The sequence below is a fragment of the Galendromus occidentalis genome, unplaced genomic scaffold (genome assembly GCF_000255335.2).
Source record: "Galendromus occidentalis unplaced genomic scaffold, Mocc_1.1 scf7180000077213, whole genome shotgun sequence".
Classification (NCBI taxonomy): Eukaryota; Metazoa; Arthropoda; class Arachnida; order Mesostigmata; family Phytoseiidae; genus Galendromus; species Galendromus occidentalis.
Genome location: NW_003805201.1, coordinates 1 through 129003, shown reverse-complemented (window position 1 = coordinate 129003; position 129003 = coordinate 1). Strand labels below are relative to the sequence as shown.

At 51.9% G+C, this 129003-nt stretch overlaps 3 protein-coding genes across 3 annotated transcripts; 2 read left to right on the top strand and 1 right to left on the bottom strand.

Annotated features, from left to right (window-relative positions):
* Positions 1-28309: 28309 nt before the first annotated feature.
* LOC100906929 (uncharacterized) lies at positions 28310-53295 on the top strand. Its single transcript, XM_029111053.1, has 15 exons — positions 28310-28322; positions 31280-31395; positions 42209-42419; positions 44381-44478; positions 48644-48868; positions 48979-49238; positions 50288-50406; positions 50768-51019; positions 51197-51411; positions 51584-51728; positions 52013-52101; positions 52301-52396; positions 52515-52608; positions 52738-52859; positions 53071-53295. The coding sequence occupies exons 1-15, from the start codon at positions 28310-28312 to the stop codon at positions 53293-53295; spliced, it is 2280 nt and encodes a 759-aa protein (XP_028966886.1).
* Positions 53296-63410: 10115 nt separating this feature from the next.
* mfr (ferlin family C2 domain-containing myoferlin misfire) lies at positions 63411-97737 on the bottom strand. Its single transcript, XM_029111052.1, is given in 33 exon segments — positions 63411-63658; positions 64033-64217; positions 64678-64941; positions 65099-65197; positions 65469-65707; positions 66396-66583; positions 66795-66918; positions 71149-71419; positions 71820-71974; positions 73099-73320; positions 73562-73624; positions 73937-74113; positions 74283-74499; positions 74620-74794; positions 75108-75282; positions 75419-75586; positions 76292-76429; positions 77009-77131; positions 78203-78535; positions 78807-78975; positions 79537-80004; positions 80120-80271; positions 80392-80556; positions 80833-81025; positions 82072-82246; positions 82422-82569; positions 82820-82951; positions 83152-83382; positions 83729-83856; positions 84047-84140; positions 84361-84520; positions 87548-87710; positions 97659-97737. Coding segments are annotated over 33 exon segments (6021 nt in total).
* Positions 97738-110965: 13228 nt separating this feature from the next.
* Positions 110966-114665, top strand: LOC100906637 (cytochrome P450 4c3). The gene is made up of 10 exons (XM_003741867.1): positions 110966-111046; positions 112014-112167; positions 112320-112518; positions 112714-112901; positions 113099-113295; positions 113427-113622; positions 113717-113862; positions 113991-114057; positions 114138-114326; positions 114431-114665. The coding sequence occupies exons 1-10, from the start codon at positions 110966-110968 to the stop codon at positions 114622-114624; spliced, it is 1611 nt and encodes a 536-aa protein (XP_003741915.1). The 3' UTR covers positions 114625-114665.
* Positions 114666-129003: the final 14338 nt, after the last annotated feature.

Here is a 129003-nt window from a genome sequence, read left to right as displayed (position 1 = left end):
AGCTTCTGTGCGGAACCCACTTACGGGGTCTACCCAACTGAGTGTGGGTACCGCTGTGGGATCTCGGTCGCGGGATTAATTCACTTACGAAAATATTATTCGGAGGCTCCCACAATCGGCTTCTACATGAAGGTGGATAGAGCATACTTTAAGGAACTATTTCCCCGTCAACGATCTCGGTGAAGCTCCGTCGACTCGATACCATCATCCCGAGCTCCTGCTACGGCCTTTGACACTTCGCGAGAATGTCCATCCGCGGGTTTTCCCAGGGCTCAAGCCCTTTATTCAGAGTCGCGAAACCTTGCTTGTGTCTCTTGTCGGCATTCCGAAGCGATGATGGCCACGGGCTGCCAATTTAGTAATCTAGAGCTGCATTCGAGTCCTTTCGAAGCTCAACCGCGCCCCCCGAAATCGCTTGATGAAACAATGTATTTCCTCTCGTTTCGAGTGAGCGGAAGCTCGCGCATGTCGCAGAGCGATTTCAGCGATTGTCGTTCTCACTATTCTCCCACGAAAAGTTAAGAGAGTAATTGTTTCCGACTGGCCTACCATGCTCACAGATGGAATACCGGCTACGTGCAAAGGCTGATGGAACTCCAACGGCACACCTGCAAAATATCGGGATGGCAACACGAGGGTGGAGGCGTGTGTGCATAAAGCTGGTTGGGAGGCCAAGCGACAGAGCGTGCGTGCGGACATACATCAATGAAGTGATAAGTGTATGGGGAAGGTTCCAAACATTGTTGCTGGAGAATATTTTTCTAATACAACTACTGTGCGTAGGAATCGATGTTCGCACCCGCGTGCCGCGATGATGAGCGAAGCCTCGAAAAGATAACTTTTGGCGCCTCTGCCACCGGATGGCAGTCGTCGTTCGCTTTCGATTGACGCTAGCGGCCCGCCTTATCTTCGTGCTGATAACGAACAAAAGAATGCTCTCGCCCCTTTGAATTTCGTGGCGGAAAACTTGCTAGACGGGGAAAATCCCTATACTCGCCCTCGATCAGATTAGCGAAAACATCGAGGACGAGATTCCCCGATTTCTGCGCTTATCGCTCCGTCTCTGGACACGCTGCTCTCATTCGTCCTCATCAAAAGGAATAAAAGTTGTGGTCTATCGTCCATCTGTTCGCATGGATAGACTATCTACGAAAGCGGGAATAAGCCCGAGTTCAACCTCAATCAAAGGAGCGAAAGTTTCAGCTGAACAAAAGAGACTTATTGCAACTAATCGAAGCTCATCGAGCTGAACTTCGGGCGGGCTTTGCTTACGCAGGCTGAGGTGGAGTTTGGGACTCATCGATGAAGGCGACTTTCGAGGACTACTCGGAATTCGTCGCTCCTTGTGCTCAATGACCACACACCGAGGATGATACGAATCGGAGAAGCCTTAGCAGAGGAACACGACGAGGGTGACACGACGAGAAGAAATCGTATTCGCGATCCGCTTGTTCGAAAAGACACCGATTCAAGCTCTACCTCGAGAAATCGACACACGCACAGCCGCACCCTCAGAAACTGAGAAATTCTCTTTCCCCAGTATTATGTCTTTTCCGCTCAATGTCGCGTGATCTCCGCGGTCTCAAATGGTCGAAAGGATCATACCATGTCACATGGGACGCAGGCGCGGTAACCCTGCATCATAATGACCGGACCCTGTGCCTCGCTCTCGGAGCGGTAATGAGCAGGGAGGGAAACAAGCGGTCTGCTCGACGACACTCGGCAGATTACACCAGGAAGGAATCACTGACTATTCAAAAGAGCACGGCGGAGAAACCGGCTAGCGGGGGATCGACGTCCTCAAGAAGAGGATTCACTCTGCAACCACTACAAGCGAACACATCACCGTATATTCAGTTCGTCCCACACGCTATCCGCGCGTCTCGAATTAAGATCGTTGTTGAAGTCCTGATCATCCGCATCATGCGCAGAAACCTATCTTTCCCAGATTCCGTGGCTCACTAAGGAATCTACGCTCCATGCGAGCACGACATCGGACGACACAGTCTAGGAGAAACTTCTCCATGGCAGAATCCCTGCCATCGGTGCGCTCGATGGCTTCGATAGAACGGGGAACCCCTACCGCGACCGCTTTCTCTACAGCCGCTCTCGTTATCGACAACATGGTGAACCCCGCTATGCATTGCATGCGTTTGCGCGAGTCGCCACTGATACTCGCGAAGTTTATTACGGAGCGTGATTTTCATGTTCCTCTAGACGGCAGCGGCCTAAGTCTCGGCCGCCCGCTCCATGAGCGACTCGGAGGGCGACTACCTATGCATCACACGTATATCATATACTCACGCCTAGATTTATTCGCCGGCTGAGAGCCTTCGGGTGAGGACTCGGCGCGCGAGGATTTATCACGACGTCGGCGCCTCGGGGAGGGCACTAGAGCTCCGTTCATCGACTCTACGGCATCGCGTGCAGACGGTCGCATCGTATCCGGGTCTGCCGAGATCCGTCAGTAGGTCCGTTCGTTAAGGTATCGGATCCGATGAGACGGCATTGCGAAACACCACACCGAAGACGCCTATGCTGCAGCCTCTCGCCTGACGTCGGAGCGGCTTCGAAACTGACGGGGAATTCGGGTGAAGGATATGATCTCGAGTCCAAGTTCTCGCAACGACCACTCGAGTTATCCTCGAGGAGATCCTCCTCGAAGATTCCTCGAGAAGATTGTTGAGAAGAGGCTTCGAGCTCTGGGGCTTATGCTCAGTAGGTAGGTACATATCGGAATCGAAAACGATGGAAGCGTCTCCAGTAAGCTACTCGATACTCGATGGAAAAAATGGCACTGGCAAGAGAACACCATTCTCCTACAACGCGGTTCGGGCCGGAGACAGGGCCGCATAATATTTGCATTCGATTTTGCTCGAATTCCCCAAGGTGAACGCCGTCGTGGTCGCTGCCGACCTCGAGCGACAGCTTATATATCCGTATATCGTCAGGCGGAAAAACACCGATGAAGAATGCATAAGCGGGAGAATAACAATTCCTTCGGTCCCTTCAGAATGCTTCCCGATGTGGACGTGTCATCGGTTTTTCCCCTCGCGGCGCGTTCCGAATATAGCCCACCTCACTTGCGGCGACGTGAGCAGCCTGATGTGGACAGCGCCGGTTGGTTACTTCGCCTTGAAGTTGGAGACAGACTGCGCGGTTCATGTAACTGTCGCAGCGCAAGAGCATCTACCGTTCGTTCGAGGGAAGGAATTATCAGTGTTCCAGCACTCATTACGGAATCGCCCACGCAGACAAGATCGCATATTCACGACGGCTCGCAATCAACGATTGATATTTAATGTCGAGATAAGTCGAGCTGTCCCCATCGTCCCTCGAGAGCGTGCAACGTAGGCGTTCCCCATACGTCATTCATCCGATATTCACACCTTGCTGATGCTTTTCGCTGAACCGCATCGCTTCGCAGAGGCATCGAAAGTTTTGTATTGATTTCCGATGCGTTCTTCGGACTCCGATGGTCCGTTCGAATCCAATGGTCCATCATGCCGCGCAGGATCCCGGCCCCGTTCTGCTTTGGTCAAATTCTCAGAAGGTGCGGCACAAGAACTTCAGAATGATCTGCCTCCAGGGGAGCCCCTTGCTCGAGAATTTTTCTTCTCACTGTGCCGTATCCCTCAAGCCTGCATAACGCAGAGATCCGTTGGGGTTTCTTCCATTCACAATGAGAGTGGAGAACAACCGACGAACAAGGCAATTCGGAAACTTCTCTGCGGCGAAGCTGAAACGATTTGTCTCCGACAGGCAGCGCTTGCGGGATTCCGCTCCCTACTATTCAGAATGAGATAGATAAAGCGCGAGCTTGATCCCGAATCCCGAGCATCGCCGTGTGCTACACCGGCGCAGCTGGGAGTTGTTGAAACCGTGAAGGTGAAAACTCCATCAATTACCCTCACTGTCTCCATCAGTCTGAGTTTGCATGGAGGCCCACAAGGGGACCGAAAAATCGGAGCAGCGAACGAACGGAAGCGTTATGTCTCAGCTTAAGATCCTCCTCAGGAAGTCGAGTGAGCTGCTTTTCGAGAAAATCCTTTGTCGGAAGAGACTTGGATCATCTATGCAGTGCAGAGGTGGTTTCGAGAAGTGCACATACCACCTCGACGAAGATCACGGACGGAGACTCTCTCTAATCGTAAGGCTCTGCACGATGGGAAGGGAGCATATTAGGAGCGTAGAAGTGCTCTCACGTCTACCGTCACGAGTCACGAGTCGAAAACTGACTGGTGAGGCTCTTCGCACCGCCACCACTAGGGACGAGGTCCATCTAAGCCATTGGAATGACGTGGCTCTCTCCCCGAGGAGACATCCGCCGTCGCGACGAGATTGGGAAGCCTCGATTCCGACCCGTGTTTTGCAGAAAATACCACCTAGGGAGAAAAGTGGCGCGATTCCGACCCGCCTACGGTCCATGCCAGAGGGCTCGCGCTTGAGGTCGGAGACACAGCACGCAATTCCAGTACTCCAGAGACTTAGAGCCGATTGGAGTAAAAGATCATGTATTCACACTGCAGCCTCGTCATAGCGTTCCCGGATACAACGCACACCCGGTTACAGCGGACCGATCAAGCCTGTAGGATCTCCAAAGTCAAGTAGCTCGGATATAGCGGACCCGAAAACGAGCGTTCGGATGTAGCAGACTGACTTTCGAGCCCCGTTTCCATCTCCTCCAGTGCTAATCAAATCGCTCATGATGAACCTATTCTTGAGAGGAGGCAATTCGGTAGCGATAGTCTATCGGACGATTTTGCGAGGTTTCTCGACCTTGTGCGCGTCCTCAGTGAAGATGCAGGCATGGACCGTCACGGACCGTCCCTTCGAGTCCGTTTTGACGAGGCTCTATCGAGTTGATGGCTGGAAGCAATTTCCCAGTTTGCCTCCCATGCCGAATCTGAGGCTTTCTTTCGCGATTGTCCGAGGAGGTATCAGACGTACCATACGACGTGGAACACTCCAGATCGAATTCATTCGTCGCATCAAGTTTGCTTCATTAGGCTCTTCGAGGAGCCGTCCATTTGTTAGCGGAGAAAGTTATCCTTCTCTCGCATACCTTACTCGTCTGGTGAAGGTCAAAAATAATGAGCACTGCAAATAAGGATTTGAATTCCAAGAGGAACCTTGAATAAGGATTCCGAGCCGTCGCGCGTCGGCCGGCCTTTGAAGAAAGTGTTGCATCCCAGCGCCGAGTGATGTCCGGGAGTCGATACTTCCCGTTTCGCCTTTGAAGAACATCCCCACTTACGCCTCTCTTCAGATCTCCCATCGGTTTACTTGCCTGAAAGGAGCTGTAACAGCGAAAGAACTCGATCCGCAGTCGGCGGAACTCGAGTGACTTATTTCATGTCGGTCAGAGCTGGTTATGAGTTCTCTCCGCTAGGCCTGCTGCTGGATGTCGATAACTTATGGTGTCTCTGCCGGTCGCTCAGAGAACTCTACCGAAGAGCGATCTTTTTTTCAAGGAGAACTTTCCGGTCCTCCCAAGCCCATCCGGAGCTCGACAGGGGGGAACGGGGAGGATCATCGACAGCTTTTCTGGAACAGCGACAAGCTACCGGGTTCGCGCAAACTGTCGCATTATCCTTACCTGATCATTTCAAGGGCTCGTTCCCGAGAGACGTTCCACCGAGACTCAAGCGTTGCCTCTTGATTTCCGCACACGAATCGGAACGACCACCATCAGAGAGTCCCGATCCGCCACTACCTGTGTCGTTCTGATCCGAGTTTAGGAATGCATGCCTTCGCCACATCTGGAACGTGCCTGATTCGAGCTCACTGTGTCGACGGTCGACACTCTCAGAACTTTGAGATCTCTCCTCGACTGGAACGACATTCAAGACTTTCAATGTCTCGACCCCGAACGGTGACCTGTCGACGCTTTCGCTCGACATTTGGTCTCATCAGGTGTTTGTTAGGAGAACTGCAGGAGGGAGGAGATCCCAGCTCGCACATCAAAGGAGGAGTAGTGAAGGGATATTTCTGTGACGGATCGGTTGGATCCTGAGACAGAAGGAATGCGGTCGGTGTTTGACGATCAATTACCACACTCGGGCTCTAGCGACCGGCGCGGCGGTTTAAGAATAGCGGGACACTCGAACAGCTCCTTCGTTCTATCTTCATTTCCTGGAGATACCAGCGGCCGCATTGAGCTTCTCCTCGGCTCTCCCAACTCACTCTGAGTGTGAATACCGCTCCTGGGCCTCCGTTTCGTCCGCGAGGATGTCCGGTCCCATTTGTGGCTGCGATCGACGAAAAGTATCGGGAAGGAAGAGAAATCGATTCGGTAGACGATGACGCGAACATCTTGCACCCTAGGCAAAGGACGTCTCGCATGCAAAAAAAACGCAGCAGACAAGTGCCGGCCACCATTCTGGAAATTCTGAGCGAGCTCTGGAGAGTGCTTCGGTGATAGCTCTCGCGCGGAACCGTAACGCGCGGAGTGGCAATGAGCAATTTCGGAGCTGGAGTTCTGTCGTTTCGTCGGAGCGGTTCTCAAGCTGTTCATCAAACTTGTCAGACTACGTCAAGCTCGAGTTCTCACTGGGTGTTTGCAGAGCAAACTGAGTGAGCCATGCGTATTCTCGTGGAAACGATCGATTGCCGAATACGAGGGACGGGCAACCGCTTGTGAAGTGGACGAGTGAACGAGCGTGGGTGGATCAGTGGGCGCACTACGCCATGTCTGAACGGTGGTGGCAGCAGACTCAGTCTGAGACGTGATCCGTCGTACCCGCATCGGATTTGAGTTTCTCGTGTTGCTTAATTCTCTGAGGGCGCAATGTGGCCCGTTGAGAAATCGGGAATCATCCGTTCTAAAGGCTTCCGTACTTTGAACTAGGAATCGTCTTCAGTTGCGTCCGGGATTTTGATCTGAATCTCGCGCTACAATAATAATGAATCTCTCGAATCACCCTCTCATCTGATAGAAAACAAGCGATTCTCTAGGCCCCGGGACCTGTGTATGTCAGCTATATACGTGAAATAATTTAATATAACTCCAGAAATCGCATCATAATTTACGAGGCCGAGTCACGTCCGGAGGGTTGATTGAGTTTTACTCCTCAAGGGTTTCGGACTGAGATCTTGTTGCAGTGTACAGCAAAGCCTAGTTGTGTTTATCGCCTACGAGAACGCATTACCCAGGAATCGATTCGGGGTATTGAATATGTGTATCTCATCAAGAATCTTGGTCTCTGAATTCTGCTTGCGAGATTCCGCAGAGTCCAGGAGGCCGCTTCAAGGTCCTTCTCTGAGATGAGGAATAGGACGCCCAGTCTGTTGTCTGCAAGAGGGGCGAAGCCCCCATCAGCAGGGTAAATGTTCCAAGAGCCTGGACTGGTCACGGGCCTGACGGCGAACATTTTCCGTGCTCGGGGAGGACTTTGTTCATTAATTTCCATGATTATTGCCGGTGCTTTTGTTTTATACCGACAAATCCGCTCTTCGTAATTAGGTGGATGTATCACGTGAGAAGTCCGTCAATTTTCGCTGCCTCTTTACGACTGAGAGACGTCTCTCCTCATATAACTCTCGCCGAAACAAACGGAAAGACGTCGGCTTCGGGGACGTCTCGGAGTGCACGTTTACGATGTAAACGTGATCACCTTTTCCGCCGTGGCTGTATTCCGCTAGAGCCGAACACGGAACGGTTCTGCGTGCAGTTTGTTGACTTTGAGGTTTTCCCACAGAATCAGTAGTCCGTCAGGACTGAGTCGACGGGGCGGACCGAGCCGCCCGAGGAAAAACGATATCCCGAGTAGAACAACAAGCACCGAATCAAGTTCACCTTCATCAGTCCGATTCGATTTTCCGGAGCGCTGCCATCGCCCCGGGCGCTTCGAAATTCTGAGTTGTACGGAACGGACGTCGGCAAGCGGCGTCTGCAAGCTCCGGGAAGGCGTCGAGTCTCAAGTTCTCAGCTCATTAATTATGTCGCACAGTCTGTGTGTAACTCGAGTTACGGCCCGAGGCTGAGGACACGTTTATAACCTTTCTAGAAATTTTTCGTGCCGAGAGAAAGTTCGTTGTTGGCATTCTCATCAGACAGGAACGTCGTGACCGCGTAGTTCGAGATTTTCGCGGAAGCCTTCGAGGCCCTAGCTGAGGGTTGCGTCATAGATCTATCATGTATGTCGCGAAAATCATGGCTCTGTCAATGAGACCCCCGAGCATGAGTCCAGGAGGATCAGAAGAGCAACTTCGAGAGGTCCGCGATTCGACCGGAATCCATTCCGGGCCTGGTTCGGCTGCGGGATCCGGTGGTAACCCCCCCCCCCCCCCTCCCAACAGATTCCGAAGCTTCTCCGCGATAGTCAACTACTCCGTCCGACCTTCGGAATTATTTTTGTCTAATGAGGGGACAGAGGACTTTAGAACTCATGCAGAATTTTTCACCCAGAACTATCCGTAATGAAACTCCATCCGAACCGTTCGCCTGCCGGATTACCATCCAGCTATCCTCGAATTAGCATTTCTAGCTCGCAATCAGAGCGACATTCCGTCGGGAGCCGTGGGCCGAGACTATGTAGATCGGGAGCACGACACAATCTTAATCTTCTCTCCGGCGCATGAGGTATTTATTATCCAAACTTTTATGGAATTTAATAGACTCGATTCGTAAGCGAGTCCGTCTATATAGTTCGACCAGCTCCCCGGGGGGAGAGACGACGGTCGCTTTGGAGTTTTTCAAAGTGATTTCCGCGAAATTCAAAATTCTCTCCGGGGCGAAAAAAGTCCGCGTTTGGGACGAGGTCCACAAAGATCGTCGCTAGGATATAGGGAAGTCCGAAATAATGATATTGCTCCCATGCGTTTCTCTGACGCTCACCGAGTCCCTCTGATCGTCAATATTGCATCTGCAGATTGAGCCGTCGAGCTTGCTGGGAGCTTCGACGATATACACTGCAAGTCTGAGCGAGCATTTTTGACGCCGAGGTTATCCCGGAGCCGAGCTGGAAGTGCCGCAGGAGCTAGAGAGAGGGCGCCGAGTCCCGACAACGTCCCACTTCCGGTTCCGCTCTGATTGCCGGAATTCTCTCCCCGCTGGAATAAATGCATTTCATTCCCTAGTATGCGGCTGGTGCGGACAGCGAGCTTCGAAATTTCGCTCAGCCATCGGCCGTCGAGGTCACGAGTCGGCTCTGAGTGAGCAAGCCGTTCTTTTCTTCGGAAACGGTTTGAATCACGAAGATCAAAATTCCAGTTCTAATCCGACTCCGCGTTGAACGAAACCTCTAGGGGATATCCGTCTCGCGGGAATTCGGACCGTTTCGTCGAACTGCGCCTCCTCGATCATTCCTGGATAAGCCAGCGGACGGTCGCAGTCGACCAGCGCTGTCCAGTGAGTTGGGATGATCTCTTATTTATGTTCTTTCATGGCGACTCATCGACTGTTTCGTTTCCCGATCGGTGGAATAATTCCCCGTAAGAAATTCACGTGGGCATCGAGGACCCGGGAAAGCCGCGGAGAGCCCGTTCCTCGACTTGCCCCGCGACGGAACGCCGTGACTTATGAATATATCGTCGATTATCGCCAGCGGAAAGCATTGAATACATTCATGGCGACTGCCTCACAGCACAGGAATGCTTCCGTTCGTGCCCCGCTCGAAGAAGGACGACCCGAAATGTTTCCATGATTTACAGGCGATTGATGATGAATTTGTCTGGTGAGCGATTGCCGCTCGTGGAACGTAGGGCTGCACGTTCGCGACCGCAGGATGCACCGACATGCGCGGGAAAATATTTACATTGTCGGTAGCGACGGCTCCGCGAATTCCGGAATAGTACGGAGCGTGAAATATCCTCGGCACAATGAGCAGCCTGTTCATCCAACCTCTGACCTTCAGACTCGACGCGTACGGAACTCCGAGAGTCATCACAATCGTGAACCTTTCTTCGACAGCCATCGCGTACCGAATCGACCCGCCTCCCGGGTTGCACTTCGAGCCGGAAGCCGGGACCTTGGGCTCCTCCGAAACAGACAGAGTGAGTTGCACCCTGACCGAAGATTTCTTCTTCGGCGAAGCCGACGTCATAAGCGTCGTAATCAGCGTGGAATGGACAGCGACCGTAGCGAGTGATAGCGACGCGGTAACGCACTGGGGACGATACGATCAATGCGTCAACACAATTTGGGCCGAAGTCTATAATCCCAAGTTCCCGAAGACGGAATCCGGCGGCTCAGCTGTCTTCGGAAAGATGGGACCAAAGAAGGTCTCCCGTAGAAAGACTCGAGGCCTGTCTGATTCCGAGCAGGCGAAGCGCATCGAAGGACAGCGGCCGCAAGAGAATCGTCTCATGGAGAACTTCGGGCAATTGTTCTTCTGGTCATGCCTCTCTCTCTTTTTGGTCTACAATTTCTTCTACTATATATTTAAGGTTCTATTCATAAGGGATGATGCACCGTGATTTTGAAATCTAGAGCACGAGAGCCGCTGCCCTCGCTTCCAATTCGGTTAATAGGAAGATAGTCAACACTGCTTCTCCGAAAATAGTCTTCTGAGAATCGATGCCGGGGATGTTTCGAAGGAGAAATCTTCCCTGAGGGTTCGAGACCCGTAGCCACGATCCGGATCCCTACGAAATCCGAACGACTCCGTGAATGTGTTGTGTAATTTAGTGAAAATTTCGTGGATTTTTGTAATTTATGCTTCCGCTCACGCGTTTTAAAATTTTCGGGAGCTCTTTGGCCCTCCGAGCTCTCTTTGAGAGGATTTTATCGAAAGGAGAATCTGGTTCCTCCTTTTTCCGCTGAAACTCAAATTGTGAATTTCAGGAACGAGAATAAAAAGCAAGCGCCGTGATGAAATCGAGGCTTTTCGTTCCATTGGATCTCGATCCCACGAGCAGAATTTATTACAGAATCTCGAAAAGGGCTCGAATTACACGAATCGAATGTCCCGGATAAGCCGATTTCTATAACCCGCTCGCAGTCATCGTCGATGGCTTCGTCGACCGCGGAAATCATCGACTGTGAAAGCTTTGCGTGCCCTCTCCGCGCGCTACTGCAAAGCGGCGACAGCGGCCCGGCGTTACAGAGCCCGGAAGGTTCCATGGATCGATGTTGTCGTTCTGACCGACAGAATCTCATGAGGGTTCAGACCCACATCGGAGGTTGCAGCCCTTGTGACTCGAGAAGATAAAGGAGAAATATCGGGAGCGAAACGAATTTGCTTTCCGAAGCCCTGCATGCGATCCAGACGGGACGAACAGCTGTCGATGGAGACACGTGCAGTCGTTCTCAGTAGGAACATGCACTTCTCGTGTACGAGTCCGCTGCGAAGTCTATTTTGAACATCTCGTGACGCTCTCCGGGCGGTTTCCATCGAGTTGCGATGAGTCTCCGGTGGCTCGCGTTCATGATACGCGCACTATCAGAGCTCTTCTGAGCGGCCGCATGCAATATCTGACGGGAGGAGATCGGCGGGGCTTCATTCCGTCGGAACTTGAAGGCAAACTTCAACGCAGCTCGCGTGGATAGAGTCGAGAACAATAAAACGGCCGCCCTGGCCATTCTAACATCGTAAACAAGGAAGGTTGCAACGACCTTTCCGCAGGCGATATTGACAATGGACTCGACTCTGACAGCGCTCAGAAGGTCGTTCCCTTTCTCGAAGAATCTCCCGCTCTGCGATGTGCGTCAACAGTGGAGTGGTCCCCCCCCCCCCGAAAGCACCCCATGAATTCCGTCAAGGCTACGAAATTGACGGCATAACTCGAGAAAAAAATCTGAATCACTGATCCGATGTTGCTCCGAGGAGTTCAAATATACGAGATTGAAGAGAGTTCGATTCCTGAATCGGTGGGAACTTCACCGATCCGGAGGAATCGTCGGAGGTATTCGCCGAGGGACTCGAAGTCATGGAGTGAATTCACGACATGCTTTGAAGGAGGTTAATTCGAGCAAATTAGAGCCAAGACAAGCAGAACTTCATGATCTCGAGCTGCTTGCTCAGGATCGCTGTTGTTGTTCCGAACCCATTTGACTATGCCGTAGAGCTTGAGCCTTATCTTGGTACTACCAAGTAGTGCTGATGACACCGAAGCTGGGACGAAGTCTACGCAGCGAGTCTTGATCCTAAATATAGTTGCCTTAGGCTTGCTCGCGTCTCGCAGCAGCGCCCAGTCAAGGATACCTCGGCTCTCAGCCTGCGACAAGAAAACCTTCAGAGCAGCTGCAGCGAAGAGCCCCGTACCGACTCCTCTACGGAGCGACCCGCAATCTACAGAAGGAACAGAATTGTCTCTCTCTCGACTCTCGACCCAACATGTGGATCGTGCCGTGTCACGGAGTTTACAAGATTTCCCCATAGAAGGGCGCCGAAACCCGAGGTACGGTATCGTTCGGGTGATGGCTCCTCTGTGACACCAAAAAATATCACCCTTAGCTCTCGCTCTCGAGTGACGCAAGATGAGTCAGCTGATAACTTCCACCGTATCGGTGCGAAGCATCGGGCTACGCGAGTATGGACTGCGGACAGGAATGGATCCACGGCATGACCTGCCTTACGTCCGTCAACACCCCAGCTGCCATTACGTTTGACGCAGTCAAACTCTCCCTCGAATGTTGTCCGTTTTTTTCTCCTCTGTTTTCTTTCATGGCCGAATACTTGGCATCCGTAATCCCGCGTTCATTCTCGTTCGGTCTCCCATTCGGTGATCTGTGTTCGCGTCTTCTCGGAATCGATTCTTTTGCTCCCCTGGGAGTACGAAGCGCAATCTGGAGAAACTTCTGTCGATGCTCCTCTCTGGAATCCCATCACTGGTCCTCTCTGTCGACCTTTTCATCGATCCGCAGGGACGAGTGAGCTAGGAGGGCCGTTGCAGACCAGCTACGGCTGCATGGCTTCGCTTCCGAAGAACAATACCCGGGTCCCCAACGACAATATCGGCGAGGATAGGGGAGGAGGAGGATCGAAATAAATTCCCCCCATCAGAGATCATTCGGAATGCCGTGGCTTTGTTGATACTACTCCCTCCGGATACGTCATCCTCAAGACGACGCACGAAGCTTACGCGGGCGAAGCGTCCGAGCGTCAACTATCCTGAAGTCTGCTCGCTTGCCGATCGGAACATCCTCCTTTCTCGATCATTCGTCTTCGACGGGAGTTAATTTGAATCTTCGAACATTCCGAAGTCCCCCCCTAGCATCAACAGAGTCGAATGGAGGGGTTCACTTGTGATAGAATGCAGGACGTTACCTTCAATTAGGGCCATTTCACGGACATTGCGTGACGCGTCCGCGACTCCACTACTTACAAGAAGGCGAAGCCTTCTCCGTAATTGCCGTCGAGACTCAGTTAGTAAGGAGCTTAATCCTCGCAGGCTCCTCAGTGCTTTTTACTCTCGACCGTTGTTTCATACGAGAACCGGATCGCTTGCTCAGTCCGCGAGGCGAAAAGACGACTCCTGAAGCGCACAGGACCTTAAGGAGATGCAAAGTGGGATTTCGGTGTGCTCCTTACCTCCTCCTCCGACTGGGAAGGACATTAGGGGCTTAAGCCTGCCTCCGTCAGCCGAGTCCGGGAAACGCATGGAGAAGCATATTCCAAGATAAAATTCGGCGAGAGAAGGCTGCATACCAGTTTGCTTGTTTCGGGATTTTTTTCTTTGCGGGCGAGGGAGACGACATGCAGAAAGAGTAGCAGATGAGAACACTTCGAAAAGCGGAGGGCGGATCGATTGGTAGGAAACTACTGAATTTCGGACTTGGTCAGTGAACTTGGTGGAATTGCTGAATCGATCTCCGGATGCCCTTCCAATCTTCGTCTCTTGAAGCCTATTCCCCGATGGGAGAAGAATCTCAATCATTGAGGATCAGGAGGCGATTTTGTTTTCTCGAAAAAGCGGGACCGAGATCATTGAGTTCAGCGATTCCCCGATGCGACGGTCCACGGCTTCGGCGCCGCGAGGGATCTCGGGAGGGATACTGCGATATCCAGGCGATATGGCAGCTCCTCTTCGGGGAAGTCACTCGGAAGTCGTAGCGGGCATCCGATGCTTCGCCTTGTCGAGTCCAATCGAGATAGATAATTCAGGGGAAAGAATCGAGAGAGAGAATACCTTATCGAGAACACCCGTATCCTCTCCGATATTGTGCACAGCTTCCACTTAGCTAACATTTACACACGGATATCGCAGGCTTGTTTTTATGGCGACCACATTCGCGCGAATGTGGTCGCAACGCTAGAGCAGAGTCATTCGCTCCCACGCCTAGCTTCCCCGACAAGGGTCGGGTCTGGGATCCGGATTGTTGTACGTAGACCGACGTTAATAGAGAACATCAGCAAAATTACGCCGCCCTTAGTAGAGGTGCCGTTACGAAGCCAGGCAAATATTGCACGGCGGAACCCGGGTCGAGGAAAGCGGGAAGTCTAGCGGCTTGACGGCCAAGTCACAAGACGGGAACCTGAAACGTTCTCCGGAGCGAAACCGTTTATTCCGCTACATTGCTCTCTCAACAACAATCAACGGAAACGGGGATCTCGTGCCGATATCAGAAATAAGAGAAGCGGTTTGATCAGGCCATTTCTCTTCCAGGTGAGTTTCATCATGACTCGGGAACGTTATACCGCTCGGATATGCCGCGAATGGAGCGGAGCTGGTAAGGGTGGAACTTCAATTTCCGAAGGATCAACGATATCCGGGCGGAAATTCTTCTGAGTCCGCGCAGATCCGCCCGGAATATTCCGCCTGTACGAGAAACACGCAGCTTTCAGGATCAGATTCAAACGTCCTAACTCAGAGTGAAGCACATTCAGTCCACTCATTTTGTTATGCGCGGTAACGAATTCGCGGGACGCTCGGACTTTCGTTACTCTGTGCCTCGCCTGGCTGGGAGCTCGGAATTGGATTAGTTTGAATAATTTGTGCCAAATCCATCAGGACGGTTAGCAGCCGTCGACCGGTTGTTCACAGCAACAAGACATTCGAGAACACGAGTCGATCACTCTGGTCACCGGGCCGAGCGGAACGTTCACCGGAACATGCTGTTCCCGGAACGCGGTTCTTCCCAATTAAAATGATAATATGACTTGTTCTGCGTGGCGTTCCTGGTGGTTGAGAACCTAGAAAATCTCAAAGCGGTCGTCCACGTTTCGACTTCCTCTCCGGTTTCTTCTCTAGGCAGAGCAGGAGCCGGGTCCCTGACCGGAGCTCGTCCTCCACAGGGACCTCGAAGCAGCGAAATAATGCCGCAGGATCAGGGGTGCGATTTCAGAGAGCACTGATCCGACGAGCAATCGATCCTCCTTTCGATCGGCTTCGGAATACCTCCTTCCCGATTTTGCATTAGGAAATTCAATGATGCTCGTTCGGGACGACCAGTCGTCGAAGCTATCAAAAACGGATCAAGGTCTGCGTTGCTCACGGAGTGATTCTCGAGAGACCGCTTCCAGCCCGCCCACGAGACCGCCGAGAATCTGTTGTCTGACTTCGGGTTACAGGCATTGGAATGTGAAGCCCGTACCGAATTTCCGCGATTCTAATACAGTTGCGCGGATGTAAATTCACTGACTGCCGCTTATTCGATAGCTCTGACTGACCTACTTGAGCGAATAGGCTTCAGACAGAGGAGGGTCGAACACACAGGTCACGATCGGAATTCCGTCTCGGCTCACCGATACTCGAACCTGAGGCGCCAGCCAACGATCTCAGCACCGAATGGCCTCTCAGAATCGAGATTGGAGCGGATTGAGCCATTTCGATGTACATCAGAGACAGACGGCATACCCGCGAATCGACCGGAAAGGGCGTGGGAATCACAGCAAGCCTCGCCCAGACGATTGAGAGGTTCGAAACTTCGGAGCTGCATAGATGCAGAGAGCAGGTATTAGGGCAGGAGTATGCAGCATCCCTTCCCGATTCTGAGGATCACGGAATGCGCCGACGGAAAATCTGAATAACACATTCGCTGTCGAATAATTCGGAGTATGTCGAAGTCACGTCCTGGGAGACCCGGGGGAAGTGTCACAGAAGGGCGTCGTCTCCAATTTCATCGATCAAACTCGAGTGTCACTGTCCCGTTGGCGATACTTCGGATGTATCGCCGGATTCGTATCGTTGCATAAATGAGGTCAATACAGTTCAATGGATCATTCCTCGAACGGGCGGAATCCGCTATTCATTGCACATGCTGAATATTTATAAGCAAGGAGAGGTAGATCGAATATTTTTCCGGGCTCACGCGCTGTCCGACGGGACGCCGAACCTTGAGCCCTGGAGAACTCCGAGCTCTGACCGGATCCCGAAGCTCCGCGAAACGATCCAAAGGCTATATAGTAGCGAATTCCGGAGATGTCTGGAAGGGAAGGCTCCCGAGCGCTAATGTGCGGTCGAGAAAATTAGTTCCTATTTTGCGAGAGTATGGTCGAGAAAGGAGCAAACTTTGCTCCCTCACGAGGGGGAGATGCTCGCACATTAGCCGCGCGTCGAGGTAGAGCGAAGGGATGGGGATGCCCGTTGTTGTGTTTTCCGGGGAAACGAGCGGAAGGGAGTGGAGACTCGACCAAAGAGCCCAATACTATTCCGCCGATATCTCGGTGTGAAGGTATAGAGATCGCTTGTGGGCATCGATCCGACCGTATTCCCACGGATGCCATCCAATAGTCGCGCCCAGAAATCTTCGCCTTCAAAACTCAAGCGTTCAGGAGTGCGGAAGCTCTGTCAGGGGTGAGGGCTGCCATTGGTCTGTCGGAAAGTTCTTCATCAGAGAAAGAAAAAATGCTTCGAGGGTTGGAACGCCGAGGCGCTGGTTTGAGACCCGTGGAGTTCTGGGTCGACCATTTGTTTTCAACAAGCATTCCTAATGAGAGCCTTGTTTTTCCGTTCTCGGTCTGCTTTTTTCGTCCTCTTCCAACGAGACGTCTCTCCGTCACTCGTCTCGTTCCCAGACGGGAGCGCGAGCTCGAATAATTCCCCGGCACGACTATTACGCCACGAGGAGTCAGAGAAGCGGATTCACTTAGGGCTCGAAGCTTTGCGATGGAGCCAAGGCCCGCACGGATAAGGGAAAATTGGAGAGGAACTGAGATTATGAGGAGAGAACGCGAGAACACGAGATTCAGTCAGGGGGAAAAGATCCGCGACAATCTTGTTTTCCCTTTTTGGGCCCTTGCTTCCACACTGGATCTCCGAATTATCCCTATGCCTCAGATTTCTCAGAGATGGCCGCTCACTCTCCTTCAGGAATGGAACGAGAACGTTGTTAGGATTTCCCGCGCGCTCTCGGCATGCTCGGGAGGGGCTCATCCCCCCCTTTATCTTATCGCGGGGCCCTTCCTCGCAACAGTTCGAAGCAACTACTGCTGATCCTCCAGACGTTTCCGTTTGAGTTTATTGTTTCCGGCCGACATGTATCCATGTGAATCTTTGAACACTTCAAGGCTCGCCGAATGAGAGCTGCAACTACACCGCGGGAAAAATATCCCGATCCCCTCATCCGTTACAGATATAACGAGAAGAACACTCCGTCTCGGGGAGCGTTCACTCGGATCTAAGGCGAAACCTTGCCAGACAACGAGTATCCTGAGTTCCCTCGAGGTTCGCGAAGGATCTCGATTCCTCCGGTGAGGAGAAGTGTTCGGAAACTGCGATCGGCAACGTAGAACAACATCAGTTGTAGAACCAGGAAACTGCAAATCCCTCCGGGGGAAATGCTTCAAATCTGACAGAGCAGTCCCTGGGGGCTCTCAACAACATCGACTTCACGTGTCTCGTATTACGCAGGGAAGCGTATTAGCATTTCTACATGTATTAGCATGTAATCGCTCGATTCGAGAGACAATGGCCGAAAGCGCATCGAGTGTCGTTAATTCGCTCAGCACGTAGAGAAGTATTGAAGTTCTCGTACGTATTGAAGTTCTCTCTGCGAGCGTGCAGCCGCTCAAAGTTTGTGAAAGCGTTTCCGACTCCACGCATTTACGTCTTTGTTGTGAATTCGGCTGGAGCGCTGTTGTGTACTGTCTAGTGATTGACAGTGACTTCCAGATAAAAAATACTAGGTACCCAGATTATCATTGAGTCGAACACCAGTGAGCACACAGTCTTTTTTTCCCGACGGCCGAACAAGCTCTCCGAACAGCTGAACGCGGTTCGAGGAACGTCACAGTCGGTCGCATGGAATACCGATATTCAAGTTTCGAGCTGGAAAATCCAATTTGGCGGGAGATAACGCGACAGATTTCGAATGAAAGAAGCTTCGCCGACGTCGTCGTCGGCTCCCTCTCGCAAGCGAAAAATCTATTGATGACGCTGAAGACGTCGATGACGACGAGGCGGCAGTAGCAGCTGCGGGGAGGGGGACGAGAGGCGGTGGCAGCGGGCGATGACGACGATGGTCTGCTGAAAGCGATGCTCCCTCGGTAGAGCTGCTGATTCTGAATCTAAGTTTGGCTTGGGAACAGACACGCGATTTGGATGTGTAGTCAAGCTGACAAGCTCCTGCCGACGTTCGTTCGCGTCCAACTAACAAAATCCAGGGATGGGAAAAACTCATTTCTATCCTTGCCTCGTTCGCGAGCCTCGAGCAAAGACGAGATCCCTACGACGGGAAGTCGGAGCGCGCCCCTGGATCGATACGAGTTCGCAATTTTCTCATTGAAAACATGTTTTTATTGCTTCGGCCGCCCCGACGGTCCCGTTCCGCATCGAGTGGCCACGTGGAGGATTCAAAGGTTTCCGTCCGCCTCCTTTTTCCTTTCGTACTTATTTTTTTCCTCCCGTGGATTCGGCGGAATTTTCCTCCTATCCCCAGAGAAAATCCCGCTCCTCCGTCCGAGTTTATTTATATTCGGCTGTATGCATTCAAGTAGGCCCTTGAGATGGCATGCATGTGCATGGGGATATTGAAGCTATTCCCTGCCGTGTGACGGCTAAGGATTCGAGATGCAAGGGATCGCCGGTCAGAGCCGAGGATTGGTTCCGGGGTATTCGGCATTCGCTCGACGGCTCTGACGGCAGCGGGATCCGCGGACGTTCGGCTTTACGGTTGACGTTGCGACTCTGTAAACTCGGACTCCGGTTGCAGAGTTCCCGAGGCGTCCGGGCCGGGAACTCATTCGATGCTCCTCCGAGCCGTCGCGGATCCCCCGCCGCGGGTGACAATCGTCCTTCCACGAACGCTCGCAGCAGATTCCATATGACTACAGCGAAGAGTATATTCTCCTTATCGGGGAGTAATGGGGCCGAAAGAGCCCCCTTTACCATCGCGAATGAGCATCAGCATCAGGGAAACACGGGAACAGGAATCCGTCCGCCGATTTACGATCTGATGACCTGATGACCAGGTGAGGGAGGCAAGCGTCTCGATTCCGATGTTTCTCCCGCGTAATCGCCCGAGAAGACGGTTCAGTTTTCCCAGGAACCCACGAAGGCCGTGGGTGGAAGCACAAATCTCTGAACCATTTGGCGATCGATTGAGGGTTTCCCCGAGATCAGGTCTCAACGCAGCCGTCTCGCGCCTCGTTTCCGAGACGTGCGTTCGAATGATGGGTCCTCCGAGCCCGACGCCGGACTCCGAAACGGTTTGATGATCGTGTCCGAGGAATTCCGTCGGCCTATCTTCCTTGATGGCGCGGTGCAGTGAAAACACAATGGAATCGCTTAGACTCCCAGAGACGCTTCAGTAAACATTGCCGAGCGATGAGTCAAGGTTAACGGGGTCAGACCAAACAACCGAGCGTTCGGTTGGATGCGCAGTAGGTACTTGCGTTACATACGTAGGTCAGCCGGATTCACCGTTGCTATCTGTGCTCCTCCCCGTTCCCTGGATGATCGATATCCGAAGCACTGCCGATTATCCTAGAAGTGAAGGTCCACCGATGTCGAGACGTTCCTCTCCATGTTCGATGGTGTTTACTCCTCGACGTCCGAGGCCCAAACCCTTACTAATGAGGACTCAAACACGGAATAGCAACCGATGCAAGCGGGAACGCAGCGCAAGCTCTTGTCGTCCGAGCTGTGTGAGCTCGGCAAATGTCCCTCGGAAGCTTCGGGAATGTTTTCTCGTTGTTTCCAGATGAGCCTCCGATTCCCTTTCGCACGCTCGGCTCAAATCGAGTTCGACCAAGTAGGTAAGCGAGAAAGGACTCTCGTAGGAGTCGCCAAGGAGCTGCGCTCACCTCGCTATGTACTCTCATGTTGATTACAATACAGCCGATAATCGGATCGCACCGCCGGACAAATAGTCAATCAGAGGAAAATACTCAATCTCGGGAATGACCTAGTGTTCGTTATGGCTGCTTGAAAGGAGAAGCTGTCAGCGACTCGTTTCGCTCGGGGAGATCCGAGTGTCCTTTTCCCGCGTGCCGGTGCAACCGATCGTTGGATCTCCATGGGTCAGAACCTGTAGTCTCGGTCGCTAGAACACTCTGGGGAGTTCGAATCTGACGCGAACGAAACGATTTGAATGAATACAAAGCACCGAGAGGGAGAAAAACCCCGATTTGCTTAGCTAGAGGACTGGGAGCGGATCTAGCGGACGGTAATTTCTAGAGACCCAGTGATTCCCGCATCTAGGGTCCAGACCCAAGCGACCAGGAACGCGAACCGGGCCAGAGCGGGAATCACATTGCACGGCAGCTTGGAGCTGTGTCATTACCTGCAGCTTTTCATGACGTGTTCGCGTTGCCCAGCACATCCCTTCGTCCTCCCTGCAATCAGCGGAAACTGCAAGTTATCATATCAAGGGAATATATTAACTCACGCTCTCGTGCACGATGAGATTTCACTCTTCTCTTTGCTCGTCCTTCCTCTTTCCGCATCGACATCGTTCTGCGAATGCGAAATGAATCAACGGCATGAAACAGTGCATGCCTCAAGACTCGATGGCGCGCGTGTCCCACGGGCTTCCGCTGCGAACCGAAAATTAGGGACCGTTGATCATAATTGATAAGCGTGCCGCGAACAGTGACGGCTGAATGCGCTGACACCAGACCGCAGCTCTCTGAGGGTCTCTTCCCTGTTGACAGAACCCCGACCAAGCCCGCAGATTTGATCCCGCGATAGCATCTCGCAGACGCCACTCACGGGCACCGGGAGTGACCCCAGCGGCAAGCCGTTGTACGCGACCTCATCGATCGCGTCAAAAAAAGCACCGAGCGTCAAAACGAGAGACAGACTGGAAGACAAAATGTATGTTGATGCACGCTTTGACGTCAGAGCACGACGCTATTTGCTCGGATCTCCTAATTAGTTCGCTAAATCACCCGGTTTATTAGGAGAGATCCCGGTCTTGAGACTACGGCCCCGAGGAAAAGGGAAAAACTCATTCACGATGCTCAACTACGTGCTGCCTTAATGAACTCTGCGGCGGTGTCTTCTGCAGGTGAAGGTGTTGCTCCCGAGAGAGGTTCCGATCCACCTGCCGCTGCTATCGCCGAAGCAGCTGGCTGACTGCGCAACAGATGTGCGTCCTCCGAACAGCTCGGTGGAGATGAATATTTTTCCCGATGTATCGGTCCGAAATAGACCCGAACGAGTGACTCGAGCCCTTCACTTCGGAGCTCGTGCCCCGCTTACAAACTCGATTTCGAGTACTCTGCAACTCCTGTTGAATGCGCTATCCGCAGACGGCGGCACCGAGAGAATTCGGAGGGGGATTCGAGCGGAACAGGAAGGAGGAGGCTCAACGAGAGAACTTCCTCGGAAGAAGAGCTCGGCTAACGGTCGTCGTCGCCGCCGCCGTTGGTACTGTTCTAGAGAGTGATTCCTTGAGCTGCTTTTCGTTGAGCGGGCCTCCAGTCCAAATCACTTCGAGGTGTGTACTCTAAGTTTCTCCGACGGAAGATCTCGGGTATTAAACGAAATTGAAGAGTTTCGACTTCCCTTGTCCTGTTGCGGGAACTTTGCTCCACGGATGCAACGGGGTATTGACGCGACATCGGCCCCGAGTGTCGCCAGCCCTGCGCCTCAAGCGAACTCTCGCTATTAAATTCCAGGTCATTGTTCACGAACGAAAACAAGCAAACCTTCGACTTTGTTTGTTCTTCGGCAAAGAATCGCCAGCATAGTGGAATCCTGAGAGTCCTCTCGTTTCCGGAGACTCCACGTACGATACAAACGTACGAGCCAGTAGAGAGCCCGGAGACTGAATCGAATCATGAGCTCGGAGCGATGACTTCTTCGCCTGTTTTCTCTTTGGTACTCCAGCCGTTCTCCAGAGATTACTGGTGTTTATGTACTGCGGGAATCCGAGTTCAGGAGAGGATCGCCGAAGGCTGCGACCAATCTCTTGTTAATTGGCCCGAGCAGTCCGACTAGTTCGAGACTGATCATTGCTTACGTACGAAGTCGGGTACCCGGAGGAAATTCCCGGGGGGAATCACAGTCGACCAGAGAAAACATCCGAGCGGGTCGACGGTGATGATTCGAATCGCTACGTCAGTTTGTCACTAGCCCTATTTTTGACGCTTTCCCCATTTGAAGAGACTTCAATTTTTTCTCTAACAATGCCTAATCATCTCAGTGAGCTCAAGGTATACTTTTCGAGCTGCTTAGACGCATTGTTTCCGCCAGATTTACGTATTTCTCTAGACTGTAATCCTTATTCTTAGCAAATATAAAGCCTTTTCACTATCATGTAAGCACAGCTCCAGTGGCACGTACGGGCGTAAAATGCCCTCACGGCTATAATCAGTAATAATGATCCATCCGGAAGAACAGTGATTCCGAAAATGTCCAGCGAAGAATGGACCAGCTGATGTCAACATATAGTCCAGTCGATGGGTGTGTAGCCTGGGATTCAACTACTACCCGGCTCAGTCTGAGGATTAGGTATACGGGTATGGAGAACCTCGCGAAAGATCCAATCCGTCGATCATTGATCCTCTTCAGAGGATTATCCCTCAAAACCAGCTTCTCGAGGGTCGGATACTTTTCGGTTTTTTCCGCTCACATCGATTCGGTCTGAGAATCGTCAGAGGCTGAGTCACTTCCGACTGCGAGACGTCAATTATCGCTCGGAGTTCGAGAATTTCGGTCGAGGAGTTCAGGTCCGCGTTCGAGGTAACTGATCGGGATATTTATCGACGGAAACCGCCCGAGACAAGATTATGGTTCGTATCCACCTAACACTTCGCCACTTGTCATCAGCCGTCGTATCCTTTGCGATTCATGTTTTTGAATATCAAGCTTCGAGCATTATTCGAATAATCCACACCATAAATGCATGATGAAATCGGTGCACACTCTCTTGAAGGCTCCGACTACGGGGCCAGGCACCCAGATCGCGGAAGCTACATTGTTGCCATTCGGTCGGAATTTCGCGCTCCGGATCCATTTCGGGAGCACCGTCGAATGCTGCTCAGGACGTAGAATCGGAAATTTGCGAGGTGCTCGGCGGGCAAGTTGTCGTCGGAGGTCGATTGGTTCCGACTCTCTCTGGTCAATTGATTCGAGAAGCGTGGTCGGTTTATCGCTTGATGGGTCATCCGATCGGTCGCTGTGCTCGTCCCCCAGCGGCCAAGCCTCACGTGAAACCGCAGCCGGCAGGATGCAATCGCCGACCGGTGGTCGCGGGGAATTCTACCGGGACATCGACTCGCGTGTTTCAACAATGAGCCGCTCGTCGCCGAGGGATAGCGAAAACGGAAAGCGCAGCTGGAGAGAAGAGGGGTGGAGGGAGAGCGGGGGGGGTGGGGGGTGGGGTGGTGGTGGATGAAAAAAGGGCTGCAGTGCGTGAATTAGCCGACTCCCAATGCGTGTCGACGGGGCTCCCGGATCCGCTACGATTCCTTAGACACTAAATTGGTCCGCGGACTCTTTCCCAGATAAAAACGTGGCCTCAGTCTTGAACTGTCCTGAGCATTTCAATAGCTGTCGTGTCACCCAAACATTCGGCGTTACCGGCCCCCGTAGACGCTCCCCGTAGGGGTGAATGTCCGAATGACCCCGACGGAGCCGTAGCTGTGACCGCAACTGTGGAATGTTGGGCCGTCCGTCTACTCGCTTTCATACTATTCCGTCTCCTCTGTCTCGAGCAGGATGTGCAGAGCCGCCTTCATTCATACTGCCTCGGTGGAATGCCAACTGCTATATTTCAGTGCCACTTCTAGTTTCCCTCGGCGAAACGACCCCGCTACAATCACCTTCCGTCTTTTCCTCAGCGAGCTTTGTCCGGGACCTCGGCTTTTACCCCGGCCCGATATAATCGTAAGCTCCAGACACCGGCGCCAGACCCGGTGGAAATATCTCGCAGACCCACGACTTCCTGCCTCGGAGCTATCGCTTGTCGGAGAGATTTGTGCCTTACAGCCTCTGAACACGTCGATCGTCACTCTTGCGTTATCCCGTTGTTCAAGCGGAGATCCCGCAAGCTACACAGAGGAGATTGAACGCTTACTGGAGAGCGATCGCGGTCAAAAAGTCTGTACTTTTGAAACTTCCCTGATTATGAGTCCGTGACCGAGATCAGGAAGCGTGATAGTACTCCATCATTGACCCGTGGAGGAGATGAAAGGGGATATTACCACCCGTGTCGCGAAACAATCCGCTTCTGATCCCGTTCTCCGGAGAGATCGTCGAGAGACTCACTCGCGCTCCCGGTAGCTATCTATGTCTCTCACTCGCGCCCCAAACAATGTACTACCCCTGCTGTAACTTTTCTCAGAGCCAACTACCATGTCTCTAGCCTCAATGCGCGCCCCTCCCTCTACCCTCCCAGAAGTTTTGTCGATTCCTGCCTCATCCACATACAGGGCATGCCCTCGTGGAATTCTTATCAATTTCGTCATTGTCTTAATGGAATAAAGGTGTATTTAAAAAAAAAATGTATCTGGGCCGACTCTCCACGCCGCCCGTGGACAGGTCAGAGGACGTCGATTACTACGTCTCCCCGACGGGTGTCTTCCCGATCAGACATTTCGAATATTCGCCGAGTAGTAATCGGCACAGAATAGTCGCCAGAACTGCTCTCCTGATTAAGGAGATCGCGACACGCGCAAGGAAGAAGTCCGTCCGGCCACGTCGATAACGAACACGGTCGGAGCCCCGTATCCTGAAGAAGTCAAACGAGAGCCCCGCTGAGACATATTGACGGCAGAGTGAATTGGGCTCGAGAAGCCTCGAGTTTCAAAAGCCTGGCCGGCGGACTCGGTTTTCCTGCGCAGAATAAAGCTCCGCCTAATTGACATGTTTCGGGGATCAGAGCAAATCCTGCGGACTGCGCGGCTCCCATTCGGTTCGACTAGAGCCGCGTCGGTCCGAGTGAGTCGCCTCGGAAATTTCTCGTTATAATCCCGATAGGGATCCCGACTTGGTTCCGCGTGTGAATTGATACATTCGTCGAACATGTCGCCGATCTCAGAGAGCTTTTCTCAAAAAGCTCTCTTGATTGAAACGCTGCGCTATCTCGAGCAATTGATCGGACTGAAACAAGGTTCGTTCATAATAGATTCTCATCAACGCTTTGTTGAACCTCGAACGCTAGCCGTGCCCGCCAGTGGCTCGTTGGCAGAATGAGCGCTCTGGATAGTTTCGATGAAGCTTTCCAGATAATGTCGATGCTTCTAAAATTGCCGTCGACCCCGTACGCCATATTCATTCCACGCGCTCAGGCTCTCCGAGTATCTTCGAGAGAATCGGACGAGTCTCGTGACTCAGAGACCTACTATATGCTTCAGATTCGACCCGGGGGATATGGAGAATGACTTGCGATGAGTAGGTGTAATATCGTGATATGGAGTTGACGTTGAGATGCAAACAATGGCCAGAGCGTCATCGAGGTTGACGGGTCGTGGCATGGTCTTCCTCAATCGCGTGAAAATTAGGCCATCTCTGCTTCTTGCCCGGACATCATGGTATAGCCATCATACAGTTTTGCTTTTCCGGCTGGTTGCATAGGGTTTGTTGAGGTTGATGTTTGGCGATGGTGGCCGCGGCTGTTCTTCTCCACTAGAAGTCAGATCCTCCTGCTGCAAGCGAGTTCGGCCCGCTTCCGACGCCGGGTGAGAAAAGCACGAAGCTCAGCATCTCATCACCGAGGAATTCGCCATCTATGAGTGAATCGACATCGATAAAATCACTGATAGTCTAAATTGATCCAGAAAAGCTCTTAGCAGAGATTCGAGCACCAGTGAGATGAAAGTTGACCGTTCGGTTGCCATTGAATGGTTTGAGGCGCTTCTCGCTCATTGCGGTGCGCGGATGGGCAATACCGACACGATCGAAGCCACGCGATTGCGCTCAACATCAACCATCAACCTATTCTAACCATCTGACACTGATCTCGGTTCTCCGGGGCTCAGTCGGTCATTGTGTCGAGCGCCTGATCGTTTGCTTGAGAAAAGTATGTTTATAGCCCATAAAGATGTAGAATCGCCTCGCTCCTTCCAGAAATTCCACACAGAATGTCCTTCACTTTAGAAAATATGTATGTGTGTCTCCACGTCTGATGACTGCGAGTTTCGCCCCTTGGGGTCCGCAAACGAGCTTCCATCGGCATGAAAATGAAATCAAAATCCAGGGAGTTGGTTTTTCAATAGACGGGGCTCTCGAGAATTCTCGGGAGCGTGTTTGAACAATTTCCTTCGCGAATTATTTCGTGGTAATGGGCCAAAGCTACTCTGATCGACGTAGGAGAAGGATTTATGCTCGACCCAAATTCATCTACTCCATCCACTCTAGAGTCGGGAACACAGTGTTTGAAGATGACCGTGAGGCTACCGGATTCGATCGCAGGCTCGTCGTCCCCGGACGATTCACTGGCTGGTAGAATTTCCTAAAACCTTGGAGCTGAGAGGAGGGCAGCACCAATTATGCCTTAGTCAGATTAAGGAGGAGAGCGTGCCAAAGTTAGTTAGTTTGTTAAGGAAGCGTTCGAAGCAGCGGGGAATCACATGAGCCGTCAAGAGAATTTCAATTGCGATTTCCACGTCCCCCCTCTCGTTCCAAACAACGAATGGAGATTCCTGGTGACGCGGACCTGGTAATCCACTCTTCAGGCTCGATAAAAACTCACTCCCGACCGATCCGAGCTACGTCTCGGTTCCGATGAGTTCTGCCGGGGAAACGACCGACTCAGTCCGACGAGCGGAAACGGAAGAGCTTACATCTCGGAGTCGAAATCTTGATCGCAATCGATTGATCCACTTGCGTCCGTATTCCAGTGAATCCTCCCGATGAGACTAGGACGCGGCAGAACCGGTCTCCCCGCTTAGACGGGCTTCTGACGTCCGGTGGGCGTCGACGCCGCATTTTGACGTTCATTTGTGTTCGTGTACGCAATTATGAGCGACGCTGGTGCGACAGAAGAACCTCAGGGCTGAGGGCTCGATGTCAGCCTGAACTGTTGCAGATCGGCGAGCAAAAAGTATTGGCACTGCGACGTCGCTCATTTGACCGACCGACCGACCGACCGATCGATCGATCAAGCAAGCAATCTCTGCAATCATGAACGGAAATTGCACACGTTATTGCATCGGTGTTGCGAATAGTCACCAATAAGGTCGATCTTGTATGCACAGCCGGAACGATAGAAAAACGTAAACAGAAAAATCAGATTACGACTCAACGAAAATAACAGCTTGTCTGACAAGTCTTGGCGCTGAAAATCTTCTCTCACTGACATTTATTCGATCGAATGTTGATTTGATCCAGAGGAGAATTGGATCTTGGAAACTTATTTCCCATGTGCTACCGCGTCACGTGGGCGAAGGCTTAGGTGTACATCCGCAGGAGGAAATTACGGAGAGCACTCCGAAAGTCATACGCTTCTCCAGGCGAGAAAATTGACTAGCAGTGATGTAAGTCCGGATCTTCCCGAAGGTTCCCCGGCTACATATTCGTCCGGTGCCTACCTAAAATACCTCAATCTCGATCCAATATAATCGAAGATGACTCAGCCTCGCGAAGACCGACGACAGACCGTCGATGAATCGTCTCGATAGATATACCCGTTGCATTCCACGGGGTTCGTTCCGTGGATGCGGGACGATCGCAGAGTCGACCGACTCAGTGGTCGCCTCCTTCAATGCGGATTCGCTTCGGGAGCGATCAAGGGATGGAACACAGCATGTCGGTCCATTTTTTCGATACCTTGCGACATCGTAATTCTTCACGTCTGCTCTGGGATTCTCAGAGTTTCCAGGTTTCCTGTGAACGCAGCACTCTCGCAGCACTCTGCTGACGTCACGCGGGTCCCTTTCCTCGAAGAAGACTAGAGCTCGTTCGCGCTGAGACATGCTATTCCGCCTCAGAAGAGCCTTGTGAAACAAACTAATCTAAGGAACCGTAGCGACAACCGAGTGTTTTCGCGGTGTTGTGTTGTTCCGATTGGATTGTCTTCCTGTAACCCGGGACCAGGATGGTGTTCATAGGTGAGAGGTGCTCTACATACATATGTAGATCTCACCATAAGCTCACAGAGCAGGCAACGATACGCTTTTCTTTTTACTGCGGAGTGAGCGCTCCATGGAGTAGCGGCTTCTGTGGAGTTCGGTGATCGAGCTTTTCCCGGAACAAACTTTGAAGTCCTGGAAACCTGCGGACGACGAGCGGTCCCTTCACCGATCGCTTTCAATTCCATCGAGCTCGTATCACAGCGCTCGAGCCGGGGTTTCGGTGGCTCGCCAAGTCGGGATCGTATAGGGCCCCTGCCCCCTTAAACCCCTGATCCCCAATCCCGACACCGAGTCGCTTTTTTCATTTCTCCTCTCATCCGCTCTCCCGTCGCCCTGTCGGCAAAACACTCCTTCTCATGCAAATTGATTCCGTGTCACAAACTCAGGGCTCCGGCTCGGGACCAGGCCGTGTTCCTACCGTCAGCTGTTTAGCAGCAAGCGATTCCTATGGGGGGAGCGGGGGAGGGGGGGCGGAAGGCCCCGATTCTTCTTTCGAGAAAACACTATCAACCTCCCTCGCAGAACGGAGGAGTGGGCCAGAATGAGCAAGCGACGATGTCGAGGCTCACTGTTTCCGATAGGAGAAACGAGTATCTGTAAACAGAGCCCGCGCGGGTAATTTTTTGGACGACCTCGTGCAAAATCATTGATCGTCTACGGCGGCTCGAGCGCGGAGACCTCGTCAGCTTCAACTCGTTCGTGTGGCAACGAGGCCAATCTGTCAGATTCTCAGTATCGCTGAGCGCAGCACAAAAGGGGTCACTGTCCAGAGCGAAGCCGAATTCACTGAACAAGCGTTTCTGACTTTCCCCAGGCTTTCCCGGAAAATCGAAGTATTCCACAGAAGAGTCTCGACCGGGCGCCATTATACTCATTAAACGAGACGGACCAATCGGGAAAATCTCCTAGAGAGCGCACGCTGCCGACTTGTCGTTGATGTCTGGTGGCTGTCGTGCGCGTCACATGTCTGGGGAAACTACAATTTTTGTACAAGCGGCTGTCTCGTCGCCATCGAAGCGGTGCATTGGCTCAGAGTGAGAACATTGCAAAGTACGAGGAAACTGAAGCTCGACCATGTATGCACAGCTTACTTATGCGTTTCCCAAAAAACGCCTAATGCCGGCTGAACAAATCGAGTCCGACTTACGCTGAGACTTCATTTTTGCTCGAGCAGGATCCTCGACCGCGGCTAGAGTTAAACCTTAACGATTGTGTCAGACCGAGATTATTATTCGGGAAAGGTCAGATAAAAATTTCGTCAACGAGTTGATATCGTGTCACTTATTCTGATGGCTTCCCTCTGTCGGAGGTTTTTGACCTCTGTGATAAGATGCTTAGAAGCTATTTCCTGAGCTCCTCCCGTCGCGTCTCCCTCCCTTCTGAGAAGCAGCGAGGGGTCCTTGGAATCTCATCATATTTCGACTCCGACGCATTCCGAATAGTATTACTCCTCAGAATTCATTATGGAGCATTATATAGAAGAAGGATGGCCGCAGGGCAAAACACGGAGCATTCGATCGTACGAAATAAATATATGGGTGAACCTGCCAAGTCCTCGGCGAGAAATGGTGCATCCAGGTCATCTTCTGAGAGGAATAAAAGAATGATCCAAACGTTGAGGACTGTTCATGGCGCTGTCCGTACCTATACCGGGAAGCTTCTCTTATCCTGCCGTAGCTCCTCGTCGAGATCTGTCTCTCTCCGATGGAGGGGTACCGCTCCACAGTCCCTGTGGTCAGGCGAAGCTCTTGCTGCGGAACGAACGGCATGTGGGAAAAATTCAGCGATTAAGCGACGGCTCCTTCCGAGACATCCCACGTTTCGAGCAGACGATTTTCCGAAGAGGGATTACAGGAAAAGCGAATACAGACTTCGCAGTGGAGACCGTTGCGCTTATGTAAACCTGGAACAAAGTCGCTGAAGGTGAGACGTTGTCGTGCTGATAACGCATGCAGAGCGAACGTGATAGGGTGACGCCTCTCTTCTGTTGCCGAGTGCTATTTCTGCATTTGTCGGAAGAGATGCGTCGAAGCGATTCACACTGTAACATCGGTCGCTCCCGATGTTGCTAGGCTCTTTCGCGCAGGCGGAGACGAAATGAGAATCCGTTGCGTAGTCGAGTTCCCGACGCGGTCCGAGCCGGGGCGCCTGGGCGGAAAGAAAAGGGTGTGCATATCCGCTCATCCGTGGCTCTGTTCATATGTATTAGCGCGAACGTCCGTTAAGACATACGCGGAACGGTATGAAAATATAAATGAATACAGGGGTGTATTGTTCGAGTATCGGGCATTGTTCGCGAACGGATCCACCCGGATAGTGTGCTTATGTGAAGCCGGCTCGGCAGCAACGTGGAACTCTTCCGCGATGACAACTGACAATCTGAAGCAACTCGTTCAGGTTGTCGGGAGACCACTGTTCGCGTCTCCTCCGATGCGGCTGCTCTGGTTGTGTCATTGTGTGCTCGCATGCGATCTCTAGAGTTTACCCAGAAGTCATTTCGTTTCTGAGAACTCGTCGTCATGAAGACAACGCCGGAGGATAGTGGGAGCTCACTCGCTTGCTCGCTGCTCCGTTCGTTGTTCGACCGATGCCGTTGTCTCCACAGCGGAGGGCATTGAAATTGGTGCGCCGACTTTACGGTCGGTTGCATTGGTGGACACGATCATCACTTTTGTTTGGTTCTCGGAGCGACGCGATGCCTGACCTCTCGTCTGCGTGAAAGGGCAATCACGGAAAATGAGGAACTGGATGTAGGGAGGCGGCTGACGCGGATCGAGAGGCGATTCGCGGAAACGAGCGGTGGGTCAGAGCAGCGTCACAAGGCGGGACTGATGATGACCGGGTCATCGTCTGCAACTCGATTGCATGTTTCGGCTGGGCGTCGGACAATGGAGCTTTTTTTTCACATGATTCCTTTTTTCTCAAATTTGCAGCCTCTCGAGAGATGAGTGAATCCATGCTCATGACGGCATCCACGGACCGTCTGGGCCTCGCAGTGACCTCGTACGATGATTCGGCGCATCTCAACGCTACAGCCCAGCTGAGTACGGTGAGTAATGAAATTGATTCTCAATCTCGGCGCGGTCTTGCTGCCAGGGTTTCAATGGGATCCGACACACCTGGGTGACGTTTTAGAGTCTGACTGAGTGAGCCGATATTTAGGGTTTCCCCTTGTTTCCGCCGCCGCCACGAGCTGTCACTAACCTTCGAACATTAATGACTTCTGGAGAATCGCAGTTCGCTTTGGACAGTCGCCGTCGAAGGCAGTGCCAGATCATTTATCTCGTCTTAAATCCACCTTTTTGTCAGACAGCGATCGTCTCTGCTCGAGGTGTTGTGGCTCTGTGGCCGGCCTGGTTTGCATGCGTGCACGTGATCGGCAACCGTGGAGGGCTCTCTCGGGAAGGATTTCTCGGGACGCTTCTTGACCACAACGCGAGCCCAAGGTCTGCTGCGATCCGGTACCAGGCGAATGTTTACTTGAATCTCTCGATTCTTTGGAATATTCCTGGAAGAAGCGAGAAACCCGTCCGAAAGGTCGATAGCCGAGGGCCGAGTCTTGCACTAGTACTGTGCAGTGGAAAAATTGTAGAGTCAAGAGACAGCGACGAAACTAGAGAGAACACGTACGAGACAACGAGGGAACGAGCGTGTACGTTATGGCCTCTACGCACAGAATTGATTTTGCATATTGGCGATGAAGAGCCTCGCCTCATCAGAACCTCATCGGGCCTTGACTGAGGTCGCTGACCGCTGCCCCTACAGATGCTGCTCCTGGTCCGGGACATTTCCTGATGCCTTGCAGCTAGATGAGACGGAGGCGTCGAGAGAATCTTCCAGAACATCACGATCTCAGCGGCGAAACCACCCTGCCGATGACTAGAATTCGATCCTTCGTCAGAGTCGCGATTCCTTCTCGGCCGCATCGGCGGATTCTCCGCGGGAGGAAATCGAGTTCCCCTGTGCGAAGTCGAAACAAAAGCTGACAACGTCGGCAGCGTCAATGAGGCGGAAGGTTAACCCAAAAGTTCAACTCGATGACTCGGTGACCAGCATAGCTGACTGACTGTCAGAGTGAACTGACGCTCTCTAGAGATTGTGACCCTACGTTCTGGGTCGAGACCCGGTTCCGATTCGCAGTGTGTCATCTGGCCCGACAGCAGTCTTTCTACAGCAGCCGCAGCGGCACTAGCTAGTCAAGCATACCGAATCGACGAATACTGCAACTCATCGCGGAGACCTCGGCCCAGTCTTTCACTCGTCTTCCACTTCATCCGGAAACGAAATTCATTGCTTTCACCATTGCACCGCCAGAGACGAGCTGTCTAGTCGATCAAAGAACACACGAACGAGTGGATACTCTGCGGAATGACTTAGAGGATCAAGAGATGCCCTCCGCCAGTCGAGCGAGATCGAGCCAGTCCTACGGGGGCAAGAATCGATGAAAAAAGCAGTACGGCAGAGCACGGAGTCATCAATCGGAATCGCTTTGAGGAGGAAGCGATTTGCATAACTCGTGTCTGCGCGTAAGTGATTCTCCGCTCGGAGTCGTAGTCCTCGTCGTAGTTCGGTCGAACCTTATGAAGGCGGACCGTGCTTCGTAAACGATTCGTCAACGATCGTCTGGACCGGGGATGAATCAACATTTGAACAAGCTCTGGAACCGATCGCACTGCCCTCGGCGAACGTGACTCATTTGCTAACTACTGCCGCACTCGTGCATCGTCATTACCCAAAATAGTTCAGCTTCGAATCGCTCTCGTTACCAACGCTTCAGGGGGGCTCCTAAGGAAACGAACACGATTCGGCAAACATGATGAGTCTCAAGTAAGAACCATCCGGATGAGAGCCTCGCTCGGGCGCAGGGAAAACCTGGGGGACCTAAGCCGGAGAAATTGCATCTCGAGTGAGATGATAACAGATCGGCAACAGAGCATGTGTTCGATCTCCAGTGTTTCCTTGTGGCGCGATGCTGATCCGGGCTCCCCCTGGGGAGGAAGTGGCAGAAAAAACCGCCCACGTCTCGGTCCTTGAGAAGGAGAGCTGTTGTAGCGCAGTGCAACTTGGAAGCTCTCGTATCCCGTACAGCTGCGAGCCTTCACAAGCCGCAATGAAGCTTGCCCGCTCGACTTTAGAGTCTACGAGACTACGAGAATCACTCACTCACTAAGTCAGGCAGTCTGTCGCTCGCCAACTCAACGGGTCGTAGAAACGCTCGTCGATTCACAGCGGGAATCGTCCGATCTGAGCGCGGCACGCGTGCAGCCCTCGATGACAACTCGAAAGAAAGCGATGGGCGAGCCATCGACAAGCTATAAACGATCCGTGTGTGAGTCTGCCTGTCGGTGCCACCGTCGTTCGGCTGGTCGACCACTCGCCAGACACTACGATCTCGCGAAGTGACGGAAGTGTCGCCCAATCTGCTTTGATTCTGTCTGATGGCGGGTATCAGTACATACGCGTCATTCGGGTCAGAGCACGGTGCTACGGTGTCATTAGCGTCAACTCGATGTCGTCGTGCGCCTGTATCGCAGTCTGTAAAGACGGAGTCGGTTTTAATGAGATTTGAGAAGTACGCTTGTCAAGTGGACATCAGAGGCGCCATTGTGTCCTGCGCGCCGAATTTCGGAAATTCGCGGCTCTATTCTCGGCTGCGCGTTATCGCCTGGTGGGAAGCCGTCTTTGGCGTTGATAGATACATCAAACCGGAAGACGGTATCATCGCCGCAGGGCGCTGATATCGCCTACGCCGTCATTTCGCTGATGTTCGGGCGGAGGGGGGGAGGAGGGCAGGGGTGGAGATCCGGAGAATTACGGAGTGAAGGACGTTGCGCGGGATTCGGTAGGGAATTCGGCCTGGAGCGTCAGGCAAGGCTTCAAATAGAGTTTTGCGTCCACGGGGCGTCCGGACCGATAGTCGACTCTTTCCGCAAAGATTTAGGAGCCCTTACGGACCTCGCAGATGCCGTAGATCGGCGGTACGATTGCGGTAAGCCCTCGATTCTCGCAAGTCCCATGGTTCCCTCGCTGATATGGCTCCGAGACATGATCGCACATCTTTCAAGACACGATCACTGTCGGGTGGCCCCGACGCGACGCGTCGCGACGCGTCGCGACGTCTCCATCAGACCGCGCCACCGCCGCTTCGCCGCTGATCGAGCTCCATGTAAAGTGTCCCTTGAATCCTGTCAACCCGGAACTCTCATCGGGAATAATTCCTGGCTCAGGGCTCGCGTTCCTCAGGCTCCGGAATTGCAAAGCCGTTGCAGCTTCCGCGGCTCCTCCAGGGCGCAGGACTCCTTCTGATGAGAAACCTGTTCGTCGGATAGGACCTTTTTTCGGACCGGCGACCTCCTCATGAACTCTACCATCAGGTTGCGCGTATCTTGGTAAAGACTAGAACCCCTCAGCCCTCTCTCGGTGAGCCAGGTCGCCTTCCCGGGTATCTAAAAGTTCATCCCGACGATAGCTGGTATAGGTGTGGAGGCGGAGGCTTCCAGAGATAGCTGGTCCCGACGACGCCCTCATATCGGCAACGATTCATCCAAGCCAACACATTGCACGAAGGATATCAGGGGTTTATTCGACGAGTACACTTCTGAATCATCAGCTTGGAGCGCAGGAATTCAATCCTTCAGCAAACAGATTTCGGGTCAACACGGTGATTGTACGAACATACAGCTTAGAAAGTAGACACAGGTGTGAGCGTATCACGCTCGATGTGTGTCCCGCTGAGAGATGTTTCTCATGGAGGCAAGCAGAACCTTCTATAAGCGGAAGCAGGAAGGAGAAAACAGGAGGAGAAGGTGGAGAAACGGAGTCCGCTTGTCTTGTTCGGGCTATCAGCTCCCAAAGCGTTTGACGGTACGCGGAAGCGAGTTTTTCCAGAAGTGCCTTCTCCCTGAAGGATATAATAATTTTCGGGAAAGGGGAGGGAACAGACACATAGCCATCGAGCCTTCCGAGAGAGGGAGGAAACCATCGCAGTCCGCGCGTAAGCCCGGGGAATCGCTCCGGAGCTCGTTTGTTCGTTCCTTCGAGGGAACGATCATTCGTTCGACTATTTAGTCCTGGATAGCCTGGAATGGGAACATTCATCATTGGAATGGTCCGATTCCCTGAACCTTGATGGGTTCGGCGAACCGCTGCGACGCTCGGTTCGCCGGGCAGCCGAGCGCTCTCGCAGATCCCTTCCTGAGCCCATCTTGAATGATTGTGCGCTGTTATATCGTGGGAAATTCACGAGGCTCGGCTCCCGACGTTTCCCTAATTCGGGATTTCTCGTGGCTGAATCGCGCGGAGGGATCTCCGGCCCCGGGATATCAACACGGTGAATAAGGGATGGGGAACCCATGCACCCCATCTCACGACCGGCAAGGCTCGTCGCAGCGTTCACCTAAGACAGATTGGCGGAAGAATCGCGATTTCGATTCGCGCTTCGATCTGGAATATCGAGGGACTAGTTCCTTATTTCGGAATATCGAAAGTCACCTCTGACCAGCTAGGGCTCCCAGGATTAATGACGACCTGTCCATGTTCTCGCGAGCTGATCCTCCAATCAGAGGGGAGAAGGAGACACTATGCAAAACAAATTCGAGGCTGCCGTAGCGGGTTTGTCCCACTGGTGGTGCGCGGGAGCGATACGATGTGTCTCTGACAGGCCATCAGGAACCGGAATGGGAATAACGGCTTTACAATTTCACCTCTCTGATCCGATTCGGTCCCTAATCCCCCCGAAGATCGGTATCAGTCCTGACGACCTTCGATGCAGGTGCAGAGGTACCTTCTCCGTCCCCAGGCTCGCGGCGAAGGCGAATTTTGTGCTTCGCGAGATGTTCAACTCGTACGTTACTCGTTTCCCGCATCCGACGGTGTGGCTCTATTCTGTTCAACATCCATTCGTCAATATGCGTGGAAATAACAACCCTGGAAACATCATCGAAATCCCCAACAGCCGTGGTCTGGATGTTCTCATAGGGCGCGTCGAAGCGATGGCGGCTTCGGCAACGTATCCCAGCCCTGTCGAGTGGAATGTTACCACTCCGACTGTTGCCTCTGTCCATCCGGGCGCAGCCGTCAATCATTGGGGGTTGGCGGAACAAATTGCCTCTTTCCTCAGAGGACACATTGTCGACTCGAACATTTTTGAAACAACGATCTTGCGTTCGAGCGTGTCTGTGTCGTGGTGCACAGCCATCTGACATCATTACCCTTATAAATCACCGGCCGCCGATGGCGTATGCTGGCCGACCCACGATTCCGCGAAGCGATCGGCACACCGCTCCACCGGGATTCCCGAGCCGATAATGCTACGAATTCGGGAGGATCTGGGTTGCGGCGCCGAAAGTTTCCGGGAGCGACTAGATTGTGAGCAATGTTGCGATACTGCAATCTCGGAGGTAACACGTCGTTACCGCGAGGGTAAACAAGAGAGGAAAAGGAGGGGAAAAATACTCGAGGGAAACAACAGCCGCTCGAATCCGGAGTGGCGTCCGTCCCGAGAGCCAGATCCGTGAGCGACTCAAGGGCACAAGAGCAACTAATCACAGACCGCTGGTCGCCGATGTTGCCTCGCGACTCAACGAACAAGTTGCTCATGCAGACGACGTCGTCCTCGCGCGAATGACTCGCCGGCTGAGTGCCCGCGCGCCGAAAGCACGGCGCGGTCGATCGCGAATGTGTTTCATAGGCTCTGGATAGATACATGGTATATGTATGTGCCGAAAACGCAATATGAGACTACTCGATCGTTCCCGCTAACGCACCCGACTGAAGGGAGCCTTAATGACTTCCGTGCATAATCGCGTGGCGTATTGCGACGCACATTGTTTGTTCCCGAAGGTTGTTTGCTCAGACGCTCGAATGATTGCCTGCCTGAGTAGCTTACAGACTCTGCGACCTCTAGCCACCGATCATTCCCGAAGATTCGAGAATCCATACGGAACACGAGTCTCATTCTCGCTTCATGTATATTCAAAGGTTTTCGGTGCTTGCGTATTATGGATACTTGCTGATCGAGAAATGATTCTCTCAAACCTTCGGCTTGAAGACCAGCGATACTTTTTCATTTCGATGAGAAAGCAAAAGTTCATCCGCACATAATCTGTCCTGAGTCCTGACTGAGTGGAAACGGAACCTAATCCCCGGAGCGGGGATCTCCGAGCAACGAATCGAGAGATCAGCGGAAACTAGGACCTTGTCCTCAAGTGGTCGACACTAACAGGACGGAATCGGTGGTTGCTCGGCATATTCAACATTCGAGAGTTGATGAAGTCCGAACGCCCGCTGGACCTTCTTAACAGAGCCCGTCGGGTGGAAACCCGCTCTCGGAAATTCCCATAGGCGAACACCATCTTCAAGGGCTAATTCTGAGTTGTCGATAAGCTCCTTGAAGTTCAATCGAGATTCCCTCGTTCTCCAATTGTGGTGGCTCATCTTTTCTTTATTCAGTTTTCCATAAATATTGACTTCGGTCCCGTCTCCTCGGACGGTGTCGTCAAAGGGAAGGTGTTCCGTGGAGAATCGGTAGATATGCTCAAGCCTTTCGGAGAGGAACTTTGGCTGAAACATGAGCTGGTTGAGCTCAGCATTTTCGGGGCCGTTTCCGTTCTTGTTTGGACGGTCGGTCTCTGGCTCAGCGTCCGAAACGCGATCAGATTGTACAGAGATCCGGATTGAAGCCAAACAGAAACTCCTCTGAGAATAATCGATCGTCACTCCTCACTTCAGGGAAGTGTGAATTTAGTTTTCTCCGACGGATGGTCCAGATCGAGAGCTATTTCGGTACAGCACTCAACAAACACTATCACCGTATTTATAGGAAAGGCCGCCGTCGCCGCTTCCGAGGTCCTTAGTATTTATAGTACGAGCACAAACCGTAGCAGCAGCAGTAGCGGCGCGAACGGCTCTTGCGGCAACACCGAATCTCCACGCGGCGGTCACTATGTAGTCTGAACTTTGCCCTATGCCGAGAAGCTGACTGCTCGAAATGGCAGACGAACACGTCCAGAGCAAAATCTTGACCCACTTCTATCAATGAGAGACGTCGCCACGTTCCAATGAGATGCGGCCACCGGCTGCGTGACAAGCGGGACATCGAGCTCAGATTAATTGAAGAGAAGAATAAATAAATATTTGAGGTCATCCCATCGAGGGACGGTAGAGCGGTGTCCGTCATTGTGTAGCGGGTCTCGCGTCCCGCAAGTCCTGGATGAGGATATCGAGCCTGGATGGGGATGCCATCTGCTCACAGAAACTCCGTCAGACGCCTGGCTGTCTCGGTTAAGGATCAGTTGCAGGAGTCTTACCCTCGAACATGGTTCCGATTCGCCATCCAGGTTCCGAAAATCGACTCCGAGTCTGATCCCGCGATTTGAGCCCCATGTGGCAGCCAGCTTCCTCGTGGGTCACGATGCCCGAGAGGCCGATTCCCGTCCGCTGGGATCGGAATTTTTTCGCCATTGGAGTCCCCCTCACGCTCTTGAGCTTCTGAGGGGGAGTTTCCGGTGAGCCTTCTAGGCGGCATCGTTCCCCCCTGGAATGGGCTCTGAATCTCCGTTGTTTGGCGCGGGAAGTTTCCATGTCCCGATGATTTCTCATTGCTCTCCGGATCTCCACTTTGTGAGTATGCGTGCAGACGTTGAGAGTGACAGAGATAATCACATCACGTGACAGGGACGTGGCCAGAAAGAGCGAATCTTCGTCGGATGGGCAAGGAGGGACAGTTCCGAGCTCAGTGAGAAGAGGCTCCAAGATAAGGGAATAATGGCGAATCGGCAGCGGGAGAGAAGGGATCTGCTGGGACCGACAAGGCGCGTCTTTCTTGCGACGAAAGTAATCATTCGGAATTAGATAGAAGATGTGTCGGGGCTGCGAGTAGACTGTCTGGTAACTCTTTATTCCTCCGTCTGTTTCTCTCTGGCCCTCTTCTCCTCTCTCGCCGATTCCCTCCTACTGTTCCCCTGCACTCAGTCGGTCTCTCCCAATAACAACGACGACCGTGCCAAAAATGACACAAAAAAAGCATATTTCATGCGACCAACGGTGGGGTTTTCGAAAGTCGGGAATCAAGCACAGTTCGGAGGATCGGGCGCGAAATCGCGGTATCTATAGGTGGAAGAGCCTTCTCCGACAACCTTCCGGCTCAAAAATATCCTCCCCATCTGAATTCCCTCGAATCCCGGCTCTCCTGGCTGCATCTCTGAGTCTGACGGAATCCACGTTAGAATCGAAGTTCGTGGAACCGCGACAAAAATGAAGGCAACGGGAGCAGATTCGTCAGAAATCTTGAGTATCTTGGGCATCGTTCGAGTCACCCACGGAAACGACCAGTACCGAGGTCAGTCGAGAATTGCGGCCATTGTCACGGACATGGAGACAGCAGGACTTTTGTCCGAATAATCTAAATGCACATAAGAGTCATCGTCTGTCCAGTGTCCCGCTCGATTCCGTGAGTTCGGAGGAGGCCGAGTGTATATTGGGCCGTCTCTATGTTTGTTGCGTCCAGAGCGCTGTTCATTCTGGGGGTTTCAGCAGCAGGGTCCCGTCGGAAACTTCCGGAGGTCTCATGATTGATCATTATTTCATAGGAATTTCATTGCTCCTCGCCCCGATTTCCTTTCTCTCGATCAGAAGCTTGCGAGTAGTGAATATGTTTTTGCGATATGTATCGCGACTGTCCGTCTTATGTAGGGTGCACGGAATCGTCACAGGATGTTTTATTCTTCCTCCCAACAGAATTATTCGATTGCGAGCCGTCGACGACGTTCCTCCGTTGATGTTTCTTGATTTTTCGTCGCTCACAGACACGACGTTTCCCCGAGATTTCGCCACGGGATCAGATGCGGCTTGGAAAGATGTGGAAGGGAAACGAAAGAGAAGACCAGAGTGGAAATATTAGACCATAAGTTCCAGGGAGCTTGATCGAAGCCGTCAAGATAAACGGCGGATTTATATTCATTTACGGCTCCAAGCGATAACAGCGACTCTCTCTAGCGGATGGTAAAAACTCGTATAGTATCCCTCCGGAATGTTGCGTGGCGCGGGATATCGGGGAACAGACGACAACGAGGAATGCCGCCTGCTTTTCTCGAAATTAAAATCATCCTTGGCCTCTTCAGGCGCGGCATTCGTCGTTGTCAAACGTTTTCTTGGGAAACTTCAAACCCTCCGCCCCCGCTGGGACTTGTCGGACCCTAATCTGGCGCGAATCTTTTTTGAAACGATGCGAAGGAGAAGAAAGCCGAACGATGACCTAAAAAATAAACGGAAGGAAGGGGTTTATAGCTTTCGAGTACCGCATACGAGTTCCTCGCAGCAGCGAGCGAAACAGTAGTTGAAGCATCGATGACCCCGGAAGAACCCTTAGTTGAACACGTAGGAGATTTCCGGAGGGGAAACTTCTCCCAGAAACCATCGGCTTCAGAGTCGGAAGCTGAACCTTCATTCCGTAAAGATTCGATGTCACCGCTCAATTCAATTTCGGTGAAGCTTCTGGGAAGATCCTGGACGTCAACACGAAAAATTTTCTGTGAGCAGAGCTGAGGGATTCGTTTGTTGCGACAATCGCAGTCAGCAGAGGATCAGGCCGAAGAGCTCGCAGGTCGTGAAAAATTTACAATGTCCGATGCGAATTACATCGTGCGTCGATAGTATTGACTTTTCTGATCTGACCAGATCTCTCCGCTGCTCGCTGTCGATAGGTAGAAGGTTTGGTGCGTGCCGTTGGTTGGCTGGCTGGCTGGCTGCCTGTCTGTTTGCGCGCATGTTTGCAGCTGCTTCCCGAATCGGCTTCGATACAAAGGCCGGAAAGATGTTGGGATACACAAGCGTTAAGAGCAAATATTGAAACTCTCTTTTGTGGTGTTCGCGGTCCGGCGACTCGCTGCCACCAGAATTCTGCTTGCCTCGGGGATCTACCCGCGCCTCTCTGTGACTGGCATTCGCGCTGGAATCGACCGTCGAGAGACGACAGACGGACATCGGAGTCAAAGCGGAAGAGCTTCTTCAATTGATTGCTTCCTTGACAGAAACGGTGGGATACGGGGTTGGTTGCTGGTGAGCGGGCGGCTGAGCGGGGAAACGTGACAGTAGGCGGAGCCTTGCGACGTCCAACGGAAGCTTTTCCCCCGCGGAGAAAGCAACATGATGACCTTCGGTGCGAGACTGATATCACCGGAATGAAAATCCTGTACGATTCTCTTCCCTCCGCTTGAACTCTTGCAGAAAACACGGCGCGTGTTCCCCGTGCAGAAGAGACCAGGGGGGCTAGAATGGCGATTTTTCCGTTCCACGATCGGACGGTGAGACAAGCTCGCGGTACCAAGGAACCGCAAGCGAGGCTCAGGGCGAAATCGTGAAAGCTGGTCCTCGAGCTAGCCTTCCGATAGCCTCGCCTCCGAGGGAATCAATGTGTCTTTGCCGAATGGCTGCTTTGACTCTGGGACATCGCGAAGCCATTAATATCCATGCGCAACCTCGGAGGCAGATCACTTGCACGACAGCAGACACTTGTGGCTCGTTTCCCGAAGCTTTGGTGATAACAGCCGACAATCGAGCGGCCTAGATGCGGTCTTGATTCAAACGACTCGCTAATGGATGAGACAAATGTGCTGCTCAGAAAGCATTCATAATGGTCTTTGGGAGAACCCGTGAACGACATAGATTGCTCACTCTTTATCGTCTGCGGTTTTCGCGCAAGAGAAATCTCTTGCGCTTCCATGGGCAGGCGCTCGATGGTATTAATCCTTCCCTATTCGTGCGGGTCAGCTCCTCGGGAGTTCCAGCTCGACTTTCCGTTGAAGATTCCATGGGGGGGGGGTCTCGATTCCATCACTAAAGCGTTTCGTTCTCTCTTTTTCCAGCCGGTGAGTCCTCAGAGGTCGCCCGTTTCCAGTCATCCTCTGGGCGTCGCTCTTGGCGGCATGGGCGGTCCCCCGCGGATGCAGCGATCTCGATCCTCTCGAGTTCGCCCGGGGACTCAGTCACCTCGGGTTTCGCATAAGGCCTATCCGTTCCCCAACGCTGACACGTTCACCGCAACGGCAAATGTGATACAACCAAGTACAAACCATGGTGAGTAACAGTTCGACGTATTTGGTCGTCCGCGTGTTTCGTAGCTTCTTTCGACACGCTGACGATGTTGTCTCTGTCAGACCGTCGCAGACGGACGTGGATCACTACGCTGCCGTCTTGTGATTATCCGAGGAGCCAAGGGGGAGAGCGTTGCCTGAGCTAAATGGGATGAACGGCGCTCGTATGTCACTTAGCTGCGAGGACTAAGTATTTTCCGTTGTCTTCCTTTTTCCATTTTCGCGTCGCCATCCCTTAATTCGGTCGGTCGCTCGCTCGCTCTTGTCGTATTCGACAGAACAGTACGGTCGGAGGCGGCCGAGAGAACTGTCACGACGGTCCACCGACCGCTCGGACGGACCGACGGAAAGCGGTCACCGGCCGTACATGGCGACCGGGAACACGAAGAGCTACGGAGACCCATTGTCTCATCGATGGTCGGCGGCAAATAATCGGAAATCACATGTCTGCGCGTATTGGGCAACAACAAAGGATTGGTGTCAAGGAGCCACTACCCTTTGTACTCGTGTGTTGTGCCGCCGGTGCTCGCCGGTCGGTTGTGATGTGTTTTCTCGCATCGCATCGAGAACACGAGGTCGTTCCGCGCGCCCACAAAAGAGTCTCGTCTACGGATGAATTAACCTGCCTTCGCCGCCTTATTGGGAGCTTTAAACGGAGTAAATTGCGTGGCTTCGGGTAACAGAAGCACCGACGACGCGAAGATTGAGAGAAGAGGAGCGTCCAGTGCTTTGCGGCTCGGGGCTATTTCACTTACGAGTGAGGGATTTCCGCAAAGCAATCGGCTCGAAGAAAAAAACCCAACCATCGGTTGGTGGGCTTAGCGACATCACACCAAGTGAACATACAGTGTGAAAACAGTGCAGTTTCGCCTGTGTGGCCGAGAGAGCCACGTTTTATGGTCTCGCTTTCGGCCTGCGGCGGAGAAAAAGCTCTGCGATCATGACTGGATGTGAATCTCCCGACGCGACGGTCTGCACACGCCATACTCTCGAGTGTGCATGCAACTCACGCAGCACATTCGCCAGAAACAGCGGTGGGCAATATTTGTCCATAGCTTGCTAATGCGTCTGTTGATGGCCACAGCCGTCGGCGACGCTGTGACTTCTGCGGGCGAAATAATTATTATCTGTCTGGGGCTTCCTGATTCATTTCGTGACCTGCTCATCCCTCAGGGGGTACCGTCCTCGCGCGGACAACTGTGGAGTTTGGCTGGGGAGTTCCTCGTCAGTCGAGAAGCGAAATGCGAAAATGCGGGAACGCGTGTCTCGGTCGCCGGTTTTCATTTATAGAGGAGGCGAGAATGCGACAAGCGAACTCTCAACCCTTAAGCCAGGACGTGACCGCCCTGATCGCGTCTAGTCCGAAGTTCCCGACAGGGAAAAAGTGCAGCGCAGGTTTCCGGTTTTTCCGTGCTGACCAAAATGAATCGGAGGTCTATTCAACTGCCCTATCCAAGACGTGCGGTAAACAAAAGCGAGGAAGAGATGTTGTTTCCCTGTTCCAGGTCAGCGTGACCTCGGAACGTCGAATTCCGCTGGAGAGCGTTTTGGAATTCGAAGACCGCCGCTGTTTTTGTTATTGGTGCACATAGCATTGAGATCGACGCCGTACTCTTATAAATTCGGCTCATGATGAATCCTTTGTTATCTCTCTACTTCTTGCCGTCGCACTTGTTGTTCCTGTCGCCGAATCAAGGTCGGGGTCACATTAGTCGTCTGGGTCTGGGCTCCCTCGCATACACTCATCCAATTATGGTTTGTACCCACCTCACCGGCTCTCTTGCCTCGTGGGGGTTCCGGTTCTCACGCTCTCGAGCAGACCGGCTCCTGATCCTCCGACTGCATGGAACTGCTGTTGCGCTTCGTTGCCAGCGCTGCTGTTGCGCTTCGTTGCCAGCGCTGCTGCCCCTGCTTCGACATAACCATGTTGTTTCCATTCCATAGGCAAGGACCAAAGCGCAACCGCGACGGGACGCGGGCAGCGATACAGCATTGACTACACAACTCTCACGGAAATCGACCGGATGAGGGCTTCGCAACAGGTGCGTGTTTCCGCGTCTTCTGTTTTCCCTTTGTTCCTATCTGATCGTCGTGATCATAAACATCCTCGCAAGTCCATCGATGCCGAGATCTCAACCTCAGACACGGATCTCCATCTCGAAGGCTCGAGAACGGACCAATAAAAATTATTGAGCTCTACTTTCGGAAAGTTCCAAACACTCATTCATAATACATACGTGCTTATTCCACAAGTAGCATTCGAGCTTGACGAGCACCGAAGGCTGCGACTCGCAGTCTGAGCGCTCTAAGCTACGGGGCGGAGTGGCTTGCCGGCCAACCTCAGGGAATAAATATACAACGACTGGCCGTCGCGAAGCTTCCGCTGACTGGGCGTCAGTCCGTCTGTCCGCTCTGGGTGGCAAGTCTGCAGCGGCGACAAGCCGACGATGATGGACCATCAGTCACACGTCGGGAAACGGCTTTGACCTGAGATTGATCTTACTCGACGTAACCGCGAAGTCTCTCGGACACTGCTGTCACTTGAAGAGCTTCTCCTAGATTCTATTTGTAACTTCGAAGCCACACCGGATCCTCAGAGTAGGCAGCTCATCTTGTGCGGACGGCTCAAGCGCGCGTTGAATTCGCGAGGAACCGCGGGTTAGAGTTCCGCTCGTTGAGCGTCCCCGATAGGAGATGCTGACGTTTTTCGAAAGCTGCGACTTCACGAGACTATAGTACTGAGCGTCGTCGGACGTGTTTTTTGATGAGCTTCGTACCGACTGAGGTCGCGTGGGAGACCGTAGAGCTGTCACGTATTATAGAACTCAAAAGCATCCCATCTGCCCGTTTCAATGCGGGTGGAGTTCTAACGATAGGACAGGATTGAGAAATAATCCGCTAGGCTTCTCCGGGGTTCGTCTCCGGGAGCCGACCGCCTTCGGGGCGCGCTACTTGGGAATGCTTTCGGAGGGCCTATGATGCTTACGAAATGACGGCGGGTGTATGTTTTCGAAGTCGATGGTTCTGTGTCAAGGTTTTTTGTGACGTCTCAGATGTGATATTTCATCTCCAATATCGTGAGATGTATCCGCCTGTCGTCGGAAGATCTCCCTGTTGTTCATTCCATTTCCATACACTCCGTTCGGTATCTCAGCCGGCTCGAGTCGAAGCATAAATTTCGATTCTGCCTCTGAGCCTTTGCTAACGATCTCAGCGCTGCCGGATCCCTGAACACATAAACACATTTTTCATTCGGTGCTGCTCTCTGCTTCGCAAAATGCTCAGATGGCGAACGAGCCGCCGGCCGAAGGACTGATAGTCAGATGGACCGGGCACGCAGGCAGCCAACCAGCCAGAGAGCCGGACGAGCTTGTTGGCAAACGAGCGAGGGACTGACTGACGAAGCGGATAGAGAAACGGCCGAACCAATGATTCGGTGATCGGGATAGGCCGTGCTTGCTTCCGTTGCGGCTGCGAGGTTCGTATGAGCGACCGGTGGCACCGAAACTCTCGGCCAGTCGAGAGCGCTACTGCTCTAATGCACAGCGTAGTATGACATCATGCATCGAGTCAATCAGAATGTCTGATGGAGAAGTTCCTTTCGGCGTTCCGCAATGCGCGGACGCACCATGCACGAGGGCGGTTGTCAATGATACCGGGAAGGTGGTCTGGTGGCAGCCGCGAGGGGCATTTCGAGCTCGGGAAAAGCGTTTGACTTCCTGAAACGCCCCTCCCGCTCTGCTTCGCGATTCATCCTCGTGAGTTACCACCCGATTCCCTCGTGGACAAACGTCATCCGGACGGGAGCCCGCATTCTGGGTCGAGAGCTCCAAGTTCACATTTCGATCGAATCTCCATTCGCTCGATCGCATCGTGTGTTTTGATGAAGCGATTGATTGACTGGCGTTCGATATCGAGCTCGCTCAGAAACCCGACGGGAAAACGGAACGCTCTCGGTTAATCTCTGATGGTCCTCCAGGAATTTATCTGCCCACCTGCTCGATAGATTTCGGTGCTCCCATCGTCGTTTTTCCAACGCCCGCGGTCGAAACCCACAGCAAACGCAAATCGATTGAGACGTAAGATAGCTCCGGATCCAGCCTTCCAGATAAGTTCTTCTAGAACTCCCGATTTCCTGTCGTGTCACGTGGCAGCGTTAGTCAAACAAGATTGAGATACATATGCGAAGCGGCTAAAGGAGCAGACAGTCAGCGTTCCGCGAGTTAGGACCGGACGCTCCCAACCAAAGCTGAAGGCGGAACATCGACACTTCCGAGATCGTCTCTCGATAGATGAGGAAGAAATACTCCAACGGACCCCGTAATCACCGTTGCAATCCCACATGCACCCCCGGTTCGGCGACGTCCGTCCTTCACTCACGGAGGATTAAGGCAATATATCGAGTCGCGCAGCTCTTTCCATTTGCTGCACTCGAGGTACTTCTTCGAGGGGTTTCGCAAATCCAAGGCGATACGTCAAACGTTTCATGCTTCGTAGGCTACGTAAATCTTTCCTTTCGCCGAACCCAATCTCGGATTCGCGAGCTGTGCAGATTTCTGGCGGGTCTCCAGGGTATTCCGGAGACGTTCGGACATTTTCGATTGTATGCGATATCTCGACGACTGCTCTGAGACCAGCATGGAAATCCAGAAAACTCTATTCAGATCGCTCGTTAGACTTGCAGATGAACGTTTTCTGTCGTGGGTCCAATCACGAGCGGGGATATGATTTAGATCCGATGGCACAGAAGACTCTGCTTCTGACGGGGAATCGCAAGCGATGACAGCGTCCTCTTTTTGCCAGTCGACCAGGAGAAATTCGGTGATCCCGAGCGAGAAACTCCCGGGATCGTCGACTTCCGGATCCCCGTTTCGGCTCCCGCGCGTGCGAGGCGAGGCGGAGATCGGGCTGATCGTTCGTAAGCGAGGATCTTCGTCGAATCGTCGAAACCACTTGAAGCATTAGTGCTGATAAGAATCGAAATCGCTTCCTCAATGGGAATCACTCTCTTGGGAACTATCAACGGGGACTGTTGCGTGACGCCGTTCTCACGCACCTCCCTCGGTAGCGGTGAACATCCTTCCCGTCGGTGCTCAGCCCCTGGTCATCTCGAGTCTTGGTCGTCCGATCATCACAGCTTGAGTCAAGGGGTGGGACTTCGCGACGATTTCCGTCCGCGGTCCGAGCCTCGTGAGGCTTCCGAGTTCCACGGAACCGTTTGACCTTTTCGTACCTACTGGAAATCGGGATCCGCGCCCGGAATGAAGCTAGAATGAAGCTGCAGGGAAAAGGCTCGACCGACCTGGAATGAGCAACCATTGCGGCTCCGCCCACGGCAACCCGCGGAACTCTCAACACGGTCTCCGAGTACTATGGGAATTTGGGACACGCTTTGGAAATCGATCGAGATGTCTCTCAGAACGCGGACTGGCGGAGCTCAGCTTCCGGTAGTTGGCGAATCGCATTCAGGTCCGGAAAATCCAGGAATTGTAACGCTCCTCCTTTCCCGTCTTCCATTCAATCAACCGTCTATCGGCCTGAGTCCTGAGAGCATTCGAGTGTCCTTGCTGCTGCGAAGGTCCCGCGAACGTGAGCCCCGCGCCCTTTTCGGAAATAATCCCCACTTCTTTCCTCGCTAGAGCGGAGACACGTTTCCAGGGACGTTCGTTCGCGGTACTCGCATGTCGGGGATCACGCGATGCGGTCGTGACATTTCTCCTCGAGCTGTCGGGACACATTCAGGTTCCTCGGAGGTTTCCAGAACACCCACGCGTTTTTTAATTTCACGTCGAGAATCGGTGAGGATTCGAGGATGAAACGAGCCACGGTCCGGAGGAGGTACTGAAAGATCAGATTCACTCGATACGAGTCCCCCATCACCCACCTTCCGTTGCTCTGAGGAGTGGATGCGGCTGGACAGTTTCGTCATGAAGTTGTTCAGCCTTAGGGGGTAACATGGCGAAACGGCGGGGTGCTCTTTCCAATTAGGATGAGTACGTTCGCTTTGAGCAATGATTCGCAGGCGACTCCCGCTAACGAGGTGAGCGATTGGACTCGCGCGGTCCTCGACGAGGCTTCGAGGACGCGATTTTTTCCCTTCGAGTCCCGCAGGAAATCCATCCGGGGATAGCATTTTACCGCCAGATCTGGGGAGTTTTTGTTACTCGCTGATTTCCTTTGATGTGACGCTAATTTGATCATTTCCAGGTCGACGGCTGGGGGAAGAAGGATGCGTGGAGTTCCGCGAGCAGCGGAGGCCGGAGCGCCCCTCAAACCCCTCTTTGCAAAGGACGATCCACTAGGCGTTACCGCCACTCGGCAACTCGCAATTCCTTCCGACACAATGCGAATACGCAACCAGCGAATTCGACCAGCAATGCCAACAACAATCACTTAAACAATAATGCACTCACTCAACAGCACGGCAAGCAGGTTAGCAGAAGATTTTCCGTCCTGCCGTCGACGTGATCGGTGGAGGGTCAGCGCGAGGGAAATTTACGAGGGAGCTGTGTGGGCTAAGCGATTCTTTCTCCTCCATTCAGGCCGTCTCACCGATATTGTCGTCCCGCGCCCCGTTAGCGGCTGTGAGCTCGCTGACACTTGCCGGCGGTGGAGGTGGGGGTGCTGGCGGAGGAACAGCTGGCCTGTCAACATTGGATCCAAACCAAAACCACCCCAATTCGCCTTCTAGTCTCAGTCCCATTAGCCATTTGAGCCATCTTGGCCAGCCGCACCGTTCTGTAGGTCGTTCACAGTCTGTTCGGACTGCGAAGAGACCCCAGACCCTCGAAAACAGCACCAGGTACGCGATACTCGTAGGTATGAAGCGGAAGTTTAGTACGGAGCAGATCGGAGCTCGATTTCCTGTGAACCGCGGTTCAAAGTGCCCGAGGCGAGCCGAGATTCCGAGACTGGGACGTTCGTCGATGCTTGGAGTTCATCATTCTCAATTATCGTTCATACCGGATACAATCGGCCCTGGTGTAAGATATGACAAATCACAGACGTGCCGGCAGGAACCCGTGTCTCAAACTAGGTACGCATGCGTCTGCACATTCATTCAAGCGTGGACCCGACTCCGCTCGGGGGTCGGGGGGATCCGTTCTGGAGCGGGTGGTGATCGCAGCAGTTGCACCTGAACTAGCGAGCCCGCAACAATCGGCAGAGCGATATTCCGTCTTTCCTTCGGAGAATTGCGAAGCCCGGCGCCAGGGAACTTAAAATTAATCGAAGCCAATGCACGACGACTCGTTCCCGAGAGAAATTGATGGTCATGCCAACAGTTTTGTTCTTGTTCCTTGCGACGGTCACGCGATCCAGTGAGGATGCCAAAAATATAGAGGGCCTCCCGGGAGCCTCAACGCTTCACCCTCGCGCAAATGGAAATTCCATCTGGCGATTTCCCTTCGCTAATCTGCAGGTGGTTTTTCTCTCGTACGCGCTCGACGACGCTTGGGAGTTCTTCTAGATAAAATACGAATTTCGCGCTCCTGTAACAAAGATCGCCCTGCTAGTCGACTCCCTCCGATTCGTCTCAGTCTACCGACTGTTAGGGGTCGAGACCTGGCCCGAATCAGAGTATCGAATAGAAGTTTCGGCACTTGAAGTTCCTCGGGGTCCCACAATATGCTGCGCCCTGGAGGTAAATGAATGCCGTGTCGTGCTCCAGCAGGGAAGACCCCCAGTCCGACCTTGCGCGCCCGTCAACTATTTGTGAATTTAATATAGCGGAATATGACGGTGACTCCGGACAGCCCGCCGACCGCAATTCCACGGGATACGACGTCTCATCTGACTAACTTGCCCGGATGATGATATCACAACCTGGTGACGTGAAATGCTTCCTTCCAGATTCCGTCAACGGATCGCGTCCATACCCGGCGATCGCGCCGTCGTGGGAGGGGATTGGGAAGATCCCGCGGCTGGCGCCACTGCGGCATCGAACGCGTCGTCATCCAATAGCGTATACGGTAAATAGAAAACTTTGTACCGCTTTTCCATCTGTTTGCTGCCGTCGGCTGCCTCCCCGTAGGCCTTGTAGTTCGCTGCCTGGTACAGGAGACGAATACAAATATTTGGTGAGCCGAGATTCTCACCGACGAAGATGCCGACGGACAGTCCCTCGAGGCCAGATAACCTGACCGCCACGGCTCAGGCACGGCGGTTTCCCTCAATCGACGTTATCAGCACGAAGAAAATTTGGATTCCTTGAGGCCTCATTTCTAGGACCCGGACATTTCTCTTTCCCATCAAGCATTCGTCCACGAGAGAGCTAATTCTCTGTTGGTTGTGGGTCTCGAGTATGAATCTCGACTTCTCGTTCGTTCCCAGGAGCTGAGACCCAGGCTGCGACTGGCGAGGTTGAGGTGCAACGTCTGCGCAATTTCGCGGTGACGTCGAAGGGTGTGGTAAATCGAGGCGACTCGTTCCGCTCAAAAGCGAATCGATCAGCGAGTCTCCATCGGAATCACGCCTCCTCCCTCAACAGACTCAATGTACCCGCGAGCCGGCAACGCTCTGCAAGCGGTGGGTCCTACAACTGCATCGCTACACAGTCTGGCTCAAACCCTGAGCTACACACCGGTAAGTGCAGCTCCCTGACAAGTCGTAATACTTTCGCATCGATCATCGATCATCATGGCAACCACGCTGCCGATCGCACCACCGGTACCGCTACCGGTGAAGCCGTGGTGAACGCTACTGACCTCGAGCGACGTGATCGCGATTTGATCGAGTAAGCTGAATGATCAGACGTTTCAGGTGTGGTAGCCGGGCGTGGAAGAGATTTAGAAGTGTGTCCTTCACTTTCACAAGTGGTTCCGACCACAGCTCTATGCGCCTCGCTCTCAGATGGTAACAGGGTTATAAGTCAGTTGGAAGAGAGCGCCAGAATCGTCCTTGATGGCATTCACGGTCAATCAAACCCAGAAATCAGCATCGAAACCGGAGTAGATGACCTCCACACTCACGCAGAGGTGGGTGGCTTCACTCAGCTGTTTACTTCTCACGAGCGTAGTGGCACGAAACCTCGGTCGAAACTATCGGTGTCGATGATGAGCTGGGGCAATCGCCTTGTTTGGCTCAGGCTCAGCTCCCCCGACTCCGTGGAAGAGGAAGTAGGCTTGACTTCGTCTCGCTCGATTTCAGCCCGTAGAGGATGTAATTTGCTGTGAGCCGACACCAACGCGACGTTATCGGGTACTTGTCGTCGGAGCTCCGGAAGTAGGCAAAACCTCCCTCACTCGACAATTCACAACTTCAGAGTACATTTGTTCCTACGATAGCTCCATGGGTACGTAAATAATTCGGTCTTCTTTCGTGTACCTGTTATTTGTGCTGGCCCTATTCTGAATATCGGAGCTCCTCCAAGCCCTTGAATGGAACGCTCTCTTGCGATCCTCGGACTCGGTATTCCGCTTGCACTCTCTCTGTGTTCCCTGGGGCTCCGGAGGAGAAAGGGCTCAGTCGGTCGATGCAGTCGAAATCAGTTTCGCTTCACTGGTTTTATGACGCGATGGACGGCCGACGTCGGAGAGAAACACAGTTTATATAACGTCAAACATTGTTCGCTTGCAGACGAAGAACACGAGAAAGTCGTTCAGATCATTCTGAACGGCGAGGAATCAGAGCTCGTATTCATCGAACACAAATCTAGCGAAGCATTGGTGAGCCTCAATCGTTGCTGACAGACTCGACTTCCCACTCAGTCAGCATTGGGACTTTTGCCCGTGGGCTTTGAATTGGTGGTGGCAGATAGAGAGAATCTTCTACATGTGGAACGACCCTCCGTCCGCTCGTCCCCTCATTCGTTCCAGCGAATAAGAGTTCCGATACGAAAATAACATGTCGGCCGCTCTTCCACAGGGGAACCCAGTAACTGCGTACCAGCCGGACGCTTATCTCGTGGTCTTTTCAGTGACGTCGAAGAGTTCTTTCACGGCTGCCAAAGATTTCCTGCAGGTAGGTTGCAAAGTGATAGCCTCGCTTTCACGGGAGATACGGGTTGATGCTCCTTCCGAGGTTCCCGAGTACGTCAGCCAGCGGTACCGAAATAATAACGAAACTGCCCCGAATGCAGGTCATCCGCAAATGGGATAATATGGCAGCCCGCGCGATAATACTCGTCGCCAACAAGACAGATCTAGTTCGTCTCCGAGCTGTCTCGACAAGTGGTGAGGGATTTCAGTCTTGGCTTTGCCTCGTCCCTATTTTATCTCCTACCGATGAATTTTCCCGGTAACTCCTCCGTGCTGGCTCCTCTTCCCTGTTTGGATTTCTCGCTAACAGGGCTAACTTTTCAGAGGGACGCAGCTTCGCCAGCAGCGAAGGCATCAAATTCTGCGAAACGTCGGCTGGAATAAATCACAACGTAGATGAGCTTCTGGGTGGACTCCTGCACCAAATTCGACTAAAACAGCAGCAGGTAATGCCGAGAGCATCACTTTGAGCCGAGTGACGGCCGCATCGCTTTCCCTTCTGCCTTCGAATTCGCTGAACCTTCAAGCCGCGTGGAATCTTGTAGAATTTCGTTCTACGCAGAGGAGAGCGATCGGAAACGCCGTGAAGCCCCCAGTTCCCTTGTATTGCCTGTTCTCACCGGGAGGTCCCAAGGTAATCGTCGCCCTCTGTTCCAGTTGATCAAGCGAAGCGCGTCGCAGCGTAGTCAAAGCACCAGTTTGAAGGTCCTGCCATTGTTGAGAGCGAAGAATTCAGGGCCCCGAGGACCCCACGACAGCGAAGGCAATCTCCATCCGAAGCAGCCGCTGAGGGCAAAGATGTTCTTGAAGAAGATTCTTAGAAAGGCTTGTGGTACCTTCGGAACCTCCCACAGCAGCTGTGACAACCTCCACGTTTTATAGACTTGGAGAGATTCACCATTTTGGTTTCCGACAACGAGCGCGTGTCTTTACCGCGTTTCCCATAACTCAATCAATCGGATATTCCTCCCACCGCTCCCGAACACTTTCCCTCCGAATTCTTTCCGTAATGTCTACTCTCGGGGATGCGCTCATGCATGCTGTTCCAGCACGTTGGCCGTCACCGATCACCCCAAGACCGATGAGAAAAGGGAAATACACAAACTTTCATGGAACACTTTTTTGGGACCGACCAAAGGAACCGCTGTGCCAAATAGATCTTCTTCGGGATCACACCACGCCAAACAACGGGAAAATTCATTCATATCGCCTTGGAACAGCGATCCAGTCTGAGGGATAAACACCAAGGACCGGACGAGCGCCAATTTCGTAGGAGGGCAGGGGATCGAAAGGAATACTTCTAGTGCCGTTGAGGCGGCAACCTCCGACGGCAAGATAGATTATGATGATGAAGATGGTGGTGATGATGGTTATAATAGTGATCAAGGTTTATTCACGGTTATCCGACGCACTGAAGACTTCACTTAGATAGCGATTTCATCGATTGCTCTGGCGTTCCAGTGATTGATCGATGAAGCATCCATTCGTATGCGAACTGGAAAGTAGCGATTCAGAGACGCTGAACGAAAACGCAACGTTCAAATTAGGTAAAAGAGATCGCACTTTTGTACCCTCTTTTGCTCCAATCATTCTAGAAATCACTCACGTTCCCTCCTGTTACACATGAAGTCGATTCTCATCTATGAGGGAGCACTGGACTCGCAAACATCCAGAGTCGCTGCGCCATTGTCGGTCCTCGCGCGCGCTTTGAGTTTCCCTCACTTCGAAGCGGAACGAAGATTCACAGCGTCGTTTGAGTTGCTGTTTTCATAGGGCAACTTTTTTCCCGGGTACCGAAAACTCATTCTCTTTTATCAAACCTTATCCTTTCCGGTCAAAACCGTCTCCGCAGCAATTGCATCGCCAATGTAATCGAGTCCCATAGGACGCTCGTTTCGTAATCATTCTCTGACAACCTGATCGAAGTTGCCAACACACGCGAAATACCAGAGCCTACCCATGCATCAGAGGAAAATATCTTTTGCAAAACAACTCTAAACGAATACGTTCGGTATATCATGCTACTATTCCTGGAAGTAAATAGTTACGATGTAAAGTGATGATCGTGAGACTTAGGCAACGTCTGAGTGGTTCTCAACGTTCGGAATGTCTGCTTGCGGGTTTTTATCGACCTTCTGCGCTTCCCGCCATCGGAAGGAGATCATAGACTTGGAAGAGGATCAAGTTCCTAGGAACGCGATAATTCATCACTTGCAAACTGTCTAGGACCGCTCTTTCACACCTTCCCTTGATAAGTGCCAAAATGAAAGATAAGGCTGAGGGCGGACGAGGGAAAAGTTTCCATTCAAGCCTTGGCGGATCAGGGTCCATTATCCGTGACCCCTGTAGAGTCTTCCTCTTTGGAAGGTGATGAGGGCCGGAGTTGGAAGTTCCACAGGGAAAGATACTCACGGAAGTACCGAGAAAGACGATTTGTCAGGTTTTGTATATTCCATACATCGAAGACTCTGAAAAAATATTAAATAGACAAAAAAATCACTCGATATTGCTACATACCGACAAAAATGAGATAGAGAAAAATTGATGTACGAATGGAACCATCATCTTCTCAGATAGAATTCAAGCTAAGCGCTAGTCAGCTTGAGGTAAAAATAATGTTTTCGAAGCAGCAATATCATCACACTCGAGGAACAGAATCACCATTGTTTTCAACGACACTCATGCAATAACTCATTTCTCCGGTCATGGGTCATGGATGACGCTCTGAAATCACTCGAATAATGAACATCATTCGATACGTGGAACGTACACGATATTTTCTGATCATTTTATCAGGATGGAGGTTCGACAACAAGTGGGATCCGAGACTTCCCCCGGGATGTGATGAGTAAATCCATCAGATGGCCGATGTGAGTCCGCCGCGGGGGATCATCAGTTCACGATTTGTTGCGTTTAGAATGAACGAACGATTAGCAGATAACTTGTTCATAGCCGGTCATATTGGAGTAGGTTTCGGTCGCCTTTAAACGGACTGACAGTTTCTAATAAAGCATTTATCTTTCAATGTGTTGACCCGTGTACAGAACTGTTGTCTTCCTTAATCGAGCTCGGAGCCCCACAGGAAAAGAGCTTTGCGTACATGTATCCCCTTGGTCTGAGCAGCTGCGGAGCGCCACTGCGGTATGATATCATATGGGAGATCAGAGTCCCGCTTGGATCTTCCCGAGGATGTTCTTCCGGTCTTTCCAGCTCCGTGAAATACCACTGACTGTATGTGAGGGGGTTGGCTGATCGCTGATCCGAGTGAGCGGCAAAGGAGTCGGAGACGTGAACAAGAAGTCTCATTGTCTCTCACGATTCGGACTTCTTTCGGCGCCTCAGGGAAGCCCCGTCTGGCTTGGTGGACCAAATTTGCCGATGCTCCTTGGCCGACTCCCGGAGAGAATTAGACGAATCCGAGAAATTCCGGTCGCGCATTCCCTTCTCAGAAGTTCTCGCGCATTAAGAAAATTCAATCCGTAATCCCTTATTTAGAATCGAGAGGAATTTTTAAGGAAAGATTTCTTTCGAAGGTAGCGCTTCTCATACGCGGGACTACAGGGTTCCAGAGCACACGACCGCGATTATAGGATTCAGGAGTTCGACTTCCCTCCCGAGTCGTGAGACTGAAGGAGTGCGCCTCTGACGCCCGCAGCTCATCTGGAGATCCGCCACCAACTCGGAACGATAGTCTCTCTTCTCGGGCGCTTACATGGTGCCCCTCCTTCATCCCTTCGTTCAAGACGGGACCCCATCGGGGAGAACGGGGGATTCAAACGGGAAATGCGGAAGATCCACGAAGGAATGAGGTATTTCTAGTCGATGGGATATGCAGTGAAAATCACGTTCCGTCACATGACTGGCCTCGAGGACTCGTCCAGCGATGGATCCCGCAGATTCGCGCAGGGTTCACTCTCAGAGAAATCTCGATTCACTTGTCGCCTAAGTCAAAGTCTGCATCGGCGAAGGCTGAATGAAGCCCGATCGAGTTCGAGAACTTCTTTTAGGTCGCGGTGAATTTGCAAGATCAGGAAAGTTATCAGGGTGGCCCATGCTCGCTACGCAATCGCCCTGCGTCGAGAGAGTCCGCCGATAAAAACTCAGTGGAATTCCATGAATGTTCGAGGCATAGCTCTTGGGATCATTGTTTACTTTCCGTCTACATACATTGTCGCACAGGGACGCTGCGCGGGACCGCACTCGAAGTAAGCGAGGAATGCCTAATGAGTTCCAAACCCTGGAAGAGTCTCTTAATGCCTTTGGATTTCAAGGCGTTGCGAATAATTTGCGTGCGTTCTATTCCTTCACAGCGGGAGCGTACCCCGAGAGGAAAACGCTGCGGAAAACTTCTCCTACCCGTGATGGGGCCCGAGAACTATACATACTGCGCGGGTAAAGCTCATCCTAGGATCATCGACCTTCTACGCGTTCTCACCCACTGAGCCATCTTTCGTCCTCCCTCCCCTGTATCCCCCCCTATAATAAAAGCGGCATGTCTGTCTCTCTGTCAGTTCGCACCTTATCCTTGTGCTTCGCCCCAGGATTCCATTCTGATTATGCGTGCAATCGATTAGGGACTCCTTCGTCCTTTGCCCATGTGAAGTTTTCAGCATCCCTGCGGGCCGTTTCTCAGAAAAACGCGGAAAACTCCAAGTTTTTCCCCAGTATGCGGTATGGCTGTCGCATGACGTCATGGTGGATCCAAGATGGCGGAGTAGCGCTGCACTCCACGCGGAATTCGAAAGTGTCATCGATTGAGATCGAGCCCTTTTGATGACTGCGGGCCTCCACTCTTGATTTCAGGAGTTTTTCTGGACTATTTGCTATCCCGATACTCGCATCGATTTCTCGTCTCCCGGAACGCTAGCCGAAAACCGAGACGCTCAACCATGAAGCATTGGGTGAAGATGTGAATCATAGCCACCAAGTTTTTACGGATGAACTTTCTCTCGGCATAGCGTTTCGGAGCCTCATAATTCAGCTTTTCGGAGCCTTTTAGCTCAAACTCGATACAACACTTTGGGCATTGATTCAAATATTCGAAAGCACTGATAGCCGTTTTTGCTAACAAGCGTTTCGGTTCCACTAACGAATTTCGATTCAAGTGCCCTGTCGTCTGTGACCTATCGTTGTATCGTGGTGTTCCCTGTGCATTTGTTGTTCTTTTCCTGTCTTCCGTGTATTCATGCTTTCCGTGACATATAACGCTTTCCCTGCATCCGTCGTTCTCGTACAGTAATTTCTGCGTTCGTCGTTTCGGTATCTTCTGTGCAGATTCGTCGTTTTAGGGGTGACTCCGCACGTCACCTGATTGTGAATCATCTGTCCAAAGGACAAAAAGCGGGGACGATTCCGATCATCTGTTCAGACTAGACAGAGCGGGAACGCTTCTCTTCCGAATATATCAACGGGCCCCAGCGATTGATTCGTCCCAGAGCGGTGTTTTCTGTGCACTCGCTGTTTTCGTGCTACTGTCTGCTATCATTCGTTGTATTTTAACCTTTTTCATTTAATCATGCTGAGACCCCGGCGTTCCCGTTTATAGCTTCCGTGCACATTCAAACTCCCCCATTTCTAATCGGAATATTCTGAGCCCCGTTCTATGAGGAGCGCCACTCGGCCGTCAACAACTCAGGTATTCCATATTCTTGCAGAAATGCGTTCGGGAATCCTTCCGCTCTGGACGCCGCCAAGGAATCGCTTGTGAATGTACCTCAGAGCAAGAACTTAAATTGAATCGAACAGTTTTCGCGTATGGCAAGGCCAGAGAAACGAGTTGAGTCTGACGGACGAGGTCGACATTCTCAAGAGGAATTTTGTCCGTGCAATGTAGCCGCTAATCCCCCGCCCTCCAGGTGAGTTCCTGGTATTGAGTTCCCGAAGAAAAGGCAGCCCCCTCGGAGGCTTCCCCGAAGCTAACCATCGGCAGAAAGCGCCAGAACAAACGAGCACCGGGGTATATCGGGAATTATCCCCTATTCGCCGTCGACCTTCGGGAATTCCGCCGTATTCAAAATCGGAACCTCGTGTCAGATTCTCAATTCTTCCAGAGACGATTCCGCTCCTCTATCATCAAACGAGGAGGAAGATTCCCTAGACTCGTCGGGTCGAATATGATGCGGGAGAATAATTTACCGATCAGAGCTCGCGGATTCGGGTGCGTTTTGAAATACTGTTTCCCCTCCCAAAGGTCACGTTTCGTCATTTCTCTACGAAATGCAGGACTCGGAATCGGCCAAGTCCAAAACCATAAGGTCAGACGCTAGGAAATCAATAACAAAGGGGGTGTATTGGATTCAGTTAATCATATCTGATACATTGCCTCAATGAGAGCTCAATGCCGACATCTTCCCACCGGCCATTCGAAAATCAGCGCCACTTATAAGATTCCTGATGAGTGATTGCCTGGAAAGTTCAGATTCCCGGCGTGCGAGACCCACGCGCCGACGGTCGGAGAGGCGGAGAGGCCCATGAGTTCGCAAGGAAACCTCAACAAGCTCAGTAAAGGAAGATCTGGGCAAATTCAAACATGTTCTGCACTCGGATTCCTGGCTCCTCTCTATCCTACAGAAGATGTATTCTGCCTCAAACGATATACGCTTGAGAGAAATCGAGGACAGACCGACCAAAACCGCGATCGACAAAACTGCGGCGTGCCGTCGCGGGAACATTCCGCGAGCGGCACAGCTGAAGTTGCGGGATTGCCCCGGACGGAAAGCCATGTATATTTCCCCATGTTGTCAATTCTACACTCGACGAGAATGTTTCATCGTGTGCCTGGACCGCCGTCACCCTTTTTGCGGCGAGCGGCGGATGTTTCGCGAAACCAATCGAGAGCAGATATGACTTCCCGAGCAGATGCGTAGTTCACAATGCTCTGGAGACCGGTTCAAAGATTTCTGGCTGGAGTCGTGAGCAGGTCACGAGGTGGTGACATCGCGGGATGGAGTCCGCGCGCGTCACCGCTTCCTCCAGATGACGCCCTCGAAGCGAATAATTCTGGATATCAGCATCCTCTGAGGCGGACTAGCCCTCGAGCCTCGCGCTTTATAGGCTACGAGGAGCCTTCGCGTAAAGTCCCGCGATGTGGCAGTCGACCATAATTCTTGCTCGAGCACATTAACCGCACTGCTCCTGCGAAGCTTATGCTTTCGACAACAGGAAGTTTCCCGACACAGCATTCAATGACCGTCCCGGGAATAGGAAGACTACGGGGCGGAGTGCGACCGAAACTTTACCTCTCCAAGGAACTAACGATCGTCCACAAATCCGCAGAGTAAAGCACGCCCGCATGACGCGCCGTTTTTCGGTGCCCACATGTTTTTCGGCTTGAGCCGCAACTTTGTTCCGCGCTGGTCGCATTCGTGGAGGGATCCCTGCAATTCTCGGATCTGGAGCAATAAAGAAGACGATGACGCCACAACCGTGGCGATATCTGTTCAGAGGAAATCCTTTTTACCCACATGAACGTTTGGGTAAGTCGAGTTTTGGAGGCCATGGGTGGAATGGGCTCGGATCTATTTTTGTACAGGATGCGATATGGCCATGGAAAGCAATAAGTTCAGCTTCAATATACTCCCCCGTGTCAAGCCCCTCATGACGTACATCCGACTGATTTATTGCTGAATGTTCCAGGATCCTGCACTGGATCTCTGGCATCCGGGGAGCTCTTCGTGTTTGTTCCTGCGATGGAAACTTGTCGCGATGAGGGAAGCGGTCGTCAGACTTTCATGAGCAAATCCATAGACACGGCTTAGCATCCTTGTGGTTTTGCGAGAAAGCTCCGGCGGCGACGACCCCGTATCTCTGACCGAGAACAGAGACGGAAGTTTAAGGTTCGGGCCAGCATAGGAGTTACGCTCGCGCATTCGAAGTCTGATGTGCGACTCCATGATAGGTCATCCGCGGCCCGAGGACGATTATGACGGAGGCTGCAGATGGAATCTGGGAGACCTATCACTCCGATACAGGGTCTCTCTTGGTGGAATATCCGATTCCCAGAGAGGGGCGAAATAGAGGAGAAACTGGCTGAAAAATGAGGCAATTCTTGCCGGGTGGGTGGCCGTGGACCTGCGCGGCGACGACTGGGAACTACGGAATAGCTCGAATATTTTGTTGTCTGTCTCAAAATCCTCACAATCCTCTCGCTCGAGGTCCCCTGACCGAGCAGCCGTGGAATCCGCTGGAATTGTCGCAGCTCTATGATGTCGGGATAGGCTTAGCAACGCCGGCCAGATGTTGGTCCGTTCCGAGGAAGCTCGCAAATGAGAGAGGTTCCGAGATCCCGAAGGAGGCACTCGGGAAATCTCTCGCGAGCGGAGGATTCTGACCGGTATCTGACCTCAACGAACTACAAACCAAAGGGAAATTCCAAAGTTTATCCTAATATTCCTTGCTCCGAGCGATCTGATATTCCTTCGGTAGGAAGCGATGAATCCTCCGCAAGCAAATCATCGAATTGACTCGGAGTCCCGAAGGAAACAGGCCGCTCAATGCATCTGGCTGCATGAGGAACTTTCTGCGTTTTCTGTGTTCCAAGAAGAATGACGCCTCTGAGCTCGAATTCTTCCCCGAAGTGGGCTCGAGTCGGGAGCGTTCTCAACACAGTATTATCTCATCCCCACTACGAACATCAAGAAGACGTACACCTGGTCACTTTGACGCAAAAGCCGGCTTAAGCTGGGAGTTTTGGTCTCTTACTCGGGAAAAGCGTTGGCTCAAAAGAGATCTCAATGTTCGAGTCCAAGGTGAACAACACTCTTGACATCCACACTCATCTGGCTCGACGTAAGTCGACGCCGGAGAGATCATTCCCAAAACTTCCCTTTCGTCAGAAAGGCTTCCGCAATCGGACCTTTATATTTGGCTCGATTCTGGATGACAATTTCCGAGGCGCGGTTGTTCCGCTACGGCAGGTATACGATGGGGGCATTGACTAATTGGAACCAGAGTTCCTCCTGAAAACGAAACATCGGTCAGACTTGTTCAGGACTCAGGATACCCGTATCGCCGAGCGACTCTCGTGATGTTGCCTTCCAGACAGCATTGCTAGCCGATGAAGGGGTCGGTGTTGAAAATGACGGAATCGTGATTTTTGTGAGGAGGGCCAGATGAGCCGATGAGCCCATTGAACGATCAGCCGAGTGACCAATTTAGCGACCTGAGCTTTTTTTTATTAGATTATTTTTTGGTTCTTAGACGCGAAAGACGCGTGGAAGAGCTTCCATAAGGCTAGAGAGCACGTTTAGTAGAGATGCGGGGAGCAGTACTACATGGATAAGACCCTTTAGAGGTGAGTAGCACAAAGAGTGCGGAAACTGTACTTCGGACAGCTCCCGTGAGCTTCCGTAAGCGAGAAGTACACGATACCCTCTAGCGTCTTGCTACTGGCTATAAAAACTTTACTGCAGTGCTCCGCTTCATGAATTTGTTCATCGTTTGTTGTCGGCAAGGTTTGTAAGAGCTCGCGAGATCCCCGAGGTTTACGTCGCGAGCACGGCACGCTCGAAGCACGCTTGGGCGCTGCCGGTATCGTTGTTGTCATTGTTGTGGCCGAGAGCCGAGAGGAGCAAGCGAGTGGCTGGGAGGCTCTTTTTGTTCGTTTCTGCGTTAGGACGGGATGAAGTTCATCTCGAGGGACACGGATTCGTCGAGCCGAGTAGCAGCAGCGCGTGGCGAGAATGCGCGTCGGCAAGCACGAATTGCTGAAAATTCCCACTCATCTCGTGTTCTTTTCTCACCCATTCCGGTCTGTAACCAAGCCTTTCCCTAGCGACTCTCCGAACATCTTGCGCTTCAAAAAAGATTACCCAGAAAGGCGGAAAAAATGTTTTCCTGCACGACTGGGAATGTTCGTGTCGGAAATACACTAACAACTGATAACGACCCTTGTATGCCATGGCAGATCCCTCATCAGAATTAGCAGATTGAAAGCAGGCCCCAGTGATTCTTCTCTCCCCTTTCTGGTGCTGCTTCAAGGCACGGTGTTGCCGATTGACTGTGATTCCGATCCATCCCCGCCTTCCAACACCGGTATGAGAAGAGGATTCCCCGACCCGGTAACTTGGCCCGGCGTTATGAGCCCTGCTCCGGAGCATTACTCAAAATCTAAGTACCGTCGAGAATCGGCTACCTGTTCTGAAGTGGATGCGCGACTTCTCCACAGGCAGCGTGTCTGCGGCGCGGCGTTCCGCTGGTCGAGAAACCGAACACGAACTCCGACCCAAAGGATTCTGCTCGGCCAGGAAAAAGTAACATTTTATTTGACAACAAAGTTATTTTTCGCTAGTTCTGAAATATTCGTCGTCGATGTAGAGTTTCGTCAAAGCGAGATTCGCTTTTCATTTTTCACTGCGTACGTAGTTCGTATTTCGTTCGTTGTCAGCAACAATTCACCTGAATCTACATACTTCGAGAAAGAACAAGATCTTATGCATTTCAAAAGCGTCAAGCGGCGAGGTGGAAAGCTTCTAGAATCTTATCACCGGGAAAACTGATTGTTGGATGCCCCCGGGAGGGACAGTCCTGGCTGCGAGATTCACTTTCATTTCAGAAAGATGTACTTAGTTTTTTCGGGGATAGCAGATTCAAAATACTCTGGCAAAGTACTCTTGAGAAGATGAGTTACCTAGAACATTCCAAACTGATCTACTCAATCAACAAGGTCAACAAATTATAAAACTCATTCTTGGCGGGGCTTCGTCACAGCTCAGTTTGTCTAGATTAGGGCATCGCCCAGTCCCAAAGTATTCCACTAATTGTCTTCGACCTTCGAAGGCGTCGATATCCGTCGTTATGATCATACTCAAACGTGGATAATAATCGTTCACGGAGATACATCAACTTGAATAAATGTTCTCCAAACCAATGTATACGTGATAAAAATATTTGTAGGGGATTCCTCACGGGACGTAGAACTAGATGATCATTGATCAGTTCACCTTAGTGAGTCTCACTGGGGCCCGACAAATGATTTGCGAGATTATATTTCCATAAATTCAAGCACCCAGCATTTTCTTGACAGTATATCCGGGTATAGAGTACACGAACAAGGCCAACATCAGCCCGAGAAGGAATATGAGGATGGCTTTAAGAATGAACCATTTGTATCGATGCCAAACGATGTACTTCACGGATTTCAGAGGGTTCAGAAACCATACAAACGATGCATCCGGCCGATTGGGTTTTTCGAGTGGGTCCGGTTCCGAGCGGCCGAGGCCAGCTGGATTCCGCTCAGATTCTTCGCCTGCGGGAGGGGTCGACAGAATTATTGAATATTCATTGTAAGCGATCGATTAGCCCAGGGATGGAACAGCTTCGAAACAAGCTCTCCCAATCTTTGATATCCTGCTCCTCTGACGTCCATAGTAAGCTTGCCAGCAGCCAAGCTTCTCGGTCATTCTATAAATCTCTCGCCTTTCCCCCTCTCCCCATGTAATATTTCTGTGAACGAGCTTCTATGAGATTGAGCAGACAAACGAGATATAATTCATCATCCCGAACGATCTCCGGACCCGAATAATGGAGCTAAGCTAGTGAGCGATGACCTCGGCGCGAACTAGTTGCCATACGAAACCCTCCTCCCCGGCCTCTCAGTCAGTCTCCGAGAGCCAGACTCACCAGTCAGTAAGTGGAGTTCAGCTTCGACTTTCCCTGTGAGTTCCATCTGCTGATCATCCGAACGTTTGACGAAGAAAGGCCACCAGCCTTTTATGCGGCGCTGCTTAAAAATGCTCACATGGGGCGCGTCAGGCCTCAATATATCCAGGCTGCATTGTGCGGCCGTCTTAGCACCACGAGGAAACCTAGCAGGAACGGAAGACGATGATAAATCGACTATCCACCGGAGATCTTAATCCCCCTTGCAGGCAAACCTCGACCTTGAGCCGTCAATTAGTTCCGTTCTGGCTCTTCCTAGAGTGATTGTCCAGCTTATTATCCCCAGCGAGCTCACCAGCGTGCCCCGATAATTGTCCCCCACCTTCGAAACCAAATCATTCCCTCCTCCGGGAGTTCTCTTCGTCCGCAGATTTCCTCGCAGTCATCATATGCTGCCCCGAAAACGATCGTCTTCTTGTCGACGACCGACGAATCAGGATGAGGACTCGATTCATCAACATTCCAAAGGGAAAAAATGCCCGCGAAGACGACCCCGAGGTCACTTCCGACCATCAAATGCTCCCTCTATGCGGATTCCGGGACCAAGCGGAAAGCGGAACAAGATGTGAAATGTATTATTAAGATATCTAGAAATCGACGCCCCACCTGTTTAAATCGAGGGTGAGAGCACCAAGAAAATCATCGGCAGAGAAATGATCCGCATCCCAAACTTGTAGCTGCAGTCTCGCAGGAATTTTAGACTCTGTTTCGTCCCAAGAAAAAAGCGATTCCTTTCTGGATATGACAATCTTCTCCTCCGCAGGCAAATACTCGAAAGGGAACACAAAACGCCAGTTGAAGTTCCCTTCGCCAGTGAGCGAGCGATAGTGGATATCTGTGCTCTGAGTATCTTCCGGCCCTTTGAGCCATCTGTGGAAGGCGGAACGAGACGGATTACATACTTGTCGCCAATACTCCGGACGATTTCGATGGCTCTCATCTACTCACTGCCACTTCTGGTGGGTTGGGCTTCCGATATAGGGCATACGGCAGAGTACTGCCTGGAGTTCTCGGCTGGAATACTCACGCTTTCACGTAGATATCAGACATTTTCTCGCCCGTGAAAAAGGCGTCGTCCTCTAAGACGACTTCGTCCGTGTTCCATATGATGACCCGCAACTCGAAGCTGCAAGACAAGGGAGGTTCCTCCGAGCTAATGATAGGGGAGTAGATGAAATACTTCCGAACAAAACTCGTCAGCGTGGAAATTGCTTGGAATTCCACATGACTTTCAGATGGGGTCCGATCCCATCTGCTAGCCGACAGGATATGTCAGAGTGCCCGACGCTCTCAGTCAATATGCTGAGTAGGTCTTTGGAAAGTTCAATTTCACCTCTTCCCTCCTTCGGTCGCAATACAGAGGTCTCAGGTGTGCGCCGTCTCTTACGGGAACTGACCTTTTCGGTTTCCTCGGAGAAATGTCGACGGGCGGCCCGGGAAGCGGCTGTCCGGTATCCATCGGGAACATATCAACCCACATATCAAGTTTTCCCTGTTCGATTCCAGCCGCTTTCTCGGGATGGAAAAGTGGTCGCGTTTCCACGTGCTCAGTCACTAGAGCGTTTCCTTCGAGAACTTCAGACCATCGATGGAGAATGGCAAGAGACATGTGCTCATAGTTTTCCTGTCGTTGTTTCTGTAAGCATGTAAAAGACTCGATTTGTTTCGCTCTTATCGATTTTTTATTCGAACTTTCCGTCTCTATCCGAGCTCTCCTTTTTGAATGAGCTCCAAAGAGCTTTCCGCTGTTACATCCTCCCCGATGGGTATGTATGTAAGGTAAGCTTCATCCACTACCACTTTACTTGTACCGGAAATTCGACAGAGCTCTCGGGGCTCCCGAGCGAGACTTGCTACAGATCTCGAACAACTTGCGCTGTTCGTGCGAAATGCTGGAAAATGGAAGCCCCCATTCCACATTTTCCGTTCATTTCTCGGAGGGACGAAAGCCGTGCAGGAGAGGGCTGAGTTCGACGGTGGGAATGATCCGCCATCAGGGCACTTGAAGAAGTGTTTCTAGGGTTGAAGGGAGCGGCTCAGAGAGAGACTCATTTTTTTCTGAGAACTCTTCTTCTGGAGGCGGCTCTCGCCTCGCAAGGAACCTACGATAGGACACGTACACAATCCTCATGAATACGAGGGCTGATGAGTTTTGACGCAAGAGGATAGCCAAAGTGGGATCGCTCATCATTGAGACGCTAATTTCGTGCTGGGGCTCCTGGGGAATCGCTTCTGGGCCTTCTGTCGAAACCCTCCCGGGATACAGCTCAGTGTGGCAGAAGTTAGGAACCGAATTGATTACAGTTTTCCGGGAAAATACGCACCTTGGAAGTTTTGCTGTGATGTATCCCATCAAATTCTTGATCGTCGGTCTTAAAAACGAACGTTCGCGGACCGACGCGAACCCTGTTACCGGGTGGAAGACAATGGGGCCCATCAACTTTCTGTTCCTTGCAGATTTTCTGAAGAATCTGGGATGGTTTCAGCGGGTCCCTCCATTGATTTTGGCCGGCTGTGAGGAGCGAGAACCTCAGTCATCACACGGTCATAGCTCCCTAATTGCTCACTTACACGAGCAAATATTCACCATGCTCATGAGGCAACTCGGGATGTCCAGCGAACAGTGAATTTGAAAGTCGCCGCAGGCGCTTTGCCACACTTAAGTGCTCCGGAGTACCTACAAAACGATACCATATCGGAAAATCGAATCGCCGGATGCTCACATTCAGTGTCATACTTCAGAGGAAGCCCACACGTCGCTCTATGCTTCGAATAGAAACGGTTCTCGAGATCAATTTTGGTTTCACCAATGAGATCATCACGTCCCAATAAGTCCCAATCGAAAACCTGAAACAAAAAGTCTAGGGTGATGATCGCTCTCATTTCTCTATTCTCGCGCATTTGAGGCGATGGGCTCCGGCAGCATTGACTAGGACGCGCGGTCGTAGCGCGTGTACCGTTCATCTGATCTGCGTCGCGAGGCATATCGATAGGCGGGAGTTCCCCGTATTTCAAGAAGAGAAAATTGCGATACTCCGAATCCCTGAGGACTGTTCTCCGACGCAGTTGCTGGAAGAACGCTGTCCCTGACACTCTTTCAACTCCTATGGCGATGGGAGGATCCGTAGACGGAGTGGGACTTAGCGACACTTCACTTCAATTATCACCACGATACCCTAGGTTTCACCCATCGAAACCACGCAGCCTAACTCGAGTCGATTTCGACACGCAACGGTATAGTGGCGGTATAACATTCCGCACGGGGGACCACCAGTTTCGGTATTTTTGATGTTCTTGGGAGCCCGGGTCTATGTTCCGCCTACCGGGAAGGGAATTTCCACGGGCCCAATGTAGCTGTCACCTACCCAGCTCCCAGCGAATCATCCCGCCATCGGCCGAGTCGCAGGAAGCGATTTCAAAGTGTCTCGCTCTGTTTTGAGAGACGCTGAATAGCAGCTGACGAGCCTAGAGAGCCCTTCATTGAACCCCCTACACGGCAAGTCCCCTTTATTCATCGCTGAGACAGTATTTTTCCACGAGGCGAATATTTCAGAGCTCGAGGTCAGGAGTGCATGGGATCGGCCATCGTCGCGCATTTCTTCTTGTTCCCGGAAGGCTCATGAATATCAAGCGATGAGCCTCCCGTTGGATGCCATCTCCCGTACTTACTAAGCCTCGAATTGTGTCAGGGTAACTAACCGAGGGAAAATCATGATGCTAATTATTAACAACGTCGAACCGTCTCTCTGGTGAAGGTCTTATGAGTGCCACGAACCACCTACTAGAATTTTCCTCGTCCATCTGCATGGTTGGGGAACGAGCTTGCCGCAATAGTCACGGCGATTCGGGATTCGGAAGACTGGTCCTTCGATTACACCGAATGATTGGAACGATGCCTGGCATAAAATGCTCATCGAGAACGTTCACTGAGTGAGATATTCTGGTGGACTCTGACTTCGGATCAACCCAGCTCATGTCGCTGCTTCATTGTTCAGCGGTCATCGATGGAATGAGGGAAAGCATTCAATGTCACGTCGAGCGAGGTGGAATCGGAGTCCTCAAACAACGAACCCATCTAAAACGAAATCATTCGCATGCCATCAAAATTCCCCATCTTCCGCGAGAGGTTCGCGCAAGAGGTGTTATCCTCAGCCAGTTCTCACGAAGATTCGCAAGAGCAGACGGAGCCACGATTTTCTTCGGCTTCGAATGAGGGCTCCGCGACGGGGGGCTCGAAGGAGCCCGGTCCTCCAGAACGGACGAGGGGCCTTCTCGATTCCAGAGCCGCCGCAGCGTTTCGATTGCTGACGGCACTCTCCGAGAAGGCGAGAACCCGAGCCGACTGGGGAAAATACCGAAGCGAGCTCGACTGGCGTCTGCAAACAGTCCGCTTCCATCAGCTCGAAGGCACCGACTTTCCGGTGCTCTACGATGACCTCATACTCTCCGTGGAGAAGTATCTCGCACCCAGGGTGTCGCTCCGACTGGAATCAATCGACGGCTTCCTTATCGGTGATTCCTATCGAGTTTTATTCATCGGCCGCGACCACGAAGCTGAGCTCCTAATTACAATGTCCCCGACTTTCCGAGTCACCGACCACCGCTTGACCCTCAAGCTAACGCTCACCAACTTTTACGTCCTGCTTTTCGAAGCCTTCGACGACGTGACGTGGCCTTATCCTCCGCAGAAGATCGCTTCCTGCGAAATTTATCCTCGACAACTGATGTCCGATGTGTGCACTCTAAACTTTCATCTCCCCGGGATCGAGATCACTTTCAAAACCAGCCTCGATGCGCCGCCGATCGAGTGAAGCCCGAGTATCGCTGCCTGGTAATTCCGGGTGGGAGCTGAGCTCCGAGCTCAGTCGGAAATGATTTTCCGAGCCATCGCAACGTTGCCGATAACGAGTTTGTCTGGCTGCTGCTCTGCAGAATCATCGGGCTACGATATCGGGCTCTTGTCGGCCCTCATTGTCAATACACAGGTTCCCGACCTTCATGGAAACTTCAAGAAGGTCTCCCTCAGGTAGACGAGGACGAGATGAAAGAACACACGCGGAGTGTCTAGAGGACGCGAATTCATGTCACGTTCCACCGCAAAGAGAAGACATGGACTCCCACACAATCGATTGCGTCAACGTAACGCTCCTCCCCGATCGTGTTCTCGAGAAGTCCGTTGGAAATAACGAAGATCTCCCGAGAAAAATCTATCTACTCGTGCGACGGACGATGGGGCGGGACAAGAGGTAAATTCAAGTCGACGCGCCCTTGAACGCACTCTTTGCGGCCAACGTAGGTTCAAACCTCGAGTGAACGCCGGGGAGAATTCCTAGCAGGAATGATGTTTATGTTTCAGTGATCCATTCCCGCCCTTCAAGACATTGCTGTTCCTGAAAAGAATGATCCGCTGCGCGAAAATCAACGGACTCCATCCGATCTGTACAGCGGATCTTGAGACTCGCTTCAAGACGCTCCTCGAACACGATACCACCGAAGAGGTTCTGAGTGCTCTACGAGGTTATCTGGCTCCAACTGTAAGCTTGGCTTTCGAGTCCCTCGCTGGTGTGGATCTCCCCGAGAAATTCCGAATAGTTTTCCTCCACAACGATCAACGGTGGGAGGAATTAGTAAGTGCTCGCGAGACAGACGTTTGTAGAACCGAACCGATCGATATGAGAGTGGTTCCGGATGACAGCGTCGATGTGCTTCTATACGAGGAGGGGAATAGCTTTTACAAGCTTGTCGACACTCGACAATTCGATGGAATCGATCTCTTGCAAAATAAGATTTTCATCTTCTTCCCGAAGCGAGCTCTGGGGCTGACTGTGCGCGTCGCTGTCAACATTCCTTCCTCATGAACAGCCCACGACAGGTAGAATATTTCACGAGAGCTGGAAACGTCGAATACAACGGAATTTCTATCGAAGAACCTCGAGACCTCGTTCTGACCTTGTTTTTGCCGTATCACCTGTCATCCGAGCCGGAGTCTCCCGTTCAGTCAAGTAAACATGGGGGAGATAGAGTTATCCCCGACAGTGGAGATTGTCCCCACCTCATGACCACCTTCTCTATGATCGAAAACTCCGGACGATGTTTTTTTTCTTGGAGCTGGCGAAAATTCAATAACTCTTGAGGACTATGATGTCTTTCCTGCTCGGGGTTTTCGGGAAGGCTCCTCGTACAATCACACGGGAGAGCTGTCAGCTGTGTACATAAAAATCCAGACGGGCTGCTCTGTATGTATACTGCGGGAGAGGAGCGGGGCACAGAACTATCGATACAGGAGTTGTTGGTTATCCTTCGACCATCCTCCCACCTCGTCCCGGTCCCGGCGAAGAAAAGATTCACAGAGGGCATTCGCCCACTGGTAGTCCTCTCAGATTCTCACACGGAAACTCCTTAACTTCGCTCCGAATGATTTTTCGACGATATGGGTCTAAGTAAGCCCGAAATTCCGGGCATCCGACAGACGGAACCTCAGCCCGGGAAAAGGTCTAGATGAACGAATTATTCTCGCGTATATTCGTCCCACGATTTTCCCAATTATCCCTCACAGGAAAGAGGCAGCTCGCTCAGGACCTTCCTCGACTCCTCTGAATGGCCCTGTCTTCCCTCGCGGACTGGTCCGAGGGCACGCATCAATCGGAGGAACAATTCGTGTTCGGTTCTGTGGAGGTGCTTCTATGAGCATCCAATAATTAGCCCTCATGTTCCGGGCCGAAATGTACAGAGCCGCGTACCGTGGTCGTCGTCGCTCCCAAGTCTCCTGGGTCGATTACCCAACAATCGAATTATCATGTTTGTTTGCTGTTCTAATCGGATGAGTCTTCTCGTACAATCCCCTCGCAATCACCCAAGCCAAGCGGGTTGTTTGTTTTTCAACAGCGAAATCGAACTCTTCCAGCAGCTGGGAACGAACAGGCCCGTTCCTCTCGTTCCGGGAACAAACAGATGTCCCGGGACGGCAGCCCTGTTGCACGCATCGAGTGATTGATCGAATCTGATCGAGATGCGCACAAATCTCATTAGGTACTACTCAGAAACTACTCAGTGGCAAGTCGATGTCGATCATCTCACCTGAATGTGGAGCAGCGAGTCGTGTGGGAATATTGCTTCGAACTGGAAGCATTTCCCGAAGACTGGATTGAGTTGTTTGGACACGTAGTTGTCTTTGTCGCTAAGTTTGTTCTGGCCGAGTCTGATCACAAGATACGGATCTGCTTTGCCGTTCAGATCGGCGGGATGGAGATCGGTCGCTCGAACGATGTAAACTCGGACGAGCACTTTTATCGGGTCATTACTGGGCACCGATCTCGAGAGGGGCTCCCAATCGCCGGAGAGCGGATATCTGGAAATGAATATAGCTCGTTTGTAAAGCAAGCTTGTCGTTCGTCCGCTCACCAACGATGTTTCCAGAACATGGGTCAGACAACGAGTGAATAATTGACGTAGTACTGCTTCCCATGAATCTGGTATTCATTGGTCGACAAGCCAGCTTGCTTGTTCTATCTGACGAGTCGCTAGCTCGCATCGTGCACGCATGTGGGCTCATTTCGCACGCTGGACTGACTCGAGACTCCGACGGCAGAATGCGATGAGCGGACAAGACGCTGGCGCGCGGAACCCGGTTGCGAGCTAATATCGGGATTGCATCCCCGTCCAGAATACTGTGTCTCGGACGCGCGGAGCTTCGAGAATCTCGTGCTCCTGTTCCCGCCGGGATATCAGGAGATTCCGAGGCAGCTCACCTGTGGACCCTTAGAGAGCCCTTGAAAATGCCGACGATTCTCCTCTCATCGTCATTCTCGTCACCTGTTCGTTTCCCTCTCAGTAATTGGAAACTCTCGAGCCATTCCTTGAAGCCGTTGTACTCCAGGACGGACTCTAATTCCGATGTGTAAACCTGCGAAAGAAGACTCTCGTTAGGGACCTTTGGCCGTCAGGGACCCGGGTCCGCATTATCTCAGCCCGGAGCCCGAGATCCCCGATGGGGGCCTTTCAGATGAATCTTTGCAGACTCCCGCGGAAACTTCCAAGAGATGGAATAACCGAGACGATTGAGAAATTTCTTCCCAAACGCGCCCCGCGAAAAGCGCGTCATCAGGAGTCGATAATCATGGAAGTATTCCGCAACGTGGCTCAGCATCGCGCCGCATCGGACACCCTGCTCCCGTTCCAATCGGAAAGATCGACCATTATCCCGTATCGCGAGGCGCTTCCGAAGAGGAAAATTTTAGTGCTCAGCGGAGCTCGGATAAAGCTGGATGGCTGATTTAAGGGGGGCGATCCTCAGAGGGAACTATTCTTGAATTTCGAAGCAGCTCGATTCTGGGAACTCCTTGCCGTCAGCCCAATTCTCTCGGAGCTCCAGATGCATGGACGTACATCCGAACGAGAATTCCAAACCTTCGATAGGAACGTAAGGTAGAACAGAATGATTAAGACGGCGGAGAAGCTTCCGTCATGGGAATCGTGCGAGATGATTTTTCCCTCTGCGGGGAAAACCCGAGATGACTTCGCCTCCACGTCATTAGTGATCGAACACTCAATCTATCTCGAGACACGAAAGGGAAAATGTCCAGACCCATTAATCCCTCACGTGAGAGGATTCTTGGAGGATAGCCCATTAATTCTCAAAGTATTTATCTGACTTCTCTCAGACGGTTGGAGCGCAGAGAAAAAAACGAACGAAAATAGGTCGACGTATTTCCTAGACTATAACTCCCCGAGAATCAGTTTGAATTACATTCCCAGAGCTCAGCGGGGAATTTTCGTGCGGTCAGAGTTGCGTGGAAGAGTCCCTCAAGGACACTTTAGGAAATTTCCCGGAGCTACTTTGACGAGATGAGCCCGAACTAAGCAATGTACAGAGGTGGACCTGATGAGCTCGGAGTCTCGTTACGGACGGAGCCTCCTGAGTTGGGCTTCCAACTCCATGAATGTCACGGTCGGTCGGAGGACAAATAAACTAAATGAGGAACTAGTTGTGAGAGTCTCGAGTCTTCGGATGCCGAACAATCAAATTACCTTGATCATTGAGTACTGATCAAACAGACTCCGGAGCCTATCTGAGTGAAAGCCGTCGTCTGGATTTCCTTTGCTTTTGTGCTGCGACTGAATCGAGGCGAAGTATCGGCTCCACCAATCTTTTGAATCCTCGGATAAATCGTCGTTCCTCGTCATGCTCCCTCGCTCTTTCCTTTTCTTGGCCTGTTTCTTCTTACCCTTGCAAGGTTCTTTTTCAGTGTTCTGAAAATGGAAAACTCATCGTAGCTCGTCGATCTTATCGGGCGTTCCGCTTTGTTCCGAAGCAGTGGCGCCGGCGGGATCGCTCAGGTGCGGTGGCTCGCCGGAAGCCGTATTCCGACGGGGCTATCTAGCACGCGTGCCAGCCTATGCAAGGGATTTGGATTCCGCGTTTTTGTGCCGGTTCATCTTCGCTCACTCAGCTCTCTTACACTGTGCAACGTACAGCGGCTTCTCGACTTACAGTGAGGGCGTTTTGATAACTAGGGTCAGAACCTTCGTTGCTGGCCAGGTTTCCGTCTGATAACTGCGGAATTACGCTTTGCATGAGTGTATGCACGGAATACACGGAGACGTCCCCGAGTTTCTACAAAAATCTCCGCATGATCCGCATGTCGAACGTTCTCCTACATTCTTCTCTGTATTCTTTGAGGATCTTGTTTTTCCTCCAAGTTCCCTCTCGGATTCGGGCCACCAGGGAGGATGTTCGTGTTCGGGGAGCTCCATAGAAGCGAGAGGTCTGTCGCTTCCAGCTCCGTTCGATTTTCTCAGCTGCTCGGTCGGAAGGGTCACGCATGGGAAACATTCGATAGGAGCTCCCTGTCCGAACTTGACTGACCTTGGCATCCTTCGAAGGATTCAGATGTATCACAGTGATTTGGGAATTGGCGTTCGGGCCCCCGTTCGCTGCGGTTGCCGTGCCACCCTCGACGTCGATGAGGGTTTCGGTGGGAACTTGATGTGCCTTCAAAGCCAAGACCCGCTTCTGGCTTTCAAAGGCTTCCTGCGCCGTCAGCTGAATGAAGCTGAAAGGAATCGGGAGAATGCGTACGCCTTATCCGGAACTACATATTCGACACCTGGCGGAAAGGAGTATATCGCGAGCTGAATGGTGATCTTTCCCCCCCCCCCGCTCGATCCCTCACCACCGGGTTCTCGAAGCTATCGGGACGCGAACGACATACAAACCGGTGGATAGAGCTTATGACGTGAGTTCCGACGAGCGTAAATCGGCCGAAACTACGGCAGTCGACAACTCGTATGGTGACAGGCGGGCAGTACATCTCCTGATCGGGGAGATCGATGTCGATGGTTTTAATCGGCATGCTGAAGTTGGGGTTCTTTGCATAATTGTTGATTATCGAAGACTGGATGGTGTGGCCGCCGCACTCGATGTCCACCCTACGAGAAATACATGATACGTCGAGCATTATTCGATGCTTGTCATTTTTCTCCCGGATGTCTCTGAAGGAATGGCGCAAGGCGGTTTCGACATCTCTGTTGCCTGCGACGTCCACTTACCTGGGGCGGTCAACTTTGAGAAGATTGACGCGACGCAGGTCTCGGAGGCCCCAGAATAGAAATTCGATTTTGTACCGAGAGAGGGTCGGGCGAATACTTTTCGGAATCGGCAGCACGGGGCCTCGCTCGTTTCGCCAGATCGGCTCAACCGATTCCACGCGGCCCGCCGAGTCGCCTGCGGGTGGGGACAGTACCGTCACGACGGATTTTTTTCGAAAATAAATGTCCCCACAGAAAACAAGTTTATTCGGGACATCTGTATGTTTTCTTTGGAGCACTTTCGGACTAGGGCTAGGTAGGCCTCATCTCCTCTTATTCTCAAGTTCTGAACGCGAAGCATGGAGGTGCGACCGTTCTGCCTTCCGAAGAAGGATGACTTGCGAATTGCGAGGAAAAGTGATAAGAGCCATTCGAGATAGATGACCGTGACACTTCCTTCCCCCCCCCTGGACCTGCAGCTCCAAGGTCAAGAACCTCGATATTCTCACCTGTGATCGAGTTGCACTCGATGAGCTCGAAAACCGCTAGGAGTTGACCCGCGTTTTCGTTCGGCGATCGATAAAGGTCGTGCCACTCGAGTTGGGGGATCTTGTACTCAGTCTCCGTGAACCCCAGCTTCACATGGGGCTTCACCATAGCGCGTCCAAGGAAGTCGCATTTCCCCTTTAAGTTTACGAAGGATGCTTTATCGTTCCGGCTGATCACCCGAACCTACTTCTTGAAGACCTCGAGCAGGGGAAAGCTGTTCCCATCGGAGCATAGGGTCTCTGCGAGACACCAGAGGTGGCAGATCACTCACCACGTTGTCTTGATCGAACACGTTCACGACCACCAACGGTGGGTCTTCGGAAAGCTGGGTCAAATCCCCACAAAGCTCGATTTTCTGAAGAAGCACCATCTCGTCCCACGTTGGGCTCAGCGTTTGTTCGATGACCTGGGTGCACGAGCTATGTCCGCAGAAATGCAACTGTCCGAGAAAGATAATGACCGACTATTACGCGCCGTCTTATCTGGCAAGCTTCTACACATAGATTTGCCTGCAATTCCTCCTCCTCGAGTTTTCGAATTGGACGGCCGGTAAACCCCTCGTGGTATTAACGAACAGAGGAACTTCTGCCTACCAGAGAGGGGCGGAGAATCTTCCCCGCGTTAGAACGAGCGAAAGAGCTTCCTGCGACTGATTACATGGGTCAGAAAGTTCTTCTTCCGGAAAGCGGAATAAGAGTTATTCAGGCAGCGACTCGGAGGGAAACCAGGCCGCATATTCCAGACGTCTGTAGGGCCCCCACAATAATCGGACTTCGGAATTCCGACAGTTCACAAAAGTCACGATAATGATCAGAGAATCTAGCGCGAGTATTCGTTGTTCCGACGAGGCCCTCCTCGGAATCAATGAAGCGAGGATCATCGCTCGCTGCTTTCCAGGTTCCAGAGAAGGACGAAGAAGTTTTCTGTTCCGCTCCTGAGTTGCTACGACCGGCTCGCGGACTCATTTCGAATTCCAACGAATCGCGGACATTGTTTCCAAGGCCGCAACGCTTTTCGAGCACTTAGCCGGCGACCTTCCCGTTGAGTTCGATCGAATGAAGTTCACTACACAAAGGCCTTATCGGTTGTCGCCTGGGAACGAGTGCCGCAGGCTGGGAGTCAGACGAAAACATTCATCACGAACCTGAGCGAAAGGATCGGAAAGACCCGACGAGTCGGACGCAATGAGTGATCTCGCTTGATACATATGAGCTCTCAAGATGAACTTCGAACGTTCCGTGTATTGCAGCTTCTCGAAAGGGACGCCCGTATTCGAATAACCCTGGAATAGATTGGGGCTTAATAATTGGGACATGGAATATAAAAATCCCGACCTCGTGCATAACCAGTGGAAAAGACGTTTCCAAGAAGGAATCCTTGATTTAGCTCTATGACGAATAAGTCAGCGACGAATCGCGAGCTGCGACCAATGGTATGCATCCGAAGGCCGTTTGTTTCTTCTCGGGATAGCATGAGCGAGACCCCCGCGAGAGAATCTGGCCAGCGACGTCCATGAATCCCCTAATCGCATTGCGCGAAACCCGCCTTTATTGTAACAGGACGACAGCGATCGTAAATCATATCACGTCAAATAAAGTGCCTCAGTTGGCCGTGTTTCCGATCAGGGTCCTCCCCGGACGAGTAATCGAGTCAAGGGATCGTCTCACGACACTATTCGGCGAGAATCTTGATCAATATTGACGAGTGAGCTACATGATGGACAGATGCTGACTCGATTCCACTCTTACGGATCGTAGTCGTGTTTTTGCTAAGGTCTTTCTTCTCCTCTGGTTTGCGGCAAGAGCTCGCCCATGCGTCGTGTGTGCATAGTACGACCGAGTCACATGCCACGCTCGCTTACCTCAGGCACTCCGCGGAGCGACTGGTCCCTCTCTGACCAAAGGCCTAGCCAGATGTACAACTCGATGTTAGCCTCGACGTTCCACGCGGAGCTCGGCGTCTGTTTTTTGTTACCGCCGCCAGGCTGAAACGGTTGTGTGCTCCTTGTGAGTCCCATTCTCTTTTTGTTATTCTCGCTGTCTAGTTCCCCTTTACAGGGGAGCTTCAGTCGGAAGACAGAGAAGCGCCACTCCGAGAATGAACAAGAGTCCAAGTTCGTAATGTTACGTTTGGTTGCGTCCTCAATCGGTCTTCCGAGAAATTCCGCGGATCTCTTCTCAGGGTCCCCTGTCTACCGCGGATCCGGGTTGCTTTCCCGAGGGTTGGGGATGCGCACACAACATTCATCTTTCATCTTTTTAACCCGTGGGACATTTAGTCGGAATGGAACTCTTTCGCTCGGAAAGTTTCCTCTGCTCTCCGCAATCTCGTAATCCCCCGCATGGAATTTCCGACATGGTGTTCTTACGACGAGGAGCTGACCGGTGAGCGTGGGGAAATCTCCCACCGAGGCCGTGAGCTTCAGCGAGTACCTTGGCCAAGTATAATCCACCAGACACGACCGAAAGATTTGCGGAATGGGATTTCTTTCTCCTCTAAAACCCACACCGAGAACCCTTTCGGTCAGTTGGCGGTTTCTTGCCATTCGCATTTCAGGTTAAGCTATAAAGGGCAACGGAGCGACGTACTAATCCCCGCGAGAGGATTACGGAGAGGAACCCGAGGACGACTTTGTCATAAGCGATGTGAACTCCGAGGTGAATTAGCGAGACCCTCCAAGGTCTCGAGGCGGCTGTGTTTTCCTCGGACGGAGTCTATTCTTAGCAAAAAGTTTCCCCACTGAATCCAGAGGGCTGCGTCAGAGAGGCTCACGGAGAGTTTCTTGTTCGGCCACAGCAAGCGCCGAGAGCGAATATCTGATTTTTTTCTCGAGAGCTTTGTCAACAACAGATCCTCACATCAGACGTTGAGTTTAGGCAAGTGAGTAATTAGTTTCGCAGACGAACTACTGAGGATAGACATGGGCTGGACTCGACGACGGTACCCGTATACATTAAGAGTTCCGGGCGAAGTCCGATTCGACTCCCGGATATCTCTTCCGCCGTCCAGCACTCGCGACGACCGGACGATTAACGTTTCTCGCAAATTACTTTACCTTGAGTAGGAAGGTCTGTCTCCGTTCGCAGAGGCTTCCGCGTTGCTCGTCGTGGACTGAGTAAATAATCAACCGGGCCGGGATCCTATGGTAGGCCACTCGACGACCTTGGACCAGCATCCAGACAAAAACGTCTGGTAGCGAATGTTGCGCATCCTCGCAGATATCTTTAAGTTTCCGAATGAACATCTGGGTTGCCTGAAGTTTCTCCTTGAACGAGTGCCGGTTCAAGAGCGGTTTCATCGCACGGGCCATGGTTCCCATGTGATCGACCTCACGCTGGCAATGCCGTTCCCGTTCACGGTCGAGCTTACTTCTCTGGAATATTTTTTTCTTTTTCGAGAAACCAATCTTCGCCTCGATCCGGGCGAAACTTTCTCTGCGTGACTACGGAATCGCAGAATTGCCCCGCATCCGGGCGATGCAGAACTTGCGCGTGGGGTGGAGGAGACCAAGAATAAAGAATAGAGCTCCTAGGGAGACTCGAATCCGAATGCGATCTTTATCCGCGGCACGGAACGCGGGAACGAGATTAGGCAAAGGACGGCGAGAAATCGCTAGGGGGAATAGTGCGTTTGCACTCGCAGCGAACGCTTACACGAACTCTGGTGCTGCTTTTCGACGGATGTTCTTGCTTGTAATGCTGGAGATAAGCCGCACAATCGCTTGCCAACTGCTCGAGCACTCCTCGGAGACGTCGATCTGCATCACCTCGTTCCAACCTCACCATTTCCAAAACATCGCTCACGCCGAACTCGAGCCGCTCGAGGATCCTGTAAATGATAGAAGCCAATCATGCCACGGTCCCCGCAAAGTTTTCCACTGGCATTGACTATGCACAACACTCTGCCCTCCGTTCTCCTCTGAGCGCTCGGATCCGGGCAGGCCACAAGTTCCGCACGTTTCCGGTGACAAAACTCGGACTTCGTGTTGAGGAACTAAGCCATCCGACGGAGTTCCGAAAACCTTCGTGCCCCTCTCCCCCGACAACGGGGCCGCTTGTCGGTGTCTGCCGACCCCCAGCATGGTCTTCGCGTCATCCGCAGCTGGGACGCGGAACTCGATCGCCAATGCGCTGTACAACGCTCAGCCTGAAGTGTCCAGAGCAAGCACTTCTCGGCTGTGGCAATGTTGGCAATTGCCGCAGCGCTTTTCCGGTCCAGCATAAAATGTCCGGGAATTAGAGCTGCCTTAGGCCACTTGTCGAGGAAAACTGCCACTAGTAGGAAACGGGAGCTGTATTGACCTTGAACAAACAACAAGAGCGACCAACAGCTCGCCAGCAAACCGACCGCCGGCCCCCTCGCCGGCCTACTGGCCGGTCGGCCGGGAACCTCTAGAACTGGTGAGGGAATATTCTGTTGGCTAGGTGCCCTACGACTCACCTATGCAGCATATTTGACAGGTATAATCTGCGTCTGTAATCCGGCCAGCTGCTCCGGACCCAAATAACCGGCTTACAGTGCCCGAAGCCCATGTGCAGATGGTCGCCGGGCTCGGGTCCGCTCGTGGGCTTCATCGATGGCGTCGTGGATTTCCATTCGCTCGAGTCCACTCCGTGCTCGCCGTCGAGCGTGTTGCCCGCGTTCCCGATGCTCAGCTCGAACTGAACCGGTTTGTCGGCGAAGCGTTTGTCGATCATGTGACCCTCCATGATGACGGCCGACAGGAAGAAATCCTCGTTTTTCGTTGGGTTGTCCTCCGTGATTGGCGGCGCACCTTCAACATGAACTGAAGGCGGAAGCTGCATAACTGCCATTTCGGGTAGAACTTGAGTTCGGACGGAAACCAGCAGACGACCTCTGAAACGACCGGGCAGCTCCTCAGCACGAGCGGAAAAAGAACGAGCGAGCCCGAAAGAATTCGAAGTTTTTTTTCCCATGCGGAACATCTTTTTGTTCCCTCCAATCCATTCACCTATACATCACTCCTTCCGCTAAGCCGTCGTTGAGAGGCGCGTGAGCGCTGCCCCTTTGGAACACCGAGTCGCTACTTCGTGCCGATCCATATAGATAAATGTAACAAGGGCCGAACGTCGGCAGGAAGCCTTTGTCTCCGTCGTTTGAAATCTGCAATTCAATGAGGCGCGAATAGAGACCCGGCTCGCTGAGCTGTCGCGTGCTCGTCGCATCGGAGCTTTACGGCTCCGCTCTCGCCTCGGTAGACTGTGTCTCCGTATTCATACGAACCTTTGAGATGTCGATGAAATGAGTGGCGATCACCGAGTCCTTGACCGGCCCGTTGTCGCGTAGTTGCAGCTTAATCCTCTGGCAGAGCGGGGGGAACATCTCCGTGAATACAATCTGCTCGTTCCATACGGGTGAGCAGCAACTCTTCTTGACCGATGTCTTGCCCTTGAACAGACGAAGAATTCTCAGGAACAACGAGCCTGAGCTACTGCGAGCCCCTCGCGAGGTGATATCGTCAAGGTTAGCCGCAAGGTCTCCTGTCCATTTGGCTATGGGCTCATGGAGACACCGACGGCTGAATTACGGCACGCCCCTCTCCCTCTTCTGAGTGTGAGTTCCATTTAGAGTTTATTGATTCCTCGATGCTCTTCGCTGGAAGAAGAATTGGCCGAGTCCCCTACCCCTCACTGAAGACAGTCGATGAAATCTGCATCAACTCACCGTGAGACCCGCGAAAGAGACCTGTACGAATGGGTCGATCAACTGGCGTTGACTATCTTGAGCTAAGACCTTCTTCACTGAAGCTACCAAGTTCCCTCCGTTCGCTCTCGGGAGTCCATCTGCTTCATGGATTGAGACGATGTAGCGCGCGTGTTGTCTCTCTGTGGGCATTCCCTCTGGCAGCAGGAGATTCCTGGGGGTAGAAAAAAACATAATCAATGGACGGAAAAACGTCTGTCAGAGTACGTCTCCCTCCGTTCCCACCGCAAGGACCAACGAAGAGAATTCGGGAAGTCCTTCTACGGAAGAATTTCCACGAAAACCCTTCACAGCCCTGTGCAGAATACCATGGCTGTCCCATGGGGAACGCGGCTATCGGACCTTGACCTGCGAGCTCGTGCACGATACGGAGTCGTTTCAAAAAGTCGAGGAAATCGTCAATGCGAATCTGAATGAGGCCTGCTAGCCACTCAAGGTACTCAGCCATCTTCAGCCGTGCAGAAGAACTCATGAAGTAAGGGCAGAAGCTTTCGCCGAGCTTGTCGGCGTCTCTCGGTCTCCAAACTTCAGCGGCAAAATGGAAAACAATGCATCGAATCTCGAATGATATCTCCGACAGCGTAGGGTAGTTGTATTCCTACTAGCGATTCTCAACGCATTCCCCCGCATTCCATTCCTTCAGTATCACTGGTTGAATAAGCAAAATGAATAGACGACTCGACTTTGAATCCTCAAGCATTAGTTACTCAAAGCGGGCATCTCATTCAAAGCAATCCTAAATTGGAGCCCCATAGCCCGCGATCCCGATGGGATAACTGTAGCATGTTGAGAGATTTTCTCGACAAGCCGCTCCGTATCGGAACCTAGGAACGGAACGCTCGGATTATCCACCGTGCCGAACGAACTCGAGCGAGAGATCCGAATCCTAATCTCAGACTCCGAGGAGAAGGGGTAACGAATTATTTCCTGGTGAGTGAACACTAAACGGAACCTACATTATCGGTGCGATAACACGCGAGCCAACTGAGTTTTCAGTAGAGGTATGCTTATCACGACTATTGCATAACAGGGTTCCGGCGCGATACGGTCTCTCTCGGTTCTGCTTACAAGCTCTACGAAGCGAATACACCGCTGATATCACTGACAGGCATCAGAGAGGTGAATACAAAGTAGTCACAGCGATCATGCCTTCCGGGACTTGTGCGAATTCAGGTCGGATCCATCCATCCCACTACTCACCCTTCGATGTCGTCGTCTTGTTCGTGATTGGCTGAAGTAGATCTACTTGTAGAAGGCGGCTTGGAGGCTTCTCCTTTGCCGATAACGGAAATGTCGCATTTAACATAGCCTTTCGGTCCTCCACTCATATCGTCGGGATCGGTCAGAACCGCCCACTTGTGCCAGAACTGATGGTCTGCAATCGAATAACTCGGTGAGGATGAACGAGAGAAAAAAAAGAGCTTGCACGGCTAATTCATTCCTCGAATTTGTGGCTACAAAAACCTCGGACGAAGGTCGGGCGATTAGCCTCATTTTCGATCGCGAGCTCTTTGTGCCTATCGATGGATTCTCGTTAGGAAGCCGCTCACCTGGCTGTCGGAATATCGTCGCGACGTCGAGTTTGAAAGTACCAATTACTTTGCCCGAGCGTATCAAGTTGCGTGAATGGAGAGCCGTAATTGTAACCATTTTGTCAAAGAGAACAGCTTCGGCGCAGTGGAAGTCAAAAACAAAGTACTGCGGACCAAAAATTAATTATGAGAGGTGGAATCTCGATTCCTCTTCGAAAAGCGAAATCAATAGATCCTCCTTCTGTCACCGCCGTCTCGAGCATGGACTCCCCTCCCAGCCTGAATGTTCTTTCTGTTTTTGTTCGCCCGTTCCGGACCGGACAGTCAGTTTTTCGCTCAGAGGAGGAAGAACAGTTTTGTGGAGGGTTCTGCTCCGCCATCGACGACGAGAGGAACTTCCATCAAGACTGTCATACCTCGTTGTAGTAAGGACAGTTTGTCGACTCCTTGACTGAAGTGTATTTTCTCTGCTCTCCTACTTGGACACATACGACAGGGTCCATGTTCAATCCCGCGAGATGTCTGGCCTCGATGATTGTAACACATATCTGGCAATGGGCAATGATCTTTTTAGGCTTGATCCCGATTTTTTCCCGCAAAATTTTCCTCTGTTGAAGATGCCGACCGGGGAAATACTGGCAAGGAGTCGACGAGAATAGCATTCCCATATGGGAACTAGGAAGTCACGATACGAGGATTGGAGAGGATGAATAGATAGTCTGGGGGAAAATGAGGTCAAGGTTCCAACCTGAAAGTCTTGAGCCTTGAGACTGTCGCCCAGACCCGTAGGTCGTATTTTTTTGACAAGGACGGGACTCGTGATCGCGTGGGCGTCCTCGGGACCCGCGCCCAGACGGGACCCTGCGGCCAACATGTCCAGCGTGTTATCACTCATATGCCGCAAAATACTGTGGGTCGAGCCGTACTGTGCGCCAGTGATAGTGGGACCGACCGTTATAGCTACACTGCAGTCATCCGCCTGTAAAGCAGCAAAATGAGTTGGTTTGAGCTCTTCCGAATGAGCCCGTGCTGTGAGTCGGCCCTACTTCGGTCCGCTCGCCTGTCTGCTTGCCCGTCGACTTGGATGATGCATGGCTCACCGCGAGGGCTATTTGCGCGGGACGCTTTTTCCAACCCAGTTAGGCCCGTCGACCGAGCAACAGTCCGACCCCAAGAGCCTGAGGCGCTCGACTAACTCTTCGGAGCGCCCCCCCTTCGGAGCGAGTGCGACGGAAACCCCAGAAGTCCCCGTCTCTGAAGTTTCGGAACGTCGTCTTCGGGGAGAATTCGAAGTAAGTCGAAAGTGGGAGAATTTTCCAACAAACCTCGTCATCGCTGACTCCGGGTGAACTTCTTCTTTTGTGCTTTAGTTTCATGATATTGGCGATATTTCGCACAGCGCTCGACATCGATCGTTTCCGAGTTTTCAACAAGGTGTGCCGCTCTCCAGTCGCTGTGAGAACATGTGGAATAAATTCAGCCAGAATTACTTGGTGGTCGAGACCCGCAATCAGGGTCGATACATGGACTGGGATTTCTCGCGTTTGAGACGATCCGAACGGTGGGCGCATTTTTTCCATGAGACGGAAAGAGGGGGAGAAAAATGCAGCTCTGCGCCAGTTATCGCGAATCGGAGCTCCTACCGTCCGTATCCGTGTCGCTGCTTTGACCTGAAGCTTGGGCACTTTGGATTGCGGCGGCATACTGCCTTTCCAATTCGCTGAGAGATTGTTCGACCTGGAAATATGTTTCAGACCTTGAATATTCATCCCATCGACAGCACCTCGCTCGTCTAGCGGAATCTGTCGCAAACAGAATTGCAAATCATTTCGAGCACGCGGTTCGCCGCATTGCAGCGTGTTAGCGACCCTTCAAAAAAACAATCTCCGCCTAGATGGCCGCCAAACTTTGTAGCAAGAGTGTACGATATGAATGCTTAATCAGCAATTCTCCGAACCTGATAGAGAGAGTCATTGGGGACGACGTAGTGTAGTTCCATGGTGACTCCTGTAGAGGTTGGCTGATTGTTGAGGTCAATGAGAACATCGTCGCAGATAACGAGATGTTTCTGGGTGAGCAACTCTTGCAGCACCATGCGGTACGTGCCGGCCACGCTCCTGAATGCGGGGAGTACGAATGGCTTATAGGTATGTAGGTAATGAGTAATGAGCTCCCGAGCTAGCGATCCGCGGGAACCAAAGGAACGATCTCGCGGATCGAAGTCGTCAACTTTTTTTCGCATAACCAATTTATTCCTCGGAGGTTGTTGCGGGGGAACTCGTCGCCTCGGCTAGATGTCTCGGGATCAATAATCTCCATGTCCCGGAGAGGATGTTCAGGCATGGAGAATTCCCTATGGAGTTCACTCCGCGTGACCACGATTCACGCTGCGCGTTTTGACGATACAGACAAGCTCGAAGAAGGCGATCGAAGACTTTTAGGCGGTGGATCTACTTTCGGACTTTTTTTCATTCAGGAAGTCTCGAGCCATCCTGGGAAACGCTCCTGACTACTCGACCTTGAATGCTTATCTGTTATCCTCACTTCTTGGTCGGAGTCATTAACGACGGACTGAAGAGACGCTGCCGGGCCTGTGGAAGGTCGAATAAGCGCGCGGACGGAAGGACGGACGAGCGGGCGTCAGAATACCACGTTCTCGCGTGCAAAATTCACAACTTGACGCATAATGGAGGAGTGCAATGAACATCTCTGTCTGGATCGCCTCAGAATAGTTCTCCGAGGGTGAGTCCGAATCGATACATCCGAACGAGACATAAAGTACTCGGAAGATGACGTTGAGAATGTTCCAGAGAACAGAATTTCCAAGCAACGTTGCGAGCGCTGGAAACTAGGCCATCCGAGCGTTGAATTAGGCACCCGGACCGACGCCGCGCCGTCGGCGGACCGGACATAAGGGGCGAACGCAGTCTGACAGTGACGAGACATTTCTCAAGAAGACGTGCTGCAAACCATCATCAGCTCGAGTTTGGGGAAGAGGATGTTAGCGTAACGTATGCTAATTTTGCCCCTGTTCCGGTCGAGCCTACAAGTGCGAAGCACGGCATCCCCTCCGAGAATTCCGATTTCATCGTCCGCTGGCTCGGTCGTCCATCGGGACTTCCCGGAGAGGCCGACGACGCAGGCGGTGCGTTCGCATTCTTCCAGGTTCCTAAGGACATATGCGCTTGCAGGTTTAGAACGTCTTGTCAATATTTATACATTTTTCTCGGGGAAGTCTCCAATACGAACTGCCTCTCCCTTCGGGTTTTCATCATCGGGACATCCCGCCTCTTCAAATCGACGGTCTTCAGTCTTCCTCTGGCTTCCACGATGTCCGCTCCCTTACGAGAGGGCAGGAGTTACTAGGGCACGCGTAAAAAATAGATCCAGTAGACACTGGTTTTCTCTGCTCAATTTCGTCCCTCCGCGCTGCTCTTGTTGCTTTGCTTCTCTGGAACCGCCGCTGCCGTCATCGTTTGCGCAGTTGGAAGGAGAATGGCGCAGCGGACCGCGAGTTGAACAGATTTCCGGAGCGCGCGTGGGACTGGCAGCCTCCCCTTCTCCTGCCCCCCTCCCCGAGAGGGGTCCGTCGACGAAATTCGGATGCATTCTTAATTAAAGAATCCATTATCCCGGTCGCGGAGATCGGAATCATTCTCAAAGCTCCGATTTGTACGGGGTTGTCCCAGTTTTCAGTGAAAGTCCCAAAATATTTCATGTCGTCTCCCTCATTGAATGAGTTGCGTGTCATCAAGATGGAAAACCACATACATCCGAACAGAAAAGTCCTTGGAGGTCGAGCCTTTCGAAAAACGAGCGCTCAGCTGATATCAATGCGGAAGAAGGATTTCCTCCGACGAACCGAACGGGAATTTATTTCTGCTGTTCCGAACAGATTTTCGCCGCAGGAGTAGAAGGAGACTCTATTCCTCTTGACGGAACCCCGACTTCGAGCTGCTCTTCGAGAAGCCGTCTGAATGGACAAGGCAATCTTCCGTCGGATGGCTCGCAGAGAGAAGGCAAGCTTCTTATCGTCACCTTCACTGCGATAAATTTCGCATCTGATGTGACCTCGGTGAGACGGCTCGAAAGAGGGTGTTGATTGATGCGGGTACGGGCCGCCAGGAAGAGCTTCGGCGTCCTATCGGCCGAGAAACAGCTGATATCCGCGGCACATATACATATGCATGCCTGCTCTCCGACACCAAAGCTTTTCGCGTGAATGCTCGCACGGAAATTATTATTCTTCTGGGCAATTTTTCTCCGTCAAACAGCTCCGGTTCCCAAATAACGGGCTGCGCATCGAGCAATTTCCGCTACAGAGTCTTGTCTGGAGTGCCTCCCAACACGGAGTCTTGTCTCCATCGATCGCAAAATATGTCGGGCTCGTCACTTTTCCATAAGAATGCCTAGCCGTTGGGCCGGATCCGGATTGAACTCTCGCATGATACGATTTTTCCACGGAATAAAGAGTATTTGATGAAGGGAAAGTAGCTCTCTCCCAAGAGCCGTCGTGTCTCGCGTCATATAAAATGGCTTTAGTCGATCGTGGGGTATCTGGATGGACTCAAGGGAGGAAAGACGATAGCTAGCTCTATTTTCAGGGAGTTCTCGTAACCGTGAACGCTTGCCTTCCCCTGCGAAACGACCAAACGACTGGATCCGTTGATCGTATTTGCTCACATTAAATACGATGCGAGTGCCCTCACCGCTCCAGCTCGTCTCGCGGAGGCAACGTACTGAATACGTAATTTGAGAGCAGTGGCCTACTACGAGGAGCACTTTTTTATGCTTGCACCACAGCCAGACGCTGAAAGCGGCAGCCGGAGGTAACCTCTACTTCTGTTTTTCTTTACGCCAAGTCACCCCCTTCCCCGCCTTCCCCACGTTGTCGCGGTTTTCGATCTCCTCCGCCATCTCGTCGGGTCGACTCTCATTGCATTCTCCTGATGGAGAGTCGAATGTCTTGAGTCGATGGTTGAGTTCTCCGGGAGACCCAGGCTTCTAGGATTCCTCGAGGATTCCCCAGGGATCATCCCTGTGTGGCATTCCTCAAGAGCAATTCCGTGCTATAGGCAATACACTCTAATTCTCCTCCGAATAGAATCCGTTCGGCTGATAAGCCATCGAACAGCTTTTCTTACCTGTTGACACCCGCGATGTTGTATTTGCTCTTGTTGATGAGGTGAATGTCAAGTGTCTCATGAGGGTCTATAGGTCTCCCGATTGGCCATTCGAAGACCTCGTCCAGTCGTGCTTCGTCCTGGCCTGCAGCCAACGCGCAAGACTTCGTCCGGTATGACATACCTGCAAGGTCTCTGGTATTATTCAAGAGCACGAAGGAAAATCGGGATGTTCGAGCTCGTGTAGAAGTCGCTGATGGAAAGTACAAGACGGGAGTGCAATATCCGCGATTGGGAGGTTGGTCGGTCAAACGGAGCATAATTTCCTCGTTCTAGAAAATTAAAACGCTCGACCGCCACGCTTTAGGACGAGCCTGCTCAACCTCGCGGCGTATAATAGGGCGATGATCTGTCCATACGGCGCCGAACTCCTCCCCCCTCCTGGGGAGGGGATTTCATCCCTCAATTAACTGACCGCCCGTTGAGGAATGTCCACATGCGACCAGCATCTGGAAGCCCGCATCATTTCACGAGCTCCCTCCCGGGATTTCATGGAGTAATGAATTCGCGCTATTTCCCGGACAGTTCTGCGTCGAGTCATTTTTGGACTCGGCGGATGGGAGACGGTGCAGGAGACAATCAATTTTCTGTCTTCTCTCATGAGTATAAATGTCCCGTCATACATCGGGCCCATGCGTCGAGAGCTCCACAGACGTTTGTCTGAGCCGCAGCGTCGCTCACAAAGTAGCGATTGGGAGCTGTCTAATTAACTACACCAACGGACAGCTGCGGCTTTTTGCCGGCAACAGCGGCGCTCATCGAACTTGTCCGAATACGGGAACAGAGTCGCAGACCTCGTTGTCTCGAATAACTTTCCCGCATGTTTATTTGTCCTTGTGATGTGTCTGTGGTCCCTCGGACGAAGTCATTCTCGTACGCAGCGGGATGAACGCGGGGAACTTCGAGCGAGTTCCTCTTTCCCGCCGATACTCCTCCTGCTAAGACTTCATACCCTTCGAATTTCAAGTCGATGGAGAAACCGGTGAGCTTTGCCTGCAATGAGGCGATCGGCTGAGAAAGGGACAATCCAGGAATCTCGATTGGGGAACTCTAAACCTTCTCGTTTCCCCCTGTTCTGCTCTCCGAGAGCGGTTCCGTCCCGATCATAACATCCGCTCTCCCAGTCACTGAAACCTGCGAAATACCCTAGCGGCCATCAGGTAGCCGCTGATGTCATGCTCCCTTTTTGCATGGTTCCCAAAATTCGGAATGAGAGCAATTTTTCGAAAGGCTCAGAAGTAAGGTTTCTAGCGCGAGCCATGTTTGGCGAAAACCTCGCTTCAGCTCGTTCTCACAAAATGAAGTAGACAATCTTGGGACGCATGTCTTACGCACGGTTCGACGCCAGACCGTATCCGGAGTTGTCATCCACATCGGCTGACCGAGACGCTCAAGAAAGCTCTTCGCTAAGAAACAAACTCGATTTCATCCGCGAGATCCGATGTTTCTTTCCCAAGAACAAAAATTCTGTCATGTCGCGGATCTTCGAACGATGACGGTATGAGAGAAATCGAGTTCAGGCTGAGCAGACAGGTCAACATCGAAATCTCCGCGAGTTTGCGGCACAATCAGGCCGGAGTTTGCGGATGTATGTATATCCTGCCTCATGCTAGATGAGAGCGAGGAGAACTTTCGGATCGACAAGCAGCGGTTTGTTCCGGGAAGCGAGGCCGAGCTGGACGTCTATCTTTCAGACTCGCTCCGAGGAGAATCTGCCTCCGCGATGATTTGCCTGCTTTAAAATATGAATGTGGGAGCGCTTCTCCTCTTATGCGAGCGGAAGAGGAGGATGATGCGAGGGAACCCGAGAGAACGAGCTCGAGAGGTCTGATACCATGGATCGAAAGGAATTCCGAGTTCGCGGAGTTCAATTCAATTCCTTCAATCAATCAGACTAGGGCTCGGTCCACTAGACCTAATTATTATTATTATTAGACCTAGGGACTAGGGCTAATTATTCTTTGTGAGCGAATACGATTAGGTGATTCTGATTAGGATCAAGCATGGGTGTTCTCTATCGGCTGGAAGTTGACATTGACGAACCGCTGACGCATCTCTCACATCGCACGCCGGAAATATCCAGGATAGTCGACCAACGCGACGTAGCTGCCCGCGCAGTCGTTGCACTATGCTCGAGCCAGAGCTCCGCGAGTGACTCGTGGCATATAGAAGCGACAAAAATATAATAGAAACGATAAAAAATCGGAGGAAATATCCTTGTAGGAGTCGTCACCGTTTGTCGTCTTCGACTCTGGTATTCACGAGCATCCAGAGTCACAGAGGATAAGAAACCTTGTGCCAGGTTCCCAGTCGAAAATCGGTGGTCGACTCGTGACGGCATGTCGTCATCCAGACGTAGGCGGAGGGGTTCGGTCGACCTTCCACTGCCAGGAAACGTTCCTTTCGCAAGTCGTCTTGCCTGTCTGAGGGAGTACCATGCAGAGGGCGACATTTTCCAGAATCGATTGAATCTTTGAAGTCGGATCGACCCGTGTTTCCTTTGAGCGGCTCTCGTATGTCTCGAGACATCCTCCTCCCCACAGATATGAGCTGTTCAAGCTCTTTTCGAGTGGTTGTACGATCTTTTGTAGCGGCGATTCAACGGTGGGCGTGCATTCGTGCCTACGTGACGACTGTAGCCTTGATCTTATGGCTCACTTGGATCGATTGAAGATCGAAAGCGAATCGACTGTTCTGAGCCGGAGAACATAGTCCACCGACGCGCTTCTCGCCGGGCACCCGCTAACTAAGTCTTACTTCCGTCGAGAAATTTCACTCGATGGGAAGGGTCAAATCGGATTCTGGGACCCGACGGTGGAGCTGATCATCATTTATTTCATGGGGATGGACTCATTCACAATTCGGAGGGAGAAGGATACAGACCCATGTTCCGGGTTCAGGAGCTCAGGATGGCGTGCAGAACCCCTTTGGAGCATGGCTGACTGCTGTTGGATCTTGTTTTCTAACGGCAGACGACCAGAAATCAGCTGCGGATCCGCGTATGCTATCTCACTACCCTCGAGCCGGGCGAGTGGTCACCGCTGGCTTTTTGTCGTCGATGAAAGCATTCGGTTGGGTACGACGTCGGTACCGTCGCCTCCCTCGCAGTCGCTCCGCAGCTTCAATCTACGAGGAATCCCTCGCTTTGTTGCGTTTCCGGCAAAATCAAGATTCTGAAAGGAGCCCCTTACATCCATTCAGGTTTGAAATATTTGCATGAGGAATTCTCCGCGGACCAGGTCCTTTGCAATGCAGGCTCTGACTGATTGTTGTCAGCGAGCGGAAAAGGGGCAGGAGAGGAGCTCAATGCCAATGAAGGCGAGAGCTTCGAGCGCTTGAGGAGAAGTTTCGTTCGAGCGAAGTTCTCGGTCGAGCGGAAGAATCGGGGAGACACTTCCAGTCTCTCAGAACCGGCCATCCAGGTCATCGTCGATGCTTCGAAAGCCTCAATTTGGCGATCCTGCGGGGCTCCTCTGTTCGATGAGGTTAAACAAAGCGGAGGAATATCTCCGGCTCGCCTCAAGCTACAGAATCAGTTCCTATATGAGAGCGTTCCGCAAAAGGCTTTCGAATCCTTAGACCGGATCCCGGAGCCTAACGATATTCCCAGAGGGAGTACCAGAATTAAGTAGAAAATCGAGATAGTCGCTCAGACATTTTCGCCAGCATCGACTGCTCTGACTGATGGTCAGAATGAGCTTTATGATGTCAGCTTCCTTGTAAACTGACCAGGTGGAACCCGCGTGCATCGCTCCACTCGGCTGGGAGGCAGCACCGGTAATTTACACCTCACATTCTGGATGGTTCCGATCAAAGTGGCCTGGACTCCGTTCTACATTTTTATTACATTTCCTCGCCTGTGGCATCCGCCGTTGCCACGAAGTAGGGATGACGACGCCGACGACTTTTAGGCGTCTCGTAAATATTCAACAGCAGAATGACGGCTAACGTTCGCTACTGTAAATCGCCCTCGCCCCGAGTGAGTTTGACGCTCCCAAAGACTGTATTCAGGTGTCGAAGCGCGTCCCGGTCAAATAGGTTTAATCTCCCCTGTCTCGATGCTCATACCGGTATGGACGATGCAATGTCGACCGTGGTTGCGAGCCTCGTCGGAGAGTGCCTCACGTACGTATTCGTACCGCTCTATACGGCGGTCGGTGGGACCCTCACCTTTAACGAATTTCCACAGAAGCGTGCTTCCATCGCATTCTGGATTCGCGCACAATTAGATTCATCGTGACTTCACCTAAACGACTCCGGTTAGTCCTGGAGCGACTGCGAGGCTGAGGGCCTTCCGGGGCAAAAATATTCCGCGACTAGCGCAGAAAAGTGCGAAAGTCCAAGGAATCCTGTACGGAAAAGTAGCGAGGAGAGACAACGGGACGAGATGAATAATTTGGGGCCGGAATGGCGAACGAGTCAAACACGAACGTCGGCTCCTCACGCCTCTAGGGCAAATGCGCGGCGGCGCCGTCGTCGGTGTTAAGCGTACGAGGAGCGGAACGTGAGCGTACCAACTGGGAGGAGATGTGTGTAGCTGAAGGGTCCGCGCGAAGGGGCTCTCATGGATTCGTTCGCGAGCAGGCGAACCCGCCGCTCATCTGGCCAATGACCGGGCGGGCAGCTAAGCCGATTTAATAGTTAGCCCGGAGGTCTCATGTCGAGCATTTTGGCGTCGGAATCCGCCAGAACCAAATCTCCTTCACCACAAATCTCCTTCCCCCATAAGGCTCTTGGAGATCTCACGAAAAAAATCGGCCCAGAGCCAAGTTCCCGCGGACGTCTGCCCTCCACAGGATTTTCAGGCCTAAACATAAGTATTCGCAGGCATTTTCCGCTCCATGGCCATCAATGAGGACGGAGCAAGCCATCGTTTTGATGGCCGTTCACATCGAGACGTCGCGGGACATACTCCCAGAACGACCTCATCTTGCACCACACCATCATTGTCTAAAGAACTCCGCTTTCACTTTGCTCCCCATCGTCCAATCATTCTGTACCGCCCGCTTTCGGGAGCACCACCCGATATTCCCACGCAACGTGGTAGAACCATGAGGAAACATGGTTAGGATACCGTCGTCAAGTGAATGTCGGTTACTGTTTATTATCCCCCATTTCTCTTGAGCACTGCACAAAGGGGAGACTCGAGTCGCTTGATATTCCGAGAGCGTAGCGAAACATTGCCCGCCCTGCGTGGAACGACGGGCGCCATGAATTGTTTGCTGATTAGATCATCATAGGTGGGGGCAGCATTCAGATAGAGCTCACTTCCGAGTACTCCGAGAACGTACTCATGCGGGATGAACGCTTTAGAGACGACTGTGGTACCGGATCGACCTTTCCGCTGACTGCGAGTAACTTCCGAGGAAGCTCGTCGACAGGGGATTGGTGATTCAGGAATCGAGGATCTGAAAGGACAGGCTCGTCCCGATAGACAGGTTGAGAGCCTCGAGGCAGTACGGGAGCGCCGACATCGGGCTGAGACGTGCCGTAGATTCACATGTTTATGTCGAAATTTGAGAACGTGTCATATCCACGTGGTAACTATGTGGTGAATATCCTCTGGCGGAAGACGTAAACGGCCGTACGTCAAACCTGATCCAATCAGGTCGAGAATATCGGACCGTGATGGAGAGCGCTCTTAAAGCGCGCGGCGTTGGCATCCTGGAATCCACGAACTTCTGGACACAACTCGACGTCGCATCGTTCGTGGATGATCGTGCTCTCCCCTTTCGTGGGACGATGAGCTCTCAGCTCTCAAATCTTTATATGTACAGTTGAGCTCATTTGTGAGCACTGCTTCGACAGTGCGATCGAGAGAGTAGGAAAGATTTTCCCCGTCCTCACGCACGGGAACGATAAGCGCGTACTTGACTCAGGTGGAAGGACATTTAGACGCTTCTCGAGCGTATGCGAGATCAATGAGAAAACATTCTGTAGCTCGAAAAAATGACGAACTCTATCAGCCGGACCTGCACGTCATCGCTACAAAGGCTCCCGCAGATCCCTCCGCTTCCCCGCGCGGGCTCCGCTATCCCTCACGAGGCCTCCGGGGAATGCCAAACTGGAGGAATCTGGGATCGGAATGCCTAAGCTCCGAATACCTACGAGGTCGATATGCGGGATCGCGCAAAAGTTTCGGTATTTTATTATGCACCAAGGTCGAGCGAGAATCCAAACGACGACGAGGATCGACGACGACGATCCCCTAATCCTTTGTGTGGATCATGAGCCACGAGCACGAAGAAGCGCCATACATTCTGATTAGTTGAGTGGAGATTTTCCCCGGAGATTCCTCGCGGTCCTCGAAGAGACGGGAGGCTTGGGAATGGAGACAGTATGCCTTGTTTCGCCTCTCCTTGATGGGAGTGTTTTGTTCCTGGAACAGAAGCCCCGCGAACCTTCGGAGAGCTCACTAATCAATCACAGACCCCGATCCATCGGCCGAAGGCGTACCGGCCGTGCGGGACTTCGCAGCTACGCAGCACCCGAGAGATCTTGGTCTTCGCAGAGAGGTCCGCCACGAGCTGCCGAGAGTGAGTCCTCACGCTCCGGTTCGCGCATAGACAGCATACGCTGCGTCGGGCGTGGGAACCGACGCAGATTGTGTCGGGGACGTGCAGCTCAATATTGCCGAGTCCTGTTGTTAGCCCTTGTGAAATCGCGTAATTAAATATTCCGTCCGAACACTGCATGAACAGCGACTCCGTAGTGGAAAACAAGCTGCGTTTGTCAAGCTCGACACCAGTAATGCCTTCGGAGCGAACAACGGTCTTCAACGTCACGTCGCGCGTCGTAATGGCCTCTTGATCCGACTGACGGCGACAGGGGCTCTTTAACCCGAGAACATCGGACGCTCGCCTTCGGAGTCGTCCGTCCAAACGAGCCTACGCTCGAGATTAAAACGCCTCAGATGCGGGAAGAGTGCGTCGGAGTCACGTTGCCGGGAGCCTGAAAAGTGTTCTCATTCAGGCTCTCAGGTAACCGCTAAGCCAATCCTTGGGACAATGTGTTTCGGCGATGGACATCGACGAAGTTGTATTTCGATTAGCGAGGCGCCCACCGCACTCCCCAGAGCAGACTCTCATGTTAGATCACTATCAGTCGTGTCACTCGGGACTCGTCTTCGTCGGAAGTCGGAAGCTGCTGCTTCCGGCAAGAGCCTGCGCGTGAGACTTACTCGCGAATGACTCCTGTAGGGAATAGGACAATACTCGCGGGAGTGGCGTCTTATCAGACTTCGGACAACTAATCGCGGCCGGATTCCGCGACAATGACGTTCACGAACATCGGTTCCAAACGAAGGGAATTCGATCCCATCTCGAAAGCAATTTCCGCGGAGCCAACAACGATGCCGCAACAATATCAGAGAGCAAAAGCTCGAGATCTCGACCCAGGAAGTTCTCGCTGGATTGTCGTTCACTGGGTTCTCGTTTCCGACAGCGACAGTGAATCAGAAGGAAGAGATCAAGCCTTCGTTTAGCCTTTCCTGATCTGCTCCGTTCAAAGTGCTCGCAAACGAACTCGAAGAATACGCGTCAGTGGCAGCAGACATACAGCGCGAGAATAGCAATGGAAATTTCGCCGACAGCGGCGGGCGGCTCCGATGGTTCCGCGAATGTTCGTTTCATATCAGTCGAAACTTTTTAATGACGCTTCGCGGTCGGGTGAGGAAATGGTGCGGTCGATGTTGTTACTGGGCTCGGCTGCATTGCTCCGCGATACTCATTCAGATGCATCCATTGGGCTTCAGTGAAGAATTGGTTCTAATTCCTCCGCTCCTTGTTTGTTGAGTGCACAATTGTTCACATCAGGTGTACCCATTGTGACGGATACGACCGGGATCGATTCTACGAGAGCGGGAAGAATCGTGAGAGTATGATTCTGGGACTATGAATCTGGGAGTATCATTCCCGGCTTTGTGATCGATCGAAAAGCGGTCGATCGATAAGCGTGCCTGATAATCCTTCGAAATGCTTGGAGCGTTCGCGCTCTCTTCCCATGAGAACGTCCAGAGGAATACAGCGCTCGCGACCCGAAGGCCAACTGCTCTCAGGGCAAGCTCAGGGTCATTCATCGTTCGGAATTTCGCACGACGGATTTCCACAATGGTCATCTGAGGGGGAGCAGCTACCTTGGACGGGTCAGCGAATCTTTTCGTGAGGCCCGATTTCGAAGCTAGACGTCGACGCATCATTTGCATTTGAATTAACTCAAAGAAATGCGAGATTCCATCCATTGTCTCCATGAGAATGATTTTCGCGCATTCCTGCATTTTCTCATCTTGAATTCGGAAGGCGAGAGTTGAGGTCAAACTCCGAGAGCTCTTCGCGTCTCCGCTATCGATTCGTGATGCATTCGGCAGGAGCTATTTCACAGCGATGAGAGTTGCTGTCAAATTTGCGTGTCGTTCCTGAGGTTGCGATCGATGTCGAAAGCATAGGAGGAATTATCTGAATCACTCAAAACGAGTCTCGAGGAAGGAATAGTAGCGATTGTAGCAATTCATGGAGCTATCCAGGGCATTTCTCGCAGAGTGTGAAATGCAAAATCGCCGCAGCTTTCGCTGCATTGTGATGCTGTCCGCACTAGATCTCACTCAGTGCCTGGAGGGATCGACCATATGAGGAGCTCGAAACTTTCGACCGGTCTCAATGGCAGGTACCTCACGATCGTATCGAAGACGCGAGCTGCGTTGCAGTTCGTTGTGGTGACACGCCCATAAAACGCCCCGCATACGTTTTATTGACAGTAACACCTGTTCGGGGAACGGGGCGGGGGGGGCGACCCACTCGGTCGTGAAGCACAGTCCCTTCCAAGATTCTTTCCCAGCTAACCCACTCAGGGATACTCATCCCCAAGTATCTGAGGACTCGGGCTTCTCCCTCGCTGTTACTCTGGTTGTTCAGGGGTTCGCCAATGCGTTCCTTGGTCTCCGACATGGACGTGGGGTCCCACGGAAAGTCCACCGGAGCCCGTGCAGAAACAATAGGCTCCACTCACGAAGCCTCTCATGTGAAGGAACATGACACAGAACCTCAATCCAGAGACCGCATCATGTGCGGCTCGAATGCGGATAGCTGTGGAAGTCCAGGCCATCGAGCGGAGATATACCCACGCCGGGGAGAGCATATGCAAGAGCTCGGTTTCCACGTTTTTAGGCGGCTCCACGGACAGCTGTTCCCCATCGTGATAGAGATTTACTGATCTCATATCGTGGCGTGCCTAATTCGATTTGTTACGCAGAGAGAATCCCGGGAGTTATGTTGCTTGCGTTGCTGGGCTGCGTAAGCCGCTCCAATCCCGAGAAGTATCAGAGATACCACACCTGGACCGAGTTGATATTTGCTCGAGTTGTGAGGTACCAGAGCCCGATTCGAGGGAGCGTGACGCAAAGCTCAGTCCGAGAGAATACGCTTGACGCTGCTCGAGGCTTCGATGAGAGAGTCCGATCCGCACCGAGCACACAAGCTTGCCCGTAGCAACTCCGATTTCAGAATTTCTTGCTAGCCCCGAGCTTTTTTCAGGTCTCGTCATATGCTCGGTGGCATTGCATCCGAATATGTGCCAGCTGGCTGGCCGCCCGGAATCTGAGTCTCATCTATTGTCTGGGCCGGAGAGGAGGTCCAGCTGCTTACACCAGCGCCGAGACAAGGAACGACGGCGTGTAGCGTGGTTGTCGTCGCACCGAGGAACGGGGACTAAGGATCGTCAAGTCGCAGGTCGAGCAGGAGAAAGTTTTGTAACGCGCATGATGAAAATTGCTAAGGCACAGGAAAGTCCAGTCGACCGGAGTGACTGTGGAAATTCGGCGGAGCAGAAGGGAAAAGCAATGATACCGCATCTTGAGGGAATTATCCACAGACAAAGACACTGAGGTACATGTCCAGCCCTTGGAAGACATTGGGGTGATGAGGAATTGTCGGAATGTCTAGTCGACCGTTGGGAATCTTGTGGTTCCGAGGTCTCCCTCATATTTTCTACCATCCGGGAATTCCTTCACAATCTGTCCTCGACTTCTTGGACGTGGTGTCGCCGGATGGAAATCCAAGTGTCACAAAAACGCACTCACCTCTGAATGTAGCGCGCGCTTGCCATACCGTTCTTTCCTTGAGGCCGGTGAATCTTTTCAGATGTAATTTGAGCGCCATCACACTGCCTTACTCCAGCGAGAGATCGCGATAAAAATCCGCTTAGAGCGCCTAGCGTCGGCGTCGGGGGAAAGGATGTATGTATACGCGTATTTACAGATTATATCCAAATCAATACACCGAGACAGATGAGTGTCCGAGCCGATATGTTCGTGTGTACGGATGGAGACGAATCGTCAGACTTTTCGATATACAAGGGACTTAGCGCTTAAATAGATGAATGGGTAGATTGATTGACGATCGATGAGGCGGATTGAGAAATATAGATGATTCGGGAAGCGAGTAATCGACAGAAGGAGATGAATCGTTTAACAGATGGAGAGGAAAATAGGGGTAGATTGATCGACGAACGGACAGACAGACGGGCGGACGAGAACTAGATCCTAATCGCACTGACTGAGCGAGAAGAGCGCGTCCGTGTCACAGCGAAAAAACACAGCGAACGAATCGTACCAGCGGAATTTCAATCAATGTCAGAACTTATGGAGAACACATCTCCAGCGGAGAGCGCATGCCGCCTAGAGCTGCGAACTCCGTACTGGAACTTGTGGAGCTGCGGCGAGGGTCCGGACCCTCCTCCGCATGAGGGTCAGACACAACACCGGCATTCATTTGGCGCATGCGTCGACTACAGATGGGTTTTACCGCCGCGTGCCGCAGACTTCTCGATGTGACCATCTGGACGGTCCATCTGGAAGCATCCCGAGCTATCCCGACGCCGAAATTTAACGAGCGATGTCTACTCTCGATACGATTGAAGACTTCCGGCTATTACACGACGCGACGGCGGCGGGGCAACTCCCTCGCTAATAATGACCCCTCAACAGTAAGCTTCCCCTAACGATAATGAGCACCGTCCTACGATGGTGATTAAGTTTATGCGGCTGTGTTGAACGAGTATATTCTAGTCGGAAACCATTAATGCTCCTTCACAGGGTCCACCATCGTGGAGAGGTTCCGGCTCCTTTGTTCCGAGGGGCCACGGGGCGAGCACGGGGCACGGAAGGATATTTGAGGGGTCCTTTCCGAATTATTGGTGCTCATGAAGTTCGTGGAAGCATACTCCCGAGACAACTCCCCACTCCCTCTGACCCAAACGATTCTGACGACGCACCCGAGCATCTTCCATGCTTCCTTTGAGAAGGAATCGTCGCCGGAGCCGCGAGCTCCGAAATCGCTCTCGGTTTTTAGTTCGTATCGGATATCTAGCTCTGATCGCAGTCGCTGAATCTTCGATCAAGCGCTCCACCGTATTGGGAGGTTGTCACTTATTCTGTTTCTCTCGATCGCTCCTCGATCTCGGAATACTCGAGCTCGCGGTCGAAAACTCACGTCTGAGCATCTGGGAGGTCGGCGCCGCAAAGACAGGGCTTCATATATGGAGATCAAAGAAATTCTCGATGCGCTCCCGGTTGAGATCTCCTCCCAACACTCCGAACCATCATCCCGTAGAAGTCGAAAGCGGTAGTGTCGGGCTCAGGAGAGCAGTCGGGATGTGCTATCGGGCATTGTTATCATTCGGGCGGCGAGCGAGGAGGAGCGAAATGTCCACTGCCGCTTTTGATCGATGCTCCTGCGATCGGCGAGCCCAATCGATTTCATTTCCTTTCCGAGTTTCTCCTCAACTCAGATATTTGTTCGAGACTCGGCCCGAGGACGGGCTGTGATGATGGAAAGGCAAACACGGATTCGTTGGCTGAAATAGCAATTTCCAAACTTCGGATCTCAAAGCGCACGGATTCACATTTTTCTCTCATGGAGCCTGAGTCGGAGGCTTCGCGGTTTGAATCTGGCAGCCGCCCACCTGTTCCGAGAGCCGGGCACGATTCTCTGCTTTGAATTCTCCTCAGAAAGACGTCGATGCGTTCATTCCGACCGATCGTCGCTCCTGCTCTCGAAACGGCCGTATTTTGAAGAGCTTATAAGGAGACGAGGAGCCATTATTCTTGGGACAAAGATAGGTCGGTCAAAGATAGAACTTTACGAGATCCGTCGGGGTCGGAAAGTCACGAATTTCCACTCGACGCAGGAGCAGGCCGTAGGATGAGCGCACTCAGGGCTGGAATTCGCAGAAAAATTCGCTCGAGACCGAGCGAGGTGGACTCACGACACGATGGGCTTGGAGTTCCAGGCCCGTTCAGACGAACAGACCGAGGCATTCCATTTACCGAATGCGGGAGCCGAGTTCTCGCTGGTTTGGGCAAAATTAACGACGACGGCATCATCTTGGGGCGGAGTCACAAGCATCACATCGCTGCAGTCTCTACGCTCCCGCTCTCGTACGTTCATGAGCATGCTGCACGTTGACCGGCATGCTCTGGGCTCGAATGCTTGAGATTATTAAAGCCTTTAGAGGGTTTTTCGAGGAGAGATTGGTAGCATTTGGATAGACGATCCATTCATGAGCAGTCGTAACATCGACGTTCTGGTTGGGATCAGGTTTCATGCGGAAGAGGCAGATATGTGGCTTTAGGACCCTATGCAACACTGTAGTGCCGGCTCCGTCGCTGCTACGGAACGAAAAGACGCGAGAAAGCCATGAATAGCGAATCTAGAGGTCTGTTCACAAAGTTGGAACATTTCCAGTGGTCGGCGACAATGTCAGAGCGCGGATGCCGAGCCGACTACCGCGACTACTGTGGAGCCTCAGCTAGGATTGCCTTCTTGACCCCGAGACCACGGGTTGAGCTCGACTCCTACAGCGGGAATAAAGGGCTCGATCGGCTGCTTTTCGATGGAGTTCCTCGTACACCAACGACTGGAATCATCGGCGAAGCTCCAACTCAATTCGCGCCGCTCGAAAAAGACATCCGACGGTAGAACCTCGCCTGAGGTAGCTTCATGCCTCACGCGGGCCGGACCTGGCCGAGGGCGGAAGGAAGAAAAATTCCGCTCCGCAAACGTAGGAAATTGTCGACAAACGCTCCGACGAAAACTCCTAGACCCTTCACAACTTGCAGTTTCGGTCTGTTTTCCGTCAGAAGTAACGAAAGACTATTGAGTGATGCTGCGAGCATCTGACTGACTGAGCCGACTCTGCTGTATCTCAGACGACCACTCGACCTTGAGTGTCTCACGCGACTGGCGCTCTTAGGATCAAATCGTCCCGCCTTCCTTTCTGTTCCTCGACTCATGCCGTCTCTGCTCGATCGCCAACTCCCAACCCCCAACCTCTTCACTTTGAACCCCCGCCGAGATGCGGCCGTCTCGGCTCCCGGCTCGTAGGGCCTGTCGCTGTACCGTTTTTCATTCCGCATCGTCTTTTTCGCCCGAGACGCGGACGAAACTTCAATGAATATTCATAATGGGTCTAAATGCTCGTGTTCCTCCAAAATGTCAACAGGCTCGCTCGCATTCAACGGTCCCGTACCAGCAGCTTGTTGCGCAAGGGTTTCCGGGGCCGAGGCTTTTTCGGGAAGACGTTCGATCTCCGCCGAATGGCGAGTCGGACGGCACCCGAGAACACGCGAAGCTTCGGTAATGGCTAATCAATATGTCGGTTGTCGTGTCAATCAGCGAAGAAAAACAGCGCCCGATGCTCTCTATCACAAATGACGGGACGACTCGAAGGCGGTCGAACAAGTAAGACAGTCGGTCCCGCGTGATGGAAGAGCAGCGCTGCGCCGGGAGCGCGAAGCTCGAGACTTCTCTCCGGTCTAGCGTTTCGATGTTCGACCGCTGTAAAGGTTCTGCGGCAGCACGCCGAACTTCCCTGACGGACAGAATCCATATATTTTCGCTCGCGGTTTCGTCAACTATAAACGATGCGGGTATCGGCAACATGAAACCAGTCGAGCGGACGACTCGTAAAAGCATCCTATGGGAACAAAGGCATCCCTGACGTCACCATTGACGTATTATAAACAGCGAATCCGCTCAGTCTAGCCGCACTTTCGTATCGGGTTCTATGATCTGAGTTGATCTCCGAGCGGACTCATGATTTCCCCGAAGAGTGCCACGTGGGATGCGGGCAGTCGAGAGATTCCTCCCTTTCCGTTCTGCGTCTTGTCGAAGCTCCGGACCGCCAAGTAATTTCCAATCGACTGGGTATCGGTATCGACTTGAATAAAATCGATCGATTGAGATGGGGAATGCACGGAGAGAACCAGATGTTGGGCTAACTCGGCGAAGCGACACAGTCCCATCCGACTGTACGTCAGCTTTCGAGTCCAGCCAGTAGTGAGCTCCTATTCGTTGCTGCCCAAATCGGATCATTGTCTTCAGGTCTTGGAAAAGCACATTCCTCTCACTGCTTCATGGGGTGTCTTCCGTCCCCGATCGGCGGAAACCGTTGGACTGACAATAGAGGAGTCTCCGGATTTGTTGATGAATAATTGCCAAGGGCGGAATAGACGACCGTATCAAGGACTCTGAGTCAAGGACCATTGTTCGACTTGAGAGCAAACACAGGCCCCATCGGTGTCTTCTGATTCAGATGTCCTGGGAATTCGTGCTCAATCCGAAAATAATCTCAACAACCAGTCGACTCGTAGCGGCATTCGTCAAACAGACAATGCTCTCGAACCACTCAACGACATCTCAATCTCTTCGAGCTCGACGCATCACGCGCTTCGCTTTCGAGAATGCCGGAATGCTCTCGATGTCCCATCTCGTTCCTTCGAAATTGGTTCCACAGCACGTTCTTATGGAGGAGATGGGAATACTCCGAGTTCTCTCTAAGGATCAAGAACAATTTCCTCCCAAACTTGATAGAGGTTTAAGCGGCAGAGGAGATGAGGGCTGTCGCAGACGAGGAAGGCAGAAAACACGTTCAAAGGAAGGCTCCTTCTCCGCGGGTATTCCGAGGGTCATCGGGGGCTGTATATTCGCCGCAGGGCAAGAACCGCGCTCCAGTCGCGATTTCAGCGGAATTCCCGTGACTGAAGTCACGAAAATTCGCGGGAATCCGATACTTTATCGAGCATATGCTCTAGATCGGTGGTTCCCAACCGGGACTCCATGGAAGCGCTGGGCTCCATCGACGATTTCGCGGGGGTCCACGTCCGGAGTCCGGATGCCTGTGGAACCCCGGGGTCCATCATACGTTTCGGGTTCCATTTATTTCCCTCGACAAGGTTTTGAGTGATTTACCCCTCATCCTATTTGTGCGCTGGAGAGCCTATGGAACATCCGGGACGTCCGATGATGAGGCATTTCGATGCAGCTCCGTCGAGGCGTAATCCCTTTGCACGTCGTGATTGACGACTATAAAGCGGCCTTCAATCGCTGCTTTTTTCTTCCCCAATTGAAGGCTCAGCGTCAATGAATCTACAAAATATTAGAAAGCAATAAACCGCGAAGGGCTCCACGGCTCAGAAGGGGAGTGGGGAATTCCACGAAAAAAGAGGTTGGGAAGCACTGCTCTAGATCGCGGAAAAAATATTTGCTCGACCTCCGCAGCAGGTGTCTGAGGCGAGGCTCCTCAGGGCGAGATGTAATTGGCTCATCTCTCTTGGCGGATCCCGATTCGGCTGTTGGTAGTTTCAGAGCCAGGGCTAAGCTCGAGTACCAGCTGAGAGTTCCCCGAGCGACGTAAACTTTCGGATGTCCTTCGAGTGCATGGACTCGGTTCCTCGATCAAAATAAGTTGCCATTCTTTCCTCGAAGGAAATCAGATGAATGTTTCATGGAATCTGACAATGACGAAAATCGCTGGATCCGCCGAAGACTGACGAAATTCGCAATTCCCGAGGTTACCGTCATGGCCTCACCGCCTTAGTCATCGGTCCATCATTCGGATATTGCGCAGCTCAGCTACCGTTGCTCCTTCTTCCAAGTGGGTGCCGGAGCGATCTTCCATTAGCCTCCATCCTCCATACTGCCCCCATGAAATCCTCAGCTTTCGATATGTTTATTTTGGATGACAGGTTCATCGCGAAAACCTCCTGCCAGATCTCACACTAGCATCGGAGCAGGCTCGATCGACCCAAACCAGAATAAATATCGATCCTTCGATAATAGTAATCCGCTCCTTCTGGTTTCCGCCGGAGCGGCTGTCTGTTCCGCCCTTCTCCGCCCTCGATCTGACAAGGCTCCAGGTGCGGAGGCGCATGCCTAAACAAGGAAAGAATAGTAGAATATCGGCAGATGGGGGATTAGATATACAATGATGACCGGGAAGGTCAAGGGGAGAAGCCTGAAAACGATCGGATTCCGAGGGCGACGACGTCGCGCCATCTCATGAAGAGCTGAACCCCAGAGAATGCGTCTTAGCGGCATTCCTCTCTTCCTGACGGTTTTTCCCAGTAGCTTCTGAAAATCGCCGCTCCCGGAACCACGAGATATGAAAACGAGTCTCTCGCCTCGCCCCCACCTCCCGGAAACTGATCTCGGGTATATAGCGGCGATTTTCTCGCGCCGTTCTCGGGTTCTCCTAAGAGTGGCGCCAGGAATTCTTGGAATCAAATCGGATCAATGAGCGAGCATCGCCCGCATTCTTTCCGTCTCGTGTACTTTCTTTTCTTCAAGCAAGGGTGAGCGGCTCGCACCATTAGGGTACGACTTTGACTGCCAAAGAGTCTCAGGCCGACTGTCGTAATCGATTCCAAGAGGTAAAGAGCGATGCACTTAACTTGATTAAGAACTCGTTGGGGCGAAAATCCTTCAACGAAGCGGGACTTCATCGAAAGGAATTCCGATCCTTGCACCCGGAGCTGCCTGTTGTGCTCATCGGTAGGTATTCTCTCCCATCGATCATCCACGTGTATCTCGCGGAATTTAGACCAAATTGTTTGCTTCCCCCCTCCGGCTGTGGTGGAACGATTCTCCTTGTCTGTTATCATGTTGGATTGCTTCCGAACGCAATTGTGTATGCCAGTGCTCGTCCGAAGTTGCTCCTCGAGTTATCCAATGGTGCTCCCTCCACTTCTCCTCAACGGGCGCTTGCAATTACAGAAAAATGAGCGTGGTTCCGAATTTCAAAGGGTAAACAGCTCAAGGCTGTTTGACGTGCTCAACAGGGCGTACATATTATGGCAAACGCTCTGGATCTGTTCCCGAGAGACGGAGTGGAGTAGATCTTCTCTAGGCTGAGCGCTGTCGGGGATCTCCCGCTCCTGGAGGCAAGTCGGGAACGAACCCTTTCTCGGGAAAATTCTGAATCTCGCCTCCCGCGAAGGAAGAATCTTCCCGAGTCTCGACTCGAGACTCTCGAGAGACGAGGGCGTCCGAAGTGATCTTAAAATCAAAAGGAGGCGAGCGAGAAGAGTTTCTGAGAGATCCTATTCCTCTGGCCTGCGTCGGACTTCCGTCTCCGCGATGGAAACGCCTGTTTTGAGTGACATGTCATACGCGAGCGTAGTCCACTCGACCTATTCAATTGGATGGTGCGGTTCCCGATTCCCAATATTTGATCGAAGTGGCCCGAAATGGACCAACTCCTGTCAACACATGTCTTCCCAGGCGGCTCCCACGCGGAGATGTATGCATGAGATCGGCACGGTAATCAATAATAATGACCGTAGGATCGACCGTCCCTGTGAATCGAGGGAGGGATTGAGTCTGTCGACACCTAAGCTGTCGACGAGCCCGCGACGATATCACACGCCATGGTCGGTGGCGAGGTGTGATGCAAGCGAATGTGTGAGAGCGGGGAATTCCGCGAAGAGACTCGGCGATTCTATCAACTCTGTCACGGGGGAGACGATTCATGTATGATGGAATCATAACTTATAGGGTACTCGGCGTCCGAGGAGACGAGGCAGGTTGGTAAACAAGCTCTCGGGAAGGAGTGACTATGAAGACACGGCTCATGCGCGCATTTCTGCACGGAGGGAGCTTTTTCGGGTGTACTCTAGATCTCCGACTACAGATGTTGCTTCTGCCTCCCCGGTGAACGGATGGGCGAGTAATCAAGGCGTCGGGGCTATTTTTCCTCCCGATATGTCCCCCTTCCTCCGGATGACTCCCACGTGTCTCGGACCGACTGAAGGGACTGGTTTGGAATTTCGAGCAGCATGACTGAGAAATTCGAAGGATTCGGAGTCCGTGAGTTGGCTTTTTGGAGCACACCACAGTAGTTAAGGAACTTAATATGACTGAATCCACACAGTATTTTATTGAGGGACTTATGGTATTCATGGTCTTCACAGCACAAGAGGAAGGACATGAGTCTGCATTTTCTGTATAATCAATAAAACCAAGTATATCCCTAAATGGAATTATTTGAAGAAGGCCGCGCTATAATACGCTATAATCCGGGTTATAATACAGCCTCGTAGGCTGAGAAGCCAAGGAAAGATTTCTTAGAGTGGGAAAGAATCCTTGGATAGAAAATTACCCAGAATTACCATCACCAACCAAGTTTCAGAACTCACCCTCACGATATGTTCTCTCGCTACTTCCATCGTCTCCACCAACCATGGAAATGCCGCCTTCGCTAGCCCGGAGCTTCGGGTCATCTGGAAGCGATTCTAGCCCCCCTGAAATTCCGCACGGGACGATCGCCGCAGAGACTGGTGGAGCCGTTCTGGTGAGCTGAGGATGGTGCTGCGCTACCCTCTTGATCGGCGCCTACCTCATTGGGTATTCCGAAGTCCGACGCTCTGAGGGGTCAATTAACTTAGTCCCCATCTCCTGAAAGGGAGCCTGATTTCTTAACTTTCCCTCTGACACTGGTTCCGCGCTCTGCGTAATTCAATTCGAGTTCTCCTTAGGAAGACTCCTGCGAGCTTTCAGTAATTTCGGGAACGACAGGAGTCCGTTCCCTCGCGGATCCGGTACCTATAGTGCTCATGATTCATGATCGAAAGGATCGAGGTTTTCCGCACTGACAAATTTTCGCAGACTCGCCTGCGGACAGCTGGGGAAATTCGGAACTTACTAGGTCCCAATCATCTCAATGCAGCCCGCCTCGACTTCGTTGATCTCGAAAATATCAACGTTTCTGCGTCCGGTAATCCTTCAAGACTCACCTGAGACCCCAGAAAGACACAACGCCAAGGAGAGTTCCCTCGAAAACTCTCTCTCCATCCAAAGCTCGGAAACTCACGACACACGGGTCTTCTATAGCCGAAAACTAGTCGCTACCTTTCTACATAGAGTGAAGACCTCATGAGGTTGCTTTTGGCTTCGGGCCTGAAGTTCTCCCAATGAAGCTGGGATGGATTTTCACTGGTTGTAAGGCCAAAGCCCTTCGCTTTGAAAGTAGGCCGAGCCTACGAATGGACCAATTACGGAACTACGAGCCGTGAAGCCCTAAAGTTTTGAACCGGGAACAATCTACGCTATACGCGAATCAAGGTTATCGGAGGCCTGGCCTCCGGGAGGGGTTCTTCCCCGACCAGCACACGGATCCGCCTGGACGATGAGGGAAACACGAGAGGCCTGCGCCGCCCGTCGTCGATTGCATTGCGACACATACAGTAGAAACTCTATTGAATCAACCTCGATCGTATCAACTCGACTCGGAATTACCTCGATTATATCAACCCTCGATTATATCAGCTCCTAATACGAGTGACCTCGATTATATCAACCGTTTTTGGCATTAGTTGATATAATCGAGGTTATACTGCATCCACACCTATGCTCAACGGGAGCTCAGCTCCTCAGAACCCGGGATTGCCTGATCTGATTCGAATTGCCCCCAGAGAAGACCTTGGTCATGGATGAAGCACTGAAATTATTTCATGAGAACTTCGATCTCCACGGCGAAGGTGCTCGCGTGTCGTATTAGCCTCTGAAAAAGAGGAGCTTGAGAGAGACTTGGACCGTCATGGGCTGGAGCTATTCTGGGCCCGTTCGGGCATCGCGATGAGCGGCTTTCGGTCGGTGTTCAGGGTGAATTCTAGAATAAACGATTTCTTGAGGGGATCCCGGGCAGCAAAAAGCAACTCCAAAGCGTCGCTTCCGATCTGCCCGCACTTGCGTTCGGTCTCTGAGAGTGATTCCGCGCTTCGCTCGATGGCTTTCCCCGATCGCTTTAAGAGCCGGCGAAGGATCTCGCATCAACGGCCTCAACCTGAAGCTTCGGCAGACACCATGATCGGGTTTGAAATGGGTTAGCAATATGTCCGTCTGCAGCAACGCTTCTTCCCTTCTGCGAGGCTTCGTCACTGTCGAAGTTCCGTTCGAGCGAAGTGTTTTCCCTCAGCAACCTGTTCAGCGGTTCGCGGGGTTCTGTCATATCCGGCTCAGAGCTGTCGCTCGATTGTTATTGGGGCGATGAGCGGTCATTTCCGTTCGGGATCGGATTTTCGACCATTTCAAAGAGTTCCTAATATTGTATCCACTTCTTCATGACGCTATTTGCACATGCTCAGCTGGATCACCCATCGTTTTGGAATCATTAAGGCTTCTAGTCTGATGAGCGCAAGCCAGCGGATAACAGTGATGACCGATGACACAAAATTCTAGTCGCGATCAAAAATTGCAAACCGGCTACCAAACACGTCTGTACATCGTTGAATGCCTTGGTCGATGAAATGCGTCCCCACAGGTCAGCAAGTTTGCATTTGCCAGGGCTCTCCTGATCTGTCCCCGTGCTCGATCTTCGGACGACTGCGTTTTCCATTGATTTCTGCGGCACTCAAAGTGGCCTTTTAGACCTTCACTCTAGAAGGTGAAGGTCTTCATGAGCTCGTCAAATGTACCACACATAAGCTTCTCGTCAGCTTCGTGCTTGGGTCGGACCAGCTGACCAAAATTCCGTCCCCGTCGCCACTCATTGGGCAGTCGGCTGAGACTGACAGCATCGCACACAAAGGGGGGAAAAATGACTCCAATCATAGAAGGGATGTCCATTGTTCTTTATTTCTATTTAAGATGGACAGGAGGAAAAACGCTGGCAAGAGGCCGTTGCGAAGGGTGAAATCAACAGTTCCCATATCCTTCTCCGATTACAGCTCCCCCTGACAGGAAGAGCTGTCATGTCGCTGAGAACCGGCTTCATTTCCCTTGCTGAGGAGGCTGCAGAAGTGCCATCAGAGGATTCGCTGCTGCAGCCGCTGCTGCTTGCTGCTGTTGTGCGGCTTGATGAGCAGCCATCTGCATCATCATCTGCGCAGTCAGAAGCGGGAACAATACTTTTAGACGAAGGCTGATAGCTAAGATGTATCGCTATCCTCCCTCGAATGAAGAGCTGGCGACAAGGGTACAAGTGGTATTGGACAATAAAAATTTCGCCAGACTCTCGAAAGTTGAATAATAGCTACTTGCGTCTCACCGGAGGGTTCCAAGTGAGGGGGAATTTATCGAGGAAAAGGGCAGAGATCAGATTGCGTGCATGGTCTTAGGATGGGTTTTCTGAAAGGTAGAGGGAATCGGGTAAGGGGGAAGAATGAACGAGAAGGTCCCTGAAGAATCGCCAGCCATCGCAGGGAAGACTCGACAAGGCACATTATTTCTTGGCGAAGAGACACAGGTGACAAATCAGCACGAACTTCCTCGAGCGAATACACATATTCACTCACGTAGTAGTAATAGGCTCCATAGAGAGCTCCTACGCCGGCAAGGATTCCGAAAACTGCACACAGCCATCCATAACATCTTCCAGACTGTCTGTCGTCATCGTAGGACGGCATCGATCTCCGAGCTAGAAACCCACGGAATCGTTCGACTGCCGTTCGCGATAATTCTTCGGGCACCTAGGATATCTATCGGATTGCTACGGGCTGGGAAACAAGTATTGATAGTCAACTTTGATTGATCATCAGCAGACATTCTGAGTTGCGCTCCGAGAGTATCCTCTGGGATTTTCAGGGAACCTACTTGTGGGACACAGGCGTCTGACGTCTCTGGAGGACCTCCGCTTTCACCAGCTGTTCTTCTCGAGTCTCGATCGTTACTTTCGCGCTCCGGCAATACGAACAGACGGGAGAGCGATGCTTCCTGCTCAGAAGCTCGTTCAGAAACTGTCGTCAAGCAACTAGTTGCCCACTTGAAAGCAACACTCTTTTTAGCGGAACTTCACGCTTGGCAGATCCCTTGTTCGCGGGCAGCAGGTGAACGGTCCGATGATATCAGCGAAAACTCTCGAGGAAAATCGGAATGCAACTGGGAGAATGGGTCGAAAAAAGTCGATTGACTGACCGGGTGGAACTCGAATGATCAGGACGTTGGATATTGCCCGGCAATGACATATTCGGTACGATATAAGGAGAAACCCACGGCTGGTTGAATTGCTTTCAAGAGCTCCGCCTCCGCGAGACGAATTCGAGCCGTCGTGGGAGGCAGTGATTTAGCTTCTTCTCTCTGCTGCGGGGGAAGGGGGTTGGGCGAAAGCGACTGACCCACAGTGGCCGAAAACATCATATGAGCTAAGAAAAGCATTTTTCCGAGCTTTCTCGGCGTGTCCTATCTCCGTTACGGCTATTATGAGCTCTTCTGTGGCTTTCAGCTCGCTTCTGTGTCTACAAAATGTCGGCCGCGGGAGAACGTGATCTTCCCTCGATGTTTCGGTCGCACTTGAAGTCGACCGGAAGCGAGCGTGGCATCGCAATCCGTCGGAAAATCACGAATGTCCAGTGGGTCTTGGGTGGGGGTAACGGTTCATTACAGCGGGAAGAAGCGAATATCTAGTTTCATATGTTTGTCGCCTTCAGCCCTCAGCGCTCATAGCTGTCGAGTCTTAGGGCGTTCGGCCTCGGAAGTTGGAAGTACACCAAGAAGGAACGAGGGTCGGCGGCTGCCAGGATTGAATGAAGCCAATCGGTCGAACGCTCACCAAATCACCTCTGACAGTCATCTATTCAAGGATTTTTCAAGAAACTTTGTCCGCCTAGCAGTGCGGGAAAATAGACTGACATCGGGACTCAAGCCACCAGAATGTCGAAATCCAACCTACCAGGATGTCGGGACTCGAGTGACCAGGATGTTGGGGCTCGGAACCTCCCCATGGAAGCAAACTTCTCTATCGGGGATTTTCGAAAGGGGTGGAGGAAGCGGGATCGACACCATATTGAATCAAACGACGGCTGAGGGCTCAATCGGTAGTTTGTACTTGAACACTGAACCCGGCATGCGAGATCGGGAGATAGGAATGAATCTTGGGGTCTGATCAACTCTGATCTCGTCTGATCAGCTCAGCGCATTTTGCATCGGATACTTATCGCAAAGTTTCCTTGCGGCGCACACGTGCAGCGAATACGGTCCCTGCATGAGCACAGATGGTCACGCATTACTTACGAGACAGAAGAGTAGTCAAGCGTGCCCATAACCTTTCAATCGGATTGATCGATCCTAGCTCTGTGCCATCAGCCAATGATGACTATGAGATTTTCGGGAATAGATGAGAGATTTCGGAGTCGATACTCTCTACGAGGATTTCTGGCAAGTTTTCGTCGAGCTCCAATCTCGCATGAAGCACAAGGTGAGCCCGACGAGATTTTCCGACGGTGTAATAACCTTCGAGTCACGATGTAAACTCGGAGATGGGGCGGATGCCTGAGTCGTAGCAGCTCGAGAGCTGGTAGATTGAACTTCTGCCACGCCGGATCCGACCGACGTCAAAATCAGAAGAACGCGACTCAGTGTTTCCGAGCTGAGCTCGAAGTCATCCGGTAGGACGACATTCGAATCTTCACGCCCGGGCGGGTCGGTTGACTCGATGGCCACAGGCCAGGGGACGGACGTCGCGAATGTCGCGCTGAGTCTCGATCTCTCGATGACTCCGGAATGGGGCCGCTCTGGTCTATAGGTGTCGAGGAGGCCAGAAGAAGTACTCCGACTTGGAAGCGTACCGGAGTTGACAACTCCTTATCAGTGAAAGAGTATCGAGTGAGGGTGGATTCGTCGAGTACGGCCTAAAATAATCCGATGTAGCCACCGATGGATCCGAAAGAACATGGCTCCGAAAGAATAGGGATCCGAGGAGCGCATCGAGCGCATTTGAATTCCTCAATCGGACGCTGACCCATGTCACGGCGGCAACACCGACGCCACCTTAATCTCGAGATTGCTGTCAGTTCAAGAGCAATGAGAAAGAGAGAGTTATAGAGATACCGGGACTGTCAAAGAGTTCTCGGGCAGAGCAGACGCGCTCGCCGAAACCAACATGGCACTCGTTCTTCTCCTCGGCGTTCTTTTTTGTCTCTACCTGGTGCGTCAAATGGAAACATGGAATTCGATTTATCCATTCACATACAGCTTCATTGGCTCTGTTTCGTCCAAAGTTCCGATATTTCTTGCGTGATAAGTCCATGAGTCGTTTGTTGACTGATTGATTCTTATTCATGCTCATGACCTCGGCAGTTCTATCGGAGCTCTCTGTCCGCAGGGCGCGGAATCCGTAACGTAATCAACCGCCCTCAGACCCATGTTTTTTTTGCTTTGCGAAGGTCTACCTCACTCTTCTGGCGCAACGACTGTACAATGAATTCAAATACCCGATGATGACGCTCCCAGGCCCTTACAACCTGTTCCGGCTTGCTTTTCCTTTCTTCGATGACTTGAGATTCCTGTTCGGCAAAGGCGATCTCGATCTGCAAAAAGGTCTGTCTTGGCATCTAATTTTAGCTAAAGCCTCTTACCGTGTTCTGGAATTCATGACGGCTCGATCGGTTTAAGAGATTCGGTCTGTGTAGTGGAAACTCCTGTATTCATTCACTCTTGTCTGACAACACGCTCTCTATCGATTGCTTTAGTATTCCACACCATCATACAAGGATTCAGTCAGGTAGCACGCGAGCAAGGTTTATGCAGGATATACGTCGCACTGAAACCATTCGTCTTTATATTCGATGCGGTAGCGGTGGAGTCGCTAATCACATCAAACGAGCACATAGACAAAGCGGATGTATACAGAATTCTTCACCCATGGTTGGGGACAGGACTTCTCACCAGGTTGGTTGGCTCCTGATGATCCAAAGTCTGGAGTCTCGATTTCGGTGCTCTTGCAAACGTGCAAAGCAATCGATCCTATCTGTTCTTTTATCATTTTCTTTTCCAAGTAGAATTGAATTCATTATTCATTAATTACTATGTATTAAATTCTCCGAGGTTTCCTGGCTCTTCATTCCTCTGTTATTCGATTTCCAGCTCAAGCGCAAAATGGCGCTCACGGCGAAAGTTGTTGACTCCTGCGTTTCATTTCTCAATTCTGGACGAGTTCGTTCCTTCGGTCAATCAACAGAGTTTGATTTTGGTTGGAAGATTAAGAGGCCATGCAGAGGAAGACTTCGACTTGGTCAACGACGTCACTTTGTGCACGCTTGACGTGATATGCGGTAAACTTCATTCAGGTCTCATGCAAGTCTGGCAATTCTTCACAAAGCTTCGGCCACATGAGAACGAGGACATTACCTCACCGAGGATATTTTGATATTTCTCTTCCAAATCCATTCAAGGACGGTCAATCGTCCGCAAGCTCCGCCGGTTTCAATCGCATTGAGGCTCTGACGATAAACTGAATAGGAAATTGCAGAGACGGCGATGGGGATAAGCGTCCAGGCTCAGCAAGGTTTCAACTCGGACTACGTTCAGGCTATTTACGATCTCGGTAACTCCATGTACGTGAGACTCGCCCGTCCTTGGTTGAAAGCCGACTTCGTGTTCAAGATGTCGAAAGAGGGCCGAAAATTCCAGAAATCTCTCGTCATCCTGCATGGCTTCACGCGGAAGGTTTGTCCGGGGTAATGTTCAGAATGGGCGAATAGCGACTTAGCGACTCCAGTTCTTGACCCAATCAAGGCACTACGACGACAATGCCTGCTCACGACGTCCGTATTAATGAGCCACCTTCATTCCCGCAGATAATACGAGAACGGAAGCAGAAGCGCTTAGCCCAAATGAATGGAACAACGACAGATGATCTCGGTATAAAGAAGCGAGTCGCCTTTCTGGATCTCCTCATGGATATACACGTCGAAGAGGGGAGCCTATCGCTTGAGGATATCGCGGAAGAGGTGGACACCTTCATGTTCGAAGGACACGACACAACCGCAGCTGGTACGAGCGGGGATCTGTTAGATCAATAATTGCAATAATTGGCACACGACATGGTTTTTTGAGCGTTGCAAATTGATTCACTCTGAATCCCCAGGAATCTCATTCTGCCTCTATCTTCTGGGACTGAGCCCGGACAAGCAGGAGCGCGCGCAAAGGGAACTTGATGAAGTCGTTGGAGACGCCTCGCACATCACCACGGAACACCTACCGCGGCTCAAGTACTTAGAAGCTGTAATTAAGGTCAGTTGATTCATCAAGTCATCGCTCACTCGTCATGAGTAGTGGGATACACTGCCACGTGTAAATTTCCGGGTCGAGGAGACATATTCGCGAAACTTGATTTTTATTTCTGTTGCGATTCCCGGAAGGAATCTCAACGTTTGTATCCATCGGTACCGAATGTTGGCCGTAATCTTCGGAAGGATCTCACGATGCGTACGTTGAATAATTTCCATTCACGCCCTGGGAACTATGCCGCTGATGGTAGGAAATGCTAACCCTCCCCGGACTTCCAGCTAATGGGGTGACGATACCTGCGGGCTCAACCTGTATCGTGGCTATTTCTGAACTGCATCGGAATCCGAAGTACTTTGAATACCCCTTGGAGTTCATTCCTGAGCGCTTCCTGCCAGAAGGAAAACATCTGATGGCGAAAAATCCGTTCTGCTTCATTCCCTTCTCTGCCGGGCCGCGGAATTGCATCGGTGAATTTCCAGTGCTACTTTGTTTCATGATATCGTTGGTCAAGAACGCTTGCCCCAGAGGTGGCAACGACTCCGATGTTCTGAAATTGGTATTCGTCTCGCAGGACAGCGATTCGCCATCCTCGAAGAAAAAATCATCATAGGTCACGTTCTCCGCAATTTCTCAATCAGATCCCTTCAAGAACGCGATGAATTATTCCTCAGTGTTGAGCTTGTGACCCGCTCCCTCTGCGGGCTGCGCGTTAGACTAAACGAACGGCAACGGCGCAAGACGTTCCGGAGTGACGATCTCAGATAAGGGGACACCTCTGTCTTACTTGAGATTAGAGAGTTCACGCTGAAAAATTAAATAAATCCCCCATTCCGACGAGTGAATTGAGCTGATTCTTTGTGCAAATATGGATGGTATATTGTATGCGGGAGAACGCACTCGAGAAGAGTACTCGGCTCACCCGTTCGCATCTCTAATAGCCCCGTAGCACCTCGGAGCAGCTCAACTCCTCCGCCGAATGGGGGCGCAATTCAGGATGCTCTATCGTCATGCCTAGCGAACGAGTGACCATGATACCACAAGGAATCCACTGCTGTCAATCCGTCTGAGTCGAATACGAAAGGGGAGTTCTGAAAGCGGCTTATGTCACGCTATCACATTGCAGAAGCTCGCATGCCTCTTCCGAAGACTCTCATCGAGCCGAGGTCCCGCGAACGAGTCTTGACTGGAATATTTCCCACGATTCTGGGGCAGACGAATCTCGATACTTTCCTCAGCAATTTCTCCCGGCAGGTCGGTTCGGGTATCATCTAGGACTGGGAGCATCAACATCGGACTCTGGATGTTCTGTCAGCCCGAGGTTTCGGGGGAAACGACTCCATTTGAGAAGGCTGGCTCAGCTCAATCTCTGTTTGTCGAGACACACTCAAACTGAAGCCCACTGGAGCTCTTGCGAAGTATCTAACCCCCATTCAGCTCGAGATCCCAGCGTGAAACATCGCTTGGCGAGTGGTATGTGTAGCAGGTCTTTAGAGTGAGACTCCGTCGGTCGACGGGATCTATTTCTCAGGCCATTCATGTTCCGCGGGTGTTCTCACAAACTACAGCAATCTATTCTCAAGGTATCCATTCACAACGCACGTCCTACAGGGCTCCCACTAGCCTCCCACTCACGGATCTTCGGAGGTGAATTGTAAATCGATACGTTGTAGTATTTCGATTTCTCTGGCCAGGCCGACACAGAGCTCGAGTTCAGGGACCAACCACTTGCGTTGAGAGCCTTTGACGCAGAGCCGCCAACAGATATCAAATGTAGTGGACGATGCTTCCACTCTGCTCTTTCTTTTCACTTCTTTTCTCGTTCGTTACAATTTGTGATCGAGTTCGATGTGTCGCCTCTACGGCCGAGGAGTCTTTCTTGGACATTATTAGTGACATTCTCCCCCGTTCGGGAGCACTGGGAGTCACCGTGGTGCCGTACATGTGTAATATCACGAAACAGCCGAATCGAGGAGCCTACACCGTAGCTTCATTCGAGTCGTACGAAGCCGGGCACTTTCCCGACCGGGCGTTGATAGTCTTCTGTGCGCTCGATGCGAAATTCATCTCGATCTGGGAATACCTGTACGTGAAATACATTCGCCTGTACGGACCTCGTTACTTCAGTGTCTTGGATCTCACCTATAGCGCGCATCGCTTGAACTTCAGTAGTAGTGAGGTAGTAGCCGGACCCTTCAGCTACTTGCGTTACGTTCCAGCGTCGAGGATGTTCGAGCTCCGCGTAGACTCCGATTTCATCGGTTCGCGGAAGCCGTGGACCCGCATAGACATCCGTAGGGAAGACGTGCAATGCGGGAAGGTGCAGCTGTTCGACATGCTGTTCTATCAGAAACATCTACACGACGGCCGCATGCGCATGCGGATGACCTTCAAGAAGGAAACTCTCCGAGTCGACGTTGTACCGAAGTATCCCACAAACTATAGCCAACCGGGTGAGATCGTCTATTCTGCTGAAGAAGGCGTGGCTCGCAGTACCGTCAAGAGTCACTTCCCGACATTCGTCCCGTTGCTCCTCGACGACCACGTAGCCATATTATTGAATCCGAAAGTGATCAACAGCAACTATATTCTCCTGATGCCCTTCGAACCGGCCATTTGGGTCGTCATATTCTCGTTCTCGGTCGCCGTTGCCATCATCATGACTTGGTCGCTGCCTAAACCGATGAAAATGGGCAGGGCAGTGTTCTTGGCAGACAATGTTATATTCACTTTCTGCCAAATGTTCACGAGTGTCAAGTTGCCATCAGCGAAGAAATTCCTATACGGTAGCGCCGCCATCACCTCCGTGTTCTGGACACTGCTGTGCATGATTCCTTTGACAGGGTACCGCAGTACCCTGGCGTCGTTGCTACAAACGCCGCCTCGAGAAGCCAAAAAGACTTCGGCCAATCTAGACTGGAAGTTTGAAGACAAGCTCGTCGGTCGTGTGCGCCCGAACATCTCGACTTTTCTCTTCGAACTACGCAACGGGGATTTCTGGGTCGAAGGCTCGAGATCCATAAACTTTCTCCTGTCTCAGTGGGGACTCTGGAAAACGGTGTACACCGTCCCTCTTGATCCACCCTATATGGAAATGTATTCCTTCCAATGCCTCCAACGGGGGGCGCAGAACCTCATATACGCGTGCCGGAGCACTCAGTGGCAGATGCGACTTCTCTTCGACAACAACATTATCATGCCGTGGTTGAACGCAATACAGCGTGATCACATACAGAACACGTCGACTCCAAAGTCAACACATCCAGATGGGAGGAGACAAGTTACAGGACCTTCTTACAAAGAAGACGCCACCAGCAGTGACATATTCGCGCTAAAGCTCAGAATCGTCACACCGTTCTTCACTCTCATATTCCTCGGTGCTTCATTTGCCACCATTGTCTTCTTCTCAGAGCTCTTAGTGGACTCAGTTCACAAGAGGATCAAATCCTCCCCCGAGAATCAATGGATAGCTCACTCGAACCCTCGAAAAACTTTCCCGATGGCCAGAAGAAAGCCCCGGCGAGGCCTCCGCTTTTCCATTGTATCATCGGGAGCCACGCGTAAAATCGGCAGCCCCCAGATCCGCGTCTGCTTGGAGTGATGGGTCGAAAGACTTCCATAAGGATCATCACTCCAAAGAATTTCATCCGATATTCTCTGTGAAAGTCGATAGTATAGATTCTGTTGAGTTCTCTTCGAATTGTCGAGCTCTTCACGATGCTGGAAGGCTCTGTCTGGTAGCTCGTTCAGACAACGAATACTCTTTCGGCCAGGGAAGCCCTGCGAATAGGAGACTGAATAGCCTATTTTTGATACTCGGTTTAGACACATTTGACAACTAGGGCTACGCATTCTTTTAGAGAAATGTAAGGAATATTCGAGGGGAATCCAAATTTTGATATGGGAACTACGTAGATCGAAATCGAACGGATCTTGTGCTCCAAGTCGGAGAGCGATATTCTCCGTTCTGACTGAGATCCCCAAGGTGGAATGATGTGCTTTGTGATATTATTTAAGCTGTGTATGACCGCGGGAAAGATTCTGCCCTTTTTGTACCGGGATAGTTTACTTCGACTGATCATGGGAAGGTTTTGTTATACTGTGTCGCTCGTTTGGACAAGAATACCTAATAAACTTAAGTTGTCGGAAAACCATTCTCTGATCCATGACTCGGAGGCGAAAATCTCGCTGGGTACCTCGAAGTCGAGAATGTTGGAAAGTTTCCTTTTAAATCCGGAAAGCAGGACAAAATATGGCGTCTTTCGAGGGGAGAGATACCGCCGTTTGTGAGGTTATCTCCGCATCAGACGGCTCAATGGTTACTATCGGCACCTAGCTCTCCTTCCACCGAGCAGTTCCCAGAAGAATCGTGTTGTGATTCTCCCTCAGATTTCGCCTCTGGTGCGGAAGCAGAGTAGAGTCGAATCATCCATCAGTTTAGGAAAGTGGTAACGCCCATTATCCAGCCTTATCGCTCATCGCACGCTGGAGCATCGCTTTCGTCGTGGAAAGCAAGCGAGCCGATATGCTCATCTTCCCACGGAGCTTTTTCCCCCAGGACCATCCCCTATGCCCCACTCGGTTTGAGACTGCGAGATCCTCGATCATCGCCGACTCTCATGGAAAACTCACGCCGTATCGTCCAAGAGCGCTCTCACGCGAGGTTGCTACCTCCGGACGCTACGGGCTAATCCAGCTGGTTCGCCGGAGACCCCTTCGGAAGCAATAATTCACTAATGTGAAAGGAGTTCTGATCGATGACCGGAGACCAAGTCAACGTTCGAGAGAGAGACATCGACGATTCCCAGTCGAACCAATGTTGATCGAAGACAGGTCCGATCAGGGTACCTGCATCCTCCTCGGAGCTGTCCTGAGTCAGCCCGCATGGTAGCGCCGGAAAACGTAGCATAAAAACTCTAAGAAACAAGTTATTCACGCATATATCCTCATGACTGAGCTTGTCTTCCGCTGGTCCCTGCCAAATGCCAAGTCGGAGGCATACGCGGCGCACTTGTCAGGAATGAAGTCACAAAAAAAAATCGGGAGGATCCCAGAACCCGGCGCGTGCAAGGGTTGAACCGGAACTTCTATGGCGATACCAGCACTCTCATCGCAAACGCGGCTTGATGGTGGAAGTCCTCGTGAACTTTTAGCAAATGAGCGCTGGATGATCGGAAGTTCGTGGATTTCACTGTGAGACGTCGATATCCGCTCCGGATTCAGTCTGCACGGGTCCGCCTGAGGAAACGATTCGCGACAAGATATCTTCCCAGAGCTATTCTGTTTACAGACTGCACATATTCGCGAAATCATCAATGGAATACTGCGGGCGAGTCTCCACCAAGTTCAATTCACGACGTCACTCTTTTCAAGTCTCATCCGGATATCTGCCCCCGGCTCGGGGGAAATCTCCGCCTGACCGAAGCTCACGCTGGCAATCAGTCTCCACGGGGGAAGATTCAATCCGAAGCAGAGATTACGAGAACGGAGCTTCGATGTCCTTCTAATCTTCTAGTTCAGGACGGTCTAGCAAAGGACCTAAACAGAAATATTTCTCGGGAAAGAAAACTCAATTCCTCCAACGTCGGTGACCTCATCACGGAACAACCGCCCTCATGCCGAAGAATCGAGCAAGCGTAATGTTACAGAGCGAAAAGTCCGTTACAGCTTGTAGCTTGTTCAGACATTTGTCACCGATTGCCAAAAGACATGTCACCATCTTAGGTTTGCCTGGTGATGACCGCGACAGACACCGGTCGGACAGGAAGCCGTTGTTACATCATGCTAGGGTGGGTGGGACGACTGCGAGGTCCGGTCAAGCTCAGCTTAACTCTGCTCACCTTAGTTCGTTGCTACGTTTGCCTCTGCTTTGCCTCGCCTTGCCGCCGTTGTTGCCGATGCGTTCGTCGACGTCGCCAGCGGTGGCGGCATCGTCATAGAAGACGGAACCACCGGAGCGACGAGATTTACGCCCCGAGCTTTCCGCCAACAATAAAGAATTGATCTCCATTTAAATTTAGGTGCTATTGGAAGCGGATGTTTTCCCCCAGACCGGCGGACAGACGGACCGCAAAACCATCCGAAAGTCAGTGAGCCAACCAACCGTCCAAGATGCGACCGGATGTCACTGCTTCGCTACCTAAGTCGATGCCACCGTTGTTGTCGCTGTAGGTGGATGTGGATTTACGTCGGGGATCGTTGCGCTGCTCATTTTCGCTGATATTCTCGATGCCGTCTCGATGAAATATCGCGACGTCTCGATCAAGCTTTCGCTTCGTTCACGAGAACCATTCCGAGGGGATCGAATAGATAGTCAACAGACACAGCCCGCAGAGCGGGGGACACCCATGATTCGCTATTTTTGCTCTTTGAACGATCTCAACCGGTAATCTGAGTATGTACATATTCTCACATCGTGTGACCGGGTTGCGTTACTTCAGTCGATCGCCAATTCTATTACGACGACTCGATTTAATTTTTTTGAGGGTCTCGGATCGATCAGAACTTGAGTGCCCATCCGTTGTCATCGATGCGTGCGACTAGAGTGGTGACGAGTGTCATGACGTCCCTGTAAGAATTTCCCGATGATATTTCAAGCAGTCGCTGAAGATATCGCAATGGGTTCTTGTCACCGCGAGTAGCTTCAGCGTATGTGGCTTGATGAGCGTAGTCTTCGACTTCAAGTGCAGATGAGACTCCTCATTCTCAAGGCTTTGAACTCCTCAATGGGGTCATAAATGTAATGATTTATTATTTTTCCTCTGACTCACGAACATGCCGCAAGCCCAACGAGCGACTCCGCGGGAGAACAATCGTATCCTGTCACATTGAGGCATGACACATCATTGACGAGTCAGTCCCTTCTCGTGTGTCCATGGGTTTTCGCAAGGTCCGTATTCGATTTTCAGGTGATTCTAATATGCTGCGACGAAATTCGAATGGTTGCGATTTTTCGATTGTTCGACTCGGAACTAGAGCCGTCACTCAGCGGGATTCAGCTACGAAAGGACTTCATGAACATTTCTTCGAGCATTCGAGTGTCACATTAGGATCATTACGATAGAATCGTTAATTTACGTCAGACCCCGTTAGAAGATAGACAAGAACTCCGTTCTCCGCTCAGCGAGCGTTGGTTTTGTCGCAGAACCATTCAGCATCATGAACGTCGAGGCTCCCCCTCGTATACTCTCGGGGAAGTCGCAGACTCGAGCTGATCATGCTCTGGAGATCCTTCGCTGCAGAATTCTCAAGAGTCGGGAAAAGTCGGCAGGACTCCGAGGAGTAATCGCGGCGCTGTGAGCAACGGAATCCTTCGTCTTCGTCTTCTTCTCCGTCCATTGAAACACCATGGAGCAACACAATGAAGCTGAAGCCAAGCGGACAACGCCACTCCCGGTTCGGATGCTCCTCACTCGCGCACCGTCGCAGTGTTCGACAGCGACTTCAGATTCAAAGACGACGCTCAGGTTTTCGGACCGCGGTCCCGTTCCATCACCTCCCTCGGATATGCACTGAAGTTACATGTGGACTTTGGATGCATTCTGCTTCCAGTGAATTTTCGAACTCGGATTAAACTCTCAGGCTAGTTCAACGACTCGGAATCTTGATCGCTACCCCGTGCAAAAGTGAAAAATCTCCGGACCAGCATGTGATATCGAGATGCCAATATTGTTCGATTTCTGAGTCTAGAAATGACTTATATCGCCGGTGAGTAGAAAAGGCTGACGCGGCCATACCCGTCAGCGACGTATGGATTGGGGCAGGGGAGAAGCTCGAAAATAATTTCAGCTTCCCGTGGGGGGGTCCGGTATCGTTTCTCGTTCGAATTTCCCGGGATGAATCTCCGTCTGCCGCATAGAATAAGGAGCTTTGGAGCTCATGTGAGCCTGACGCCTCAGTCGTGAAAGATCTGCCGTTCGGGGATCCGAGCTCCATTCAGCTCTTGTGGAGATCGGGAAAATCCGTCCGTCTCCAGCATGCTTTCACGCCTCTCGCTTGGTATTTTTGAACCCAAAACGCTGCCCTGGCTTGGAACTCTTGTGATAAGAGCCGATTTCTGTCGTTTCTCGAAGGTTCTATCAGCTCCGAAGCTGAAACAGTCCCAATTGTGGGACCCAATTCTGGTCTCTCGGAGCCTAAACCCTCTGCTCCGGAAAGTTATGCTCGTTCTCCAGAGTAAAATCATAGACCATGGGAGTCGACATCGACGCGAATTTGATGGTCTGCATGACGACAAGTATTGCTTGCTCAAGTATTCGTTAGGACAGAGGCGGATATGATCCGAGCGGACGGTGAAACAAGCAGCTCCGTTGAGCAGGATGGGGCCAGCGGTGCACAGCTAGTTTGTTTGGATCCTACGAACAATACACCGTCTTTAACATTGTTGGGCGCATCTTATTCATCATTCTTTTATCTCACACACTTTCACTAAGCAAGATGCAACACACGAAATGAGGGGTGAGCGGACGGAAAATGAACTGAGGGTGACCTGCATCTCCAGTTCACCTAGAATTCTCTTGAACCCCTTGGAAATCTAATCTCGGTAATTGGCCATCATCTGAAGTTCTCTTTGAGATCACTCGTTAAGTTGCCGCTGCTCCCGCATCCTAGTTTCCAGTTTAAGAAGGCTTCACGAACATGAACGGACAATGGAAGCCATCAAGTATCTAGAGAAGAACGCATACGTGCATAACTTCTGCCATGCACTTATGTCAAATAGTTTGTCACTCCTTTGATATCTTGATTATTCTAATCTCGGGTCTTGCTCGACGTCTCCGCTCGACCATTCTTATTCTATGAGTATTACATGAGCACAACTTTTGGGCCCTTCATCGATCCTTACCGCCTTGTTTGGAAGCAACGGGCCCGGATCGGAATTCCTCGATTCTTCTTCATAAGAGGCCCCGCAGCACTGTGATTGCTTAGAGGAGCTGGAGGGCCGAGAACCCCTCTAAGATTCCCCCCCTTCCCGGAATGCTGAAGACCTCGAAAAGGCGCGTCATCATTCATACCCCTTCACACACTCTCCCCCCATTCTGTAAAAGATCTACGCCAACGCTGCTAGTTGACAGGGAGAACAATTTATCAATAATCCCTCACTTTCATATGTCTCGGCAGGCTTTGAGGACGCAATACACAAGCTCCTTTATCCTCAAAGAATTCTCATGTGGATTGTTGGACCATAGGACAGAGTACAGTGTATATCCTTCCCAGCCTCTAATATCTACAATTGAATCAACTCCAGGTTCTAAGACGCTTCTAGTCTCCACGATCTGTGTGCTGTTTCATCTAGTGCACTCACAGAGTGTTTACCCCGCTGCTCAGTTCAGAGATCCGGACTACAGGGAAAGGTTCGAAAAAGAGCACTCCTTCTTCTCTATGTCAATCACATCAGCGGACGGCTGGAGAGACCAATATACGGGATACAATCATTCAATCATGCTTGGGACTGCAGGTGGAATCATGATTATCGCAGAGGCTTCACAAGACGGCGGGGACCGTTCGGTATTCGTCCGCAATCATGGTCTCTGGAGCAGACCACCATGGACCCGCTCAGCCGGTTTGTGAAAATACGAAATTATCACGATTATCGCGAGCAATGTCATACCTCCGATTATATTTCCCGCCTCATTCATCTTCGCCTGTATTAGGGGTCGTAGGGAAGCTCTCGCTTGGGGAAGGCTTGGAAATAGGCGAAAGAAGGCGAGGAGGAAAAAGGACTCCTACAGTCGTCTGAGAGTGACTCCAACGCTTGTTCTAATTTTATGATTCAGGTTCCACTATCCCGGTATCAGGGGCAGTCGAAACCGTAGACCTATAGCAGTTGAGGCGGATAGTCACAATGGCGATTCTCAAGCCGATTATGGCGGTACGTGTCAATCTCCAATGGGATTGTAGAAATTATTTTCTTCTTGAAGTTTCGTCTCCGACCGTCTCAGCAACGCAAGAAGAGCGAAATAACATTGAGAGGAGCGATTATCCGACGCTTCGAAAATTCCGCGATTGATTAATTTAGTCGAAATGATGCAGAACACAACTCTACAGAAGCACAGTTCGTCCCGATTGTTCAGCGGCGCAAACTCATCCGACCGCGGAAGCCTCCGATAATACCTCTGCAAAGGGAAGAACACATGACGCCGTTCAGATATTCAACCAACGACGGCAACTACAGACAGCCAACGGTACGAGCAGTTTCCTGGAGAATCAGATAAACCTGAGCCAGCCACTGTCGGATATTCCAATGAGCTTCAGGCTCATCTGATTTGGGGCTTCCCGATTATTCCAAACAGCCTCGGGGCTCTGATTTTGGGGAATTACGCTTTCGCGAGATCATTTCTGATTCAGTGTCTCAAATCCTCCCCCGATCTAACAGCAAGTTCAGCACCGCCAGGCGGAAGGGACGACAACGGACGGCCCTCGAGAGTCGACGTCTGAAGAAACGTCGGAAGCGAAGTCATACGTTGGTCTTCCGGGCTATTGGAAACCAATACGTGTTCCGCCTTACGGCTACAACTACCCCAGATGGTGAGATCCTCGCTTTGTTTTTCGCGTAGATACGTTTCGCGGGAACTGATACCGATCGATTCCGAAAAATCCGGGTCTGATCGCGTGTCACACGAACTCCGTACTAAAACTTTCACAGGCTTTCTTGGAAAAAGACTTGTGAAAAAAGACTTTCTACCGTTCGAAGGCCCCCGAGACGGAATGAACGTTGGGCGTATGCTAAGCGTGGGCATGGAAGATTATCTAAAAAAAATTCTGACGTTTGAATCTCAGGTATCATGTGCAACGAACGAATGGCGCTCCAGAACCCGATGAGAAAGAGGAAGAGCAGTCGATCGAGGAACCTCCGACCACCACTGACCCGCCCGTGACGGAGGGCTTGACTAGCTACGAAGGTACGTTTCAGATCATGACTTGGGCGTCCCAGGCTGATATTCCGGTAGATATCCCTACAACGACTTGGTGCACGTGCAGATGTCACCGAAGGTACTACAACAGAACAGGCTCAGAAGCTCCTCGGACTGGGCTATCGACCTGCTCCTCACCCCTTCCCGCATCATTTCCCCACTCACATTCCGACTCATGTTACGAATCATCCCCCGAACGTTTATCCGCCGCCGCCGCCACCGCCACCTCCCCCGCATCTCCCCCGACCTGCCGCGTATCCGTCTACACCCGCGCACCCGTACCGGGAGCCACCGTCGACATACCCTCCGAGTTCACCGCCGTCAACGGCGATGGACTACCACACGTGGCTGCGTAGACAACACGAGCTCATGGTCCAATCAGCTGATGAAGATGAAGAAGTTTCGACCCCGCCCTCTCCGACGACACCTCTACAACCGGTCGAGACGACGGAGACCGGTGAGTGGAAATAAATCACGATCGTGTCATTTGAGAGAAGCCGTGAGCTCTCGCCTTAATGAAAATTTTCTATGGGAGCTGTACCGAATTCGCGGGACGTTTTGCGCTCTTCGGAGGGAAAACGCTGTCGTGAGAAATCAGATAAGAACGAGACGGACACTTTCAATTACCATTATCGTGAACGTCAGTGACACGCTCATGAACAATGAAAGCAGCTTTTACGGGAAACTTGCTCTGTGAACTGCGTCGAGAGCCCCATTCGCCTTTCACCGCACGTAATGACAGTGTCATTTAAGGCTCTTTTTTTGGGAACTCTAGGCGAACAAAAAGGGGATTCTACTCCCTTCCTCAATCCGTTGAGCTCTCTGTCGAAACGTTCATATTCGGACGCTGTGATTTCACCGATTCTCCGGCTATACATAGATGGGGGAGTCCTTCTGTGAATTCGCTGTGACGGTGTTGAAGCTCGCCACGAAAAGTAAAAGCGATTCCAGCAGTCTTGCCTGCCGTCGTCGGCCAGACGGATGCATTAAGACGACATTTCTCGTCACGGACTGTTGATCTCGTCAGCCCCGACTCCTTGCTCACAGCTTGACGCTACCGAGCCACCGACCACTGACCTGGTTCTATGAGCCTTTCCAAAGTCAACGGCCGCCCGCCGGCGTGAATATGACTTGTCATCTTCGATAACTGTCGTTTTCCGACGAATTCTATTTCCGAAGCTCGGCTCACACTCCCCCACCCCATTGTTTTCCTCGATGGGCGACGACTCGCCTCGGCTCACATTTTTCAAGTTCTCTAAAAGACGGGATCGTGGTCCTGGGATGCAACGAGGTGGCTCCGAATTATCTCCTTTGAGATTTCGATGAAGGGATCGCTGATTGGATCTGGAGCTTATTGCTCGGAGTCGACTCGCGTCGGTCGCTCCCGTGGGGATCGGGACGGATGCGAAACGCTCCGGATTTATTTGTTCGAGCGATTCCTCTCATTAACGTCTTACATATTCTAAGAGAAGGGCCTGTCACGCAATAGCATGGCTGCGCAAATATATTCGGAAGCGTCGGATTCTTATGCAAGACGAAATATGGGAATTTTCCCCAGATTGCGGGCTCCCCGACTCCCTCGAGTCTCCATGTTTTTTTTCGGTCATCAAACTCATGGGTTCGGCGATCGAGCGCCTCCCAGCAATTTGGAAATCTGCGAAGCTGCAAGAATATCTCGATAATCGCCACAATCGTTCTCTAGCCACGACGCCCGCGGTCGTGAACACAGCACGGCCAAATATAGTTCAACCGACTTCTGCTCCGACTCCGAGGTCATCCACCGCACCGATAAGCCCCAGTCCCGAATCAGAGTCAGCGAACACTCTCTCGACTTCGGAGACATCGACGTTCTTCACTAATGTGAATCCCAGTAGGCAACCGCAACAGTTTGAGAGTTCTCCTTTCAACACCGAATCCACATTCATTGGACCGGTGCGGAAGCGGCCGCCCATAGTGACTCAGGTAAAAATTCATTTATTCGGGGAATTCGAGAAAAAAAAATGAAATTCATCCCCTTTGTGGAGCGCCAATTCAATGAGATAAGGAAGTAGCCAGACTAGACTCATCGGTACGAACACAAGCACGCGTGCCGTGGTACTAATCAGATTGAATAAATTTGGTGTGGAGTAAGGAATCGCCCTGTGAGCTTCTTCATCCGATTGTGCCGAATCCGCAGGCCAACCGTGACGATCGTCGACAACATCACAGCCATCACCACCAGCACCACCGTCAAGAACAAGATCGGAGCGAAGAACAGCAGAGAAGTGCATCCGAAGTCGAACTCACCATAAGGACCCACCAGGAGAACTCAGGACAACAGGATGAACACGAGAGACTCAAGGCCGGCGAGGTCGCCGGCATGGTGATAGGCCTCGTTTCACTGATCGCCACCATCGTGGGTGAGTTCTCTCACGAGAGTGGATTGCCTCTCGGATAAATTCCGCGAACAGAAAGTCATGTCAGCTCGTACTCCGTGGCCTACCTGCGTGAATGCTGAATTGAGCTGCTCTCTGGATTAAGATTCTGGATTGAGATTCTCTTTGTTCCCAGGCTGCGTGACTTTCCTGATTCTCAAGAAACCTCTGGCCACATGCGAGGACCCCCCATTCCCGACCCCGGAACCGACGATCACATCTGTACAGAGAACTTTTCCCGGAGGCGCCATGTATTCGGGGGAAGACGAGCTCGTGGATCGTGCCGAAGAGTCCCCACCTCCTCCCCCTGGTCCTTACCCGCCGGGTCACAGGAAGAACCTAATGCAACCTATCCCGGAGTGGTCATACTCTCCCGCGAGCTCGATTCGGTTGTCGTTCGAAGAAGTGAACCAGGCGGTACAGCAGCAAAACCAAGCCCCATCCCGAGCGTCTATGAATGTGGCGGCCGACCAGAGGGAGCGGCCTGGTGGCTTTATCTGAGCCCTCAAGTGAACCCGGTTCTCTTACGCAGACACCTGCATGCCTACACCGGGCCCTACAGACGCTCCGATTATTGAAAATACGAAAACAATGACGGACTCGGGGGTGGGTCCATCGAACACAGGCCCGCGAGACGAATCGCAAAACTTAAGATTCGACTGCACAGTTAAGTCTCCCGAGTCGAGAAGAAGCTCCTTGGAGACCAGAGGCAAGGAAGAATCGTTGCTCTTGTTTTGTAGAATGATGATGATGATAAAATAAATGATGTTCACTCGTTTTTATCGAGGAAGCCCTGTATGACTATTATGGACGGCGAGTCAGCATTCATCGGAATCCAGACCCCCAGAAACGCGAGCGAATCGTCTTGAGAGGAATGACAGAGTCGTATATCTCGGAGAAGCTCTCGGAGATGGCTCGACCAAATGAAATGGAATGAAAAAATGGAAATGAAATGAAACAAAGCTCAAAGCCTCTGGGCAACTTGTGTATTTGTAATATGGGAGCTGTTGGGGGTAATTATCCTCCGGATGGCGATGTCTTCGTGGAGTTCAAGGGAGATAGATCTCTGAGGTACTCCGATAGGTTCACATATCGTACGTCGTCCTCTGTGCCGTGGCGAACTCGGACAGAATCAGAGAATTCTGAAACTAGAAATGCGATCATTTTAGCGGGAGGTTCTCAAGCGACTGGTCATGGAGTGCTTAGCCGGAAATAGTTCATAGTCTTCTAATTCGAAAGTCTGGACCAGTTTTCCTCGAGATTTTTTCGCCAGGCCCAACCTCAGTGTTGACTCGCGCCCCACCTTGAGAAACACTGTTCTAGAGCGTGATTCGTCCTTCATGACCTTGGCTCGGCCAAACCCGGAATCGATAGCTAAAAATTCTGACCTTTGTTCTTCTCCTGAGTCGTCCTGTGTAAGATAACTTCGAACTTGCTCTCGGCTATGCATTTCCCGTAGTGGCAATAGCCACGAGATGATCGATCGGCTTTGCAGAGGGTTCCGGCCGGGAAGTGACCGTCGCCTGTCGTGTCGACTACGACGTACAATCGAGGACGCTGGAGCTCACGGCATGCGACGCGGCATTGTCTGTCCGGGGCTAGAAATAAAGTCCATTCAAGCTACGGACCTCACGCCGAAGACCAGAAGGAATTTATGCTCTTCGAGTTCGCGTCAAACGAAATCGAGGACTTGCGGGGACAGTACGAACCTTGTTTCGTCGTATTTGGGCTGACTCCCGACTACGACAAAAAGGTGAATATGGGGTCGGATCACTGTGTCGCACACAGCCGTTGCGTACGCACTCGGCTCCCACATTTTGGTG

Bases quoted from the DNA above. Each gene is read 5' to 3' on its own strand.
- LOC100906929 (XM_029111053.1), top strand. The intron at 51,020-51,196 runs GTAAGTGCAGCT...CAGACGTTTCAG, and splicing joins AAACCCTGAGCTACACACCG to GTGTGGTAGCCGGGCGTGGA. The intron at 52,860-53,070 runs GTAATGCCGAGA...CCTCTGTTCCAG, and splicing joins TTCGACTAAAACAGCAGCAG to TTGATCAAGCGAAGCGCGTC.
- LOC100906637 (XM_003741867.1), top strand. From the start codon at position 110,966: ATGAGAGATTTCGGAGTCGATACTCTCTACGAGGATTTCTGGCAAGTT. The intron at 112,902-113,098 runs GTAAACTTCATT...AGGAAATTGCAG, and splicing joins CACGCTTGACGTGATATGCG to AGACGGCGATGGGGATAAGC. The intron at 113,296-113,426 runs GTTTGTCCGGGG...TCATTCCCGCAG, and splicing joins TGCATGGCTTCACGCGGAAG to ATAATACGAGAACGGAAGCA.